This window comes from Vitis riparia, chromosome 18, assembly GCF_004353265.1.
Source record: "Vitis riparia cultivar Riparia Gloire de Montpellier isolate 1030 chromosome 18, EGFV_Vit.rip_1.0, whole genome shotgun sequence".
Taxonomy (NCBI): domain Eukaryota; kingdom Viridiplantae; phylum Streptophyta; class Magnoliopsida; order Vitales; family Vitaceae; genus Vitis; species Vitis riparia.
Window position 1 is genome coordinate 16,215,402 of NC_048448.1, and position 144,179 is coordinate 16,359,580.

Below are 144,179 nucleotides of genomic sequence, written 5' to 3' on the forward strand. Positions count from 1 at the left end.
GGCTTGTGGTTGACATGAAGGACTTTGTTTCATGAGTTTAAGGCCCTAGATGTTATGAACAGCTCCGTGCGGTGGTTTCCATGAATGACTCTAAGTCGTCACATTAGGGCTCTATATGTTATTAGCAGCTTTGGGCAATGGTTGACATGAATGAGTCCGAGTCATGGGCTTTAGACTTTAGATGTTATGAACAACTTAGGATTGTTAATGACATGAAAGACTTCGAATCATGACCTTAAGGTCATGCATAACATGAATGAATCGAGGTTTTGAGCTAAGGGCTACAGATACCATAACATCTTAAGGTTGTGGTTGACATGAATGACCTTAGTCAGCCATTCAGGGCTTTAGATGCTATGAAAAGCTCAAGGTTCTGAATGACAAGATCCACTTTGAGTCTTCATCTTAGGGCTCTAGACACTATGAATATCACTAAGTTGTGGTTGATATAAAGGACTCCAGATCATTAGTTCATGACTCTAGATGCTATTAAAAGCTCAAGGCTATAGATGACATGAGCTACTCTTGTTTATGAGCTCAAGGCACTAGATGCTAGCAATATCTCTTGGTTTTGGATGACATGAACAACTTTCGGTCATGAGTTGAGGGCTCTTGATATTATGGATAACTTAGGGTTGTTGATGATATAAAAGACTATAGGTCATGAGCTTAGGGCTCTTGGTGCTACGAACAACTTAGGGCTATAGATGACATGAGCTACTCTAGGCCGTGAACTCAAGGTTCTAAATGTTATGAGCTCCTCTTGGTCATGATATGAGGTCTCTAAAAGCTATGAATAGGTCAGGATTATGGATGACATGAATGACTTGGGGTCATGAACTAAAGGCTATATATATACTACAAACATCTTAGGGTTGTGGTTGACATGAATGACTTCGAGTCATGAGCTTTGGGTTTTAGATGCTATAAACAACTCAAGGTTGTCGATGACATATGCCACTTTGGGTCATGAGGTTAGGGTTTTAGTTGCTATGAAATGCTCTAGGTTGTGGTTGACATGAACGACTCCAAGGGGTGAGCTCATGGTTCTAGGTGCTATGAACAACTCAAGGTTCCTGATTCGTGCCCAACTGGTGTACTCTGATTTAGTCCTCAAACGGGAGTTATCAATAAAATTTATAAGACTATTTCATGATATACTAGGGTAGCATAGCTAGCATAGCATAATGGCTCTAGGATCGTTCACTGGGATGGGTTTTCATTTCACACTTGATATTAGTTTAAATAATTGGTTTGGTGCTTTTTCTTTTCTAAGTTAGCTTTAAAAGAAAACATAAACTTTGGTTTGAAAAGGTTGGTTTTAAACTAACCAAAAATAGTAACTGATTTTTAATTACAAAGAAAATGGTCTCTTGGATTCTCAGGTCACTAGGTTCAGGCCCCTTATTCAAAAATGGAGATTCTGGATCTTTCCTCGCATTGGGGATTTAACCTATAGTTATCCTCCCAACCGGTGTGTTACAGTTGCTTCCCATTAATGGTTTCAACACTAATTCCCTCTCACTGATGCATCTTCCAATGGCTCGTGCCTCTTACCTAGCATTTGCCATTCAAGGTGATCTTTAACCTTGGATTACCCTTCACAAGCTCGCAAGAGATAACTAATGGATGTCTCCTTAGAGTCCAAAAGCTTACCAAGTGTTGGCTATTCTAGAAAATCCTACCTTTAAACCACCTACCAGAGGCTCGCAAGAGATAAACTAGTGTAACTCAATGGACGGAGTCCACTTGCCTTACCAAGTGTTGGCCCAGGTGATTTTAAGGCGTTTTAAGTTAACTAAAAATATAAAAACCATTAACAGGTTACAACTTTCTCTTCATTAAAAACTGAAACAAGGAAAACTCCCACTTTTGTAGTCAGGTCCCTTACCTAGCTCCCTTCTGTCCAAGAGACAAAAAGTCTAGCCACTCATCCTATGAGAAAACAGCTTCATAGGTTGTTTGGCTAGAATGAAAAATACAATCAAAATGAGTAGATAAGGTAGAGCAACGCTCTTTATATTTCTTGCTAAAAACATGTACAAGTGATCCCCACTCCAATGTCTTCCCCTCCAGAGAGACGAGAGATATCAGAGATGTTTGAGATATGAGGGATAGATATTACAAGGAGATATCTTAGGATATATAAAGAGAGATATTTTCAACCTCTTAATTAGATATCTTAAATATCTGAAAAGATCTTCAACTGATTACAAGGAGAGAATTGATAATTACACCAAATATCTTAAGGTAAAAATCTAATAGAGTCGGTGTAAAATATCTAACTATTACATTTTCGCATTAGAGAAAGGTGATGCGAAATTTTTCGCATCAGAGAAAGGCAGGGCGAAAATTTTTGCATTGGGAAAGTGTGCTGCAAAAATTTTCGCATTGGGAAAAGTTAGTACGAAAATTTTCACATTAGGGAATGTTAATGCGAAATTTTTCGCATCAGGAAATGTCAATGCGAAATTCCTTTTCAGCTTTGCGCAGTTGCCTTCAATTGGCCATAACTTCTTTGTTTTAGCTCTAAATTGCACACCGTTTGAAGAGTTGGACTTCTGACTTACCGAGCTTCGAAATGATATTAGCATGTATACAATAGACTCCAGGAAGTGCTCCAAATTTTCCTTACAATTGTTGTCCTTTGAATTTAGCATAGCATGTGAAGATTTCACATCACCATGCAAAATTGCTTCATGATGGATTTCTTTCTCTAATCCTCTTCCTTGCATCTCTTGATTGGCTTGGAAGCTCATTCCCAAGGGTTGCACAAAGTTCTCCCTCATTCTTGGCTTGCTTCAATGATCAAAAGGCTACCAAAAGCACCAAAACTTGCCCAAAACTTATTAGTAACACTTGCAAGGGTCCTTAACATGCCAATTGAGTTAAAAGGTATTAATTACTACTCAAAAGTGTTTAAAATAGTTTATAACAAGCTATAAAAGAGCACTTTTTGAGTAGTAATCACTCCCCCAACCGACATATTGCTAGTCCCTTAGTAATGAATGAGAGAAAAAAAAAATTAAGACAGTAATATAATTTACAAAATCATGTTGATCACTCCAAAAAATCATAAGTGGCATTATTAAAAAGCATACTCTCACATGGAACATTAAAGAAACAAAACTCATCCTTCAACAAGAGGGTATAAAAAATATTACCCTATCATAATTCATAAAGAGTAGGCATTATGCAAATTTAAGTCATGATAGGATTTCCACTCTCTTAGGCTCAATCAGTACTCTTCCATAAAAATCTAAGTGTTATTTATTAGCTTCCGAATATAGTACTCTGAACTAATCTCTCCCCCCAACCTAGTTTTTTCATAGACTTTAGCAAACTGACCACTTTCAATAGGCTAAGAACACACCTATTTTATTTCACAATTTTTTTCTTGTAGGAGTGCAATGATAAAGGTATTATTTTCAAAGGTGTCCATGTAATGGGGGTCCATCGATGACTCCTAACCAATCAAGGTTTAGGACATCAAGCTTTAAGGATCTTTCGACCACTAACTCCTCAGATTTTTACCCCGAACTTTTGAAATTGGAATTTAATACCCAAGCACCTAAAATATGTTAAACTCCACCTATTCACCCTTGTAATGAGCATTGAGGTCGGTGACTCCCAACCAATAAAGGCTTAGGGCACCAGGTTTTAAAGATTTTCACAATATACCCCTCGGACCTTGCTCGGGTTTCAAAGCAAGTGAAACACTTTGTTCTTTTTCTCTTTTTCTCTTTCTTTTTTTCAAAGGCTCATTGGCCTTTTATAAGGTGTCCCAACACTATTAAAACGAGGTCAAAGGTACCAAGTCTAAATTTTCCTAAGTTCAGGAGGTGAGATAGTTTATCATCTTATAAATGGAACCTAAGGTGCATAGTGTGTGGTAAGATTAAAGTGGAAGAAATAAGGTTGAATTCCATAGGAGTTTCAATAATTCATCAACCTCAATAAGCATAATACGACTCTACTATTTAAATAAAAATGCAAGAATTCAATTTCTCTCATTTCATTTTGAGAAATTTTCCTTAATAACCATGTAGAGTAGAGTAAAACTTTTAAAATTAGGAAAAAAAATAAAAAATTTAAAAAATTAAGCGAAAAGTACTAAATTAACAAGATAACTTAGCATTATTAACAACTTCCTTCCTTTACTCTCCCCCAACCAAGATCAACATTGTCCTCAATGTGGCAAAAACGATTATAAATAAAAGTGGTACCTCCTGAGTGACATGGAGTCTGAGTCGTATAGGAGAAACCATATGATTCAAAAAACAAAAGATTAATGAGTAAAAGGATATAGAAAATGCCAAGTGTAAACAAAAATGATATGTATATATTACTCTGAGAAAGTACAATGAAATGATCATGCAATATATCCAATCCTAGAATATATAATATCAACTAATATACTAAGTAAATACAATATAAAGAAATGATCAAGGAGTGGGGTTCTCTGGTGGACATGATGGCTCTAGGGCTGTCTCGTGAGTGGCCTGGGGTGGGACATCAGCTGTGATGGTCTCCTTAGGTGGAATTGTCTCCTCAACTGGAGCTCTCGGCTCTAATGGCCTAGGAATATCATTCTGAGGCGGCACAAGACCCAGATGTTGCTGTATCTGACTAAGGATAGAAGTATGCCGGTTAAGAATAATAGAATGGCGATCCTACTGAGCTCGGATGTCTCTCATCTTCTAGAATAAAGCGTCGTGCGTGGCGTTGAGTGTTCTGAATAATAATACCATACCATGAAACTCTGAGCCAGAAATAGAGATAAAGTCTTGTGATGGAGGAGGTGCAGCTGGTGGAACAGGTGGTGTAGCTAGAGGATCAGTAGAGGCGGCCTGAAGCATAGATGGTATATGATTACTACTCAAAAAGTGCTATTTGATAGCTTGTAATTAACTATTTTAAACACTTTTGAGTAGTAGTTATCACCTTTTAACCCAATTAACATATTAAGAACCTTTGCAATCATTTCTAATCAATTTGTGTAAGTTTTGGTGTTTTTGTTAGTAATTTGATCACCAAAGCAATCCGAGATTGAGGAGAGTTCTTTGGAATCCATGGCAAAGCAATGGAAAGCTCAGAAACATGAAGAACCGAAGCTTTGAAGTCCTTTGCCATAAGCAAATCCGGAATGCAAGGAGGAGAAGCAAAGAGAAATCTAACATGAAGCATTCTTGATGACAGTCATGTCAGCTTTTGGAGCACTTCATGGAGTTAAATTTATGCATGCTATATGTTGTTTCTAAGCTCAGGAAGTCAACAATCCAATGCTTCAAACGGTTTGCGATTCAGAGTTGAAATGAGGGAGTTACAGCCATTGGATGCCGATCACTCCAAGCTGAAGAAAAATTTTGCACGGCTGCGAAAATGTTGTCCTTTTGCTGCGAAATTTCGCAGCCCTCTTACAATGGAATTTCTCCTAAAGCTTCCCGATATTTGCGACCGACATTTTGAGATTTTTTGCTTTAGATATTTGATGTCTAAATTCCTAAACTCTCCTTGTAACCCACCTATCATAGGATTCCTTAGTCTTTAAGTAAGAACAAAGGGTGAATAACCCCTTATATATAGTTTTGTAATTTTCTTTACAAATCATCATGTAATCAGCAGAAGGAAGAAATACATTTTACAAAGCACTTGCTCTTTTTTTCCTTCATATTTTTGTTTTCTCGTTCTTCTTATTTCTAGCCAATCAAACTCTGAGGATTTTTTCTCAGAGGATGAGAGGCTAGGCTCTTCGTCTCTTGGAGTGAAGAAAGCCGGGTAAGTTCCCTCATGCATAAATTGGAAGTTTTGTTGTTTTAATTTTTAAAGAAGAGAAAGTGTGACCCATTAATAGTTTTTATCTTTTTAGTTAACTTAAAACGCCTCTAAATCACCTGGGCCAACACTTGGTAAGGCAAGTGATCTCCATCCATTGAGATGCACTAGTTTACCTCTTGCGAGCCTTTGGTAGGTGGTTTAAAGGTAGGATTTTCTAGAATAGCCAACACTTGGTAAGCTTTTGGACTCTAAGGAGACATCCATTACTTATCTCTTACGAGCTTTTGACGGGTAATCCAAGGTTAAAGATCACCTTGAATGGCAAATGCTAGGTGAGAGGCACGAGCCATTGCAAGATGCATCAGTGAGAGGAATTTAGTGTTTGAACCCATTAAGGGGAAGCATCTGTACCACATCAAAACTACATTTTTGTATAAGGAACCTGAGCCTAGTGATCTAAACTCCAAGAAACACTTTTCCTTGTAAGTAAAATCAGTTACTATTTTTGGTTAGTTTAAAACCAAACCTTTTTCATTCAAACATCTTTATGTTTTCTTTTAAAGCTAACCTTGAAATGAAAAAACACCAATTCAGCTTTGAATTGATATCAATTGTGAAGTGAAAACCCATCCCAGTGAATGACCCTAGAGCCACTATGCTATGCTAGCTAAGGCTATCCTAGTACATGGTGTAATAGGTTATAAATTTTGTTGATTACTCCCTTCTGAGGACCACAATCAAGGAACACCAGCTGGACACGTATCAAATGACACCACTGTCAGGGACCATTGAGAGAACATGAATCAGTCGAGACACCAATTGGGAACGAATTAGTATAGTAGGGGTGGATAGAATAGACTCTATGGGATGCTCGTCTTGTTATGCTGGTACTGGAGGTATTAGCCTGGGTGGGGTTGCTTCAGGTGCTGATTCGGCTGAATTCCTCTCTGCTAGCTGTGTCCATTGGTCGAGAGTGAGATGCTCTCTACAATGGTGTGGTGGCGCTCGAGATGGGGCTCAGTAGGGTAGCCCATATGCTCCAATATATGGCAGAGTAGCCTCGAAAATAGTAATGGAATCGCGTCAACTCATTGTAGCTTTTTCCTATGCACTTTCTCCTCGAAGTATAGGAGAGCGGCCATAATCAGATGGTGTGGACCAAAATAGAAACCCATATATATCCTGTATAATGCATCCAGAATAGGTCCTCGCCTCTGCATTGAATGCTGAAGAGGAAAAATGTTGGACCTCAACAATACATCTACTAGGAGCATCCCAGATGGAAGCTCCTTATGTAGCAGGCATGTATCTCCAGAAGTCCCTCGTGATAGAATGCGGACCATGTTTTGCTGAGATGTAGAGGTCCACTATCTGAACTGCTCTGGATCCTTTGGTTGAAATGGAATATGGAGAGCCTTAGCAATATGCCTAGCCTCTAAGATACCCTGACATCCGTCTATGCTGAAACGAATGGTTGTGGAACTCTGGACACCCTGAGTAGTCATGGACTAATAGAAATCCATCGCTACTATGGGGTAGAAAAACTCTCTAGGAGTCATCGAACACTCGAGATGGTACCTCTAGAGCAACCCAAATGAATCCCGAAGGTCCGACTGCTGTCGCATAGCCTCAATGTCGAAGTAGAGCTTAGAGTGAAATGGCTTAGCTCTACAATCTAAATTGCTCGGAATGGGTGGGGCGATAACCATAGGCCTCTTGATGATGACTTCAGAATTAATGCCTAAAGGTCTTTGAATATCTCTTAGGGCCTGAGAATTGGCTGGAGCCTGACTAGATGTCTCTCCAAGGCCCGAGGTCTTGGCTCTCTTTTTGGTGGGACGCGACATACTAATGGCTTTGGGGACGGAGATGTTGGTGGTCTCCGTGTTGAATACCGGCGCTGGGGAGGGCTAGAAGGCACTCTACCCTCAGAAGATGGCATGGTTAGGGCCTGAGAGGCCTGAGATGGGTCCTGAGGAGTGGAGGCACTTGGCCGAGCCTCGCGAGATACAGACGGGTCTATATGGCCCCCTCTGGTGTGCACCATAGCTAATATGGATGAGAGGCGGATTGCTCTTCTTCTTCTTTTGGTGGCCGCGAGGTGCGGAGTGGCGAGGAATTTGCTTCACAAGGTGGCAGTGAGCTCTTCGCAACAGAGGATGCTTGTGCGAAATGGTCAGTTGGAGGTCTTTAAATAGGGAATTTGAATGACTTTTGGCTTCCCTCCTGGCCGTTAGGTGACCGTTAGTGTTTCGCATGGCTAGTGGCTGATGTGAAATTTTTCGCATTGACATTTGGCTGATGCGAAATTGGAATTTCTAATGCAAAATGGTGATGCAAAATTTTTTGAATTGAGAGTTGGCGGTACGAAGCTAATGCAAAATTTTTCACATTGAGAATTGGCGGTGAGAAGCTGATGCGAAAATTTTCGCATTGAGAATTGGTGGTGTGAAAATTTTCACAATGAAAAAAGGTGATGAGAAATTTTTCGCATTGAGTTCACACTGAGAATTGGCAATGCGAAATTTTTCCCATTGAGTTCGCACTGAGAATGGCTAATGGGAAATTTTTCACATTGGCTTTTTGTCTTGTGAAGTGCTCTATTTTCCTCTGTTTTTTACTTCCCCTGTTTTTTATCATCAAATATTAATTTAAGTCATAATAAAATAAAATTAAAACTATAAATTCTACTTAAAAACATATATCAAATCTATAAAACTTGAATTTTTAAAAAATTTAAAACAAAACAACAAGCAAAAATAAAAAAATATGGACTTAGTGTCTTCCGACATACTAAGCCCATCTAACCATTTTTTTCTTCAGGCTTGATGTGGTTCAAGGAGGTTGATTTTCTCTTTGTCTTTAGAAAATGGCTCCAATAATGGCTTGAGATGTTAGCCATTGACTTTAAAAGTCCTGGTACTGCTGAGTAGCTCAACTACTCCATTTGAATAGACTTCATGCATAGTAAACGGACCTATCCATCTTGATTTCAATTTTCTCGGGAAAATATGGAGCTTAGAGTCATAAAGCAAGACTTTTTGTCCCTTCTGGAATTGTTTGCGGGAGATTAACTAATCATGCCACCTTTTCAATCTCTATTTTGCAATGTTTGAATTAATATAGGCATCATTTCTCAATTCCTCCATCTCATTAAGGTTTAGAAATCTCTTCATGCTGGCTCTGTTCAAGTCCATGTTGAGCGTCTTGATTGTCCACCAAGCTTTTTATTGCACTTCAACGGAGAGATGGCATGCTTTGCCATAGACTAGGCGATAAGGAGACATTCCAAGAATGGTCTTGTAAGCTATCCTGTAAGCCCATAGTGAATCATGAAGCCTAACAGACCAATCTCTTCTGCTCATATTCACCACTTTCATCAATATGTTCTTTATCTCCCGGTTGGCTAACTCAACTTGCCCAGAAGTCTGAGAGTGGTAAGGTGTAGCTACCTTATGCTTCACCCCATACTTGGCTGAGAGAATTTCAAACGGTTTGTTACAAAAATGAGTACCCCCATCACTGATTATGGCTTTGGGTACTCCAAATCTGGAGAAGATGTTCTCTTTAAGAAATTTGAGAACAACTCTATGGTCATTTCACTTGCCCGGAATTGCTTTAATCCATTTAGAAACATAATCCACTCCCACCAAGATGTAAGAATAGTCGAAGGACATAGGAAAAGGTCTCATGAAGTCAATGCCCCATACATAAAAAAGATCAACTATTAAAATGGGATTCAAAGGCATCATGTTCTTATGTGTTAATTTCCCAAGCCTTTGGCATTTGTCACAACTTCTACACATGGTGAGGGCATCTTTGAAGAGTGATGGCCATCAAAAACCCAATTGCAACACCTTCATAGCTGTCTTTTGAGAAGCAAAGTGGCCTCCACATGCGCTTTCGTGGCAATGACTGAGGATCCCCTGTTGCTCTTACTCAGGGACACACTTCCGGATTATTTGATCCACACAATATTTGAATAGGAATGGCTCTTCCCAATAGTAAGCATGAATTTTTGTAAAGAAGTGCTTCTTATCTTGTGCTTTCCACTCACTTGGAACTTCTCCGATAACTAAATAGTTAGCAATGTGAGCATACCAAGGAGCGGCTTCTATCAACATGAGTGACTCCTCTGGAAAATCATCATTTGTTGGCAAACTGTGGGAATTATGTGCTATGGCTAGCCTCGACAGATGGTCGGCTACCACATTTTCCACTCTCGTCTTGTCTTTGATCTGAAGATTGAATTCTTGAAGCAAGAGAATCCATCTGATCAGCCTTGCTTTTGCATCTTGTTTAGTCAATAAATATTTCAAGGCTGAATGGTCAGTGAAAACCACAATGAAAGACCCTACCAAGTAAGTGCGGAATTTGTCTAAGGTGAAAACTACAGCCAACAATTATTTTTTTGTGCTTGTGTAGTTTCTTTGCACTTCATTCAACGTTTTGCTCACATAGTAGATCACATAGGGCTTTCCATCTTCTCTTTGCCCAAGAACAGCTCCTATAGCAAAGTCACTGGCATCGCACATCACTTTAAATGGTAATTGCTAGTTGGGAGCTCTCACTATTGGAGCGGTTGTCAGCAATAACTTCAATTCTTCAAAACTCCGTTGACATCGATCATCCCATACGAATTTAACATCCTTCACCAATAGCTCACAAAGAGGTCTTGCAAGTTTAGAGAAATCTTTAATGAACCTCCTATAGAACCCAGCGTGTCCAAGGAATTGCCTTACTCCTTTGACAGTTGTTGGTGATGGCAACTTGAAAATCAGTTCAACTTTTGCTTTGTCCACCTCAATGCCTTGGCTGGAGATAATATGCCCAAGGACGATCCCTTGAGGTACCATGAAATGGCATTTCTCCCAGTTGAGTACCAAGTCTTTCTTAATGCATCGGTTCAGCATAGCTTCCAAATTGACTAAGCATTCGTCAAATGCACTTCCATATACGGTGATATCATCCATAAAGACTTCCATAATATGCTCCACCATATCACTGAAAATGCTTAACATGCATCTTTGGAATGTTGCTGGTGCATTGCATAAGCCGAAAGACATTCATCTGTATGCATAAGTTCCGAATGGATAAGTGAAAGTGGTCTTCTTTTGATTTTCAACAGCAATTTCAATTTGAAAATACCTAAAGTAGCCATCCAAGAAATAGTAGAATGGATGGCCTGAGACCCTCTCAAGCACTTGATCAATAAACGATAACAGGAAGTGGTCCTTCCTTGTTACTACATTCAACTTTCTATAATCAATACACACCCTCCAACTTGAAGTGAGGCGTGTAGAAACTTCCTCTCCCTTATCATTTTGCACCACTGTGATCCTTGATTTCTTTGGCATGACTTACATAGGACTCACCCATGGGCTATCTGATATGGGGTAGATAATACTGGCCTGAAGTAGCTTAAGCACCTCAACTCGCACCACCTCTTGCATGTGAGGATTCAACCTTCGCTGGGGTTGACGAACTAGCTTAGCTTCTTCTTCCATGTATATATGATGAGTACAGATTAAAGGGTTGATCCCTTTCAAATCAGAAATTGTCCACCCTATCGCCTTCTTGCATCTCCTAAGGATTTCAAGTAGACAACCCTCCTGAGTAGTGGTAAGAGATGAAGAAATAACAATAGGGCTCTGCTTATTCTTCTCCAGGTATGCATACTTCAACTCCGTGGGTAATGGCTTCAGAATAAGCTTTGGGGGCTACTCCTTAATGGCCTCTTGTGTCTCCTCCTTATTGAATAAAGGGAGAATTTCTTCCATCATCTTCATAGGAGGCAGAGTAGCAAGCAAATCTAAGGGTTCGGGTAACCCTTCATCAAGATCCCCAAAATTCTCGTTCAGATCTTCTAGCATCTTCTGATCACAATGCTCCTGCATTAAGTTATCAATCATACACACCTCCCCTGGTCCTTTTTCTTCTCCCGGATGGAATTGTTTATTCCACATATAGAAGATGTTGAGTTCTAACGTCATGTTGCCAAATGTAAGCTGCATGACTCCATTCCTACAGTTGATGATAGCATTTGAAGTAGCTAGGAATGGTCTTCCAAGTATGATAGGAATATAGTTAGTTCCTTTGGCGACCAAATCCGTATCAAGAACAACAAAGTCTACTAGGTAATAGAACTTGTCAACTTGAACTAGGACATCTTCAATCATACCTCTTGGAATTTTCACAGATCTATCTGCTAAAGATAGAGTGATTGATGTTGGCTTCAACTCTCCCAGTCCCAATTGCTTATAGATAGAGTAGGGTAGCAAATTCACACTTGCTCCTAAGTCCAACAAAACTTTCTCCACACACGTCTCTCTAATCATCACTGATATGGTAGGACAGGCCAGATCTTTGTATTTCATTGGGGACTTGCATTGTATAATTGATTACTACTCAAAAAGTGCTATTTGATAGCTTGTAATTAACTCTTTTAAACACTTTTGAGTAGTAGTTATCACCTTTTAACCCAATTAACGTATTAAGGACCCTTGCAATCAATTCTAATCAAATTGTGTTAAGTTTTGGTGTTTTGATAGCTTTTTGATCACCAAAGCAACCCGAGATTGAGGAGAGTTCTTTGGAATCCATGGCAAAAGATGTCCGGACAGGGCATCCGGACACACCATTGGAGGGCGGCGGAACGTGAGCTGTAGCAGGCTGGTGGAATAACGTAGCAAGGGTCGCTCACTTTAGTCAATGATCCGGATAACATATCCGGATAGGATATGCTATTGTCCGGGGTGTGATGATCACGAGTGCCGTGTGCTTCTCCCTGAGGGAGTTCGGATAGGGGAGCGCGCCACATGTCCTCTTGGGGAATCCAGATGGAGTTGATCTGGATAGCCTTGCGCACTCCATGTCATCCGAGAGAGGGGTCCCTACACCTTGCACACGCAGACGGTCCCCCTTGCGCAGCATAGCTCAATCCACCCGAGGAAGAATTCCGTCCGCCGACATTTCACATTCGGAATTCCGTCCGCCGACATTTCACATTCGGATGTCTCACAGCCGGATGGGAAAGGAAGACGTTTCAACTTCCCCGGACAAGCATGTCTAGATCTTCTGATAGCGCTCACCCGGAGAGATCCGCAGCCGACATTTCAAATTACTCGGATTTTTACATAGTGCCGTTGTGTTCTCCTGAAGCTTCACGATATTTCTGACTGACAGTTTGGGATATTTTGCTTTAGATACTTGATATCTAAATCCCCAAACTCTCCTTGTAATCCACCTATCATAGGATTCCTTAGTCTTTAAGTAAGAAAAGGGTGAATAACCTCATATATATAGTTTTGTAATTCCCTTTACAGATATATATCATATATAGAATCAACGAACAGAGCACTTGCTCTGTTTTTTCATATATATTCTTGTTTTCTCATTAGTTTTCTTTCTAGCCAATCAAACTCTGAGGATTTTTCCTCAGAGGATGAGAGGCTAGGCTCTTCGTCTCTTGGAGTGAAGAAAGCCGGGTAAGTTTCCACATACATAAATTGGAAGTTTTGTTGTTTTAGTTTTTAATGAAGAGAAAGTATGACCCGTTAATGGTTTTTATCTTTTTAGTTAACTTAAAACGTCTTTAATTCACTTGAGCCAGCACTTGGTAAGGCAAGTGATCTTCGTCCATGGAGATGCACTAGTTTACCTCTTGCGAGCTTTTGAGAGGTGGCTTGAAGGTAGGATTTTCTAGAATAGCCAACACTTGGTAAGCTTTTGGAATCTAAGGAGACATCCATTAGTTATCTCTTGCGAGCTTGTGAAGGGAAATCCAAGGTGAAAGATCACCTTAAATGGCAAATGCTAGGTGAGAGGCATGAGCCATTGCAAGTTGCATCAGTGAGAGGGATTTAGTGTTTGAACCCATTAAAGGGAAGCATTTATACCACACCGGTTAGAGAATTAACTATATGTTAATTCTCTAATGCGAGGAAAAGAAACAAGTGACCGGAACTCTCTTTTTGTATGAGGAATCTGAGCCTAGTGATCTGAAACTCCAAGAAACACTTTTCTTAGTAAGTAATTTCCATTACTTTATTTTTAGTTTCACTTAAAAACCAACCTTTTCAAACATCTTTAAGTTTTCTTTTAAAGCTAACTTTGAAATGAAAAGGCACCAATTCATATTTGAAATAATATCAATTGTGAAGTGAAAACCCATCCCAGTGAACGATCCTAGAGCCACTATGCTATGCTAGCTAAGGCTATCCTAGTACATGGTGTAATAGGTTATAAATTTTGTTGATTACTCCCTTCTGAGGGCCACAATCAAGGGACACCAGCTGGACACGAATCAAATGGCACCACTGTCAGGGACCATTGAGAGGACATGAATCAGCTGAGACACTAATTGGGAACGAATCAATAATGGAACTTACTTGCTCAGTTAAGAAGGCTTTCTTACTCACATTCAACCCTCTTTTGATAGTGCATAAGTCCTTTAGGAATTTTGTATAAGTCGGAACTTGTTTGATCACGTCTAGCAAAGGGATATTAACTTTCACTTTCCTCAACACTTCAAGAATTTATGATGCGTTGTTGATTCCCCTCTTGCCAAGTAAAGCTTGTGGGAAAGGTGGAGGCATGTGCTTCTTGATCTCTTCTTCTTGGTTGATGGTCCTCTTCGGTTTTTCATTCACCTTAGCTTCAAGGTCCTCCTTCTTGGTACTGCTTCCTTTCCTCTTTCCCTTGTTTTCCTCCCTCTTCTCTTTCTCTGCTTCAGACTCTAGTTCTTGCTCTGGCTCTTGCTCTGGCTTGGGTGTAGGCAGATCAACCTCTTTACCACTCCTTAGAGTGATCATTGCTTAACCTCCCTCATCTGAGAAGATTCTCCCTCCTGAGCCTCTACTTCATGGATAGCCTTTGGATTCTGATGAGGTTGAGAAGGAAATTTTCCTTTCTCTTGCATTGTGTTGAGATTAGTAAGCCTTGAGATCTGGTACTGGAGATTATCTATCTTTTGAGATAGATCATTGTGCTTCCCATCCATCCTTCTGTCTCTATTAGCCATTTCTTGCATGATATAAGCATTTTCTTGCTTGATTTGGTCATTGATGGATTTTTGGTCTGCTACAAAGTCTCCCACGACCTTGTTAAGATTTAGAATGGTTTCTTCAAGACTTGAGGCTTGTGGGGGTGCTTGGCTAGGTTGCATGTACTGAGGTGCCTTTGGCTTCCAAGAGAAATTTGGATGGTTCCTCCAATTTGAATTGTAGGTGTTGCTATATGGAGCATTATTATTGGGCTTGAATTCTCCAATAAAATTTGCTTGATCCCTAAACATTTCTCTCACAGCTGCCATCATAGGACACTCTTCCACCAAATGCTCAAAAGATTGACAAATTGAACACGGCTTAGCTTGCATTGGTGTGTCTGAAATGGCCTGCACTTTAAGTTCCTCCAATCTTCTTCTTGCCATAGTTGCAAAGTTTGCTTTTGTATCAGTTCCTTCATTCAAAGTATACATCCTAGCGTTAGCATTAGAAGCGTTTGGTTGAGAATTCATTCTTCCTACTTCTCTGGCATCAGGCTCATCCCATCCTCTTGAAACTTCAACTACATAACTTAAGAAATCCATGGCTTCCTCTAGATTCTTACTCATGAAGTCTCCTCCGCACATTGTTTCTAAGAGTTGCTTCATTGAGGAAGACATACCGTCGTAAAAATAGCTCACCAATAGCCATGTATCAAAGCCATGGTGAGGACAATCATTGATAGCTTCCATGTATCTTTCCTAACATTCATAGAATTTCTCATTCTCCTTAGCTGAGAAGTTGAGATTTGCCCCTTTTCAAGTCGTTTGTCCTATGAGTTGAGAAAAATTTCTTGAGAAATTCAGCTTGCAAATTAGTCTAAGATCGGATACTTCTTGGCCTTAAAGAATTAAGCCAGACTTTGGCCTTGTCCTTTAAAGTGAAAGGAAATAGCTTAAGCCTCATCAGGTCAATTGAAGCTCCTCCTTCTCGGAGAGTGTTACAAACTTCTTCAAATTCCTTGATATGTTGGTAGGGATTCTCATGGTCCATCCCATGAAAAATGGGTAGAAGTGGCACAATATGTGGTCGGATCACTAGCTGCTCTGTAGGTGACACTATACATGATGGTGCACTCATACGAGGTGGATGCATGCGGTCCCTTATGGATCGATATGCATTGAGATTTTTAGCTGGAGCATGTTGACTATGCTGATCTTCAGGTATAGCTTCCATGACTTCCACTTCCAATTCCAACTCTGTTTCGTGAGGATTTTTTATTTTCACAAGTCTTCCCTCATTGTCTCGTATCCAATATGGCATATACAACTAGCAATATCTGAAACAAAAATAAAAACAAAGAAAGCATAAGAAAAAAAATTCTAGAAAGAAAGAAAATTATGGTTAAATAAAATCTAATTTAAAAGCTAAACTAAAAAAAAAAAAAAAAAAAATAGAGATAACTAAAAAATAAAAATAAAAAGTTTAGTAAAGGAAAAGAAAAATCACCAAACTTGTGATGAAAATCACAAGTATTCTAAAAAGATCATATCATTGTGAAGTGGCACAATCCCCGGCAACGGCGCCATTTGATTCATGCCCAGTTGGTGTACTTTGATTTAGTCTTCAGACGAGAGTTATCAACAAAATTTATAAGCCTATTTCACCATATACTAGGGTAGCATAGCATAATAGCTCTAGGATCGTTCACTGGGATGGGTTTTCATTTCACACCTGATATTAGTTTAAAGAATTGGCTTGGTGTTTTTTATTTTCTAAGTTAGCTTTAAAAGAAAACATAAACTTTGGTTTGAAAAGGTTGGTTTTAAACTAACCAAAAATAGTAACTGATTTTTAATTACAAAGAAAATGGTCTCTTAGATTCTCAGGTCACTAGGTTCAGGCCCCTTATTCAAAAATGGAGATTCCGGATCTTTCCTCGCATTGGGGATTTAACCTATAGCTATCCTCCTAACCGGTGTGTTATAGTTGCTTCCCATTAATGGTTTCAATGCTAATTTCCTTTCACTGATGCATCTTACATTGACTCGTGCCTCTCACCTAGCATTTGCCATTCAAGGTGGTCCTTAACCTTGGATTACCCTTCACAAGCTCGCAAGAGATAACTAATGGATGTCTCCTTAGATTCCAAAAGCTTACCAAGTGTTAGCCATTCTAGAAAATCCTACCTTTAAACCACCTACCAGAGGCTCGCCAGAGATAAACTAGTGTAACTCAATAGATGGAGTCCACTCGCCTTACCAAGTATTGGCCCAGGTGATTTTAAGGCATTTTAAGTTAACTAAAAATATAAAAACCATTAACGGGTCACGACGTCCTCTTCATTAAAAACTGAAACAAGGAAAACTCCCACTTTTGTAGTCGAGTCCCTTACCTAGCTCCTTTCCGTCCAAGAGACAAAAAGTCTGGCCACTCATCCTCTGAGAAAAAATCTTTATAGTTTTTTTGGCTAGAATGAAAAATACAATCAAAACGAGTAGGTAAGGTAGAGCAACACTCTGTATATTTCTTACTAAAAACATGTACAAGTGATCCCCACTCCAATGGCTTCTCCTCCAGAGAGACGAGAGATATCAGAGATGTCTAAGATATGAGGGATAGATATTACAAGGAGATATCTTACGATATATAAAGAGAGATATTTTCAACCTCTTAATTAGATATCCTAAATATCTTAAAAGATCTTCAACTGATTACAAGGAGTGAATTGATAATTACACCAAATATCTTAAGGTAAAAATCTAATAGAGTCGGTGTAAAATATCTAACTATTACATTTTCGCATTGGAGAAAGGTGATGCAAAATTTTTTGCATCTAAGAAAGTCAATGCGAAAATTTTCACATCAGGGATTGTCAATGCGAAAATTTTCGCATCAGGGAATGTCAATCCGAAATTCCTTTTCAGCTTTGTGCAGTTGCCTTCAATTGGCCATAACTTCTTCGTTTTAGCTCTAAATTGCACACCGTTTGAAGCGTTGGACTCCTGACTTCCAGATCTTCGAAATGATATATATTGTGTAGACAATGAACTTCAGGAAGTGCTCCAAATTTTCCTTGAAACTGCTGTCCTTTGAATTTCACATAGCATGTGAAGATTTCGCATCACCATGCAAAATTGCTTCATGATGGATTTCTTTCTTTGATCCTCTTCCTTGCATCTCTTGATTGACTTTGAAGCTCATTCTCAAGGGTAGCACATAGTTCTCCCTCATTATTGGCTTGCTTCAATGATCAAAAGGCTACCAAAAACACCAAAACTAGCCAAAAATTGATTAAAAACATTTGCAAGGGTCCTTAACGTGCCAATTGAGTTAAAATGTATTAATTACTACTCAAAAGTGTTTAAAAGAGTTTATAACAAGCTATAAAAGAGCACTTTTTGAGTAGTAATCAGTTCTTAATGACATGAAAGACACTAGATCGTGAGCTCAAGGCTCTAGATTCTATTAGCAACATAGGGTTGTGGATGATATGAACGACTCTAGGTCGAGAGCTTAAGGCCCTACATGATATGAACAACTCTAGGTTATGGTTAACATTAATGACTCCAAGTATTGAGATGAGGGCTTTAAATGCTATGAATAGCTCAGGCCTGTGAATGACATACACCACTTTAGGTTGTGAGCTCAGGGCTTCAGATGCCATGAAAAGCTTTCGGCTATGGTTGACATGAACGACCCCAGGTCATGAGCACAAGGTTGTAGATGTTATGAACAACTTAGGATTGTCAATGACATGAAAGTCTCCAGGTTGTGAGCTCAGGGCTCTAGATTCTCTGAACAAGTTAGGGTTGTGGATGACATGAATGACTCTCGGTCATGAGCTCTAGGCCCTAGATGCATTGAACAACTTTAGGTTGTTGTTGACATGAAAGACTATGAGTTGTGAGCTCATGGCTCTAGATTCTATGAACAACTCAAGACTATCGATGACATGAACTACTCTAGGTCGTGAGCTCAAGGCTTTAGATGCTATGAAAAGCTCTAGACTGTGATTGACATGAACAAATTTGAGTCATGAGTTGACGACTCTAGATGCTATGAACCGCTTAGGGTTTTTATGACATGAAAAACTTGGGGTTGTGAGCACAAGGCTCTAGGTTCTATGAGCAGGTCAGGGTTGTGGATGACATGAACGACTCTCAGTCCTAAGCTCTGGGCTCTAGATGCAATGAATAGCTCAAGGCTATGGTTGACATGAAATACTTTGAGCCATGAGCTCATGGCTTTAAATGCTATGAACAGATCTATGTTATGGTTAACATGAATGGCTCCGGGTCGTGAGTTCAATGCTCTAGATGCTATTAATAGCTTATGGTTATAGATGACATGAAAAACTTGGGGTTGTGAGCACAAGGCTCTAGGTTCTATGAGCAGGTCAGGGTTGTGGATGACATGAACGACTCTCAGTCCTGAGCTCTGGGCTCTAAATGCAATGAATAGCTCAAGGCTATGGTTGACATGAAATACTTTGAGCCATGAGCTCATGGCTTTAAATGCTATGAACAGATCTATGTTATGGTTAACATGAATGGCTCCGGGTCGTGAGTTCAATGCTCTAGATGCTATTAATAGCTTATGGTTATAGATGACATGAGGTACTCTAGGTTGTGAGCTCAAGGCTGTAAATATTATTAATAACTTTCGGTTGTGATTGACAAGAACGACTCTAGGTTGTGAGCTCAGGGCTCCTGATTCTATGAACAACTCAAAGTTGTCGATGACATGAAATACTACAGGTCATGAACTCAGAACTATAGATACTATGAACTACTTAAGGTTGTGGTTGACATGAACTACTCTAGGTAGTGAGCTCAAGGCTCTAGTTGCTATAAACAACTAAAAGATATGGATAACATGGGCTACTCTAGGTCGTGACCTCGGGGCTCTAGATACTATGAATGACTTTATGTCGTGAGCTCAAATCTCTATATGCTATGAACAAGTCAGGGCTATGGATGACATGAACACCTTGGGTCATGAGGTAAGGGATTTAGATTCAATGAATAGCTCTGGGCTATAGTTGAGATGAACTACTCCGAGTTATGAGCTCAGGGCTTTATATGCTAAGAATGACTCAGGGCTCTAAATTCTATGAACAATGTTGGGTTGTGGTTGAGATGAACGACTTTGGGTTGTGAGCTTAAAGCTCTAAAAGATATGAATAACTTAGGGTTGTCGATGACATGAAAGACTCCGAGTTGTGACCTCAAGCTTTAGATTCTATGAATAGCTCAGGGGTGTTGATGATGTATGAGACTGGTTTTTGAGCTCAGAGCCCTAAATACAATGAACAACTCTAAGTTATGGTTGACCTGAAAGACTCTAGGTCAAGAGCCCAAAGCTCTAGATCCTATGAACAACTCAAGGTTGTGGATGACATTAGCCACTCTATGTCTTAAGCTCATGGCTCTAGATGCTATGAATACCTCTAGGTTGTGGTTGACATGAACGACTCTAGGTTGTGAGGTTAGGGTTCTAGATGCTATTAATAGCTCAAGGTTGTTGCTAATATGAGCTACTCTAAGTCATGAGCTCAGGCCTTTAGAAGATATGAACAACTTTGGGCGGTGGTTGACATGAACGACTTCGAGTCATGAGCTCAGGGTTCTTAATACTCAGAACAAATCAGGGTTGTCAATGACATAAAAGACTATGGGCATGATCTTAAGGCTCTAGCTACTATGAACTGCTTAAAGTTGTGGTTGATATGAATGACCCTAGGTCATGAGATTAGGGCACTAGTTGATATGAACAATTGAGAACTGTGGATAATAAAGGATACTCTAGGTCGTTAGCTTAGGGCTCTAAATGCTATGACCAACATTGGGTTGTGGTTGACATGAATGAATCTGTGTCATGAGCTTCGAGCTCTAGATGCTATCAATAACTCAGGGATATGGATGACATGAAAGACTCTAAGTCGTGAGGTTAGGGCTCTAGATGGTATGAATAAATTTGGGTTGTGGTTGACATGAATAACTCCAGGTCATGAGTTGAGGACTTTAGATGCAAAGAATGGCTTGAGGATGTGGATAGCATGGGCTACTCTGGGTCATGAGCTTAAGGCTCTAAATGCTATGAACAACATTAGGTTATGGTTGACATGAACAACTTTAGGTTATGTGCTTAGAGCTCTAAATGTTGTTAAGAGCTTAGGGTTGTCAATGACATGAAAGATTATAGGTTGTGAGGTTAGGGCTCTACATACTATGAACAAATCAGGGCTATGGTTGACATGAACAACACCTGGTCGTGAGCTCAAAGCTCTAGATGCTATGAATAGGTCAACGCTATGAATAATATGGGCTACTTTGGGTCATAACCTCAAGGCTCTAAATGTTATGAATAACTTTGGGTTGTGCTTGAAATGAATGAGTCTATGTCGTGAGCTCAAGGCCCTAGATGCTATGAATAACTTTGGGTTGTGGTTGACATGAATGAGTCTATGTCTTGAGCTCAAAGCCCTAGATGCTATGAGTGACTCTGGGTCTTCAAGTCAAGGCTCTAGATTTTAAGAACAACTCTGGGCTGTGGTTGACATGAATGACTGTAAGTCGTGAGCTTTGGACTTTATATGCTTTAAACAACTCAGGGTTGTTGAAGACATGAAAGACTCTAGGTCATAAGCTTAGGGTTGTGGATGATATGAATGGCTCAGGGTTTTGAGCTAAGGGCTACAAATACTATTAACATCTTAGGGTTGTGGTTGACATGAATGACTCCGGGTCATTCGCTCAAGGGTTCAAATTCTATGAACAACTTAGGGCTATCAATAACATGAGCCACTCATGGTCTTAAGCTTAAGGCTCCAGATGCCATGAATAACACTAGGTTGCGGTTGATATGAATGACTCCAAGTCATGAGCTCATGACTTTAGATGCTATTAACACCTCAGGGCTATGGATGACATGAGCTACTCTTGTTCGTGAGCCCAGGGCACTAGATGCTATCAATAGAACTTGGTTATGCTTGACATCAATGACTTTGGGTCATGAACTGAGAGCTCTTGATGCTATGAATATCTTAAGGCTGTCGAGGACATAAAATACTACAGGTTGTGAGCTCAAGGCTCTTGATGGTATGAACAACTTAGGAATGTGAATGACATGAGCTACTCTAGGTCGTGAGCTTAAGATTCTAGATATTATGAACAACTTAGCATTGTGAATGACATGAGCTCCTCTAGGTCATGAGCACAGGGCTCTAAATGCTATGAACATGTCAGGGTTTTGGATGACATGAATGACTTGAGGTTGTGAGATAAGGGTTATAGATACTGTGAACGTCTCAGGGTTATTGTTGACATGAACGAATCTAAGTCATGAGCTCAAGGCTTTAGATGCTATGGATAACTTAGGGTTGTTGATAACATGTGCCACTTTGAGGCATGAGCTCTTGGGTCCAGGTGCTACGAACATCTTAGGGGTATTGATAATATGAAAGACACTAGGTCATGAGCTTAGGGCTCTATATTTTATAAGCAGCACAGGGTTGTGGATGACATGGATGACTTTAGGTCATGAGCTCAAGGCCTTAGATGCAATGAACAACTCTAGGTTGTGGTTTACATGAAAGACTCTGGGTTGTTAGCTCAACCCTCTAGATGTTATGAACAACTTTGGGTTTGGTTGATGTGAATGACTCCAAGTCATAAGCTCATGGCTCTAGATGCTATGAATAGCTTTAAGATGTGGTTGACATGAATGACTCCAGGTCATGATCTCAGGGCTCTAGATGGTATTAACAACTCAGGGTTATGGATGATATGAGTTACTTTGGTTCATTAGGTTAGGGCACTAGTTACTATAAGCAACTTTGGGTTGTGGTTTACATGAACAACTTCGGGTTGGGAGCTCAGGGCTCTTGATGCTATGAATAGCTTAGGGTTATTGATGACATGAGTTACTCTAGTTTATGAGCTCACGACTCTAAATGTTATGAATAGCTTAGGGTTGTAGATTACGTGAGCTCCTCTAGGTCATGAGCTTAAGCCTCTATATGCCATAAATAGCTTTGGGTTATAGTTGACATCAACAACTCCAGGTCATGAGATTAAGGCTCTAGATGCTATGAGCAACTTAAGGTTGTCAATGACATGAAAGTCTCTAAGTTGTGAGCTCGGGGCTCTAAATGCTTGAACAACTATCGGTTGTGAGCTCAAGGCTCTAGATGTTATAAATAGCTCTAGGTTGTAGTTCACATGAACGACTCTGAGTCTTGAACTCAAGGCTCTAGATTCTATGAATAGATTCGGGTTAGGGTTGATATGAATGACTCTGGGTGGTGAGCTCAATGCTTTAGATGTTATTAGTAATTCAAGGCTTTGAATGACATGAGCTACTCTAGTTTGTGAGCTCAAGGCACTAGATGCTATGAATAGCTCCAGGGTGTGGTTGACATGAACAACTTCGGGTTGTGAGGTCAGGGATCTTAAAGCTATGAACAACTCAAGGTTTTGGATGACATGAGCTACTCTGAGTCATGAGCTCAAGGCTCTAGATGCTATGAATAGCTCAGGGTTCTGGATTATATGAGCTCCTCTAGGTTGTGAGCTTAGGGCTCTAGATGTTATGAACAACTTTTGGTTGTGGTTGACATAAACGACTTCGGGTTGTGAGCTTAAGGCCTTAGATGCTAAGAATAGGTCATGCTTGTTGATGATGTGAAAGTCTCCAGGTTGTGAGCTTAGGGCTCTAGATGAGATGAACAGATCAGGGTTGTGGATAACATGGACGATCCTACATCATAACCTCAAGCCTCTAAATGTTATAAACTGCTCAAGTTTATGAATGAGATGAACGACACCGAGTTATTGATTCGTGCCCAGTCGGGTATTTTAATAAAAAAATTTTATAAAACCTATGACCTCATACTAGCGTAGCAAAGCTACTATAGTATAGCAGCTCTAGGGTCGAACTCTGGGATGGGTTTTCACTCTACCAGTGATAGACTCAAGATTAGAAATTGAATTTGATGATTTCCTTTGTCAAAAACTTAAAGTTTAAAAGAAAATGAAATTTGTTTTGAAAGTGGTGATTGAAACTAAACTAACATAGAACTAAGTAAAAATGGAAGAAAGAAGGTCTCCCGGAGCTAAGGGTTGCTAGGATCAAGTTCACAATGCAAAGTGGAAATTCTGGATTTCTCATCTCGTATTGGGGACAACAACATAAAGGATGGTTGTTTCCCGAACCGGTATAGATTTAACAATGAAGATTTAATCCATAAAAAGTCAATAGAGATGGTAGTCAAGTTCCATTAATGGCTTTAGACACTATGGGTCTTCACCTTGAGCCACTTTCCAATGGCTCGTACATTATAACTAATGGTTTGATGTGGATCTAGCAATAAGTATCCACAGAGACCTAAAGCTTATCATGTATTGGCCATTCAAAGTGATTCTAAGGGATAATCAAAACTTTAGATTTAGCATCTAGAAAATGGACTTTAGGAAGTGCTCCAAAAGTGCGACGGAAGACTGCAGCTGCTATCCTCTGTTTTCTTCACTCTGTTTTCCTCTTTGCTTCTCTCCTTTACTTGGCTTGTCTTAATGATCCAAAAAGCTGTCAAAACACTAAAACTAGCCACAAATATGATTAGAAGTCATTGCTAGGTCCTTAACATGCCAATTGGAATAAAAATGGAGAACTACTACACAAAAGTGCTTAAAACATAATGAATTAAAAGCACAAAAAAGCACTTTTTGGGTAGTAATCACTCCCCCAACTGACACATTGCTAGTCCCTGAGCAATGAAGGAGAGAAAAAGAAAGAAAGAAAAATAGATAATATAATAATTTACAAAATCATGTTGATCACTCCAAAAAATACTCAAGTGGCATGATTGGATCAAACTCTCACATGGTAAGTCAAGGATATAAAACTCAATCATCAACAAGAGTCATCAAATAACTTACCTATCACAACATACAAAGAGTGGGCATTATGCAAATTTGAGTATCAAAATAATTTCCACTCCCAAAGGACCAACTCTTAATTTTCCACAAAAATCTAAGTGTTAAGGTGCTTAGTTTCCAGTTATAGTATGTTAAACTATATTCTCCCCCCAACTAAGGTTTTTCTCTAACTTTAGCAACACTAACCCCCATATAAAAGGCTAAGAACACACCTTTTTTTTTTTTTTTTTTTTTATTAACTCCACCCATCCACCCATGTAACGAGCATTGAGGTCGGTGACTCCCAACCAATAAAGGCTTAGGACACCAGGCTTCAAAGATTTTCACCATATACCCCTTGGACCTTGCTCGGGTTTCAAAGCAAGTGAAGCAAAATTTTTCATAAGACACATTAGCCTTTTATAAGGTGTCCCAACACTAATAGAATGAGGTCAAAGGCACCAAGTTGAAAATTTCCTATGTTTAGGGGGTGAGAAAGTTTTCTATCTTATAACTAGAATCTAATGTGTTCAGTATGTGAAAAGATTATAGTGGAAGACTTAAGATTGAAATCAAAAGGAGCTTCAACAATTTATCAACTTTAATAAGCATAATACTAACTCTGAGACTATGGCAATAAGATAAGAATTTAATTTCTCCCATTTACTTTTGAGAATTTTTCCTTAAATAACCATGGAGAGTAGAATAAAAACTTAAAAAAAAACTTTAAAATTAAGCAAAAAGCAACTAAATTACCAAAATAACTTAGCATTTTAACAATACTTCCTTCCTCAACTCTCCCCCCAACCAAGCTGAACATTGTCCTCAATCTGACAAAAACAATTGAAAAATAGGGAGGAGGTAGTACCTCCTTAGTGACATGGAGTCTGAGTCGTATAGGAGAAACCACATGTTTCAAAGAAAACATAAGAGTTAGTGAGTAGAGGAAATAGAAAAATGCCAAGTTTAAACAAAAATGATGTCTATATATGATGTATCAGTAATACATCCAATCCCAAAATGTAAGACATCAAAACATGGAGCTATGTATAATATATAAAGACAAAAAGTAAAGAGATGATCAAGTAATGGTAAGGTCCTATGGAGCTGATGCATCTGTGGTGGCCTCTTGAGTGGGTTGGATCAAGACTCTAGCCTCTGCTTTGGTAGTCTCCTTAGGTGGCATAGTCTCCTCAACTGGAGCTATGGGCTTTGATGGTTTTAAGGAGGTAAGAAATGGAGTGAGAGGCTTTGTGTGTGATCTCAGTGAGAGGGCTCTCCTGCAACAAAATGGGAAATTTTCAGCCCATTTCGCAGCTGCGAAATTCCCGTTGGTGCTTTGCGTGATCATCTTCAAACTGCCATAACTTCTTCGTTTCAACTCCAAATCGAGCACCATTTGAAGCTCTGGACTCCTGACTTCCCAAGCTTCAAAAAGAGATATAGTATGAATAATTTGAGCTCCAGGAAGTCCTTCAAAAATGTGTCCAATAGTAGCGAAATGCAACATTCCTGTTCTGATTTTGATCATCCAAAAACCTATATTACATCAAAACAAATTAGAATTAAAGCATTGAAATCAAAATTAAAACAAGTAATAAATAAAAAAACAAAAAACAAACTATGGACTAGTTAGTCTTTAGAAAGACTAAGTCCATCAAAAAATTTGATCCTGATTTAGCTTGCCCGAATCCCATATGAAGTTTGCATCCCTCACTTGAGACTTGGTTTGTATGATTTTGCCATACAAAGCTTGGTGGAAAGGTGGAGGGATGTGATTCTTCATCATTTCTTCCTTGATGACTATCCTCTGTGGTTCTTCTTGTGAGTCCTCATTATTGAACTGTGGTAAGATCTCTTCCCGTCTCCTCCAAGGAGACATGATGGCTAACACATCAGAGGGTTCAGGTAACCCTTCTTCAAGCACTCCAAGGCTTTCGTTCAAGCTCTCTTCTAAATTCTTGTCACAATGCTCTTCAACCAAAGTGTTGATCAAGCACACCTCCTCCAATCCTTCCTCCTCTTCTGGGTGAAGATGCCTCTTGCATAGGTGGAATATGTTTAGTCCCAAGGTCATGTTTCCAAATGTGAGCTACATCACCCCATTCCTACAATTGATGATGGCATTGGAGGTAGCTAGGAAAGGTCTCCCAAGGATGATTGGCACATAGTTTGCTTCCTTAACAGTGGGATCAGTATCAAGCACCACAAAATCCACGGGATAGTAGAATTTGTCCACTTGAACTAGAACATCCTCTATCACCCCCCTTGGGATTTTGACTGACCTATTAGCTAAGGAGAGAGTGATGGTTGTGGGCTTCAATCTTCCAAGTCCCAGTTGCTTATACACAGAGTATGGGAGCAAATTCACACTTGCCTCCAAGTCTAGTAAAGCCTTCTCCACATGTGTCCCTCCAATGTTGACTGAAATGGTGGGACATCCCGGATCTTTGTACTTAACTGGAGACTTACACTGAATGATGGCACTTACTTGCTCAGTGAGGAATGCCTTCTTTGTCACAATTAACCCTCTCTTGACCTTGCCCAAGTCCTTTAAAATTTTTGCATATGTGGGAACTTGCTTGATCATATCAAGTAAGAGTATATTCACCTTCACTTGTCTCAAAACTTCAAGAATTTCTTATGAATTCTTGATTCCCTTCTTTCCATGTAAAGCTTGAGGAAAAGGGGGAGGCATATGTTTCTTCATCATATCCTCTTTGATCACTATCCTTGGCTCTTCTTCAATGCTTGATTTAGATGCATTTTTCTTCCCACTCTTCTCTTCTTGGTTATTGCTCTCTTTAACCAAGGTTCTCTTTGACATGAGTTCTTCATCTTGCCTCACCTTAGGCATGGGTTGATCAACCTCTTTCCCACTCCTCAAAGTGATCACAGCTTTGACCTCCCTCAACTTTGAAGACTCCCCATCTTGGGTTTCAACTTTATGAACACCCTTTGGATGTTGGCTTGGTTGAGAAGGAAACTTTCCTTTCTCATTCACTGTGTTGAGGTTGGTAAGCCTAGAGATGGAGTATTGAATATTATCTATCTTCTGAGATAGATCATTTTGCATCCCATCCATTCTCTTAATTTGAGAACTCTCAACATTTTCAATCTTTTGGTGCAATTAGGAGTTGATTGCCTTTTGTTCACCCATAAAGTCACCCATGACTTTACTTAGGTTCACAATGGCTTGCTCCACTGAAGAGGTTTGTTGAGGTGCTTGGGTTTGGGCTTGTGGTTGGTATGGAGGTGGCCTTGGTTTCCAGGAAAAATTTGGATGGTTTCTCCAGCTTGAATTATAGGTGTTTCCATAAGGTGCATTGTTGTTGGGCCTAAATTGCCCCACAACATTGGCTTGATCACCTAACATCTCCCTCACAGTTGGGTTGGTTGGGCACTCATCTACCACATGATCACATGATTGGCAAATGGTGCATGGCATGACATGGGCTTGTGTCTCGGAAATGGCTTGGACTTCATGCATTTTTTTCAACTCAAGTTCTTGCAACCTCCTTGCCATTCTTGCCACCTTAGCTTTCATGTCCATGTCTTCACTTAACATGTACATTCCACCCTTTGGACTTATAGGAGCTTTCATCATTCCCATTTCTCCTGAGTTGGGCTCATCCCATCCTCTTGATACCTCAGACACATAACTTAACAAGTCCATGGCTTCTTCCGGATTCTTACTCATAAAATCTCCCCCACACATGGTTTCAAGAATTTGCTTCATGGAGGAAGACATCCCATCATAAAAAGCTCACCAAGAGCCATGTATCAAAGCCATGATGAGGACAAGCATTGATGGCCTCCATATACCTTTCCCAACATTCATAGAATTTCTCCTTTTCTTTGGCAGAAAAGTTTGAGATTTGTCTCTTCAACCCATTGGTCGTATGGGTGGGGAAAATTTTCTTCAAAAATTTGGCCTGAAGATCAACCCAATTCCTTATGCTCCTTCGCCTTAAAGAGTTAAGCCATATTTTTGCCTTGTCCTTCAAAGTAAAAGGGAATAGCTTGAGTCTCATCAAGTCTATTGAAGCTCCTCCCTCTCTAAAAGTATTGCACACCTCCTCAAACTCCTTGATGTGGGCATATGGGTTCTCACTTTCCATTCCATGGAAATTTGGTAGGAGGGGCACAATATGGGGCCTTATAATCAACTGCTCAAGAGGGGGTATGATGCATGAGGGTGCACTCATCCTTGGTGGGTGCATTGTATCCCTCATGGATAGATATGCATTTGGATTACCCCCTTGACCATGTTGAGAATTTTGATCCTCTTGTGGAGGGTCCATGATGTTTACACAGATATCCAACTCTGTGTCTTGAGGATTCTCTATCCTTACTAGCCTTCCCTCTTGGTCCCGAATCCAATAGGGCATGCACAAGTTACAACTTACCTGAAAACAAAACAAAGACAACAAAAACAAAAGAAAGCTAGAAGAAAGTTAAGGTTAGAAAGAAAATGAAAGTAAACTTAACAAAAGGAATTCTACAATTAAAAGAAAGGAAATGAAGTTGGTGAAAAAGGAATTCACCAAACTTGTGATGGAAATCACAAGTAGCCTCTAAAAAGTTGTATCATTGTATCGTGGCACCATCCCCGGCAACGGCGCCATTTTGATTCGTGCCCAGTCGGGCATTTTAATAAAAAATATCTATAAAACCTATGACCTCATACTAGCGTAGCAAAGCTACTATAGTATAGCAGCTCTAGGGTCGAACTCTGGGATGGGTTTTCACTCTACCAGTGATAGACTCAAGATTAGAAATTGAATTTGATGATTTCCTTTGTCAAAAACTTAAAATTTAAAAGAAAATGAAATTTGTTTTGAAAGTGGTGATTGAAACTAAACTAACATAGAACTAAGTAAAAATGTAAGAAAGAAGGTATCCCGGAGCTAAGGGTTGCTAGGATCAAGTTCAGAATACAAAGTGGAAATTCTGGATTTCTCATCTCGTATTGGGGACAACAACATAAAGGATGGTTGTTTCCCGAACCGGTATAGATTTAACAATGAAGATTTAATCATAAAAAATCAATAGAGATGGTAGTCAAGTTCCATTAATGGCTTTAGACACTATGGGTCTTCACCTTGAGCCACTTTCCAATGGCTCGTACATGATAACTAATGGTCTGATGTGGATCTAGCAATAAGTATCCACAGAGACCTAAAGCTTATCATGTATTGGCCATTCAAAGTCATTCTAAGGGATTTAAAGCAAAACTTTAGATTTAGTAGCCATTCATGAACTCCAACTACCTGTATTTAATGCACGAGAGTTTTCCACTTTAGCATCTGGACTTTTCACCTAGCTTCCTTCACTCCAAGAAACCAAAGGTTTAGCCTCTCATCCTCTAGGAAAACATCCTCAGAGGTTGTTTGGCTTCCAAGAAAAAGAAAATAGTAAAGAGAAAAGGAAAGCAATGAGAGCCCTGTATTTCACTAAGTGTAAAATATACAATATGTTAGTGTGTTTCGAGAGATGATTTCCACCCCTCTTATAGTCTTTACAAAAGCAAAGCCTGTGATTAGCTAAATACAAGGATAAGGAAGGAATTTACATAAAAAAATACAAAAGAAAAGATCTCATGTGGAGTCAGCAGAACAGAGGAGATTTCGCACCAAAGACGCATGGGCTGGTGCGAAATTCGCACTTGCATGGCTGGTGGTGTGAAATTCGCACTTGCTTGGGCTGCTATGCGAAATTCGCACTTGCATGGCTGGTGGTGTGAAATTCGCACTTGCTTGGGCTGCTGTGCGAAATTCGCACTTAGCTTGATGCAGTTGTCTTCCTAAGGCCATATCTTCCTCATTTCAGCTCCAAATCATACACGGTTTAAAGCGTTAGATTCTTGACTTCCTGAGCTTTGAAATGGTATATAGCATGTAGAAAATAGACTTCGAAAAGTGCTCCAAAAGTGTGAAGGAAGACTACAGCTGTTGTCCTCTATTTTCTTCACTCTGTTTTCCTCTTTGCTTCTTTCCTTTACCTGGCTTGGCTTAATGATCCAAAAAGCTGTCAAAACACTAAAAATAGCCACAAATATGATTAGAAGTCATTGCTAGGTCCTTAACATGCCAATTGGAATAAAAATGGAGAACTACTACACAAAAGTGCTTAAAACATAATGAATTAAAAGCACAAAATAACACTTTTTGGGTAGTAATCAGTTATGAGCTCAATGATTTAGATACTATGAACAATTTAGGGTTGTGGTTGACATGAATGAATCCAGGTTGTGAGTTGTAGCCTCTAAATGTTATGAATAACTTAGGGCTCTGGATTACATGAACGACACCGAGTCGCAAGCTTAGAGATCTAAATAATATGAACAACCCAAGGTTGTGGCTAACATATACAACTCCTAGTCATAAGCTCAAGGCTCTAGATGCTATCAACTACTTAGGGGTGTGGATTGGATGAGCTACTCTAGGTCATGAGCTTTGGGCTCTAGATGCCATGAAAAACTCAGTGCTTCAAATTCTATGAACACGTCAAGGTTGTGGATGACATATGCTACTCTAGATCATCTGCTCGGGTGTTTGGATACTACGAATAACCTAGAGTTCTAAATTATATGAATGACTCATGATCCCATGAGCTTAGGGCTCTAGATGTTATTAACAACTAAGAGTTGTGGATGACAAGAACAACTTGGCATCCCATGAGCTTGGTCCTTTAGATGGTATGAATCCCTCAGGAGGTAGATGATATTCAAGATTTTACATCATGAGCTCAAGCCTCTATATGTTATGAAGAGCTCAAGGTTGTGGATGACATGAATGACTTCGGGAAGTGAGCTTAGGCCTTCAAATACTTTGAACACCTCAGGGTTGTGGTTGACATGAACAACTTTAGGTTGTGAGCTCAGGGCTCTAGAATCTATGAATAGCTCAGAGTTGTACATGATATGGGTGACTTAGGATCCCGTGAGCTCAAGCCTCTAGATGTTATGAACCGCTCTAGGATATAGAGAATATGAATGATTTTACGTCATCAGCTCAAGCCACTGGTGCTATAAACAACTTAGGGTCGTGGATGACATGAATAACTCTAGGTCAGGAACCTAGGGCTCTAGATAACCATATCAACGGCTTCAGGTCATAAGCACAGGGCTCTAGATTATATGAACTGCTCAAGAGTGTGGATGTGATTAGCTACTCTGGGTTGTGAGCTTAGGGCTTTGGATGCTACAAACTGCTCAGAACTTTGAATGCTATAAAAAGATTAGGGTAGTGGATGACATGAATGACTTCGAGAAGTGAGCTCATGGCTCTAAATGCTGTGAACAACTTTAGGTTATGGTTGGCATGAATGACTCTAGGTTGTGAGTTTAGGGCTCTAGATATTGTGAAAAACTCAAGGCTTTGGATGACATCAAGAACATCGAGTCATGAACTCAAGCCTCTAGATACTATGATCATCTCAAGGCTGTGGTTGACATCAAAGAATCCTCGTCGTGATTTCAGTGCTCTATAAGCTATGAACAACTCATATTTGTAGATGATATGAACGACTTAGGATCCTATGAGCTTAAGCCTTTAAATGCAATGAACCGTTCTGGGATGCGGATGATATGAATGATTCTGCATCATGAGCTCAAGCCTCTAGATGCTATGAATAGGTCAAGGTTATGGATGACATGAATGACTCTGGGTGCTAAGCTTAGGGCTCCAAAAAATCACATGAACGACTCCAGGATGTAAGTTCAAGGCTCTAGATGATATGAACAACTCAGAGGTGTGGATGAGATGAGTTACTATAGGTCATGAGTTGAGGGCTCTCGATGTTATGAACAACTCGGGGCTTTGGATGGTATGAACAACTCAGAGCTCTAGATGACATAAGTTACTCTAAGTTAAGAGCTCAAGGCTGTGGATGCTATGAACAACCTAGAGTTGTGAATGATATGAAAGACTCGAGATCCCATGAGCTCAGGCTTCTAGATGCTATGAACGACTTAGGGATTTGGTTGACATGAACGACTACAAATAATGAGCACAAGGCTATAGATGCTCTAAAACGCTCAGAGTTTCAGATGATAAGAATGATTGAGGATCCCATAAGCTTAGTCCTATAGATGTTATGAATCGCTCAAAGTAGTGGATGATATTAACGATTCATCATCATGAGCTCAAGCCTCTAGATGATATGAATAGCTTTGGGTTGTGGATGACATGAACGACTCTGGGTCAGGAGTTCAGGGCTCTAGATGCTATGAATGGATCCAAGTTATGGTTGGCATGAATGACTCTAGGTCATGAGCCTATAGCTTTAAATGCTATTAACAACTCAGGGTTGGGGATGACATCAATGACTCTAGGTCATGAGCTCAAGCCACTGGACATGAAAGACATTATGTGGTGAGCTCAAGCCTCTAGATGCTATGCACAACTTAGTGTTGTTGAATACATGAAAGACTCTAGGTCATTAGCTCAGGGTTTTAGATGCTATGAGCAGCTCTAGGCTATAGTTGACATGAATGACTACTGGTCATGAGCTTAGGGCTCCAGAAGCTATGAACAACTCAGAGCTACTATTGACATGAACAACTCTAAGTCATCAGTTGAGGGCTCTAGATGTTATGAACAACTTAAAGTTATGTATAACATGAATGACTCTGACTCATGAGCTCAGACCTCTACATGCTATGAAGAGATCAAGGTTGATGTTGACTTGAAAGACTCCAGGTTGTGAGCTTAAGGCTCTAGATGTTATGAGTAGCTCAGAGCTGTGGTTGACATGAATGACTCTCAGTTGTGAGCTTAAGGCTCTAGATCCTATGAATAATTAAGGGTTCTAGATGACATGAATGACTCTGGGTCATAAGCTCAAGGCTCTAGATACTATGAACAACTCAGGGTTGTGGTTGACCAGAAAAACTCCAGCCCATGATCTTAAGGCTCTAGATGCTTGATTACTACTCAAAAATTGCTATTTGATAGCTTTTAATTAACTCTTTTAAACACTTTTGAGTAGTAGTTATTGCCTTTTAACCCAATTGACATGTTAAGGACCCTTGCAATCATTTCTAATCAAATTGTGTAAGTTTTGGTGTTTTTGTTAGTAATTTGATCACCAAAGCAATCCAAGATTGAGGAGAGTTCTTTGGAATCCATGGCAAAGTAATGGAAAGCTCAAATTCATGAAGAAACCAATCTTTGGAGCTCCATAGCCCTTTGCCAAAGTCGTTCAAAGTATGCAAGCAAAGAACAACGGAGAGAGGAAAAACAGAGTGAAGAAAATAGAGGACAGCAGCTGCAGTCTTCTTTCGCACTTTTGGAGCACTTCCCGAAGTCCATTTTCTACATGCTATATACCATTTCAAAGCTCAGGAAGTCAACAATCCAATGCTTCAAATAGTGCATGATTCGGAGTTGAAATGAAGGAGTTACAGCCATTGGAAGCCAAATACTCCAAGCTGAAGGAAGAATTTTGCACGGCTGCGAAATCACCCTTTTGCTGCGAAATGATTTCGCAGCCATTTTGCACAATGCTATGGAATTTCTCCTGAAGTTTCCCGATATTTGCGACCGACACTTTTGGATATTTTGCTTCAGATTTTTGATGTCTAAATCCCCATTTTCTCCTTGTAACCCACCAATTATAGGATTCCTTAGTTATTAAGTTTGGAAAAGGGGTGAATAACCTCAGATATTTTGTTTTGTAATTTTCTTTATATATAGCTCTCGGGAGCTTGTTCTCGAGAGGATCCTTTGTACAAATTTGCAAGGAAGTAAAATACAGAGCACTTGCTCTGCTTTTCATTTATATATTTTTGTTTTTTCGTTATTTTTCTTTCTAGCCAATCAAACTCTGAGGATTTTTCCTCAAAGGATGAGAGGCTAGGCTCTTCGTATCTTGGAGTGAGGAAAGTCGGGTAAGTTTCCACATGCATAAATTGGAAGTTTTGTTGTTTTAGTTTTTAATGAAGAGAAAGTGTGACCCGTTAATGGTTTTTATCTTTTTAGTTAACTTAAAATGCCTTTAAATCACCTGGGCCAACACTTGGTAAGGCAAGTGATCTCCGTCCATGGAGATTCACTAGTTTACCCCTTGCGAGCCTCTGGGAGGTGACTTGAAGGTAGGATTTTCTAGAATAGCCAACACTTGGTAAGCTTTTGGACTCCAAGGAGACATCCATTAGTTATCTCTTGCGAGCTTTTGACGGGTAATCCAAGGTTAAAGATCACCTTGAATGGCAAGTGCTAGGTGAGAGGTATGAGCCATTGCAAGATGCATCAATGAGAGGGATTTAGTGTTTGAACCCATTAAAGGGAAGCATCTGTACAACACCGGTTCGGGAAATAACTATAGGTTAAATTCCGAATGCGAGGAAAATAAACAAGTGACCGGAACTCCTTTTTTGTATGAGGAATCTGAGCCTAGTGATCTGAAACTCCAAGAAACACTTTTCTTTGTAAGTAAAATCAGTTACTATTTTTGGTTAGCTTAAAACCAATCCTTTTTCAAACATCTTTACGTTTTCTTTTAAAGCTAACCTTGAAATGAAAAGGCACCAATTCAACTTTGAATTAATATCATTTGTGAAGTGAAAACCCATCCCAGTGAACGATCCTAGAGCCACTATGCTATAGTAGCTTTGTCTTTGCTACCCTAGTATATGGTGTAATAGGTTATAAATTTTGTTGATTACTCCCTCAATCAAGGAGCACTAGCTGGACACGAATCAACTGAAACACCAATTGGGCACGAATCAATGCTATGAATAACTATGGATGACATGAACGACTCCGACTCTTGAGCTTAGGCCTCTAGATACTATGACTAGCTCAAGGTTGTTGTTGATTTTAAAGACTATGGGTCATCAACTCAAGGCTCTAGATGCTATGAACAACTTAGGGTTGGGGGTTGAAATGAACGACTCTTGGTTACGAGCAAAGGCTCTAGATCTTATGAAAAAGTTAGGGTTATAGATGACATGAACGACTCTAGGTCATGAGATCAAGCCTTTAAGGACTATAAATAGCTCAAGCCTATGGTTGACATGAAACACTCTAGTTATGAGCTTAGGCCTTTAGATGCTATGCACAGCTTAGGGATACAGTTGATATGACCGACTCTAAGTCATGAACTCAAGGTTCTCGATGCTATGAGCTTAGGCCTCTAGATACTATGAACAACTCAGGGTTGTGATTGACATGAATGACACCAGGTCATGAGCTCAAGGTTCTAGATTCTATGAACAACTTTAGGTTGTGGATGACATGAATGACCATGGCTCATGAGCTCAGACCTTAAGATACTATGAACAGCTCAGGGCTATTATTTACTTGAAATAATCTAGGTCATGAGCTCAAGAATCTTGATGGTATGAATAATTCAAGGTTGCGGATGACATGAATGACTCTGAAACATAAGCGTAGGCCTCTAAATACTATGAAGAGCTTAAAGTTGTGGTTGACATGAACACATCCAAGTCATGAGCTAAGAGTCCTAGATCCTATGAACAACTCTGGGCTATTATTGACATGAACAACTACAAGTCATGAGCTAAAGGCTCTAGATGCTATGAGCAACTTAGAGTTGTGGTTGACATAAATGACTCCAAGTCATGAGCTCAGGTCTCTAGATGGTATGAATAGCTTTAGGGTACGGTTGACATGAATGACTATGGCTCATGAGCTCAAGGCACTAGATGTTATGAACAATTGAGGGCTATAATTGACATGAAAAACTCCAACCCATGATCTCAAGGGTTAAGATGTTGCAAACAACTCAAGCTTGTGGATGACATGAATGACTCTAGCTCATGAGGTCAAGCCTCTACATATTGTGACCAGCTTAGGGCTGTTATTGATTTGAATGACATTGGGTCATGAGCTCAAGGCTTTAAATGCTATGAAAAAGTTAGGGTTGTAGTTGCCATGAATGACTCCAAGTTGTGAACTCATGGTTCTAAATGTTATGAGCAGCTTTGGGTTGTGGTTGACATGAATGACCATGGGTCATGAGCTCAAGGCTCTAGATGCTATTACGAGCTTAAAGTTATGGTTGACATGAAAAACTCCAAGTCATGAGCTCAGGGCTCTAGATGCTATGAACAACTCAAGGCTATGGATGACCAGAATGACACTAGCTCAAGAGCTCAGGCATCTAGATACTATGAAATGCTCAAGGCCTTTATTGACTTTAAAGACTCTGAGTCGTGATCTAATGGCTTTAGATGAAATGAACAACTTACTGTTGTCATTGAAATGAATGACTTGAGGTCGTGAGCTCAGGGCTTTAGATCATACGATTAATTCAGGGAAGTGGATAACATGAACTACTCCAAGTCATGAGCTCAAGCTTATAGATACTATGGACACCTCAGAATTGTGGTTGACATGAACGACACCAAGTTGTGAGCTCAAGGCTCTGGATTCTATGAATAGCTCTAGGTTGTGGATGACACGAATGACTTTGGCTTATGAGCTAAGACCTTTAAATACTACGAACAACTTAGTGCTATTGTTGACTTGGAAGACTCTAGGTTGTGAGCTCAAGGCTCTAGATGCTTTGATAGCTCAAGGTTGTGGTTGACATGAGCAACTTCGGGTCACGATTGCAAGGATCTTAATCATATGAATAATTTAAGGTTGTGGATGACATGAATGACTCCGGATCATGAGCTCAGGCCTCTAGATACAATGAAGAGCTTAGGGCTATGGTTGACTTGAACAAATGAAGGTCGTTAGCTTAGAGTTCTACATATTATGAACAACTCTTGGTTGTGGTTGACATGAACAACTATAGGTCGTGAGCTCAAGACTATAGATGCTATGAAAAACTTAGAGTTATGGTTGACATGAATGACTCCAGGTCATGAGCTTAGGTCTCTAGATGGTATGAATACCTTTGGAGTATGGTTGATATGAATAATCATAGGTCATGAGCTTAAGGCACTAAATGTTATGAGCAATTGAGGGCTTTGGTTGAAATGAACAGCTCCAGCTCATGATCTCAAGGCTCTTGATGTTGTGAACAACTCAGAATTGTGGATGACATGAACGACTTCGGCTCACGAGCTCAGGCTTGTTGTTGACTTGAATAACTTTGGGAGATGAGCTTAAGGCTTTAGATGCTATGAACAAGTCTGGGTTATGGTTGACATGAATGACTCGAGGTTGTGAGTTGAGGGTTCTAGATGCAATGAGCAGCTCTATATTGTGGTTGACATGAATGACTATGGGTCATGATCTTAGGGCTTTAGATGCTATGAACAACTCAAAACTATGGTTAACATGAACAACTTTAGGTCATGAGCTGAGGACTCTAGATTAGTATGAACAACTCAGGTCTATGGATGACATGAACGACTTTGACTCATGAGCTCAAGCCTCTACATACTATGAATAACTCAAGTATGATATTAACTTGAAAGACTCTAGGTCGTAAGCTCAAGGCTCTAGATATTATGAGTAGCTCAAGGTTGTGGTTCACATAAATGACTATGGGTTGTGAGCTAAAGGTTGTAGATCCTATGAATAATTGAGGGTTGTGGATGACATGAACAAATCTATGTCATGAGCTTAAGCCTCTAGATACTATGAACAACTCAAGGTTGTGGTTGACATAAATGACTCTAGATTGTGAGCTCAAGGATCTAGATGCTATAAACAACTTTGGGTTCTAAATGACATGAATGACTATGGCTCATGAACTTAGGCCTCTAGATACTATGAACATCTCAGAGTTGTTATTGACTAGAGAGACTTCGGGTCATGAGCTCAAGGCTCTAAATGTTATGAAAAACTCAAGGTTGTGGTTGACATGAGTGACTTCGAGTTGTGATCTCAAGGATCTAGGTCCTGGGAATAATTCAGGCTTCTAGATAACTTGATCGACTCCAGGTCATGAGCTCAAGCTACTAGATACTAGGAAGAGCATAAGGTTGTGGTTGACATGATGACTCTAGGTCATGAGCTCAAAGCTTTAGAAGTTATGAACAACTTTAGGTTGTGGTTGACATGAATGACTATAGGTCATGAGCTTTGAGCTTTTGATGCTATCAACTACTAATAGTTGTGGTTGACATGAATGACTATAGGTCATGATCTCAGGGTTCTAAATGCTACAAACAACTTTAGGCTGTGATTGACATAAGCGACTATAGGTCATGAGCTCAGGGCTTTAGATGCTATGAACAACTAAGGGTTGTGGTTCACATGAACAACTCTAGGTCATAAGCTTAGGGCTCTAAATGCTATGAATAGATCTAGGTTATGCTTAACATGAACCGCTATGGATCTTGAGTACTAGACTTAAGATACTATGCATAGCTTAAGGCTATAGTTAACATGAACGACTCCAAGTCGTGAAGATAAGTCTATAAATGCTACGAATAACACTAGGTGGCGGTTGACATGAACGATTATGGGTCATGAGCTCAGGGCTCTAGATGCTATGAAAAGCTTAGGGCTACAGTTGACATGAACAACTCTAATTCATGATCTCAAGGCTCTAGATGTTGGGAACAACTTAGGGTTGTGGATGACATGAATGACTCTGGGTCATGATACTATGACAAGCTTTAGGTTGTTGTTGACTTCAAAGACTCTAGGTCTTGAGGTCAAGACTCTAGATGCTATGAACAGCTCAGGGTTGGGATTGAAATGAATGACTCGAGGTTGTGAGCTATGGGCTCTAGATCTTATTAATAATTCAAGGCTATGGATGACATAAATGACTCCGGGTTATGAGATAAGGCCACTAGATTTTCTTAACAACTCAAGGCTATTGTTGACTTGAAAAACTATGGGTTGGGTGCTCTAGGCTCTACATGCTATGTACAACTTAGGGTTATGGTTAATATGAATGACTCTAAGTAATGAGCTTAGGGCTTTAGATGTTATGAATAACTCAGGGCTATGAATGGCATGAATAACTTTGGGTAAGCTAAGGGCTTTAGATGCTATGAACAGGGCAATGGTCGAAATGAAAGACTTTGGGTCTTAAGCTCAGTACTTTAAAAGCAATGAACAACTAAGACTTGTGGATGATATGAATGACTCAGGATCCTATGAGCTCATGCTTCAAGATGCTATGAACCACTAAAGGTTATGGATGATATGAACGATTCTTTATCATGAGCTCAAGCCTTTAGATGCTATGAACAACTTAGGGTTATAGATGATATGAATGATTCCTAGTTGTGAGCTCAAGGCTCCAAATACTATGAACAACTCAAGGTTGTGGTTGACATAAATGACTCTGAGTCGTGAGCTTAGAGCTTTTGAAGCTATGAACTGCTCAGGGTGATGGATGAGATAAGCTATTCTAGGTCATGAGCATATGGCTTTGGATGCTACAAACCACTCAGGGCAGTGGATGACATGAGCTACTTTGGGTCATAAGTTAAAGGTTATGGATCCTATGAACAACCTAGAGTTGTGAATGATATGAATGATTCATAATCTTGTGAGATCGAGCCTATAGATGCTATGAATAGCTCAAGGCTTTGGTTGACATGAACAACTCTGGGTTGTGAGCTCAAGGCTTTAGATGTTATGGATAGCTTAGAATTGTGCATGATATGAACAACTTTGGATTTTGTCAACTCATGCCACTAGATACTATGAATTGGTTAGGGTTGTCGATGATATGAATGATTCTACATTATTAGCTCAAGTCTCTAAGTGGTATGAATAGCTTAGGGTTATGGATGACATGAACAACTCCTGGTCATGAGCTTAGAGCTCTAGATGCAATGAACAACTCTTTACTCTTTGGTTGAGTTTAACAACTCTGAGTTATAAGCATAAGGCTCTAGATGCCATGAATAGCTCAGGGCTATCGTTGACAGCTTAGGGTTGTGAGCTCAGGGCTTTAGATGTTATGAATAGGTCATGCCTATGGTTGACTTGAATGACTCCGATTCGTGACCTCAGTGCTCTAAATGCTATAAACAAATCAAGGCTGTGGAATACAAGAATTACTCTGGGTGATGAGCTCTAGCCTCTAGATACTATGAATAACTCAGGGTTATGGTTGACATGAAAGACTGATTACTACTCAAAAAGTGTTATTTTGTAGCTTGTAATTAACTCTTTTAAACATTTTTGAGTAATAGTTATTACTTTTTAACTCAATTAGCATATTAAGGACCTTTGCAATCGTTTCTAATCAAATTGTGTTAAGTTTTGGTGTTTTTTATAGTATTTTGATCACCAAAGCAATCCAAGATTGAGGAGAGTTCTATAGAATCCATGGCAATTGGAAGCTCATTTACATGAAGAACCCAAGCTTTGAAGCTTTATAATCCTTTGCCAAAAGCAAATCATGAATGCAAGGAGGGAAAGCAAAGAGAGAAATCTAACATGAAGAATTCAAGAGGACAGAAACTGTTGGACATATTTAGAGCACTTTCTGGAGTCCATTTCATGCATACAATATTTCGTTTCGAAGCTTGGGAAGTCAGAAATCTAACGCTTCAAATGGTGTACAAATCGGAATAGAAATGAAGAAGTTATAGCCATTGGAAGCCAATCACACCAAACTGAAGGCCAATTTCGTGGCTATGAAATCAACCTTTTGTTGCAAAATCACAAGGTGCTCCCTGTGAAATCAACCTTTGGCTGCGAAATGGAGACCTTCAACTTGCAAAATTTCGCAGTCCATCTTGCATGCCTACGAAATCCTCCTGAGTGCTTCCAGATATTTGCGACCGACTCTTTTAGATTTTTTCTTTAGATATTTGTTGTTTAAATCCCCATTTTCTCCTTGTAATCCACCAATCATAGGATCCCCTTAGTTAATAAGTAAGAACAAAGGGTGAATAACCTCATATATATAGTTTGTAATTTTCTTTACACATCATCTCGGGAGTTTTGTTCTCAGAGACAACTTTTTGTATAGTTTTGAAGGAAGTAATATACATAGCTTTGCTCTGCCTTACCTACTCGCTTTGATTGTATTTTTCTTACTAGCCAAACAAGCTCTAAGGATGTGTTCCTCTGAGAATGAGTGGCTAGACTTTTTGTCTCTTGGAGCTAAGGTAGCTGGGTAAGGTGCCGAATGCAAGAATTGGGAGTTTTGTTGTTTCGGATTTTAATGAAGAGAAAGTGTGACCCGTTAATGGTTTCTATGTTTTTAGTTAACTTAAAACGCCTTTAAATTACCTGGGCCAACAATTGATAAAGCAAGTGATCTCCGTCCATTGAGATACACTAGTTTATCTCTTGCAAGCCTTTGGGAGGTGATTTGAAGGTAGGATTTTCTAGAATAGCCAACACTTGGTAAGCTTTGGACTCTAAGGAGACATCCATTAGTTATCTCTTGTGAGCTTGTGAAGGAAAATCTAAGGTTAAGGATCACCTTGAATGGCAAATGCTAGGTGAGAGGCACGAGCCATTGCAAGATGAATCAGTGAGAGGGATTTAATGTTGAAATCCATAAAAGGGAAGCATCTGTACCACATCAGTTAGAGAAATAACTATATGTTAATTCTCTAATGCAAGGAAAAGATTCAAGTGACTGGAACTCTGTTTTTGTATTAGAAGCCTAACCCCAGTGATCCTAAAACTCCAAGAAACACTTTTCTTTATAAGTAATTTCCGTTACTTTATTTTTAGTTAGCTTAAAACCAATCCTTTTCAAACCAAAGTTTATGTTTTCTTTTAAAGCTAACCTTGAAATGAAAAAACATCAATTCAACTTTGAATTATTATCAATTGTAAGTTAAAAACCCTTCCTAGTGAACGATCCTAGAGCCAGTATGCTATACTAGCTGAGGCTATCCTAGTTCATGGTGATATAGGTTATAAATTTTGTTGATTACTCCCGTCTGAGGACTGAAATCAAGGTACACCAGTTGATTGAGCACCAATCAACAGGACATACACCAGCTGGGCACGAAATCAAATGGCGTCATTGTCGGGGACCATTGAGAGGACAAGAATCAGCTGGTACACCAATTGGGAACGAATCACACGCGACCCGTAGTCATTCATTTCATTTAAAACACTAATGAGTTCATAAAATCTAAGGGCTTGAGCTCATGATGTAGAATCATTCAAATGATCCATAATCGTTATTGGTTCATAGCATCTAGAGGCTTGAGATCACGGGATCCCGACTCGATCATATCATCCACAATTCTTAGTTGTTCATAGTATCTTAAGCCTTAAGCTCAAAACCCAGAGTCGTTTATGTCAACCACAGCCTTGAGCTATTTATAATATCTAGAGCCTTGACCTCTTTACCTAGAGTGTTTCATGTCATCGAAAGTTCATACCTATGTATAGAATCTAGAGCCCTCAGCTCGTGACCAGGAGTCTTTCATGTAATCTACAGCCTTAAGATGTGCATAACATCTAAAGCCCTGAGTTCATGACTCAGAGTCTTTCATGTCAACTAGAATCCTCAATTGTCCATAGGATCTAGAGGCCTAAGCTCATGACCCAGAGTCGATCATGTCATCCACAACTCTATGTTGTTAATATCGTCTACATCCCTAAGCTCATGACCCGGAGTCGTTCATATCAATTATAACCCTGAGTTGTTCATAACATCTACAACCTTGAGCTCAGGACTGAAAGTTGTTTATGTCTTCCATAGCCCTAAGCAGTTCATAGCATCTGGAAGCATGAGCTCATAATACAGAATTGTTCATATCATCCACACCCTAAGCAATTTATAGCATCTAGATGACTAAGCTCACGGGATCTCGAGTCATTCATATAATCTAGAACTTCAAGCTATTCATAACATCCAAAGCCTTAGGATCATGACTCAGATTAACGTATGTCATCCACAGCCCTAAGGTATTCATAGCGTCTAGAGCCCTAAGCTCACAACCCAAATTCATTCATGTCATCCATAAACCTGAGTTGTTCATAGTATCAAGAGCCCTAAGCTCATGACCTGGACTCTTTCATGTCATTGATAGCCCATACTTGTGAATAACATGTAGAGCCCTAAGCTCATGACCTAAAGTCTTTCATGTCATCGATAACCTTAAGTTATTGTGGACCCCGCATTTCGTGCTCATGCGTTTCCCACTTAATGGCGAGCTCGATTTTTATTTGAAAAATTGATTTTTATTGATTATTTGAAAATGACTTGGAGTCGCCACTTATTTTTGTTTTATTTTTAAAGGGTAAACAAAATAAGAAAGAAAAACCCTAAGTGTGACTCCTTATTTTGGAAAAGGCGGTCTGTGAAAAACCGGATCGGGTTCGGGGGTCAGGTTACTTATCGGGAAGGTACGGTAAAGACCGTAGCACCCCTCTAAGTCCCTAAAATTGGGTCTCTACTAATAAAATGAAGCTAACATGGCAATCAATGAGAAAATCGATGAATGCTCGAATCAGTCATGCACATATGAGTATCAGAATATGCAATAGAGGATAACTAGAGCGAGAATGAGTGTGTACCTGAGCAGCGAGCCACTATGCGCTATCAAGAGAGAGGGTTAGTGCAAAATAAAGAGCATAAACATAGCTCACATGTCACTAAATCAAGTACAAAATCATCAAAGGCACGCATGGCACTTCACTCAAAATTCATTTTTATTTTAAAGAAAATTTATTTGATGTTGGGCCCCCACCAAAGCCCTTTTATTTTGCATGAATCAATTCCATAAATTCCATCACTTGGAATTACGGAATTTGATTCTTGCTTATTTTAAAACATTTTAAAAACAAAGAAAATGCAAAAGTGGCTTGCCGGAAAGAAAATGGCAACCAAATTTCATTGAAAATGGGATGTTGGTATCTAAAAACCCTAAGGATGGAAAATTTGATGACTTGAAAACATTTTAAAAACCAAAAGTTGGAAAATCATTTGAAAACGAGGTTAAGAAATTATTATTTGAAATCAAAGGGAAAGAATTTTGGAGGGATGGCACGTGACTCAGAAGATGGCCATGCATGCTAGGTTAGAAAGAGAGAATGGGTCCTAAAGGTGCCACAGATACATCTTATTAGATATGACTTAGCAACCACTCGTTTCCAATGTTCATAGTCTGCAGTGAAATCTCCAGGTGCTGCTCTGCCATAAACCTCAACCTGGGAACTCGTCAACTAGTATGGAGTTTTGTCCAACCTTGCAGGCCATAGCTCTGGCCATTGAGAGCCGCGCTTCAATGTATCAACTGGCACTTTGTGCATACATGCTCGCAATGGGACATTCCAGGCAGCATTTTCATCTTCTAAATCAGCACAGATTAGAGGTTCATTTTCATGACAACTGCAGGCTTCTCAAGTCAATCGTTTCCAACCACTGATTCAACAACCTTGTTGCCTCTACCAACAGCAAGAATGCTAGACTATGGAGGGTTTATAATTGTACAGAAGTGATCAGCAGGAAACATCCCCAGGTTTGAAATGCTGAAAATTCCCCTTTGAAATTCATTGGGCTTAAGCTTCCCTGCTCGTGCCTTTTCAGTTAATTCTTTGACCTCTATAGAGATTGATGATATGGTCTTCTGATCAGCATCCCTCACAACTAGAGTCATCAAGCTGTTCTCTGTAGCAACTCGCGTATTTGGCTATTGGGCATATCTTCAAATGATTCTGATTGCTGTAAATGAGACCTTTCTGTTGATGCTGAGTGCCTCTTTCTTTGAAGTTCCTTTACACTTTCTTCTTCTGGAAATGATTCAGGCTTTCAAAGTCAACGCCTCTATCATTGCAGGAATTTTGCTGACCAAAGTTCGGGCTTTTTCAGCATGCTTCAGATGAACATGAGCACCTCTTCCAGCATTATAACGACTACCATCCCTGTTATACTCTTGGCTTAAATTCTTGAACCCTGCAAGTCCACTAAAAACTCAATCCGAAGACGCTGACCTTATACCATCGTTTCCATCATATTCCACAAGGATATCATCATTTTTGGTCCCACAAAGTAAAGATTTAAATTCAATTACTCTATCTACCAAAGCGGAAACAAAAGACTCCTTGTTGTTCACCCTTTAGCATTTCGTTCCAGCGTCTGAAACATCCTTGCGAGTCACGCTTCCTCCAATTCTCTCTCAAAAAGTGTCACGCCCTTCCACATCTGGTCTCCTTCAAACATTTGTCAAGAAAGTACAGCAGGCGCTTGACAGTAAGAGGAATGATGACAATGACGGTGTAGATAACCACCACCACCCATGTAGGAATGCACTCCAACGTCATCTCTTCTTTTTGGAAACCAGTGGCGCGCTGCCATCTATCAGCGCCGGGATTATTCTGCTGCCCTCACTAAGATACTTTCTTCTAGTTGAGTGGAGACAGCCAGGTATGGAGGGTGTAGGGAATGAATGGAGGGTAATGAGTATTGAAATAAAGTGATGATGGCTATGGGTGATTGAATTCAGTGGGTATCATGGGGGAGTGAATAACGAGAGAAATGGATTAGTGGATATTGAGAAGGTGGTGGAGAAATGGAGTGGATTTCTAAGGCATGGTGACATGGGTATGGTAGCAGAGGATGATAAATGAGGAGAGAGGTATAGTTATGATGTTCCAGACGCGGAATGGTGTGGCTTGGGGCTTGGATTTGACAGAGCAGGGATTTTTTTTATGGAGGGTTTCATGTGGCCACCAAGGAATATAAATTGACCTAAGGAGGTGAGCCCTATTCTGGGAACTCAAGCAATATCACCAACAGTGCTGGGCGGTGAGGAGATAAAGTGCCAAGCCTCTTAATCCCAAAATTCCGAAGATCTTGAGCACTTTCATTCACATCACTTGCTCTTGCTGATCAAGGAGATTGGCTTGCTGATGACGGATATATGGGGTTGAAGTGATCCATTGGCAGTGGGCATGCATGAAGAAGTATGGAGAGTGGAATGGGTAGAGAACACGGGTATGAATGGTGTCTAATAGGATATAGGTGGCTGGAGAAAGACGTAATGGGTGTTAATGTGGACTCTTATGGCCATGCATCAGGGAAAGAATGGACATGGAATGCGATAGAAAATGGGTATGCGGAGTGGTGAGGAGAGAGAAAATGTAGGAAATGGGTATGCATGAGTAATGAAAAGTGGTGATATGGGTAGGGTATTTCCATGCATGGCAGGATGGAGTTATGAGTGAAGGGTATGTAGTGACATAAGTGGGTTGGTATGAGGATGAAGGACGTATATGGTGTATTAGAGGATGGAGAGTAATGAGAATATGGGTATGAAAGTGATGGGAAAATGGTGAGGTGTTTGCATGGGAATGAATGATGGGTGATGGGATAGGGGCAGGAAGGGTATTGGAATTGTTCATGGGTACAGTGGTTCAAAAGAGCGATGAGGAAAAGTGCCCATGCAAATAACAACCATACATGCGGGCCCACGATTCCAAAATTGGACTGCATTACTGCATCCCTTGCTGAACCCTCATCTGCACTTCACCTCCTCATAGGATCATTTTCTGCATCAAAGCTGGAATAAACCCAGATGGTCTTTCCTGACAATTTCTCATCAATAGACATAGGTACCTCAGTATGAGCCATTACCTCCGTTCCCGCCGGCATGTCCTCTGATGGAATGGCAATGTTATAGTCCAACATTAAATTCCCGTTACCCACCATGATTTCTTTGAAGCGAACAGATGGCTTTCACATTATACGCAGTGATGGAGACGGAACTTTTAGTTTCTGGCCAGGTGGAATTCTGCTCATCTGCTCTGCATTTCTTGGCATATTCTATAGTAGCTTTGTCTGATAGGTTCTCTATAATGGAGATATTTAATAAGGAGACCCACTGAGCACCTCTTCTACACACTAATAGGATATCAACAAATTCTGGGTGGTGATATTGAGCCTCTCTTGAACCTCATCATCCAAACTTGATCCATTCCCACCATATTGGGTCCTTGCAAGAGTACACAGCCAAACAGGATCTGCTTTCTCTCCTCCATTGCTTTGAACAGGGTTCGGGCACAAATAGTGGCCACAGCAAAGATGAATTCACGGAAACAAAACACAAAAGAAAGACAAATAAAAATGTCCTCAGAGGATTCACTTCATGGGTTGTCAGTGAACCCTCTGGTTTGGTGAGTAAAAACCCATCTCAAATACAACTATGGGCATTGGCATAATAGAGATATAACATACTCAAATCAGCAATGGCAAACATGGATAGAAGATTTTATCTCAACAAGCAAACAAGTGGCCTTCATTATCCACCCCAAACAATATAACGCTAAGAAAAACAATAGCAATCTGAGGAAAGACAATGAATGAAGAGAAATGAAAAGATTGCAGAGTTCATACCTGAGTTCTTCAAGCAAAAAGCCTACCCAAATAGAGAATCCCTTCTCTAGCTAGAATCTGCTCCCCTCTAACCATCCAGCTTGCTGCCCAAACTCCCAAAGTTCTCTAAAAGAAATGTATCTCTCTCTCAAACGCGCTCCCTGAAAATCTCCTCTAACGGTTGCCAAAACCACCTTCTCTCAGCTGGAAAAATATCCCTCTGGCCGTGAAAAACTCTTCCCCTCTGGCAATGGAAATCTCCTAGCCAAAAATCCTCTCCTACCAAAACCTCCTCTCAAAAAAAATCTCTCAAACCAGAAGCTCCTCTGCTACTACTCAATAATGCTCCCTTTCTCCCCCCAGAAAAACTTCCTCTCTTTTCTTCCCCCCTCACACCAGCAAACTTCCTCTCGTTTTTCTAAGCTTTTCTTTTCTCTCTCTCATCTGCCCCTCCAATAACCTGCAGAAATAGCCACCCTCCCCAAAAGCAACACCACTCTGCAGAATCCCTTTTCTCTCTCATCCGCTCCTGCTAACAGCCTGCAGGAACCTTCTAGAATACCCCCCTCCACGTGTCATCCTTCCATTGGCACTTCAAAAAGCAAGGTTGATTCACCTGTGGCCACTGAGGGTGCGACACGTGGCTCGCTGGGGTAGTGACACATGGCTAAAAGATCTGTAGAAAAGTGAGGAAAATGAGGTCCCCAAAATGGGGGTCTATAGTTATGTATATCATTTAGATCCTTAAGCTCACAAATCGAAGTCATTCATGTCAACCACATCTCTTAGCTGTTAATAGAATCTAGAGGCCTAAGCTCATGACCCAAAGTCGTTCATGTCATCCACAACCTTGACTTGTTAATAGCATCTAGAGCCTTGAGCTCACGACCCAAAGTTGTTCATGCCATCCATAACCCTAAATTTTTCATAGCATCTTGAGCCTTGAGCTCACGACCCATAGTCATTCATGTCAATCACAACGCTGAGTTGTTCATTGCATGTAGACCATTGCACTCATGTCCCAGAGTCTTTCCTGTCAACAACAACCTTGAGTTGTTCATAGAATCTAAAGACCTGAGCACATAACCTAGAGTTATTCATGTATCCATACCTTGAGTTGTTAATAGCTTCGAGAGGCCTTAGCTCATGACCTAGAGTCACTCATATGAACAACAACCCTGAGTTGTTCATAACATCTAGAGCCTTGAGCTCACGAGTTGGAGTCTTTCATTTCATTGATAGCATTAAGTTATGCATAACATATAGAGCCTTGAGCTCACAAATTAGAGTCTTTCATGTCAACCACAACCCTTAGTTGTTCATAGAATCTAAAGGTCTAAGCTCATAACTCGAAGTCGTTCATGTCATCCACAAGCCTGAGTTGTTAATAACATATAGAGCCTTAAGCTCATGACCCGAATATGTTCATGTCATCCACAACCCTAAGAAGTTCATAGCATCTAGAGGCTTGAGCTCATGACATAGCATCACTCATATCATCAATAACCCTTAGTGATTCATAGCATCTAGAGGCTTGAGCACGTGAGATCCCGAGGCATTCATATCATCCACAACTTTGATTTGTTCATAGTATTTCAAGCCTTGGGCTCATGACCTATAGTAGCTCATGTAATAAATAGTCTAGAGGTGTTTATAGAATTTAGAGCCTTGAGCTCACGACCCCGAGTCATTCATGTCAATCACAACCTTAACCTTTTCATAGCATCTTGAGCCTTAAGCTTGCAACCTAGAGTTGTTCATGTCATCCAAAACCTTGAGCTATTCATAGAATCTAGAGGCCTAAGCACACAAGATCGCAACTCATTCATTTCATCCATAGCTCTGAGTTGTTCAAAGCATTTGGAGCCTTAACCACACGACCTGGAGTCATTCATGTGAAAAGGTCTTAGCAGTTCATAGTTTCTAGAGGACTTTGCTCATAGGATCCCAAGTTTTTCATATCATTCACAACTCTAGATTGTTCATAACATCCAGAGTCCTGAGCTCATGACCTTGAGTAGCTCATGTCATCCATAGCCCTAAGCTATTCATAGCATCCACAACCTTGGGCTCATGACTCGAAGTAGCACATCTCATCCACACCCTTGAGTGGTTCATAGCATTTAGACCCTTGAGTTTATGACCCAGAGTCATCCATAACCCTAAGTTATTCAAAACATCTAGAGGCTTGAGTTCATGATGTAGAATCGTTCATATCCCATAGCCTTGAGTGGTTCATAGTGTATAGGGGCCTAAGCTCACGGGATCCTAAGTTGTTCATATCATCCATAACTCTTACATGTTCATAGCATCTAAAGCCGTCAATTGATGACCAAGGATTTTTTAGGTCAACCATAGCCCTATGTTGTTCATAGTATCTAGAGCCTAGAGCTTATGACCCATAGTCGTTCATGTCAACCACAACCCTAAAATTGTTCATCGCATCTAGAGCCCTAAGCTCATGACCTGGAGTCATTCATTTCATCCATAACCCTTATCCATTCATAACATTTAAAGGCTTGAGCTAAAGACATAGAATCGTTCATGTCATCCATTACCCTTAGCAGTTTAAAGCATCTAGAGGTCTGAGCTCATGGGATACCGAGTCGTTCATATAATCGATAACTCTTACCTATTCATGGCATCTAGATATTTAAGTTCACAACCTGGAGTTGTTCACCTCAACCAAAGCCTTAAGCGATTCATTGCATTTAGAGATCTGCACTCTTGAGATCCTGAGTCGTTCATATCATTCATAACTGTAAGTTGTTCATAACATCCAAAGCCTTGAACTCATGATATGGAGTAGCTCATGTCATCCACAGCCCTAAGCTGTTCATAACATCCAGGCTTTGAGCTCACGACTTAGAGTAGTTCATCTCATCCACACCCCTGAGTTTTTCATAGCATCTAAAGCCCTATGCTTATGACCCAGAGTTCTTCATGTCAACGACAACCATGAGGTGTTCATAGTATCTAAAGCATTAAGCTCACAACCTAGAGTTGTTAATGTCATCCACAACCCTAAGCGGTTCACAACATCTAAAGGCATGAATTGATAGGATCCTGAGTCATTCATATCATCCATAACTTTAAGGTGTTCATTCCTTCTAAAGCCTATAGCTCACTGATTCGCGTATGGAAATCCAGTCGGGTCATTTAATCAAAAATATTTATAAAACCTATGACCTCATACTAGTGTAGCAAAGCTACTATAGTATAGTGGCTCTAGGGTCGAACTCTGGGATGGGTTTTCATTCTACCAGTGATATACTCATGATTAGAAATTAAATTTAATGATTTCCTTTATCAAAAACTTAAAGCTTAAAAAGAAAATAAAATTTGTTTTGAAAGTATTTGAAACTAAATTAACATAGACTAATTAAAAATGGAAGAAAGAAAGTTTCTCGGAGCTAAGGATTGCTAGGATCAAGTTTAAAATGCAAAGTGGAAAATTCCGGATTTTTCTCCTCGCATTGGGGATTTAACCTATAGTTATTTCCCGAACCGGTGTAGGTTTGACAATGAAGATTTAATCCATAAAAATCAATAGAAATGGTAGTCAAGGTCCATTAATGGCTTTAGATACTATATAGGTCTTCACCTTGAACCACTTTCCAATGGCTCGTACATGATAACTAATGGACTAATATGGATCTAGCAATAAGCATCCATAAAGACCTTAAGCTTACCATGTATTGGCCATTCAAAGTGATTCTAAGGGATTTAAAGCAAAACTTTGGATTAAAAAGCCATTTATGAACTTCAACTACCTGAATTTAATGCACGAGCATTTTCCAACTTTTCATCTGGACTTTTCACCTAGCTTCCTTCACTCCAAGAAACCAAGAGTTTAGCCTCTCATCCTCTGAGAAAACATCCTCGGAGGTTGTTTGGCTTCCAAGAAAGAGAAAATAGTAACGAGAAAATAGAAAATAAGAGTGCTCTGTATATTGCTAAGTGTTCAGCTCAACACTCATGTTACATTTCTTCAAGAGGTGATTTCCACCCCTTATATAGTTTTTACAAAAGCAAAGCTTTTCATTGGCTTGCTACAAGGAGAAGAAAGGAAATTACATCAAAAGAACTTAAGAAAATATCTAAAGTGGAGTCGGCAAAACAGGGGAGGGGGTGTGCGAATTTCGCACACCTCAGAAGGAATTTCGCACAGGTATGCGAATTTCGCATACCCTTCAGAAGGTATGCGAAATTTTCGCACACCTGGAGCAGTTCTCTTCCGAAAGTCATAACTTCCTCGTTTCAGCTCCAAATCATGCACAGTTTGAAGCGTTGGATTCTTGACTTCTTGAGCTTCGAAACCGTATATAGCATGTAAAAAAATGGACTTCGGGAAGTGCTCCAAAAGTGCCAAAGAACACTGCAGTTGCTGACTTCAGATTTCCTCCTTGCTTCTCTTTTGATTTTCTTTGCTTCTCTTTGCTTTTCCTCTTTGGTTGGCTTGTCTTAATGATCCAAAAGATGTCAAAACACTAAAACTAGCCACAAATATAATTAGAAGTCATTGCTAGGTCCTTAACATGCCAATTGGAATAAAGGTGAAGAATTACTACACAAAAGTGCTTAAAACATAATGACTTAAAGGTGTAAAATGACACTTTTGGGTAGTAATCACTCCCCCCAACTGACACATTGCTCGTCCCTGAGCAATGAAGGAGAGAAAAAGAAAGAAAAATAGATAATAATAATTCACAAAATCATGCTGATCACTCCAATAAATAATCAAGTGGCATGATTGGATCAAACTCTCACATGGCAAGTCAAAGATATAAAACTCAATCATCAACAAGAGTTATCAAATAACTTACCAATCACAACTTGCAAAGAGTGGGCATTATGCAAATTTGAGTATCAAAATAATTTCCACTCCCAAAGGATCAATACTTAATCTTCCACAAAAATCTAAGTGTTAAGGTGCTTAGTTTCCAGTTATAGTATGTCAAACTATATTCTCCCCCCAACTAAGGTTTTTCTCTAACTTTAGCAACACTACTCATATATAAAAGGTTAAGAACGCACCCCTTTTCTTTTTCTTTTTCTTTTTTTTATTTTTTTTTTATTTTTTTTATTGCTATATATACTTCACCCATCCACCCATGTAACGAGCATTGAGGTCGGTGAACTCCCAACCAGTAAAGGCTTAGGGCACCAGGCTTTAAAGATTTTCACCATATACCCCTCGGACCTTGCTCGGGTTTCAAAGCAAGTGAAGCGAAAATTATTTTCATAAGACACATTGGTCTTTTATAAGGTGTCCCAACACTAATAGAATGAAGTCAATGGCACCAAGTTGAAAATTTCCTAAGTTAGGGAGTGAAAAAGTTTTCCATCTTATAACTGGAATCTAATGTGTTCAGTGTGTGAAAAGATTAGAGTGGAGGACTTAAGATTGAAAACAAAAGGAGCTTCAACAATTTATCAACTTTAATAAGCATAATACAAACTTTGAGACTATGGCAATAAGATAAGAATTTAATTTCTCCCATTTACTTTTGAGAATTTATCTTTGAGAAAACAAAGAGAGTTTGCAAAAAATTTTGTTAGCAAAATAATTTAACCAACAATTCAACAACTTACTTCCTCAATTCTCCCCCAACTAGGACGAACATTGTCCCCAATGTTCCAAAAAGAAAAGATAAAATAAGGGAGGAAGTGATACCTCCTGATAGTAAGGGACTCTGAATGAACAGGAGAAACCACATGCTTCATAAGAAAAGGAAAATCATAAGTGTACTGAATAGAGGAAATAAAATCGAAGCTAACATACACAAAAAGAGAAGATGTCTATATAAACTGAGAGAGTACAATATACAAAATAAACATGGAGTACATCCAATCCCAGTATAACAGTGGTCCAAAATATATAAGACATCTAAACACGTAGCATATAGATACAAAAAAGGAGAGGAGTGATCGTATGATCAAGTGGTAGGCTCCTCTGGTGGATAGGAGGGGTCCTCCGCTGCAACTGTGGAAGGAACCTCTACAGGTGGAACTGATGATAAAAGACCGAGATGCTGCTGAATCTCCCGGAGAATGAGAGTCTGCTGGTCCTGCTGAAACTGGAAGTGGTCCATGCGCTCCATAATGGCTGTTTGAGTAGTGGTCAAAGTCTGGAAAGAAGCGAGCAAAGCACGATACTCGGCACCAGGGATAGTAATGGGCGGCTCTGATATAGGAGGAACAGCAGGTGGGGCATCAGATGATGCGGCCTCTGGTACTGGCTGTGGAGGCTCTGAAGTGGATGGAACAGGAGGGACTTCCCTTGGCTCGGGAAGTTCTGGCAACTGGCGATGGAGCCATATCTGAGTCCATTGGTCAAGAGAGAAGGTCTCTCGACAATGGCGGCGAGGCTCAGAATGAGGGTCTGCAGGAAAACCCATATGCGCCAAAACATGGCATAGCAGCCGAGGGAAAAGTAAAGGAATGGAGTCTGCCCTCGCAAGATGCCGCCTATGTACCTTCTCCTCAAAATGGAGGAGAGCGGCCATAATCAAATGATGAGGGGCAAAGTAGTAGCCCTCATAGATACGAAATAATGCCTCCAAAATGGCTCCTCGCCTCTGCACTGTATGCTGGAGAGGAAAAAGATTGGCGCGAAGCACCACATCGACTAAGAGCATCTCTGGTGGGAGCTCTCTCCTCAAAATGGTCCTCTGGGAAGATGTCCCTCGAGATAGGCTACGAACCATGTCCCACTCAGAAAGTGGGGCCCAGCGTCTAAATGCAGCGGGATGTGCCGGTGCATAAGGGATATGGAAAGCATCGGCAATCTGTCTAGCCCCCAAAATACCCTGGCGTCCATCAATGGTAAAAAGGATCGAGGCTGGTATCGGGACGCCACGAGTAGTCATAGACTGGTAAAAGTCTAGAGCTACTCGAGGATAGAAGAACTGGGGCAAAGTCATAAAGGGTACAAGATGGTACCTCTCAAGTAGACGATATGAATCTCGTAACTCATGCCGCTGTCGCATCAGAGAATGATCGAAATAGGTCTCGACATGAAAGTCTCGCGAGCGGCAATCGGAGTTGCCCTCAATGGGCGAGCTGGGTCTAGGGCGCCTGGCAGAAGAAGGCTGAGGTGCTCTGGATGACTCTCCTCGCTTTGTAGTCTTCGCTTTCTTTAAAGGAGGACTCCGAGGTGGAATTTGTGTAGGGGCCACAGACATGGCGGATGCTCTCCTCGTATAATATATGCTCTGAGGTGCCGAATCAAGTAAAAGTGAGGGTGCATCAAGTGGGGCCAGCACAGGGGCGGCTCTCTGACTGCTCTGGGAAGCTGAAGTAGATCCTCCTCGGGTCTTGGGCATGATGAAATGATGAAAGGAGGCTCAGAAGCTTGGGTTTATGGAAGGTAAGGGTGGAGAAGCTAAAATTTTCGCACAGGGGTGTGCGAATTTCGCATACCTCAAGAGGGGGTGTGTGAATTTCGCATACCTCAAGAGGGGGTGTGTGAATTTCGCATACCTCAAGAGGGGGTATGCGAATTTCGCACAGGGCACTATTCACCCACTCGGCTAAGGAATTATGGCTCTTTTGAAATGGTGAGAATTTGTGGCTTTTGAGGATGGGAATTGGTGGCTTAGGTAAGGAAAGGATTTGTCATGGTGAATGGGCTTGGAATTTGGAGCTATTTAAGTGGAAAATTGGAGAATTGGAGCTCCCATGGCCGGCGGCAATGAATTTCTTTTGAAGAAATTAAGGCTTGGATGCTTATGGTTTGGGATTTGGATTAGCATGAACAAGGTTTGGATGGGATTATGGAAGTTTTTAGAGTGTTGGGTGATGAATTGGAAGGATTTTAATGGTGGAGGAGGATGGAATTGCCGAATTTGGAAGATGATGAATAGTGATTGCCGCGGGAATGGAGTGGAATATTGGAGATGGGCTACTATGGTGGTGTTGATGATGATTGATGAAGAAAAAGGGTTTTATGGATGGGAATGGGTGATCGGAAGAGAGGTTTTGAGAGAATTGAAGAAGGAGCTTGAAGTTTTAAATGGAGAATGAAAGCTTTTAAAGAGAAAAAATGAGTTTCGCATACCTTAAAATGGTGTGCGAAAATTTCGCATACCTGTAATTCTCCAAGACAGAGAGTGTGTTTTTGAAAATTGGCGCAAAAACAAATTCGCACCGGGTTCGCACCAGGTTCGCATACCTGTGAAATTCGCACAGGGGGACAGAGAGTATGCAATTTTGAAAAGTGGAGCAAAAATGAATTCGCACCAGGTAGGGGAGGTATACGAAATTCGCATACCTCAAAAGGGGGTGTGCGAAATTTGCTGAACTTGATTTTTCCTCCCCTGTTTTCCTCTGTTTCCACCAAGACTCCATTCTTCAAGCCTTCCTACCTACATGTTAACACAAAAAACACAATTCAAACCATATTAGAATGAATTTAACATCAAAAATAGAAATCAAAACATGCATAAATACAAGAAAACACTAAGTTAAACTAAAATCAACTTAAAAGAAAACAAAAAGAGGATGAACTTTTTAGTCTTTGGAGAGACTAAGTTCACCCATGAAATTTGATCCTGATTTAGCTCTCTTTAACCAAGGTTTTCTTTGACAAAGGTTCTTCATCTTGCCTCACCTTAGGCAAAGGTTGATCAACCTCCTTTCCACTCCTCAATGTGATCACGGCTTTGACCTCCCTCAACTTTGAAGAATCCCCCTCTTGGGTTTCAACTTCATGAACACCCTTTGGATTTTGGCTTGGTTGAGAGGGGAACTTTCCTTTCTCATTCATTGTGTTGAGGTTGGTAAGCCTAGAGATGGAGTATTGAATGTTATCTATCTTCTGATATAGATCATTTTGCATCCCATCCATTCTCTTATTTAGAGAACTCTCAACATTCTCAATTTTTTGATGCAATTGGGAGTTGATTGTCCTTTGTTCAGCCACAAAGTCACTCATGACTTTGCTTAGGTTTGCCATGGCTTGCTCCACTGAAGAGGTTTGTTGAGGTGCTTGAATTTGGGCTTGTGGTTGGTATGGAGGTGGTCTTGGTCTCCAAGAAAAATTTGGATGGTTTCTCCAGCTTGAATTATAGGTGTTTCCATAAGGTGCATTGTTGTTAGGCCTAAATTGCCCCACAACATTGGCTTGATCACCTAACATCTCCCTCACAGCTGGCATGGTTGGACACTCATCTACCACATGGTCACATGATTGGCAAATGGTGCATGGCATGGCATGGGCTTGAGTCTCGGAAATGGCTTGAACTTCATGCATCTTTTTCAACTCAAGTTCTTCCAACCTCCTTGCTATTGTTGCCACTTTAGCTTTCATGTCCATGTCTTCACTTAACATGTACAATCCACCCTTTGGATTCATAGGAGCTTTCATCCTTCCCAATTCCTTTGAGTTGGGCTCATCCCATCCTCTTGTTACCTCAGATACATAACTTAAAAAATCCATGGCTTCTTCCGGATTCTTACTCATAAAATCTCCCCCACACATGGTTTCAAGAATTTGCTTCATGGAGGAAGACATTCCATCATAGAAATAGCTCACCAAGAGCCATGTATCAAAGCCATGATGAAGACAAGCATTGATAGCCTCCATATACCTTTCCCAACATTCATGGAATTTCTCATTTTCTTTAGCAGAAAAGTTTGAGATTTGCCTCTTCAACCCATTGGTTCTATGGGTGGGGAAAAATTTCTTCAAAAACTCGGCCTGAAGATCAACCCAATTCCTTATGCTCCTTGGCCTTAAAGAGTTAAGCCATATTTTTGCCTTGTCCTTCAAAGTGAAAGGGAATAGCTTGAGTCTCATCAAGTCTATTGAAGCTCCTCCCTCTTTAAAGGTATTGCACACCTCCTCAAACTCCTTGATGTGGGCATATGGATTCTCACTCTCCATTCCATGGAAATTTGGTAGAAGGGGCACAATATGGGGCCTTATAATCAGCTACTCAAGAGGAGGTATTATGCATGAGGGTGCACTCATCCTTGGTGGGTGCATCCTATCCCTCATGGATAGATATGCATTTGGATTACCCCCCCCCCCCCCCCCCTTGACCTTGTTGAGAATTCTGATCCTCTTGTGGAGGGTCCATGATGTTTACACAGATATTCAACTCTGTGTCTTGAGGATTCTCAATCCTTACTAATCTTCCCTCTTGGTCCCGAATCCAATAGGGCATGCACAAATCTCTACTTATCTGAAAACAAAACAAAAACAACTAAAACAAAAGAAAACTAGAAGAAAGTTAAGGTTAGAAAGAAAACAATAAAATTAAAAGAAAGGAAATAAAGTTAGTGAAAAAGGAATTCACCAAACTTGTGATGAAAATCACAAGTAGCCTCTAAAAGGTTGTATCACTGTATTGTGGCACCATCCCCGGCAACGGCGCCATTTTGATTCGCGTATGGAAATCCAATCGGGTCATTTAATCAAAAACATTTATAAAACCTATGACCTCATACTAGTGTAGCAAAGCTACTATAGTATAGTGGCTCTAGGGTCGAACTCTGGGATGGGTTTTCATTCTACCAGTGATATACTCATGATTAGAAATTAAATTTAATGATTTCCTTTATCAAAAACTTAAAGCTTAAAAAGAAAATAAAATTTGTTTTGAAAGTATTTGAAACTAAATTAACATAAACTAATTAAAAATGGAAGAAAGAAAGTTTCTCGGAGCTAAGGATTGCTAGGATCAAGTTTAAAATGCAAAGTGGAAAATTCCGGATTTTTCTCCTCGCATTGGGGATTTAACCTATAGTTATTTCCCGAATCGGTGTAGGTTTGACAATGAAGATTTAATCCATAAAAATCAATAGAAATGGTAGTCAAGGTCCATTAATGGCTTTAGATACTATAAAGGTCTTCACCTTGAACCACTTTCCAATGGCTCGTACATGATAACTAATGGACTAATATGGATCTAGCAATAAGCATCCATAAAGACCTTAAGCTTACCATGTATTGGCCATTCAAAGTGGTTCTAAGGGATTTAAAGCAAAACTTTGGATTAAAAAGCCATTTATGAACTTCAACTACCTGAATTTAATGCACGAGCATTTTCCAACTTTTCATCTGGACTTTTCACCTAGCTTCCTTTACTCCAAGAAACCAAGAGTTTAGCCTCTCATCCTTTGAGAAAACATCCTCAGAGGTTGTTTGGCTTCCAAGAAAGAGAAAATAGTAACGAGAAAATAGAAAATAAGAGTGCTCTGTATATTGCTAAGTGTTCAGCTCAACACTCGTGTTACATTTCTTCAAGAGGTGATTTCCACCCCTTATATAGTTTTTACAAAAGAAAAGCTTTTCATTGGCTTGCTACAAGGAGAAGAAAGGAAATTACATCAAAAGAACTTAAGAAAATATCTAAAGTGGAGTCGGCAAAACAGGGGAGGGGGTGTGCGAATTTCGCACAGGTATGCGAATTTTGCATACCCTTCAGAAGGTATGCGAAATTTTCGCACACCTGGAGCAGTTCTCTTCCAAAAGTCATAACTTCCTCATTTCAGCTCCAAATCGTGCACGGTTTGAAGCGTTGGATTCTTGACTTCTTGAGCTTCGAAACGGTATATAGCATGTAAAAAAATGGACTTCGGGAAGTGCTCCAAAAGTGCCAAAGAACACTGCAGCTGCTGACTTCAGATTTCCTCCTTGCTTCTCTTTTGATTTTCTTTGCTTCTCTTTCTTTTCCTCTTTGGTTGGCTTGTCTTAATGATCCAAAAAGATGTCAAAACACTAAAACTAGCCACAAATATGATTAGAAGTCATTGCTAGGTCCTTAACATGCCAATTGGAATAAAGGTGAAGAATTACTACACAAAAGTGCTTAAAACATAATGACTTAAAGGTGTAAAATGGCACTTTTGGGTAGTAATCACTCACAACCCAAAGTCTTTCATGTTATCTATAAGCCTAACCCATTCATAGCATTTAGAGGCTTCAGCTCATGATGCAGAATCTTTCATAGAATCCACAACCTTGAGTGGTTCATAACATCTGAGGCCTAAGCTCACGAGATCCTGAGTCATTCATATCATCCATAATTCTGAGTTGTTTATAGCATCCAGAGCCTTGAGCTCACCCCTCGGAGTAGCTCTTATCATCTATAACCCTAAGTTGTTCATAGCATCTAGAGCTCTCAGCTCATGACCAGGAGTCGATCATGTCAACCATAACACTCGGTTGTTCATAGTATCTAGAGCCATAAGATTCTGATCCAGAGTCGTTCATGTCATCCACAACTCTGAGTAGCAGTCAATGTCTGCAAAGTATGACATAGGCCTCTGAACTCTAAAATGGATATGGCGATACTAGACTCAGATGGATGAGGCTCGGATGCAGCTAGTACAACTGGCGGAGTCCCTGGTGTGGCAGGAGGAGCAGAAAATGCAACCTCGGGCATAGGTCCTGTAGAGGGCTTTGTAGGGGCAAGTGCTCTCATGTCCACAAGTATCTCAACCGGTTATGGCTCCTCTGGATGCTCTAGTTGTGGTCTCTCTAGATGTTCTGGTCCAGTTGGGGCTCCTGGCTCTACATCATAGGCTGTCATACTCGTCCATTTTTCGAGAGTGAATATCTCTTGGCAAATGCGTCTGCGCTCAAGCTGAGGCTCAGATGGATATCCCAAGTGCTCCAAGATCTGATAGAGCAATCTCAGGAATAGAAGTGGAATGGCATCCGCTCTCAACAGCTTCTTCCTGTGGACCTTCTCTTCAAAGTAAAGAAGAGCGGCCATGATGAGATGATGAGGGCCAAAGAAAAATCCCTCTGATATCCTGAATAAGGCCTCTAGTAAAGCTCCTCTCCTCTGCACCATATGCTGAAGTGGATAGATGTTGTGGCGCAAAAGTACATCGAGAAATAACATGCTGGGTGGGAGCTCCTTCCTCAACAGATATGGGAGTGTGGATGTCCCCCTGGACAGTATATGAACCATGTCACTCTAAGAAGGATGAGCCCACACTCTATAATCCTTTGGACGTGCTGGCTCATAAGGAATGCATAGGGCCTCTGCTATGTGTTTGGCTCCCAAGATACCATGGCATCCGTCAATGGTGAAGTGATGATAGTAGGATCCCGAACGCTATACGTAGTCATAGACTGATAAAAGTCTAATGCTACACGGGGATAGAAAAAATCCCTGGGAGTCATCAGGTGCTCCAAATGGTACCTCTACAGTAGATGGAATGAATCTCTAAGCTCTGGCTGAAGCCTGAAGGTCTCTTTGTGAAAACAAAGCTTGGAGTGGAATGGTCTAGCCCGGTAATCCAAATTGCCTTCTATGGGTGGCTGAGTGACCATGGGTCACCTGATAATCACCTTAGGAGTCATCCTAGAGGGAATCTGAGACTCTGTAGTAGGCGGCTAAGGCTCTGATTGCTCTACTGGAGCCGATATCCTTGCTTTCTTCTTAGGAGGGCGGCTAGCTAACTTCTTGGGTTGAGAGGAGCTTGCCCCAGGTGTAGTGGGTGGTCTCCTGGTCTCATATCATCTCAGAGGAGGACTCGAAGGTGCTCCCTCTACTGAAGATGGAACGACAAGTGGCTGTGAAGGCTCAGTCATGGAGTCTTGCACAAGTGAGACTCTCAGTGCTCTAGTGCGGGCCGAGAGAGATGGGGTCTTGGCTCCTCTTGTTTTGGCCATGGCTAACTTAGAAAAGGTTGAGAGAGGGTGGTCGGAGGTGCGCGGGGGGCTTTGTTTCAGATGGAGGTCCTCTAGAATCCCCTTGGAGATGGTGCCGTGGTTTGGCTCAATTTCGCACCTGAGGGGGGTTTTCGCAGAGCAAATGACCGGTGCGAAATAGAATATAGCAATTTAAAGATTTAAATTGGGATTTAAGTGACGGTTGAGCTTTTCACAGGAGAAGGCTCATTTCGCAGCCAAGGGGCGATTTCGCAAGCCACTTCGCAGGCCATTTTGCAGCTATGAAATGTGAGTGTGGGGCTGCGAAATGGCACTCGTGTGCTAAGGGAGTGTTTCGCAAAGGGTGTTTGGGCTGCGAAATGAAGCTTTGAGGATTTCGCAGTCGTTTCGCAGCTGCGAAATGGGTATTTGGGCTACGAAATGGCACACGTGTGCCTGAGGAGTGTTTCGCAGCTGCGAAAAATTTCACAGGGAATGGGGCTTGGGCTAGGAAATGATTTCGCAGAGGAAGGCCTGTTTCGCAGCAAGACCTCAATTTCGCAGAGGAGGCTTTTGGCTGCGAAATAATTTCGCAGAGGGAGGCTTTTTTCGCAGAGGGGCTATTTTGGCTGCAAAATTTTTGTAGGCTAATGAATTTGTATGCTTTTGAGCTCCTTTGGTTCCCTGAGACCTTCTTTCACCTCTTTTGCAATTCCTCCTAAATTTGATCATTCAAAAAGTCTAAGTTACATCAAAATAACATAAATTAAAACTAAGATTAAAATTAAAACAATTAATAAAGCTCTTAAATTAGTAAAATTAAACAAAAATATGGACTTTGGCAAGACCAAGTCCATCTAACCCCTTTCCGATTAGGATTTATGTGGCTCAAGGAGGTTGATTTCCTACTTATCTTGATTGAATGGCTCCATGAATGGTTTGAGACGATGGCCATTGACTTTAAAGGTGTCTGTGCTATTGGAATTCAGTAGTTCCACCACTCCATTGAGATGCACTTGGTGAATAATAAAAGGGCCTATCCACCTTTACTTCAGCTTCCCAGGAAAAATATGGAGCCTAGAGTCATAGAGTAAGACTCTTTGTCCCTTCCATAATTCTTTATTGGAGATTAACTGATCATGCCACCTCTTCATTCTCTGTTTTGCAACTTTGGAATTGATGTAGGCATCATTTCTTAATTCCTCCATCTCATTAAGGTCTAAGCACCTCTTTGCCCCAGCTTTGATCAAGTCCATGTTTGCCTTATTGATTGCCCACCAAGCCTTATATTCAACTTCCACAGGGAGATGGCATGCTTTGCCATAGACTAGGCGATAAGGAGACATGCTAAGAATAGTCTTATAAGCTATTCTATATGCCCATAGTGAATCATGGAGCTTAACAGAGCAATCTCTTTTGCTCGTGTTCATCACCTTCATCAATATATTCTTGATTTCCCTATTTGCTAGCTCAACTTGCCCGGAAGTCTGAGGGTGATAAGGTGTAGCTACCTTATGCTTCACCCCATACTTGGCTAAAAGGGTTTCAAAAGGTTTGTTCAAAAATGAGTACCCCCATCACTGATTATGGCCTTAGGCACCCCAAACCTTGAGAAGATGTTCTCTTTGAGAAACTTGAGAACCACTCTATGATCATTGTGTTTACAAGGGATTGCCTCAACCCATTTAGAAACATAGTCTACCCCCACCAAAATATAAGAGTTCCCAAAAGACATTAGGAAAGGTCTCATGAAGTCAATGCCCCAAACATTAAAGAGATCAACTATTAGAATGGGGTTCATAGGCATTTGATTTCTTCGTGTCAGCTTCCCAAGCCTTTGGCATTTATCACAGCTCCTACACATGGTGTGGGCATCCTTGAAGAGTGATGGCCAACTAAACCCTGATTGCAACACCTTCATGGCTATTTTCTGAGAGGCAAAGTGGCCTCCACATGCACTCTCATGGCAATGACTGAGGATTCCTTGTTGCTCTTCTTCAGGGACACACTTCCTTATTATTTGATCTGCACAATACTTGAAAAGGAAAGGTTCTTCTCAATAATAAGCATGAATCTTTGCAAAGAAGTGCTTCCTATCTTGTGCTTTCCACTCACTTGGAACTTCACCAGTAACCAGATAGTTAGCAATATGAGCATACTAAGGAGTGTTTTCAAGCAACATAAGTGATTCCTCTGGAAAGTCATCATTAATAGGTAAAACATGGGAATTGTGTGCTATAGCACACCTTGAAAGGTGGTCAACTACCACATTTTTCACTCCTTTCTTATCTCTGATTTGGAGATTGAACTCTTGTAGTAAGAGAATCCATCTAATTAACCTTGCTTTTGCATCTTGCTTTGTCAATAAATACTTCAAGGCTGAATGGCCAATGAAAACAATGATGAAAGACCCTAATAGATAAGCACGAAACTTGTCTAAGGCAAATACTACAGCTAACAATTTTTTCTCTGTGGTTGTGTAATTCCTTTGAGCTTCATTCAATGTCTTGCTTGCATAGTAGATCACATAGGGCTTTCCATCTTCTCTTTGGCCAAGCACAACTCCTATAGCAAAGTCACTGGCATCACACATCACTTCAAAAGGTAGTTGCCAGTTAGGGGCCCTCGCTATTGGAGCGGTTGTCAAAAATTGCTTCAATTGATCAAAACTCCTCTGATATCTTTCATCCCATACAAATTTAGCATCCTTAGCCAATAATTCACAAAGAGGCTTTGAAAGTTTAGAGAAATCTTTTGTAAACCTCCTATAGAACCCTGCATGGCCAAGGAATTGCCTTACTCCTTTTACTTTTGTTGGGGATGGCAATTTGACAATAAGTTCCACCTTTGCTTAATCAACTTCAATGTCTTTCTCGGAGATAATATGGCCAAGGACAATTCCTTGCTATACCATAAAATGGCATTTCTCCCAATAGAGCACCAAGTCCTTTTCAATGCATCTATTCAGAACTGCTTCCAAGTTGACTAAGCATTCTTCAAATGTACTTCCATATATGGTGATGCCATCCATGAAAACCTCCATAATTCGCTCCACCATATCATTGAAGATACTTAGCATACATCATTAGAATGTTACAGGTGCATTACATAAACCAAAAGGCATTCTTCTGTAAGCATATGTTCCAAATGGACATGTGAAAGTGGTCTTCTCCTGATCTTCAACATCAATTTCTATTTGAAAATACCAGGTGTAGCCGTCCAAGAAACAATAGAAAGGATGGCCAGAGACTCTCTCCAACACTTGATCAATAAATGGCAATGGAAAATGATCATTCTTTATCATAGCATTCAATTTTCTATAATCAATACATACCCTCCAACCTGAAGTGAGGCGTGTAGCAACTTCTTCTCCCTTTTCATCTTGCACCACCATGATCCCTGACTTCTTTGGTACCACTTGAGTAGGACTCACCCATGGGCTATCTGATATGAGGTAGATAATACCTGCTTGAAGTAGCTTCAAAACCTCAGCTCACACCACCTCTTGCATATGAGGATTCAATCTTCCTTGAGGTTGACGAATTGGTTTAGCTTCTTCTTCCATGTATATATGATGTGTACAGACCAAAGGACTGATGCCTTTCAATTCAGATATTTGTCATCCTATTGCTTTCTTACACCTCTTGAGAACTTCAAGTAGACACACCTCCTAAGGAGTAGTAAGAGATGAAGATATAACAATAGGGCATTGTTTATTCTCTTCTAGGTATGTATATTTCAACTCCGTGGGCAGAGGTTTCAGATTAAGCTTTGGGGTCTCCTCTTTAGTAACTTCTTGTGTTTTATTTTTATTGAACAAAGGTAGAATTTCTTCTCTCCTCCTCCAACCTTGTAGAGCAGCAAGCATATCTGAGGGTTCAGGAAACCCTTCTACATGATCCCCAAGACTTTCATTCAACTTGTCTTGCATTTTCTGATTACAATGCTCCTCCACTAGAGTGTCAATGATGCACACCTCTTCTAGACCTTCTTCTTCTTCTAGAGTGATTGGCTTTTTGGACATATAGAATGTATTGAGTTCCAATGTCATGTTTCCAAACGTGAGTTGCATGAGTCCATTCCTACAATTTATGATTGCATTTGATGTAGCAAGGAATGACCTTCCAAGGATGATAGGAACATAATTAGTTTCCTTGACAATTGGGTCTGTGTCAAGAATAACAAAGTCTACTAGATAGTAGAAATTATCAACTTGAACTAAGACATCTTCAATTATCCCCCTTGGAATTTTCACTGATCTATCTGCTAGAGATAGAATGATTGATGTTGGCTTCAATTCACCAAGTCCTAATTGCTTGTAGATAGAGTATGGTAGCAAATTCACACTTGCTCCCAAGTCTAACAAAGCTTTCTCCACTATAGTTCCTCCAATCATGACTGAGATGGTAGGATAACCCAGATCTTTATACTTCAAAGGAGACTTGCATTGTATGATAGCACTTACTTGCTCAATCAAGAAGGCTTTCTTATTCACATTCAACCCTCTTTTGATAGTGCACAAGTCCTTTAGGAATTTTGCATAAGTTGGAACTTAAACAATCATATCTAGCAATGGGATGTTGACCTTCACCTGTCTCAATACTTCAAGAATTTCTTATGCATTTCTGATTCCCTTTTTCCCATGCAAAGCTTGAGGAAAAGGTGGAGGTGTGTGTTTCTTCATCACATGTCCCTTGATAAATACTTTCTCTGGATTTGCATTCACTGTTGAATCACGGTCCTCTTTTCCTTCACTACTGTCTTCCTTCTTTCCTTTTATTTTCTCCCTCTTCTCTGTCTCTTCTTCTTCTTCTTCTTTCTCAACATGTGGCTTGGGTGTTGGCAGCTCAACCTTTTTACCACTCCTTAGAGTGATCAAGGCTTTGACATATCTCACCTAAGAAGATTCTCCCTCATGAGTTTCCACTTCATGGATACCCTTAGGGTTTTGGTGAGGTTGAGAAGGAAATCTCCCCTTCTCTTGCACTGTGTTAAGGTTAGTAAGCCTTGAGATTGAATATTGGAGATTATCTATCTTCTGATATAAATTATTTTGCATTCCATCCATCCTTTTATTCAATGTATTCTCTACACTGTCAATTCTTTGACTGAGTTGAGCATTGATGGATTTCTGATCTCCAATAAAATCTCCCACAACTTTGCTTAGATTCACTATTGCTTGTTCAAGATTTGAAGTTTGTTGAGATGGTTGAGCCGGTTGTGTATACTGAGGTGCTCTTGGTTTCCATGAGAAATTTGGATGGTTCCTCCAATTTGAGTTGTAAGTATTTCCATATGAAGCATTGTTGTTGGGCTTGAATTGTCCAATGACATTTTCTTAATCTCCAAACATTTCCCTAACAGCTGGAATTGTAGGGCACTCCTCCACCAAGTGCTCATAAGATTGACAAATAGGACATGGCTTGACTTGCACTGGTGTCTCAGCAACAGCTTGCACTTCATGTATCTTTTTCAGTTCTAGCTCCTCCAATCTTCTTGTCATAGTTGTAACCTTTGCTTTCATATCAATATCTTCACTCAAGGTGTATATCCCAGCCTTAGCATTGAAGGCATTTGGTTGAGACTTCGTCTTCCCCACTTCTCATTTGTTCGGTTCATCCCATCCCCTTGAAACTTCAGCCACATAACTCAAGAAATCCATGGCTTCCTCCGGATTCTTACTCATGAAATCTCCTCCACACATAGTCTTGAGGAGGAGTTGTTTCATTGAAGAAGACATCCCATCATAAAAGTAACTCACCAATAGCCATGTATCAAAACCATGGTGAAGACAAGCATTGATGACTTCCATGTATCTTTCCCAACACTCATAGAATTTCTCATTCTTTTTAGCTGAGAAGTTTGAAATTTGCCTTTTCAAGCCATTTGTTCTATGAGTACGAAAAAATTTCTTGAGGAATTCAGCTTGCAAATCAATCCAAGTTCGGATACTCCTTGGCCTTAAAGAATTAAGCCAAATCTTGGCCTTATCCTTCAAAGTAAAAGAAAATAGCTTTAGCCTCATCAAGTCGATTGAAGCTCCTCCTTCTTGGAATGTATTACAAACATCTTCAAATTCCTTGATATGTGCATAGGGATTCTCACTTTCCATCCCATGGAAAGTAGGTAGAAGTGGAACAATATGCGGTCTAATTACTAGCGGCTCTGTAGGGGGCACTATACATGATGGTGCACTCATACGAGGTGGATGCATGCGGTTCCTCATTGATCTGAATGCAATGGGATTGTCTTGGTGACCATAGTGACTATGCTGATCTTCAGGTGTAGCTTCCATGATGTTCAAGCTCAATTCGAACTCCTTGTTATGAGGTGTTTCAAGTTTCACAAGCCTTCCTCCACTATCTCGTATCCAATTTAGCATACACAACTAGTATCAACTGTAACAAAAACAAAGAAACAAAAGAAAACAAGACTACAAATAAACTAAGATTAACTAAAACTAAATTAAAAGATATGCTAAAATATGAACAAGTAGAAGAAACAATTAAAAGAGTTAGTAAAATGAAAGAAAAATCACCAAACTTGTGATGAAAATCACAAGTGCTCTGAAAAGATAATATCACTGTGAAGTTGGCACCTTCCCCAGCAACGGCACTATTTGATTCATTCTCAATTGGTGTACCAGCTGATTCTTGTCCTCTTAATGGTCCCCGACAACGATGCCATTTGATTTCATGCCTAGTTGGTGTATGTCCTGTTGATTGGTGCTCAATCAACTGGTGTACCTTGATTTCGGTCCTCAGACGGAAGTAATCAACAAAATTTATAACCTATATCACCATGTACTAGGATAGCCTCAGCTAGCATAGCATAGTTGCTCTAGGATCATTCATTGGGAAGGGTTTTTAGTTTACAACTGATATTAATTCAAAGTTGAATTGGTGCTTTTTCATTTCAAGGTTAGTGTGGACCCGCATTTTTCACGTGCGTCCCCACTCGATTGGCAAGACTCGCTTTTTATTTGTGAAAAAATATTTAGTTTTGGAAAAGTTGGAGATGCCACTTATTTTATTTTTATTTTAAAGGGAAAATAAAACAAGAAAGAAAAACCCTAAAATGTGACTCCATAATTTTTGGAAAAAACATGTCTTTGAAAAAACCCGAGTCTAGGTCCGGGGATCAGGTTACTTATTGGGAAGGTACCTCTAAGAGGTAGCACCCCTCTAAGCCCTAAAGAGGTCTCTACTGACTAAATTGAGGGAAGTATGACAATTAATCGGTTAATTATGGATACCTAAGTAAGCTAGGTGATTTTAGAAAATAGCATGCCAAATAAGGAGATCAATCACAATAAAGGAGAGTTGGAGTGCGTACCTGAATCACTTCTTAAGCGCTATCACGAAACATCAAAGGTTAATATAGAAATATATCACACAACATGCATCTTCTTCAAATATGATCAAACAATCAAACAAATATCAAAACAATCAAGTATGACACCAAACAAGGGCAATGACATGCATATTCATGAAATTTCGGAAAGTGTGGTGGTGGAGAGCATACCTGGACAGCAAACTGTGCGCTAAAATGAGAAATAAGGTTAGCTCAATAATAAGTGTAAAACAATCTCATATATCCACATAGATGAAGCACAACCAAACAAACAATATTGAGGAAAATATCATGAATGTCGGGCCCCCACCAAAGCCCTAATTAATTTCGCATGAGTTGATTCTATGAATTCCATTATTTGGAATCATGAAGCTTGTTCATGCTTGTTGAAAATCGAGAAAATCATGAAAATAGTTGAAAATGATGAAAATGCATGCTGGAAGGGAAAATGGCCGCAAATAGTATATTAAAATCTGGATATTATGCCTAAAGAGAGTCTGAGGATAATTCTCTAAAGTTAGGGTTATTTGGATGAAAACGATTTTAAAAACATAATTCAAAACACGTAAAAGCACGAGGAAAACAGGAGGGTGCAAGAGGAAAATGGTATTATGCTCTAGAATGGTCTTCAGAAGAGATCTGCTGGAATTGATTCTGATGGCTTCTGTTGATGTTGACTTAGAACGAACTGCTGTTGAAACTGATGAGGTTGTTGCGGAAATTTGTTGTTGTTTTCTCTTCGAAAAGGTCCCTGTGTTCAGAAGCTACAACTGGGCACCCCAAAATCATCTAGATATAGGTCACAACCTTCATTAGGCACCTTGGCGGTTTATTGGCATGTCTTAAAGCTCCTTATTGACATTTAAAACATAACCAGAGACAACTTTTCCTACTCCACAGTGCTTATGGAATTCTTGAAAATCTGGAACATAACTATGAGTAATCTTGGAAACAATTAAGCAGTCTGTAGGTTCTTCACTTGCTCTCATCGTTAAGTTACCCCACTCTTTTTGATACCTGGACTTGCTACCTCTGATTTACTTGGAGATCATCAACAAGAGGACAATCAAGGTAAAGTGAGCCCACTGATTCTTATTCATGTTGGTTAGATGCTAACTTGCTGATGTGTTCTGTCAAACTAAGCGAGCCAACTGGTGTGTTCTGTCAAACTAAGCGGGCCAACTGGTGTGTTCTATTGAATTGAGAAACATTATATTTACTCTAAAATTTAAATCTTTTAACCTGAATTCAGAATCAACAGCGTCATTAGAGCCACTGGCAGTGGCAAGCCTCGATTCTTGCCCAATTCTATTGGCAATTTATCATTTCTTGTAACCTGCATTTCCAGGAAGAGGATTGTCTTTTACATTTTGAACATTCCATTAACTGCTTGAAGCTGGTAAAGGATTAGGAGGAGTGAATATTTGAACTTTTATTACAGCTTTGCTATTTAAATTTGAAGAACTAATTGGTTTGCACTGTGTCTCAACAGCACTGCTATTGGATTTGACTTGCTTCAATTTACTATAAGTAGTAAAATCGTTCTCAAAATCCACCAACCCAATGGACTCTGGGGAGAAAGGTTCAGCCTGATGTATGCTATTAGCATTGGAAGTTGTCCCGATCATAGCAACATCAATCAAACTTCTACCTAACTGACTTATCTTCATTTCAATCATAGTATCTTCGAGGAGCAAACTGTTATTGGACTACGTGTCGCACATGTCCAATAGTAGGAATAATCGGCGCTTCTTTGAGAGCTTCACAGAAGCAATATGTGTTTCATCAACGTTCAGATCAGATGTTGGAGTTTTCTACAAACTGGCGGAACTGTTGGAGACTTCGGCATCATAAATTGCAGCAAGATTGAAATTCTGAATTGCATCTCTAAGTGTTCCAGAGAACATAGTCACGTCTGCCTCCTATGCCATTTCTTGATAAATCTCGTTCTTTCCAAATGCTTCCGAAGGTTGAAATTAGTACCCTTGTTCGTCTTAAGGAAACAAATCGTTGTACTACTGACTATTCTTGTACTTAGAACCTCCAAGATCAACTAGATTCAGATTCTGAACCAACAATTTGCAATTCTGAGTTTCACGTCCATCAAGAAGACCCAAGAGTGCTTCAATATCTTCTTTGCCCATTCTGATGGATCATTGTCTAAAGCATCATAGACACTCTTCCTAATTCTGGCACAGCCTGTTGTGCATTGTGCAAGTTTGAAAGATTGGGCATCAAAGTGGAGTTGGCTCTGGATATTGACTGCAAGCTAACTGGATTCAAATTTTGAGCATCCATCCTTGATCCAACTAGTGTTACAGTATTAGAGGAGTTTGAAGTCCCTGAAGGATCAGCAACGTTCATCCCATATCTATCACCTTGAATAAGGGGTCGCTGATGTTGATCAAACTGCTGTTGTAAGGGTTCAGAAGAATCACCACATAGTATGCCAAACGAATAACCATTCAAAAGTGCTGGGTCCATTCACCCATTGCATATTGTTCTCAATAAACCCACCATTTAAAGCCCTGTTTTAAAAAAACCATAAGCTCTCTACTGCAAACCGAACCTAATTCTACTACCCCTTTGACTGCCAATAGCTTCAGAACCTTCACACTGATATGTTTATATAGTATTTCTTATGCCATGAATAAATTCCCCAAACCACTTTCGGGACGAACACCATGAATAGATCAGATTGGTATCCACAACCAGGTTTCTAAAATCGGAGCTCATAAAAAAATGAAGCTGCATCAAATCAGCATCGAATTTTCTTCTCCCTTTTGAGACTCTTGGAATATGAAAAAGAAAACTTGTGAAGAATAAGGTGGAATATTCCAACAATGCAGTACATGGTAGGACCCATTTGAGGGGGAACCCTGCATTCATCACTCTCACCTCCAGTAGCATTAGATGCTTGCTGAACCCAATTCAGCCAGTCTCTGCATATTGACTCTCAATATAAACGCTTAGAAATAACAATGACTTCTTTTCTACTACCTTGTTTAGACCCTACTGGACCAATGTCTACCTTCATCTCTCACAAATTCTGGTTCTGCTATTAAAGTTCTGCCCCTAGTTCGTTTTGCAAAGCATAAGCTAATTTTACATTTGCATAATTTCGTCCTATCACACAAGTCCGACGTAGCCTTTCTTGAGAAGTTAGAGAAATTGCTTTTCTGGTATAAAAGAGCCTTTCAGAACCATGCTGAAGCTCTGAATGTTGATAGTTTTCCATTGCAACTGATATGAGCTCCTCATCGGTAGTGTCACAAGAATGATTCCATGAGAAGTTTCTTGTTGCATGACTTTTTGTTATGTATTCCAACCCCAACTGTTGAGCTTCTTGAAATTGAAACTACAGAACTTAGTTATTTTGAATTGTTTGCATCTGTAGTGATAAATCATTGAAAGAGACAATCATAATTTAGGCACTTGATTTCCGTTTCGGTCAAACTAACAGCTTCGTAACTGTTAATCTCAAGGTCAGATTCATGCTCTTGTTTCTCAATTTCAGTCTTCCCATGAGAATTTTTTTCATAACTATCGAATGAATTCTTATAATTCCCAAAAGTTTCTAGCTTTTGCTGATCATGGAGGTGCCTCACAATACTTGTCATTACACTCACTTCGAAATTTTTCTGGTCCATGTTCACTTTGAATGAATGTATCCCTAAAGGGGGTATTCAATGACTACCCATAATGAGTTACAAGTTCCCCAAAATAGAATATAATGATCATCGGCCTTACAGTACTGCTCTTTTAAAATTTTCTGCTCATTGAATAGTCATAGTTCAAACCACCAATATCAAAAGGCTTTCCCAGGCACTCATCTTCGGAACCATAAGGCCAGCAAGTCTGCAACCGTTTGAGTTGGGTAAAAAAGTCCTAAGCAGTGGAAGTGCACAACATGATGCTGTCAAGTTTCAATAACTTAAATATTGACCAACTTAAGCCAGACCATATTCCTAAAAAATCCATTCTTCCTCTGCTCGTGTAAACTTGTAATGCTGTCAGAAATCATGTCTTCAGAATAGCAACCCTGACAATTGAGTATGGAAAGCAGAATATCCATGTGCTTCCAACTAAGCTTTTTACAACCATCCTCGTAAACTGAGGTGTGCCATTCTGGAGAAAAGGCACGATCTTTTAGAAATCCCAATACTTCTGAAGCAGCTTGAATTAGCATATTGCAGTAATTGGAAGTTGGATTGACTGAAACAGAGGCTTGAACACATCCATCTATAAATCTTACAGACCGACCACCCTCAGAGAAAAGGTCTCCAAAAAAAAGGCTTCAGCTTCATGACAAACAGCATTCTCTGTTTCAGAGTTGCAACTGCCCTTGTTATACTACTCCTGTGCACTTCATCATTTATTCTTCAGTTATACCGTCCCCTTAGATAACATCTATCCCACACCATGAAGCAAGCAAGGTTCACTATAATAGGATCTAAAAGCAGCAACGAAAAGGCTGATCCTAGAGATATTTTAAACTCAACTTCATCAATATCTTCAGCATGCACTTCTGTTGGAACACAAGCAACAGTAGCAGTGAGAAGAGGTGTTGTACTGATCCCGTTAGGATTCCAGCCCAGAATACCACGAACAGAGAGCCCCAAAAATTGAAACAACTTCTGCATCCAACTAAATCACATCTGAAACCCGGTTTAACGACTTTCTTGCCTTCAAGAGGAAATACCCAATCCGACTCAACAATCTGTTATCATGTGCCAACCCCACAAACAACCCACATTCTACACGGCCTTTATGAAATTTTCTACCTTTCATGAAATACTCATGCCATCATGGTCTCCATAGCCCATAACACAAAAGGGAAAAGGGAAGAAATATGGATGCAAAAGCATAGAAGAGAAGAAAAAATAATCCAAGAAAAACAAAACAAGGGAGATAAAGGTGGGTAAGCAGATAAGCCACATTTCATTATTTTCAAAAGGGCTTTGAAGAATTTAAACACGTTAAGACAAGCTTAGTTAAAATTATATCAAGATTCCATAAACATTAAAGTTCAAACATAAGTCTCTGTTTAAGCTATTTATAAAAAAGGAATCAGAGAAATCAAGAACACAATCATAACAGAGCAAGCTTGAAGGAAAATTTCGATTCAACAATGCAAGTAAAGTGGCCCTCAATATCCACTCCAATCAGCAAGAATAACTTCTCGAAAACAGCCAGAGAATCTAGAGTGGAATGTAAACGGGAATACCAAAATAAAAAATAAAAAAGATCGAAAGAACAAGAAGCGTACCTGGCAAAGGCTTGGCTGTAATCTCCTTTTTCCCGCCCTTCTGCACCTTTCCACCTCTGACAATCCAAGAATCCTTTCCACCTTCTCTTCTTCCTCTGCTTTTGGTGTCTCTTCCTATCTTTGAATCCTCTATCTTATCCTCCTCTCAAAACCAGCCCCCTTCATCACCGAATCTGCTCTCCCTTCCAGTCCCGAATCACCTTTCCACCTCTGACAATCCAAGAATCCCTTCCATCTTCTTTTCTTCCTCTGCTTTTGGTGTCTCTTCATGTCTTTGAATCTTCTACCCTATCCTCCTCTCAAAACCAGCCCCCTTCATCACCGAATCTGCTCTCCCTTCTAGTCCCAAATCACCTTCCCTCTCTTTCTTTTTTTTTTTTCCTTTTTTTTTTCCTTTTTTTTTTAAATCTTCCAATTCAAAGGCAATCTTTCCAATTTCAAATTCCCCTCCAAAACCTTCCAATGAGAGTCCCACTTTCTTTAAACTGCGATGGTAAGTTTCCTTGCAAAAGGCATGAAATTTTAGAAGTTAAATAATTGAATGAATAGATAAATAAGTAAAAAAAAAAAAAAAAAATCAGAAAATGGCAAAAATAATAAATAAATAAATAAGTTAAGGAAAATAATATAAAGAGGAAGATAACCAATAAAAAGTGAATGATAATCATAAAACTAAACTAAAAATAAAATAAAAAATAAATAAATAAAAATAAACAAATTAACAAAAATTGGGCCCCACGAGCCATGCAAATACGCAAGTCATATAAGTCACGCTAAAAAAAATCTTAATAGACCCAGTGTACCTAAACGGGCCTAAGGTGAGACTAAGTGGGCCTAGGGTGGTGCCTAATGGGCCAAGTGTATCTAAAAGCTATCCTAAAAAAAGCAAGAAAAGCCTAAGTCTAAATCAAGACTGTCAAGGGTCACAATAAGGAATCAAATAATCCCTCAACCAAAGTCTCCGAGGTGACTAAAAAAAAAAGGTAAGTGGTATGAGTAGCCATGAGCCACCAAGGAACTACTGTGGAGCACTGAAAATGAATTTTAAAGACATGTACTAAAGGGACAAAATTGAGGGTCTATAGTTAGCTTTAAAAGAAAACATAAACTTTGGTTGAAAAAGGATTGGTTTTAAGCTAACCAAAAATAGTAACTGATTTTAATTACAAAGAAAAGTGTTTCTTGGAGTTTTTGGATCACTAGGGTCAGGCTCCTAATACAAAAATAGAGTTCCAGTCACTTGAATCTTTTTCTCGCATTGAAGATTTAACATATAATTATTTCTCGAACTAGTGTGGTACAAATGCTTCCCTTTTATGGATTCAAACACTAAATCCCTCTCACTGATTCATCTTGCAATGGCTCGTGCCTCTCACCTAGCATTTTCCATTCAAGGTGATCCTTAACCTTGGATTTCCTTTCAAAAGCTCGTAAGAGATAACTAATGGATGTCTCCTTAAAGTCCAAAAGCTTACCAAGTGTTGTCTATTCTAGAAAATCCTACCTTTGAACCACCTCCCAAAGGCTTGCAAGAGATAAACTAGTGCATCTCAATGGACGGAGATCACTTTCCTTGCCAAGTATTGGCCCAGGTGATTTAAAGGCATTTTAAGTTAACTAAAAACATAGAAACCATTAACGGGTCACACTTTCTCTTCATTAAAAGCTGAAACAAAAAAATTTCCAATTTTTGCATTCAGCACCTTACCCAGCTTCCTTAGCTCCAAGAGACAAAAATCCTAGCCACTCATTCTCTGAGGAAACATCCTCAGAGCTTGTTTGGCTAGTAAGAAAAATACAATCAAAATGAGTAGGTAAGGCAGAGCAAAGCTCTGTGTATTACTTCCTTCAAAACTATACAAAAGTTCATCTCTGAGAACAAGCTCTCAAGATCCTTTTGTAAAGAAAATTACAAACTATATATATGAGGTTGATTACTACCCAAAAAGTGTCATTTTACGCCTTTAATTCATTATGTTTTAAGCACTTTTGTGTAGTAGTTCTCCATCTTTATCCCAATTGGCATGTTAAGGACCTAACAATGACTTCTAATCATATTTGTGGCTAGTTTTAGTGTTTTGACAGCTTTTTGGATCATTAAGACAAGCCAAGCAAAGGAGAGAAGCAAAGGAAAGAAGCAAAGAGGAAAACAGAGTGAAGAAAATAGAGAACAACAGCTGCAGTCTTCTTTCGCACTTTTGGAGTACTTCCCGAAGTTCATTTTCTACATGCTATATACTATTTCAAAGCTCAGGAAGTCAAGAATCCAACGCTTCAAACCGTGTACGATTTGGAGCTGAAATGAGGAAGATATGACCTTTGGAAGACAACTGCATCAAGCCATGGGAACACCATTTCGCAAGGTGAATTTCTTCATGGTGCGAAATTTGGCCATTTCGCACCATCCTTGCGAAATTTCTCAAGGTGGATTTAGGCACCTTGCGAAAATGCCTTTGAAATCCCCTGTTTTGAGACGCTGTTGATGATATTCCACTGCCAGTTCTCCAAGATATTTTGCTTGATTTTTAGCTTTGTAAATACCTATTTTACCCTTGCAATCAACCAATGAAAAGGTTGCTTTTGTAATAGCTCTTGTAATTTAGCTTGTTATTGTCTTTAAATAGAGGTGAAGAGCCTCAGACAAAAATATCTTGTAACCTGTAACTTTATAAGTTATAAGAGCACTTTTGTTCAGAAGCTTCTTTTCTCTTTTCTTTCTCATTTTCTTAGTAGCCAAACAGCCTCTGAGGACTTTTCCTCAGAGGATGATTGGCTAAAACTTTTAAGTTTCTCAAAGTATGGATGTTATGTGATGGCTTGGATGCAATCCCATGGAAATTTCTCACACCTGGAAGGTAAGGTAGTCGTTTTTCATTAATGGTTCATTAATGCAAAGTTTGGTTTTTATTTCCTTTGGACAACTTCCAACGACCAATACTTGATAAGCTTTTGGATTTCTATCCATTAGTTATCTCCTACGAGCTATTGGAAGGTGAGGTTTTCAATTCCAAGTTTTGAATTAATCCATTAGAACCAATTTCAATGGCCATTGAAAGGTGAGTTTATCACCTAGAATGACTTTGAGTTGCCAATATTTGGTAAGCTTTTAGCTTTAGACCATTAGTTATCTCTTACGAGCCATTCAAAGGAAGTCTAAGGTGAATAACCATTGATGAAATTCACTACCATCTGTTTTTCCATTTTAAAGGATTAAAACTTGATTTGCTAAATCCATACCAGTTCGGGAAGCAAGCATCACCATAGTTGCAACCCCAACGCGAGGAGCCTATCCTGAGATTTCCAATTTGCATAAGAGCCAGAGCATAGCTATCCTATCTTTGAGAAACTTGTTTTTACACCCTTTCATTTTAGTCTTTAATGTTAGATTAAATTAGTTTAAATCTCTCTAAAGCATTTACATCTTCTTTTAAAGCTAACATCCATAAGAAAATCACCTATTTTCCTAATTTGAATATCACTTGTGTTTGCGAAAACCCTTCCCAGTGAACGATCCTAGAACCACTATGCTATAGCAGCTTGGCTACTTTAGTAATAGTATTTAAGGTATAAATTTTGTTGATGCGCCTTTAAAGCTAAGCTACCAAAAATCGCATCAGAGGTTATTCCCCCTTTGTTCTTACTTACTAACTAAGGAATCCTATGATTGGTGGATTACAAGGAGAAAATGGGGATTTAAACAACAAATATCTGAAGAAAAAATCTTAAAGAGTTGGTCGTAAATATCTAGAAGCACTCAGGTGGATTTCATAGCATGCAACATGGGCTACGAGATTTCTCAAGCTGAAAGTCTCCATTTCGCACAAAAAGGCTGATTTTGCAGCTAGCACCTTGTGATTTCGCAGTTGCGAATTGGCTTTCAACTTGGTGCGATTGGCTTCCAATGGCTATAACTTCTTCATTTCAGCTCTGATTCATGTACCGTTTAAAGCATTGGATTCCTAACTTCCCGAGCTTCAAAACAACATATAGTATACATGAAATAGACTCCATAAAGTGCTCGAAATGTGTCCAAGAGTTTCTATCCTCTTGAATTCTTCATGTTAGATTTCTGTCTTTGCTTTCCCCTCCTTGCATTCATGATTTGCTTTTAGCAAAGGACTATAAAGCTCCAAAGCTTGGGTTCTTCATGTAAATGATCTTCTAATTGCTTTGCCATGGATTCTATAGAACTCTTCTCAATCTTGGATTGTTTTGGTGATCAAAAAGCTATCAAAAACACCAAAACTTAACACAATTTGATTAGAAATGATTGCAAGGGTCCTTAACATGCCAATTGAGTTAAAAGGTAATAAATACTACTCAAAAGTGTTTAAAAGAGTTCATTACAAGCTATAAAATAGCACTTTTTGAGTAGTAATCAGCGTGCTCAGGGCTTTAGATGCTATCCACAACTTAAGGTTGTGGATAACATGAATGACTTCAGGTCATGAGCTCAAGCCTCTAAATTTTATGAATAGCTTAGGGTTGTGGTTAACATGAATGAATCCAAGTCGTGAGCACATGGCTCTAGATGCTATGCACAACTTAAGGTTGTCAATGACATGAAAGACTTTATGTTGTGAACTTAGATCTCTAGATGCTATGAATAACTTATGGTTGTGTATGACATGATCAACTCTGGGTCACGAGCTCAAGGCTCTAGATACTATGAATAACTTAGGATTAGGGTTGACATGAACCATTCTGAGTCATGAGCTCAGGGCTCTAGATACTATGAACAACTCAAGGTTGTGGATAACATGAGCTACTCCAGGTTGTGAGCTTAGGGATTTGGATGCTATGAATAGCTCAGAGTTGGGGTTGACATGAACGAATTAGGATCCTATGAGCTCAATCCTCTAGATGTTATGAATCGCTTAGGGTTGTGGATGATATAAACGATTTTACTTCCTAAGCTCAAGACTCTAGATGCCATGAACTACTCAGGGCTATGAAAGACATGAATGACTTAGAGTAATGATCTAGGCTCTAGATGCTATGAAAAGCTTAAGGCTGTGGTTGACATGAACATCTCTAGGTCGTCAAGGCACTGGATGCTCTTAACAACTCAAGGCTATGGATGACATGACCAACTTTGGGTTATAGGCTAAAAGATTTAGATATGATGAACAACTTAAGGTAGTGGTTGACATGAAAAACTCTAGGTTTTGAGCTTAGGGCTCTAGAAGGTATGAACAACTCAGGTTTGTGAATGATATGAATGACTTAGGATCCTGTGAGCTTAGGCCTGTAGATGCTATGAACTGTTCTAGGTTGTGGATGATTTGAACAATTCTGTGTCATGAGCTCAAGCCACTAGATGTTATGAACTACTCAAGGTTGTGCAAGATATGAATGACTTTAGGTCGTGAGCTCAGGGTTGTAGATGCTATGAAAAACTTAAGATGATAATTAACATGAACGACTTTGGGTAGTAAGCTGAAGGCTCTAGATGCTACTAATAAGTTAGGGTTGTGGATGGCATAAATGACTCTAGGTCATGGGCTTAGGCCTCTAGATTATATGAACAACTCAAGCCTATGGTTGACATCAATGAATTCTAGTCGTGAGCTTAGGGCTCTAGAAGTAATGCATAACTTAAGGTTATCGATGACAAGAAAGACCCTAGGTCCTGAGCTGAGGGCTTTAGGTGCTATACACAAGTTAGGGTTGTTGATAGCGTGAAAGCCTTTAGGTCGAGATCTCAGGTCTCTAGATACTTTGAACAGGTCAAGGTTATGGTTGACATGAACGACTCCGGATCGTGAGCTTAAGACTGTAGATGCTATAAATAACTCTAAGCTATGGATGATATGAGCTACTCTAGGTCGTAAGACCAAAGCTCTAGATGTTATAAAGAGCTTAGAGTTGTGGATTATATGAATGACTCAAGATCCCATGAGCTTAAGCCTCTAGACACTATGAACTGCTCAGGGTTGTGAATGATATGAATGATTTGAATGATTTTGCATCATAAGTTGAAGCTTCTAAAGGATATTAACCACAAAGGGTCGTGGATGACATCAAGAACTCCGGGTTGTGAGCTCAAGGTTGTATACGCTATTAAAAACTTAGGGTTGTGGATAAGATGAATGACTCTAGTTCATCAGCTCAGGCCTCTAGATTCTACGAACAACATAGGGTCGTGGTTGACACGAAAGACTATGAGTCAGGAGCTCATGGCTTTCAATGCTATGCACAACTTACGATTTTCGATGACATGAATGACTCTAGGTCATGAGCTCAAGGCTTTAGATGCTATAAACAACTCAAGGTTGTGGTTAACATGAATGGGTTTGAGTCGTGAGCTCAGGGCTTTAGATGCTATGAACAACTTAGGGTTCTAATTTTCATGAATGACTTTGGATCATGAACTTAAGGTTCTAGATGCTATTAACAACTCTAGGATTGTGGATGACATGAATGACTCCGGGTCATGAGCTCAGGCCTCTAGATTCTATGAACAGCTCAAGGTTGTGGTTGACATGAAAGATTTCAAGTCGTGAGTTCAAGGCTCTAGATCCTATACACAACTTAAGGTTGTCGATGACATGAAAGACATCAAGTCGTGAACTCAGGTCTGGGCTATTGATGACATGAAAGAGTCTAGATCGTGAACTCAAGGCTCTTGATACTATAAACAACTCAGGGTTGTAGATGACATGAATGACTTTAGGTCATGAGCTCAAGGCTCTAGATGCTATGAACAAGTCAAAGTTGTGGATGGCATGCTCTACTCTGGGTCATGATCTTAAGGCTCTAGATGTTGTGAACAACTCAGAGTTGTTGATTATATGTAGGACTCGGGATCCTGTGAGCTCAGACCTCTTGATGCTATGAACCCCTTAGGGTCGTGGATGATATCAATGATTTTGTGTTATGAGCTCAAGCCTCTAGATGCTATGAACCACTTAGGGTCGTAGATGATATCAATGATTTTGCCTTATGAGCTCAAGCCTCTAGATGTTATAAACTACTAAGGGCTATGGAAGATTTGAATGACTCTACGTTTTGATCTCAAGGCTTTAGATGCTATGATCAACTCAGGGTTATGGTTGACATGAATGAATCTAGGTCGTGAGCTCAAGGCGCTAGATGCTATGAAAAACTCAGAGTTATGGATGACATGAATGACTTCGAGTCATGAGTTTAGGGCTCTAGATACTATGAACAATTTAGGGGGGTGGTTGACATGAAAGACTTTAGGTGTTGAGCTTAAGGCTCTAGAAGCTTCGAACAACTCATAGTTGTGGATGATATTGATTACTTGGGATCCCGTGAGCTTAGGCTTATAGCTGTTATGAACCACTCTAGGTTGTGGATGATATGAACGATTCTGTGTTATGAGCTAAAGCCTTTAGATGCTATGAACTGCTCAGGGTAGTGAAAGACATGAACGACTCTAGGTCATGAGCTCAAGGCTCTAGATGCTACTAAGAAACCAGGGTTATGGATGACATGGACGATTCCAGGTCATGGGATCAGGCCTCTAGATTTTATGTAAAGCTCAAGGTTGTGCTTGACATCAAAGACTCCTAGTTATGAGCTTAGAACAATAGATGTTATGCACAACTTAAGGTTGTATATTACATGAAAGACACTGAGTCATGAGCTAAGGGCTTTATATGCTATACATAGGTTAGGGTTGTTGATGACATGAAAGACTCCGAGTCGAGAGTTAAGGGCTCTAGATTCTATGAACAACTCAAGGTTGTGATTGTCATGAATGACTTTGGGTCGTGAGCTTAAGGCTCTAGATACTATGAAAACTCTCCACTACGGATGATCTGAACTACTCTTGGTCATAAGCCTAGGGTTCTAGATGCTATGAAGAGCTCAAAGTTATGTATGATATGAATGGCCTGGGATCCTATGAGCTTAAGCTTCATGATCTTATGAATTGCTCAGAGTTATGGATGATGTGAATGATTGTCCATCATGAGCTCAAGTCTCTAGATGATATGAACTACTCAGGCTATGGATGACATGAATGACTTAGGGTCGTGATTCGTCCCCAATTGGTGTTCTATTTAATTCAGTCCTCAGATGGGAGTTATCAACAAAATTTATAAACTTAATTCACCATACACTAAGGTAGCATAGCTAGCATAGTATAGTGGTTCTAGGATCGTCCATAGGGATGGGTTTTCATATTACGAGTGATATTAGTTTAAGTATTGGAATGATGCTTTTTCTTTTATGAGTTAGCTTTAAAAGAAAACATAATTTTGGTTGAAAAGGGTTGGTTTTAAATTAACCAAAAATAGTAACTGAGATTAATTACAAAGAAAAGGTTTCTTGGAGTTTTAGGTCACTAGGTTCAGGTTCCTTAGACAAAAAGGGAGATTTCAGATCCTTTCCTTGCGTTGGGGATAATAACATAAAGAATGGTTATCTCCCAAACTGGTGTGTATTTAGCAACCAAGATTTGATCCCACTGGTCTATTAAAAACTGCAGTTGCTTCCCATTAATGACTTCAAATGCTAAAGACCACTCACTGTTAATCATCTTTCAATGGCTCATAAGAGATAACTAATAGACATCCATGGATTCCATGGAGCCCAAAAAGCTTACCAAGTATCAGCCATTCAAGGTAATCCTACCTTTAAACCACCTCCTAGAAGCTCGTAAGAGATAACTAATGGATCTTCAGGGAGTCCGAAAAGCTTACCAAGTATTGGCCCAGGTGATTTTAAGGGATTTTAAGTTAAACTAAAAATAAAAACCACTAATGGGTAACAACTCTCCTCATTTAAAACAAGGAAAAATCCCACCTCTGTATCCGGATCCCTTACCTAGCTTTCTCTGAGAAAACATCTTCAAAGGTTGTTTGGCTAGAAAGAAAATAAAATAAAATGAATAGGTAAGGCAGAGAAAAAGCTCTATGTATTTCTTACTAAAAGAATTTACAAGTGTTCTCTGGAATTTCTTCCGAGATTCCGAGATTACAAAAAGGATCCGGAATTTCTTCCGAGATATTACAAAAGATATATTTTAAGGCATATATAAAGAGATATTTTTAACCCCTCATCTAGATATCCTAAATATCTAAAAATATCTTTAGTTGATTACAATGAGAAAATAGGTAATTACACAAAATATCTCGAGATAAAAATCTAAGGGAGTTGGTGCAAAAATATCTGAAAATTACACAAGAGGATTTTCGCAAGGCTTGTGAAATTTTGCACTAGGTGCGAAATTCATTTTCCTCTTGGTTTCGCAAGGCTTGCAAAATTTTGCACAGGGTGCGAAATTCATCTTTCATAGTCTTGCTCTCTGTCCTGCAGTTTGTACTGTTTTTAGTATTTCGCATGCTTTGCAAAAATTTTGCATAGCCATGCGAAATTACTGGATGTTAGATTTCTTCTTTCATTCTCTTCCTTGCATACTTGATTGATTTGGCAAAGGCTACGAAGCTCTCCAAAACTTGGATTCTTCATGTGTTTGAGCTTCAACTTGCTTTGCCATGGACTATACAAAATTCTCCCTCATTCTTGGTTCATTTTAATGATAAAAAAGCTATCAAAAACACCAAAACTTGCCAAGAACTAATTAGAAACACTTGCAAGGGTCTTTAATGTGCCAATTGAGTTAAAAGGTAATAAATATTACTCAAAAGTGCTTAAAGAGTTTATAACAAGCTATAAAAGAGCACTTTTTCAGTAGTAATCACTCCCCCCAACCAACATATTGCTAGTCCCTTAGCAATGAAGGAGAGAAAAAAGAAAAATGGATAGTAATAATTTACAAAATCATGCTGATCACTCCAAAAAAATTTCAACTGGCATGATGTAGAGCATACTCTCTCATGGGACATCAAAAAAGCAAAACTCAACCTTCAACAAGAGTTTATCAAATATCTTGCCTGATCACAATTCATAAAGAGTAGGCATTATGTAAATTTAAGCATTAAAAGAATTTCCACTCTCAAAGGCTCAATCATTACTCTTCCACAAAAATCTGTGTTAAGCTTATTAGTTTTCGAAAATAGTATGTTGAACTAATCTCTCCCCCAAACCTAGTTCTTCCTCAAACCTTAGCAAACTGACCAAACTCCAATAGGCTAAGAACACACCTATTTTATTTCACAATTTTTTCATTGTAGGAGTGCAATGCTAAAGGTATTGTTTTCTAAAGTGTCCATGTAACGGGGATCCATCGATGACTCCCAACCAATCAAGGTTTAGGGCATCAAGCTTTAAGGATCTTTCGACCACTAACTCTTTAGATTTTACCCCAAACTTTTGAGAATGAAATTTAATACCCAAGCACCTACAATATGTTAAACTCCACCTATTCACCCTTGTAACAAGAATTGAGGTCGGTGACTCCCAACCAATCAAGTCTTAGGGCACCGGGTTTTAAAAACTTTCGCCGTATACCCCTCGGACCTTGCTCGGGTTTCAAGGCAAGTGTAACATTTTTGTTCTTTTTCTCTTTTTTTCCACAGGCTCATTGGCCTTTTATAAGGTGTCCCAACAATATTAAAACGAGGTCAAAGGTACCAAGTCAAAATTTTCCTAAGTTTAGGGGTAAGATAGTTTTTCATCTTATAAATGGAACCTAATGTGCATAGTGTGTGGTAAGATTAAATTGGAAGAAATAAGGTTGAATTCAATAGGAGTTTCAATAATTCATCAACTTCAATAAGCATAATACAAACTTTAATATTTAAGTAAAAATGTAAGAATTCAATTTCTCCCATTTAATTTTGAGAATTTTTCCTTAATAATCATGGAAAGTAGAGTAAAAACTTTTAAAATTAAGAAAAAAAATTAAAATTAAGCAAAAAGTACTAAATTAACAAAATAACGTAGCAATATTAACAAAACTTCCTTCCTCAACTCTCCCCTCAACCAAGATCAACATTGCCCTCAATGTGGCAAGAGTGATTGAAAATAAAGGGAGGAAGTGGTACCTCCTGAGTGACATGGAGTCTAAGTCGTATAGGAGAAACCACATGATTCAAAAAACAAAAGAGTAACGAGTAGAGGAAATAGAAGAATGGCAAATATAATAAAAAACAATGTGTATATATTACTCTAAGGTACAATGTGAGATATGATCATGAAATACATCCAATCCCAAAATATAAAACATCAAAACATGTAATTATGTCTACTAATATAATAAGTAAATACAATATAAAGAGATGATCAAGTAGTAGTAGGATCATGTGGAGATGATGGACCTGTGGTGGCCTCATGAGTGGGCTGGATCAGGACATCGACTCTGGTGGTCTCCTCAGCTGGAGTTATGCGCTCTAATGGTCCAGGAATGTCAGGCTAAGGTAGTGGCAGAAGTCCCAGATGCTGTTGAATCTGACGAAGGATAGCAGTATGCTGGTCCTGTTGAGCATGTATGTCGGCCATTTTCCAAAATAAAGTAGTGTGTGTAGTGGTCAATGTCTGGAATGTATGTACCATGACACAAAACTCTACGATAGAAATGGTGATGGAGACCTTCGATGTAGAAGGTGGAACTAGTGGAACAACAACAGTGGTAAGAACAGTATAAGTGGCCTTAGGAATAGGTACTATAGGGGTAGGTGGTACAGACTCTGTGGGAAGCTCATCCTATTGTGCCTGCTTAGTCTGTGGTGGCACTAGAGGTGCTGGCCTTGGTGGGGCTCTTAAAGGTGCCGAACAACCTGCCAACTGTGTCCATTTGTCGAGAGTGAATTGCTCTCTACAATGGTGGAGGCACTCAAGGTGGGGCTCAGTAGGATAACCCATATGCTCCAACATTTGACAGAGCAACCTCGGAAACAGTAGTGGAATAGCGTCAGCTCTCTGTAGCTTCTTCCTGTGAACCTTCTCCTCAAAGTGGAGGAGAAAGGCCACAATCAAGTGATATGGCCCAAAATAGAAGCCCTCATATATCTTGAATAAAGCGTTCAGGATGGCTCCTCTCCTCTACACTAGATGCTGAAGAGGAAAAAGGTTAAACTGCAGCAACACATCTACTAGGAGCATCCCAGGTGGAAGCTCCTTACGTAGAAGGATTGAATCTCCAAAGGTCCTCCTGGATAAGATGTGGACCATGTCCCATTGAGATACAAGGGACCACTCCCAGAAATCTACTAGATCCACAGCCTTGTATGGAATATGTAGAGCCTCTGCAATGTGTCTAACCTTTTCTGGGATACCCTGGTGCCCATCTGATTACTACCCAAAAAGTGTTATTTTGCGCCTTTAATTCATTATGTTTTAAGCACTTTTGTGTAGTAATTCTCCATCTTTATTCTAATTGGCATGTTAAGGACCTAGCAATGACTTCTAATCATATTTGTGGCTAGTTTTAGTGTTTTGATAGCTTTTTGGATCATTAAGACAAGCCAACCAAAGGAAAGAAGCAAAGAGAAGCAAAGAGGAAAACAGAGGACAGCAGCTGCAGTCTTATTTAGCACTTTTGGAGCACTTCCTGAAGTCAATTTTCTACATACTATATACCATTTCAAAGCTCAGGAAGTCAAGAATCCAACGCTTCAAACCGTGTATGATTTGGAGCTGAAATGAGGAAGATATGGACTTCGGAAGACAACTGCTCCAGGCTTGTGCGAAATTCGCACAGCACCTTCAGCTTGTGCGAACATTGTGCGAAATTCGCACACCACCTTCCAAATTCGCACAGCCCATGCGTGGTGCGAATTTTCCTCTGTTTTTGCCGACTCCACTTTAGATCTTTTTTTTTAGATATTTTTGTATAAATTTCCATTCTTCTCCTTGTAATCCACCAATCATAAGATTTCTTAGCTAGGAAGGTTGGAAAAACTTCTCTATATATATTCCCGTGCATCCATTGTAATATATATAGAAATATATAGATATTATTATTGAATTATATAGAATTGACGTACAGAGCCTTGCTCTGTTTTTTCTTTCTCTTTCTTTCTCATTCTCTTAGTAGCCAAACATCCTTGGAGGATGAAATCCCCAAGGATGAGAGGCTAAAACCTTTTAAGTTTCTCAAAGTATGGATGTTATGTGATGGCTTGGATGCAATCCCATGGAAATTTCTCACACCTGGAAGGTAAGGTAGTCGTTTTTCATTAATGGTTCATTAATGCAAAGTTTGGTTTTTATTTCCTTTGGACAACTTCCAACGGCCAATACTTGATAAGCTTTTGGATTTCTATCCATTAGTCATCTCCTACGAGCTATTGGAAGGTGAGGTTTTCAATTCCAAGTTTTGCATTAATCCGTTAGAACCAATTTCAATGGCCATTGAAAGGTGAGTTTATCACCTAGAATGACTTTGAGTTGCCAATATTTGGTAAGCTTTTAGCTTTAGACTATTAGTTATCTCTTACGAGCCATTCAAAGGAAGTCTAAGGTGAATAACCATTGATGAAATTCACTACCATCTGTTTTGCCATTTTAAAGGATTAAAACTTGATTTGCTAAATCCATACCAGTTCGGGAAGCAAGCATCACCATAGTTGCAACCCCAACGCGAGGAGCCTATCCTGAGATTTCCAATTTGCATAAGAGCCAGAGCATAGCTATCCTATCTTTGAGAAACTTGTTTTTACACCCTTTCATTTTAGTCTTTAATGTTAGCTTAAATTAGTTTAAATCTTTCTAAAACATTTACATCTTCTTTTAAAGCTAACATCCATAAGAAAATCACCTATTTTCCTAATTTGAATATCACTTGTGTTTGTGAAAACCCTTCCCAGTGAACGATCCTAGAACCACTATGCTATAGTAGCTTGGCTACTTTAGTAATAGTATTTAAGGTATAAATTTTGTTGATACGCCTTTAAAGCTAAGCTACCATGAGTCGAATCACCATCAATGCTAAAGTAAATGGCAGTAGGACTCTGGACACCACAAGTAGTCATAGACTGATAGAAGTCTAGTGCCACTCTGGGGTAAAAGAACTCCCTAGGAGTCATAAGGTGCTCAAGATGGTACATCTAGAGCAGTCTAAATGAATCCTAAAGCTCCGACCGTTGTCGCATGACCTCAAGGTCAAAATATAGCTCAGAATGGAGTGTTCTAGCTCTACAATCTACATTTTCCTCAATGGGCGGTGCGGTGACCATAGGCCTCTTGATAATGGCTTCCGGTGATATGCCGAAAGGACGTTGAGAATCTGCAGGGGCTCGATGATCAGGCTGTGAGGGTGTAGAGGACTCTCCAGGGCTTGAAGTCTTGGCCCTCTTAGCTGGAGTATGACGTGCTGAGCTATTAGGATGTGAAGAAGTTGCCCCGGGAGTAGTTGGGGGTCTCCGCATCTCGTATCTACGCTGAGGAGGGTTAGAGGGCACTCCACCCTCAAAAGATGGAATGGTCGGGGCCTCGAGGGCTAGTGATATCGAATCCCACGGAGATGAGGCTTTTAGCCTCGACTTGCGAGATAGTGAAGTGATTCGTTCCTAATTGGTGTATCATGAGTTTGGTCCTTAGACAGGAGTAATCAACAAAATTTATAACCTATGTCACCATGCACTAGGATAGCCTTAGCTAATATAGTATAATGGCTCTAGGGTCGTTCATTGGGAAGGGTTTTCAACTTACAATTGATACCAATTCAAAGCTGAATTTGTGCTTTTTCATTTCAAGGTTAGCTTGAGAAGAAAACATAAACTTTGGTTGAAAAAGGATTTGTTTTAAGCTAACTAAAAAGAAAGTAATGGGAATTACTTATGAAGAAAAGCGTTCCTTGGAGTTTTAGGTTCACTGGGGTTAGGCTCCTTATGCAAAAACAAAGCTGTGGTCACTTGAATCTTTTCCTCGCATTAGAGAATTAACATATAGTTAATTCTCTAACCGGTGTTGTACAGATGTTTCCCTTTAATGGATTTCAACACTAATTCCCTCTCACTGATGCAACTTGCAATGACTCATGCCTCTCACCTAGCATTCGCCATTCAAGGTGATCATTAACCTTGAACTTCCCTTCTCAAGCTCTCAAGAGATAACTAATGGATGTCTCCGTTGAGTCCAAAAGTTTACCAAGTGTTGGCAATTCTAGAAAATCCTACCTTCAAGTCACCTCCCAAAGGCTTGCAAGAGGTAAACTAGTGCATCTCAATGGACGGAGATCACTTGCCTTACCAAGTGTTGGCCCAAGTGAATTGAAGGCATTTTAAGTTAACTAAAAACATAGAAATCATTAACGGGTCACACTTTCTCTTCATTAACAGTTGAAACAACAAAACTACCAATTCTTGCATTCGGGGCCTTACCCGGCTACCTTAGCTCCAAGGAACTAAAAGTCTAGCCACTCATTCTCCGAGGAAACATCCTCAGATCTTGCTTGGCTAGTAATAAAAAATAAATACAATACAATCAAATTGAGTAGGTAAGGCAGAGTAAAGCTCTGTATTTTACTTCCTTCCAAAACTATACAAAAAGTTGTCTCTAAGAACAAGCTCCCGAGATATGTCTGTAATGGAAATTACAAAATAATATATATGAGGATATTTACCCTTTTTTCTTACTTAATGACTAAAGAATCCTATAATTGGTGGATTACAAGGGAGAGAATGGTGATTTAGACATCAAATATCTGAAGCAAAAAATCTAAAAATGTCGGTCGCAAATGTTTGGAAGCACTCAGGAGGATTTCGCAGGCGTGCAAGATGGCTGTGAAATTTAACAACTTGAAGGACACCATTGCGCAGCCAAAGGCTGATTTCGTAGCCTACGAAATTGGCCTTAAGCTTGGTGTGATCGGCTTCCAATAGCTCTAACTTCTTCATTTCAACTTCGAATCATGCACTGTTTGAAGCGTTGGATTACTGACTTCCCGAGCTTCGAAACAACATATAGTATACATCAATTCAACTCCAAGAAGTGCTCTATAAGTGTTTAACAATTGCTATCCTCTTGAATGCTTCATGTTAGATTTCTCTCTTTGCTTTCCCTCCTTGCATTCATGATTTGCTTATGGCAAAGGACTATAAAGCTTCAAAGCTTAAGTTTGTCATGTTAATGAGCTTCCAATTGCTTTGCCATGGATTCCATAGAACTCTCCTCAATCTTGGATTGCTTTGGTGATCAAAATACTATCAAAAACACCAAAACTTACACAATTTGATTAGAAATGATTGCAAAGGTACTTAATATGCTAATTGAGTTAAAAGGTATTAACTACTACTCAAAAGTGTTTAAAGGAGTTAATTACAAGGTATAAAATAACACTTTTTGAGTAGTAATCATGAAGAGTTGATATGGCCTCCTCTAATTCGCGCTATGTTCGAAATGGAGTGAGAGGCTCGGGTGGTGTGGGTTGTCTCTTCAAATGGGTGGTCGCGGGGCGTCCAATGGAGGTAAAGTCAATGGAATCTTAGGCGTTGCAAGGTGATGGAGGGCTTCACAATGAGCAAATGGGGTGTGCGAAATGGATTCAGGGCCTGGAGGGCTGATTCATGCCTAATTGGTGTCTTAGCTGATTCGTGTCCAGCTGGTGCTCCTTGATTGAGGGAGTAATCAACAAAATTTATAACCTATTACACCATGAACTAGGGTAGCAAAGAAAAAGCTACTATAGCATAGTGGCTCTAGGATCGTTCACTGGGAAGGGTACTCAAACTAAAAATGATACCAATTCAAAGTGAATTGGTGCTGTTTCATTTCAAGATTAGTTTAAGAAATAAAACACAAACTTTGGTTGAAAAAGGTTTGGACTTAGATTAACAACACAACAAGTGATGAAAATTACTTAAGGAGAAAAGCATTCCTTGGAGATTCAGGCTTACAGGGGAGGTTCCTCATGCAAAAGCATAGCTCTGGTCAGTTGGTTCATTTCCTCTCATTAGAGAATTAACATAAAGTCAATTCTCTAACAGGTGCTGCACAAATGCATCCCTCAATTTGATTTCAGCTTTAATTCTCTCACTGATGCAACTTGCAATGGTTTGAGCCTCTCACTTAGCCTTTACCATTCAAGGTGATCTTTAACCTTGGATTACCCGTCAAAAGCTCGCAAGAGATAACTAATAGATGTCTCCTTGGAGTCCAAAAGCTTACCAAGTGTTGGCTATTCTAGAAAATCCTACCTTCAAGTCACCTACCAAAGGCTCGCAAGGGGTAAACTAGTGCATCTCCATGGATAGAGATCACTTGCCTTACCAAGTGTTGGCCCAGGTGACTCCAAGGCGTTTTAAGTTAACTAAAAACATAGAAACCATTCATGGGACACACTTTCTTTCATTCATAGCTGAAACCACAAAGCTACTGATTCTTGCTCTTGGAACCTTTCCCGGTAACCTTAACTCCAAGGAACTAAAAGGTTTAGTTACTCATTCTCTGGGGAAAACTCCTCAGAGAGTGCATAACTTAGTAAATGAAAAATACAATCAAAGTGAGAAGGTAAGGTAGAGCTCAAGCTCTGTATTTTTACTTCCTTTGAAACTTTTACAAAAGGTTCATCACCCTCAGAACAGGCTCCTCGGGCTCTATTTATCTCAAAATTACATTGATAGCTATTACAAGGATATTTAGCCAAATTCCTAACTTAAAAGCTAAGGAATCCTATAATTGGTGACTTACAAGGAGAATTTGGGGATTTAGGCAACAAAAATCTAATGAAAAATATCTCCAAGTGTCGGTTACAAATATCGGGAAGCACTAAGGACCATTTCACAGGTGAAAAAGAGGTCTGCGAAATTTCGCAGACAAATACAAAGGGCTGCGAAATTACTTCGCAGCAAAAGGCTAGTTCAACACCTCTGCGAAGCTGGCTTTCTTCTTGTGGTGCTTGGCTTCCATCGTGGCGTGAAACTTCAGGGGAAATCCATAGCACTGTGCAAAAAGGCTGCGAAATCATTCCGCAACAAAAGGGTGATTTCGCAACACTTTGCTGAATCCTTCCTTCAGCTTGGTGCAGTTGTCTTCCAAAGGCTGTAACTTCCTCATTTCAACTCCGAATTGCACACGGTTTGAAGCATTGGATTGTTGACTTCCTAAGCTTTCAAATGAAATATAGCATGCATAAATTGGACATCAGAAAGTGCTCCAAAAGTGGCTGAAACGACTGTCATCAAGAATGCTTCATGGCTGATTTCTCTTTGCTTCCCCTTGCTTTTCAACTTTACTTATGGCAAAAGTGCCTCAAAGCTTTGGTTCTTCATGCCTCTAAGCTTCCCATTGCTTTGCCAAGGATTCCAAATAACTCTCCTCAATCTCATATTGCTTTGGTGATCAAAAAGCTATCAAAACACCAAAACTTAAGGCAATTTGATTAGAATTGATTGCAAGAGGCCTTAACATGTTAATTGGGTTAAAATAACTACTACTCAAAAGTGTTTAAAAGGATTAATTACAAGCTATCAAATAGCACTTTTTGAGTAGTAATCACTCCCCCCAACCGACATATTGCTAGTCCCTTAGCAATGAAAGAGAGAAAAATAAAAATAAGCAATACTATAATTTACAACATCATGCTAATCACTTCCAAAAAATATTTAAGTGGCATGACTGACAAACTCTCACATGGAACATTAAAGAAATAAAACTCAAACTTCAATAGGAGTTATCAAAAACTTTGCTAAATACCATTGATCAAGGGAATGCATTATGCAAATTGAAGTTTTAAAATCATTTTCACTTCCAAAGAACCAAACTTTATTCTTCCACAAAAATCTAAGTGTAAGATGATAGACTCTGAATATAGTATGCTAAACTAATCACTCCCCCAACCTATCTCTTTTCAACACTTTAGCAAACTGACCAAATTCAATAGGCAGAGAACACACTTTTCTTTTTTTTTTTTTTTTAGATGGTATAAGGCTTAAGGGGCATCCTTTTCTGAATTGTCCATGTAATGGGGGTCCATCGATGACTCCCAACCAATTAAGGTTTAGGGCATCAAGCTTTAAGGATTTTTCAACCACTAACTCCTCGGATTTTGCCCCGGACTTTTTCATATACCCATGCGCCTACCATATGCTAACTCCACCTATCCACCCTTGTAACGAGCATTGAGGCCGGTGACTCCTAACCAATGAAGGCTTAGGGCACCAGGTTTCAAAGGTTTTCACCATATACCCTTCAGACCTTGCTCGGGTTTCAAGGCAAGTAAAAATTTTCTTTTTCTTTTAAAGGCTCATTGGCCTTTTATAAGGTGTCTCAATATTATTAAAATAAGGTCAAAGGTACCAAGTCCCAAAATTTTCTAAGTCAAGGGGGAAATAGTTTTTCATCTTATAATCGGAATCTATTGTGCACAGTGTGTGGATAGCTTAAAGTGGAAGGACTAAACTTGATTTCAATAGAAGTTTCAACAATTGAACCACTTTAGCAAGCATAATCCAAACTCTAAGTTAGATGAAAAGCAACAGTTCAGTTTCTCCTATTTCAATTTGAAAATTTTTCCTCATTATCCATGGAAATTAAAGTAACAAGCAAAAAACTACAACTAATTTACTAAACAAGGCTGAATTATCAAATTAACTTAGCATACTTCCTTCACTTAGCCTACTTCCTTCCTCATTTCTCCCCCTCCCCCCAACCGAGCTGAGCATTGTCCTCAATGTGATACGGGTGATCGAAATTATAGGGAGGAAGTGGTGCCTCCTGAGTGATATCAATTTCGAATACTGATGGGAGAAACCACATGTTTCAAAAAGAATAAAAGGTTTGAGCAAAGGAAATAAGAATAAATTAATGCTAAGAGTTAACAAAAAACTAGACTTTGTATTACTTTAATCATTTGAATACAGTTGGAAAAGAAGTAATACAAGTAATCCAAGCAATCCCCATATATAATATCAAAATGTGGGGGATTTCATATATGACTAACTAAAACAGAATACATAAAGGAAATATATAATAGATATATATATGATCAGATAGGAAGGTGGTGCTAAAGCTGATGTCTTAGGCAGATGGCTTTGCCTCTTGGGTGGCTGACTCTGGAGGGGCCTGAGGCTCTGTGGCCTGAGAATGTGGCTCTGCAGTGGTAGGAGTGACATGCTCATCAGCTGCTGGGAGCTCGAGATGTTGCTGGAGCTGCCTCAAGATAGTAGTATGCTGAGCCTGAGTGGTCATCATCTGCTCCTGGCGAGCTCTCAAGGCTACCATCTCCTGAGCAAGGCTGCTCTGAGATGCTGTCAAGGTCTGCAATGCCTGGCATAAATCCCTATACTCAGAAATAGGGATGGCCATTCTTGGCTCGGCTGAAGTGGATGGCTGTGATGAAGTTGGGGCAACTGGAGGGACTGGAGAGGCTCTGGCTTGGGAGAGGCAGTAGGTATACCCTCAGGTATAAGACGTGGAGATGCTCTCCTGGCAGCTGGAACCTGAGCTGGCTATGGGAGCTCTGGTTGCTCCATCCTATAAGTTGTCATGTTGCTCCATTTGTCGAAAGTAAACACATCTCGACATATCCTCTTGCGCTCCTACTGAGGCTCTGCTGGGTACCCCAGATGCTCAAGAATCTGGCATAGTAGCCTCGGGAAGAGAAGTGGAATGGCATCAGCTCTTGGCAACTTCTTCTTATGCGCCTTCTCTTCAAAGTAGAGAAAGGCAGCCATGATCAAGTGGTGAGGGCCAAAAAAGTATCCCTCAGACATTCTGAACAAAGCCACCAACAAAATTCCTCTTCTCTGGGTCCAATGCTGGAGTGGATAAATATTATGGCGTAAAAGCGCATCAATGAGGAACATCCTTGGAGGAAGTTCCCCCCTCAACAGATGAGGATTTCTGGAAGCTCCTCTAGACAGGATATGCACCATCTCCAGCTGAGATGGACTGGCCCAAACTCGGAAATCATCAAATTGGGTTGGCTCATATGGGATATGCAGGGCCTCAGCTATATGGCGAGCTCCCAAGATGCCATGTCGACCATCAATGGTAAAATGAATTAAGGTAGGATCTCTGACCTGCTGAGTAGTCATGGACTGATAAAAATCCATGGCTACTCTAGGATAGAAGAAGTCTCGCGGGGTCAGCAGCTACTCCATTCGATATCTTCGCAGCAATTGGAATGACCCTTCAAGCTCTGGCCGCAATTGGAAGGCGGTTGTGTCAAAGTACAACTCGGAGTGAAATGGCCGAGCTCGGTAATCCAAATTGCCTTCAATTGGTGGCTGAGTGAGCATTGGACGCCTGAGAATCGCTTCAGGAGCTGTTTCAGACGGAATTTGGGGCTTAGAAGGTGGCGGCTGGCTTGCTTGAGGCTTCGCCGGCGGTGCTGGAGACGGCATCGGAGTAGGCTCTGGAGATGGAACAGGGGACTGCCCTGTCAAGTCAACGGGTTCTGAGCTTTCCACTCTAGCTCGTTTTTGTAGGGGACGACCCCCTGACCTGGTAAGATAGCGCCTCGCCGGAGGCGTTTGCAACGTCGGCTTGGCCTGATGCTTCTTTGGCGTGGGCTTCACAGGAGGCGAAACAACTTCCGGCCATGGAGGCTCAGAAGTAGAGGCTTGAACAGGCGCCTCGCGCAGCGCTGGCTTTCGGCTAGACGGAGAAGAAGACTTAGCGCCTCTGGTTCGTGCCATTACGAACTGATGAGGTTTAGGCGGCGGCGATGATTGGAAGGGATGAACGGAGGTGCTAGCGGCGTCGGGCTATGGAGAGGAGGCGAACGGACGGTTGCTGCCACTTTTCCCCTTTCTGAAATGGTTTTGCAGCCCAAATGACCGGCATTTATAAAGACTAACGGAATATTAAAGGTCATTTTTAGGTTTCGTAGAAGAAAGTTGATTCCGCAGCAAAATTGGGGGTTTCGCAAGAGAAAACCGCTTTCGCAGCCCACTTTGCAGCTGTGAAATTGAAGTCACTGTACCGCGGAATGGAGCTCGTGTGCCAAAAATCGGGTTCGCAACTGCAAAACATCCTTCGAAATGGAGAAATCGCTGCGGAATTGGGGCTTTTTACGTCTTAGTGGTTCGCAGACCACTTCGCAACTGCGAAATGGGGGCTCCTGTGCTACGGAGTGGCACTCGTGTGCCATTCTTGGATTCACAGCTGCGAAAACTTTCGCAGAGGATTGAAAAGTGTTGCGAACTAATTTCGCAACAAAAAGCCGTTTTCGCAGAGAATTCCTTCTTGGCTGCGAAATCTCGTAGAGCTCTTTTTCTCCCCTGTTTTTGCTCTATTTTCGCTCCGATTTCTTCCCAATTTCTTCCTTTGCAATTTCTCCCACCTAAGATCATTCAAAAAGATGAAAATACATAAAAACACACAATTTAAGATCAAAAGTATGGATAAAACTTTAAAATTTAAAAAATTTACAAAAATTTTGGACTTTGGTAAAACCAAGTCCATCAAACCCTTCTTTGCTCAGGCTTTTTGAGGCTCAAGGAGGTTGATTTCCTCCTTTGTTGGTTTGAACTGCTCCATGAATGGCTTGAGACGATATCCATTGACTTTAAAGGTGTCTTTGCCATTGGAATTCAATAATTCCACTACTCCATTGCCATGTACTTGATGGATAATGAAAGGACCTATCCACCTTGACTTGAGCTTTCCAGGGAATATATGGAGTCTTGTGTCATAGAGTAGAACTCTTTGTCCTTTCTGAAATTCCTTGTTGGAAATTAATTGATCATGCCACTTCTTCATCCTCTGTTTTGCAACTTTGGAATTGATGTAAGCATCATTTCTTAATTCCTCCATCTCATTAAGGTCTAAGCACCTCTTTGCCCCGGCCCTGATCAAGTCCATATTCAGCTTTTTGATTGCCCACCAAGCTTTGTATTCAACTTCCATAGGGAGATGACACGCTTTACCATAGACAAGACGATAGGGGGACATGCTAAGAATAGTCTTATAAGCTGTTCTATACGCCCATAATGAGTCATGAAGCTTAATAGACCAATCTTTTCTGTTTGAACCCACTACTTTCATCAATATGTTCTTTATCTCCCTGTTTGCTAGTTCAACTTGCCCGGAAGTCTGTGGATGATAAGGTGTAGCTACCTTATGCTTCACTCCATACTTGGCTAATAAACTTTCAAAAGGCTTGTTGCAAAAATGAGAACCTCCATCACTGATTATAGCTTTGGGCACCCCGAATCTTGCAAAAATGTTCTCTTTCAGAAACTTGAGAACCACTCTATGATCATTTTGTTTACAGGGGACTGCCCCAACCCATTTAGAAACATAATCCACCCCCACCAAGATGTAAGAATTGCCAAAAGACATAGGAAAAGGTCCCATAAAGTCAATGGCCCATACATCAAATAGCTCAACTATTAGTATAGGGTTCATAAGCATTTGATTTCTTTTTGTCAACTTGCCAAGCCTTTGGCATCTATCACAACTTCTACACATGATGTGGGCATCTTTGAACAGAGATGGCCAAGTAAACCCTGATTGCAACACCTTCATAGCTATTTTCTGAGAGGCAAAGTGGCCTCCACATGCATTCTCATGACAATGGGTTAGAATTCCCTGTTGCTCTTTCTCAGGCACACACTTCCTTATGATCTGATCAGCACAATATTTAAAAAGGAAAGGTTCTTCCCAATAATAAGCATGGATTTTTGCAAAGAAGTGCTTCCTGTCTGTGCATTCCACTCATTTGGAATTTCACCAGTAACTAGATAATTAGCAATATCAGCATACCAAGGAGTTTTTACTAGCAACATAAGTGATTCCTCAGGAAAGTCATCATTAATAGGCAAGGCATGAGAATTATGTGCTATAGCTAACCTTGAGAGGTGGTCAGCTACCACATTCTCCACTCCTTTCTTATCTCTGATTTGAAGATCGAATTCTTGTAACAAAAGAATCCATCTTATCAACCTTGCTTTTGCATCTTGCTTTGTCAATAAATATTTCAAGGCTGAATGGTTAGTGAAAACAATGATGAAAGACCCTACCAAATATGCACGAAATTTGTCCAAGGCAAATACCACAGCTAGCAATTCTTTCTCTGTAGTTGTGTAGTTCCTTTGGGCTTCGTTCAATGTTTTGCTTGCATAGTAGATCACATAAGGCTTCCCATCTTCTCTTTGACCAAGCACAGCTCCTATAGCAAAGTCACTAGCATCACACATTAGTTCAAAAGGTAATTGCCAGTTAGGGGCCCTCACTATTGGAGTTGTTGTTAAAAATTTCTTCAGTTGATCAAAGCTATTTTGACATCTTTCATCCCATATAAACTTAGCATCCTTAACTAATAGCTCACAAAGAGGTTTTGAAAGCTTTGAAAAATCTTTGATGAACCTCCTATAGAAGCCTGCATGGCCAAGGAACTGCCTTACTCCTTTTACAGTTGTTGGGGATGGCAATTTGGAAATCAACTCCACCTTTGCTTTATCAACTTCAATGCCCTTTTCGGAGATGATATGGCCAAGGACAATTCCTTGACGTACCATAAAATGGCATTTCTCCCAATTGAGCACCAAGTCTTTTTCAATGCATCTGTGAAGAACTGCTTCCAAATTGACTAAGCATTCCTCAAATGTACCTCCATATACGGTGATGTCATCCATAAAAACCTCCATAATTCGCTCCACCATATCACTGAAGATACTCAACATACATCTTTGGAATGTTGCAGGTGCATTGCATAAACCAAAAGGCATTCTTCTGTAAGCATATGTTCCAAATGGACATGTAAAAGTGGTCTTTTCCTGATCTTCCACAGCAATTTCAATTTGAAAATACCCTGAATACCCGTCCAAAAAACAGTAGAACGGATGGCCAGAGACTCTCTCCAACACTTGATCAATAAATGGCAATGGAAAATGATCTTTCCTGGTTACTGCATTCAATTTTCTATAATCAATACATACCCTCCACCCTAAAGTGAAACGTGTAGTGATTTCTTCTCCTACATCATTCTGAACCACAGTAATCCTTGATTTCTTTGGTACCACTTGAGTAGGACTCACCCAAGAACTATCAGATATAGGGTAGATAATACCTGCTTGAAGTAGCTTCAGCACCTCAGCTCGCACAACCTCTTGTAAATGAGGATTCAATCTTCTTTGAAGTTGACGAATTGGCTTAGCTTCCTCCTCCATATATATATGATGCGTGCAAACTAAAGGACTAATGCCTTTCAAATCAGATATTTGCCATCCTATTGCTTTCTTACACCTCTTGAGAACTTCCAGTAAATACTTCTCTTGATGACTGGTCAAAGATGAACATATTACAACAGGACATTGATTATTTTCTTCAAGGTATGTGTATTTCAGTTCCACGAGTAGAGGCTTCAAATTGAGTTTTGGGATCTCTTTTTCAGCATCTGCTCCTTCTTCTTTATTGAACAAAGGTATAATCTCTTCTATCCTTCTCCAACTTTGTAAAGTAGCAAGCTCATTAGGGGGTTCGGGCAAACCTTCCTCACAATCCGCAAAACTTTCATTCAGCTTGTCTTGCACATTCTGATTACAGTGCTCCTCTACCAGAGTATCAATAATACACACCTCTTCTGGACCCTCTTCTTCTTCCGGAGTGATTTGCTTTTTAGACATATAAAAAATGTTGAGATCAAGTGTCATATTGCCAAAAGTGAGTTGCATGAGCCCATTCCTACAGTTGATGATTGAATTTGAGGTAGCAAGGAATGGCCTTCCCAGGATGATAGGAACTAAATTAGCTTCCTTTACAGTAGGATCCGTATCAAGAACAATAAAATCCACCGGATAGTAGAAATTATCAACTTGAACCAAGACATCCTCAATTACTCCTTTAGGAATTTTTACTGATCTATCTGCTAGAGATAGAGTGATTGTTGTTGGCTTCAACTCACCAAGTCCCAATTGCTTGTAGACAGTATATGGAAGCAAATTCACACTAGCTCCCAAGTCTAATAAAGCTTTCTCCACTACCTTTCCTCCAATTATGACTGAAATGGTAGGACTTCCCGGATCTTTGTACTTCAAAGGAGACTTACATTGTAAGATTGCATTTACTTGCTTAGTCAAGAAGGCTTTCTTATTTACAGTCAACCCTCTTTTGATAGTACACAAGTCCTTTAGGAATTTTGCATATGTTGGAACTTGCTTAATCATATCCAACAGTGGGATATTGACTTTAACTTGTCTCAATACTTCAAGAATTTCAGCTGCATTTCTAATCCCCTTCTTCCCATGCAATGCTTGGGGAAAAGGTGGAGAAGTTGATTTCTTCAGCATTTCTTCCTTCAGAAGTTCCTTCTCTGGATTTGCATTCATTGTTGACTCATTGTCTTCTTTCTTTTCACTGATCTCTCCCCTTTTGTCTTCTTCCTCCTCCTTCATTGTCTCTTCTTCTTCAACAGGTGGCTTAGGTGGTGGCTGCTCAATTTTTTTACCACTCCTTAGAGTGATCAAGGCTTTGACATCTTTCATCTGTGACGATTCTCCCTCATGGCTTTCTACTTCTTGGACACCCTTGGGATTTTGGTGGGGTTGGGAAGGAAATCTTCCCTTTTCTTGCACTGTATTCAAATTTGTGAGCCTTGATATTGAGTACTGGAGATTATCTATCCTTTGGGTTATATCATTTTGCATTCCATCCATCCTTTTGTTCAGAGTATTCTCTACTCTGTCAATTCTTTGATTAAGTTGAACATTGATGGCTTTTTGTTCTCCAACAAAATCTCCCACTACCTTGCTGAGATGGTTGATCTGGCTATTGGTACTGAGGTGCTCTAGGCTTCCATGAAAAATTTGGATGATTCCTCCAACTTGAGTTGTAAGTATTTCCATAGGGTGCATTGTTATTGGCCTTGAATTGTCCAATAACATTTGCTTGATCTCCAAACATTTCCCTTTCAGCTGAAATTGTAGGGCATTCCTCCACCAAGTGTTCATAGGATTGACAATTAGGACAAAGCTTCACTTGCACTAGTGCTTCAGCAACAGCTTGAACTTCATGCATTTTTTTCAGTTCCAGCTCCTCCAATCTTCTTGTCACTGCTGCAAACTTTGCTTTCGTATCATCCTCTTCCTTCAAAGTATACATCCCAGCCTTAGCATTGAAAGCATTCAGTTGAGACTTCATCTTTCCCACTTTTCCTTTAGTTGGTTCATCCCATCCCCTTGAAACTTCAGCTACATAATTCAAGAAATCCATAGCTTCCTCCGGATTTTTGCTCATGAAATCTCCTCCACACATTGTCTCCAGGAGTTGCTTCATTGAGGACGACATCCCATCATAAAAATAACTCACCAATAGCCAAGTATCAAAACCATGGTGAGGACATGCATTTATAGCTTCCATATATCTTTCCCAACACTCATAGAATTTCTCGTTCTCTTTAGCTGAGAAGTTTGAAATTTGCCTTTTCAAGCCATTTGTTCTATGAGTGGGAAAAAATTTCTTAAGGAATTCAGCTTGTAAGTCAGTCCAAGTACGGATACTCCTTGGCCTTAAAGAATTAAGCCAAATTTTGGCTTTATCCTTTAAAGTAAAAGGAAATGACTTAAGCCTCATCAAATCAATTGAAGCTCCTCCCTCTTGGAATGTATTACAAACATCTTCAAATTCCTTAATATGTGCATAGGGATTCTCACTTTCCATTCCATGGAAAGTTGGTAGAAGTGGAACAATATACGGTCTGATCACTAGCTGCTCTGTAGGGGGCACTATACATGATGGTGCACTCATACGAGGTGGATGCATACGGTCCCTCATTGATCTAAATTCATTGAGATTGTCTTGACAACCTTGGTGACTATGCTGATCTTCAGGTGTAGTTTCCATGATATTCAAGCTCAATTCCAATTCCTTAGTATGAGGTGTATCACTTCTAACAAGCCTTCCTCCACTGCCACGTATCCACTTTGGCATATACAACTAGTATCTAGCTGAAACTGAAATGAAAATACAGGACAACAAAAGAAAACAGGGCTACAAAAACAAAATAAAACTAAGCTGAATTTAAAAGCTAAATTTAGATTATGAATAAGTAGAAAAGAAAGAAAAAGAATTAATAAATCAAAAGAAACGTTACCAAACTTGTGATGAAAATCACAAGTACACTGAAATAGTATCACTATAAACTTGACACCTTCCCCGACAACGGCGCCATTTGATTCATGCCTAATTGGTGTCTCAGCTGATTCGTGTCTAGCTAGTGCTCCTTCATTGAGGGAGTAATCAACAAAATTTATAACCTATTACACCATGAACTAGGGTAGCAAAGAAAAAGCTACTATAGCATAGTGGCTCTAGGATCGTTCACTAGGAAGGGTACTCAAACTAAAAATGATACCAATTCAAAGTGAATTGGTGCTGTTTCATTTCAAGATTAGCTTAAGAAATAAAACACAAACTTTGGTTGAAAAAGGTTTGGACTTAGATTAACAACACAGCAAGTGATGAAAATTACTTAAGGAGAAAAGCATTCCTTGGAGATTCAGGCTTACAGGGGAGGTTCCTCATGCAAAAGCATAGCTCCAGTCAATTGGTTCATTTCCTCTCATTAGAGAATTAACATAAAGTCAATTCTCTAACAGGTGCTGCACAAATGCATCCCTCAATTTGATTTAAGCTTTAATTCTCTCACTGATGCAACTTGCAATGGTTTGAGCCTCTCACTTAGCCTTTACCATTCAAGGTGATCTTTAACCTTGGATTACCCGTCAAAAGCTCGCAAGAGATAACTAATGGATGTCTCCTTGAAGTCCAAAAGCTTACCAAGTGTTGGCTATTCTAGAAAATCCTACCTTCAAGTCACCTACCAAAGGCTCGCAAGGGGTAAACTAGTGCATCTCCATGGATAGAGATCACTTGCCTTACCAAGTGTTGGCCCAGGTGACTCCAAGGCATTTTAAGTTAACTAAAAACATAGAAACCATTCATGGGACACACTTTCTTTTCATTCATAGCTGAAACCACAAAGCTACTGATTCTTGCTCTTGGAACCTTTCCCGGTAACCTTAACTCCAAGGAACTAAAAGGTTTAGTTACTCATTCTCTAGGGAAAACTCCTCAGAGAGTGCATAACTTAGTAAATGAAAAATACAATCAAAGTGAGAAGGTAAGGTAGAGCTCAAGCTCTGTATTTTTACTTCCTTTGAAACTTTTACAAAAGGTTCATCACCCTCAGAACAGGCTCCTCGGGATCTATTTATCTCAAAATTACATTGATAGCTATTACAAGGATATTTAGCCAAATTCCTAACTTAAAAGCTAAGGAATCCTATAATTGGTGACTTACAAGGAGAATTTGGGGATTTAGGCAACAAAAAATCTAATGAAAAATATCTCCAAGTGTCAGTTACAAATATCGGGAAGCACTAAGGACCATTTCGCAGGTGAAAAAGAGGTCTGCGAAATTTCGCAAACAAATACAAAGGGCTGCGAAATTACTTCGCAGCAAAAGGCTGGTTCAACACCTCTGGGAAGCTGGCTTTCTTCTTGTGGTGCTTGGCTTCCATCGTGGCATGAAACTTCAGGGGAAATCCATAGCACTGTGCAAAAAGGCTGCGAAATCATTCCGCAACAAAAGGGTGATTTCGCAACACTTTGCTGAATCCTTCCTTCAGCTTGGTGTAGTTGTCTTCCAAAGGCTGTAACTTCCTCATTTCAACTCCGAATTGCACACGGTTTGAAGCATTGGATTTTTGACTTCCTAAGCTTTCAAATGACATATAGCATGCATGAATTGGACATCAGGAAGTGCTCCAAAAGTGGCTGAAACAACTGTCATGAAGAATGCTTCATGGCTGATTTCTCTTTGCTTCCCCTTGCTTTTCAACTTTACTTATGGCAAAAGTGCTTCAAAGCTTTGGTTCTTCATGCCTCTAAGCTTCCCATTGCTTTTCCAAGGATTCCAAATAACTCTCCTCAATCTCATATTGCTTTGGTGATCAAAAAGCTATCAAAACACCAAAACTTAAGGCAATTTGATTAGAATTGATTGCAAGAGGCCTTAACATGTTAATTGGGTTAAAAGGCAATAACTACTACTCAAAAGTGTTTAAAAGGATTAATTACAAGCTATCAAATATCACTTTTTGAGTAGTAATCAAGGGCTTTAAATAGGCTTTTAAGTGACTGTTGGAATTCGCAAAGGCTGTTGGACTTCGCACAGGGTTGTGAATTGGGTTCGCACACCCTTTTTAATTTCGCACAGGTTTTTGCAAAGAAAAGTTGGGTTTGCGAATTTTTCGCATGCCCTGCGAAATTTTCACAGGGTGTGCGAATTGGCTTTCGTAGGGTGTGCAAATTTTTTGCATCCCTTGCGAAATCAATTTTTGGATTTAAGCAAGCCTTGCGAAATTTTCACAGGGTGTGCGAAATGCTCTGTTTTGCTGATTTTTCGATCGTCTAGAAATTTTTTAAAGCTTTTCCCCATCTATTTTCAAATCCACCTGTAATTGATCATCAAAAATTAAATTAAATCATAATAAAATAAAATTAAAGCAAGAAATTACAATTAAAACAAGTACTAAATCAACAAAACTTTAAATCAACATTAAAACAAAAAATATGGACTTAATGTCTTCCAATAGACTAAGTCCATTTAACCACTTGTCTTGTTAAGTTTGATGTGGCTCAAGGAGGATGATCTCCTCATTGTCTCGGGAACAAGGCTCGACGAATGACTTGAGATGATGGCCATTGACTTTGAAACTCCTGGTGTTGTTGGAATTGAGTAGTTCCACTACTCCATTTGAATGTACTTGTTGAATAGTAAAAGGACCTATCCACCTTGACTTCAACTTTCCCGGGAAGATGTGGAGCTTAGAGTCATACAACAAGACTCTTTGTCCTTTCTGGAAGTCTTTGCGGGAGACTAACTGATCATGCCACCTTTTCAATCTTTGTTTTGCAATGTTTGAATTATTGTAGCGTCATTTCTCAGTTCCTCCATCTCATTAAGGTCTAAGAACCTTTTCATGCCGGCTTTGCTCAAATCCATGTTGAGATTCTTGATTGCCCACCAAGCTTTGTATTCCACTTCCACTGGGAGATGGCACGCTTTGCCATAGACTAGGCGATAAAGAGACATTCCAAGAATGGTCTTGTAAGTTGTTCTATATGCCCACAGTGAATCATGAAGCTTAACAGACCAATCTCTTCTGCTCGTATTCACCACCTTCATCAGTATGTTTTTTATCTCCCGATTTGCTAACTCAACTTGCCCAAAAGTTTGAGGGTGGTGGTGTAGCTACCTTATGCTTCACACCATACTTAGCTAAGAGAGTTTCGAATGGCTTGTAACAAAAATGAGTACCCCCATCACTGATTATGGCCTTGGGTACTCCAAATCTAGAGCAGATGTTCTCTTTGAGAAATTTGAGAACATTTTGTGATCATTGCGTTTGCATGAGATTGCTTCACCTGATTTAGAAACATAATCTACTCCCACCAAGATGCAGGAGTAGCCAAAGGACATAGGAAAAGGTCTCATGAAGTTAATGCCCCAGACATCAAACAAATCAACTATTAAAATGGGGTTCAAAGGCATCATGTTCCTACGTGTTAACTTTCCAAGCCTTTGGCATCTATCACAGCTCTTGCACATGGTGTGGGCATCTTTGAAAAGTGATGGCTAGGAGAAACCTGATTGCAATACCTTCATAGATCTCTTCTGAGAAGCAAAGTGGCCTCCACATGTGCTTTCGTGGCAATGACTAAGGATCCCCTGTTGCTCTTGTTCAGGGATGCACTTCTGTATTATTTGATCTGCACAATATTTGAATAGAAATGGCTCTTCCTAATAGTAGGCATGAATTTTTGCAAAGAAGTGCTTCTTATCTTGTGCTTTCCACTCACTTGGAACTTCTCCGATAACTAGATAGTTAGCAATGTGAGCATACCAAGGAGTGACTTCTATCAACATGAGTGACTCCTCCGGAAAATCATCATTAATGGGCAAACTATGGGAATTATGTGCGATGGCTAGCCTTGACAGATGGTCGGCCACCACATTCTCCACTCATTTCTTGTCTTTGATCTGAAGATTGAACTCTTGAAGCAAGAGAATCCATCTAATCAGCCTCGCTTTTGCATCCTGCTTAGTCAACAGATATTTCAAGGCTGAGTGATCAGTGAAAACCACAATGAGAGACCCCACCAAGTAAGCGCGAAATTTTTTTAACGCAAAAACTACAACCAACAATTGTTTCTCCGCGGTTGTGTACTTTCTTTGCGCTTCATTCAACGTTTTGCTTGCATAGTAGATCATATAGGGCTTTCCATCTTCTCTTTGCCCAAGAACAGCTCTTATAGCAAAGTCACTGGCATCACACATCACTTCAAAGGGCAATTGCCAGTTGGGAGCTCTCACTATTGGAGCGGTCTTCAAAAATAGCTTTAGTTCTTCAAAACTCTATTGACATCGATCATCCCATACGAATTTAACATCCTTTACCAATAGTTCCCAAAGAGGTCTTGCAAGTTTAGAGAAATCTTTGATAAACCTCCTATAGAACCCAACATGGCCAAGGAATTGCCTTATTCCTTTGATAGTTGTTGGCGATGACAACTTGACCATAAGTTCAACCTTTGCTTTGTCCACTTCAATGCCTTACTTTGAGATAATATGCCCAAGGACAGTCCTTTGGTGTACCATGAAATGGCATTTCTCCCAATTAAGCACCAAGTCTTTCTCAATGCATCGGTTCAGAACAGCTTCCAATTTGACTAAGCATTCGTCAAACGTACCTCCATATATGGTGATGTCATCCATAAAGACTTCCATAATATGCTCCACCATATCACTGAAAATGCTTAACATGCATATTTGGAATGTTGCGGGTGCATTGCATAAATTGAAAGGCATTCTTCTGTATGCGTAGGTTCCGAACGGACATGTGAAAGTGGTCTTCTCCTGGTCTTCAATATCAATTTCTATTTGAAAATACCCGGAGTAGCCATCCAAGAAATAGTAGAATGGATGGCTAGAGACCCTCTCAAGCACTTGATCAATAAACGACAATGGGAAGTGGTCCTTTCTTGTTAAAACATTCAACTTTCTATAATCAATACACACCCTCCAACCTAAAGTAAGGCGTGTAGAAACTTTTTCTCCCTTATCATTTTGCACGAACGTGATCCCTGATTTCTTTGGCACGACTTGCATAGGACTCACCCATGGGCTATCTGATAAGGGGTAGATAATACCAGCTTGAAGTAGGTTAAGCACTTCAGCTCGCACCACCTCTTGCATGTGAGGGTTCAACCTTCTCTGAGGTTGACAAACTGGCTTAGCTTCTTCTTCCATGTATATATGATGGGTACAGACTAAAGGGCCGATCCCTTCAAGATTAAAAATTTGCCACCATATCACCTTCTTACATCTCTCAAGGACTTCAAGTAGACAATCCTCCTAAGGAGTGGTAAGAGATGAAGAAATAACAACAAGGCTTTGCTTGTTTTCTTCTAGGTATGCATACTTCAACTTCGCGCATAATGGCTTCAGAATAAGCTTTCAGGGCTCCTCCTTAATAGCTTCTTATATCACCTCCTCATTGAATAAAGGCAGAATTTCTAAGGGTTCAAGTAACCCTTCATCAAGATCCCCAAGACTCTCGTTCAAATCTTCGAGCATTTTCTTATCACAATACTCCTCCACTAAGTTACCAATCATGCACACCTCTTGATTACTACTCAAAAAGTGATCTTTTATAACTTGTTATAAACTCTTTTAAACACTTTTGAGTAGTATTTATTACCTTTTAACTCAATTGGCACATTAAAGACCCTTGCAAGTGTTTCTAATTAGTTTTTGGCAAGTTTTTGTGTTTTTGATAACTTTTTTATCATTAAAACAAACCAATAATGAGGGAGAATTTTGCATAGTCCATGGCAAAGCAAGTTGAAGCTCAAACACATGAAGAATCAAAGTTTTGGAGAGCCTCATAGCCTTTGCCAAATCAATCAAGTATGCAAGGAAGAGAATCAGAGAAGAAATCTAACATCCAGCAATTTCGCATGGCTATGCGAAATTTTCGCAAAGCATGCGAAATGCCTAAAAGGAGTACAAGCTGCAGGACAGAGAGGAAGGCTGTGAAGAATGAATTTCGCACCCTGTGCGAAATTTCGCAAGCCTTGAAAATTTCCTCTTCTATAATTTTCAGATATTTTTGCACCGACTTCATTAGATTTTTATCTCAAGATATTTTGTGTAATTACCTATTTTCTCCTTGTAATCAGCTAAAGATATTTTTAGATATTTAGGATATCTAAATGAGGGGTTAAAAATATCTCTCTATATATATCTTAAAATATATCTTTTTGTAATATCTCGGAATCTCGAAAGAAATTCCTAAGAGCACTTGTACATTCTTTTAGTAAGAAATACACAAAGCTTTTTCTCTACCTTACCTATTCATTTTATTTTTATTTTCTTTCCAGCCAAACAACCTCTAAGGATATTTTCTCAGAGGATGGGTGGCTAGGTTTTTCGTTTCTTGGACTGAAGGAAGCTAGGTAAGGGATCTAGATACAAAAGTGGAAGTTTACCTTGTTTTAAATGAGGAAAGTTGTGACCCGTTAATGGTTTTTATATTTTTTATTTTAACTTAAAATCCCTTAAAATCACCTAGGCCAGCACTTGGTAAGCTTTTCGGACTCCCTAGAGATCCATTAGTTATCTCTTGCTGAGAGGTGATTTAAAGGTAGGATTACCTAGAATGGCCAACACTTGGTAAACTTTTCGAACTCCCTGAAGATCCATTAGTTATCTCTTGCGAGCCTTTGAAGGGTAATCCAAGGTTAGGATCACCTTGAATGGCCAATACTTGGTAAGCTTTTCACAGTGAGAGGTGATTAGTTATCTCTTACGAGCCATTGATAGATGATTCACATTGAGAGTTCTTTAGTGTTTAAAACCATTAATGGGAAGCAACTGCAGTCTTTCATGGACCAGTTTGATCAAAACTTGATTGCTAAATACACACTAGTTCGGGAGATAACCATTTTTATGTTATTATCCCCAATGCGAGGAAAAGATTCGGAATCTCCCAATTTTGTCTAAGGAACCTGAACCTAGTGACTTAAAACTCCAAGAAACCTTTTCTTTGTAATTAATCTCAGTTACTATTTTTGGTTTACCTAAAACCAACCCTTTTCAACTAAAATTATATTTTCCTTTAAAGCTAATTCATAAAATAAAAGGCACCATTTTAGTACTGTAACTAATATCATGTGTGATATGGAAACCCATCCCTATGGACGATCCTAGAACCACTATACTATGCTAGCTATGCTACCCTAATATATGATGAATTAGGTTTATAAATTTTGTTGATAACTCCCGTCTGAGGACTGAATTAAAAAGAACACCAATTGGGGACGAATCAAATGGCATCATTCCTGGGGATGGTGCCACTTTACAGTGATATGACCTTTTCAGAACACTTGTGATCTTCATCACAAGTTTGGTGATTTTTCTTTTCTTTTACTAACTCTTTTTATTTGTTTCTATTTTTAGTTTATCTTTTATCCAGGTTTTAGTTAATCTTAATTTTCTTTTTTCTTCTAGAATTGCTTTTCTCGTTTTTTTGTTTTTGTTTTTGTTTCAGTTATTGCTAGTTGTGCATGCCCTATTGGATACAAGACAGTGAGGGAAGACTTGTGAAAATCGAAACTCCTCATGAAATAGAGTTGGAGTTGTGCGTGAAAGTCATGGAAGCTACACCTGAAGATCAGCATAGTGAACATGCTCAGGAGGAGAATTTCAATACATACTGATCCATGAGGGATCACATGCATCCACCTCGTATGAGTGCACCGTCATGTATAGTGCCACCTGTAGAGCAGCTAGTGATCCGACCACATATTGTGCCACTTCTACCTACTTTCCACGGGATGGAAAGTGAGAATCCCTACATGCATATCAAGGAATTTGAGGAGGTTTGTAATACTTTCCAAGACGGAGGAGCTTCAATAGACTTGATTAGGCTCAAGCTATTTCCTTTCACCTTAAAGGATTAAAGCCAAGGCCTAGCTTAATTCTTTAAGGCCAAGGAGTATTCGAACTTGGACTAATTTGCAAGCTGAATTTCTCAAGAAATTTTTCCCGGCTCATAGGACCAATGGCTTGAAAAGGCAAATTTCAAACTTCTTATCTAAAGAGAATGAGAAATTCTGTGAGTGTTGGGAGAGATACATGGAAGCTATCAATGCTTGTCCTCACCATGGCTTTAATACATGGCTATTGTTGAGCTATTTTTATGATGGTATATCTTCCTCAATGAAGCAACTCTTAGAAACTATGTGTGGAGGAGACTTCATGAGTAAGAATCTAGAGGAAGCCATGGATTTCTTAAGTTATGTGGTTGAAGTTTCAAGAGGATGGGATGAGCCGAATGCCAGAGAAGTGGGAAGAATGAAGTCTCAACCTAATGCTTCTAATGCTAAGGCTGGGATGTATACTATGAACGAAGACATCAATATAAAAGCAAAAGTTGCAGTGATGGCAAGAAGATTGGAGGAGTTAGAAATGAAGAAGATACGAGAAGTGCAGGCCATTTCTGAAACACCAGTGCAAGCTATGTCGTGTTCCATTTGTCAATGTTTTGAGTACTTGGTGGAGGAGTGTCCTACGATTCCAACTGTGAGAGAAATATTTGGGGATCAACCAAAAGTTATTGGACAATTTAAGCCCAATAACAATGCTTCATATGGCAACACCTACAATTCAAATTGGAGGAATCATTTGAATTTCTCTTAGAAGCTAAGGGCACCTCAGTACACACAACCTGGCCAAGCACCCCCGCAAGCCTCGAATCTTCAACAAGCCATTTTGAATCATAGCAAGGTCGTGGGAGACTTTATTGGAGACTAGAAATCCATCAATGCTCAGCTCATTCAAAGAATTAACAGTGTAGACAAAATAATGGATGAGATGCAAAATGATCTATCTTAAAAGATAGATAATCTCCAGTACTCGACCTCAAGGCTCACCAATCTCAACACAGTGCAAGAGAAAGGAAAGTTTCCTTCTCAACCTCATCAGAATCCCAAGGATATCCACGAAGTGGAGGCTTAGGAGGGAGAATCTTCACAGGTGAGGGAAGTCAAAGTAGTGATCACTCTAAGGAGTGGTAAAGAGGTTGATCTACCTACATCCAAACCAGAGCATGAACCAGAGAGTGAAGCATAGAAAAAGAACAGAGAGGAAATCAAAGGAAAGAGAAAAGGGAACAGTGCAAAGAAGGAGGACCTTGAATCTACTATGAATGAAGAATTGGAGAGGACCATCAACCAGGAAGATATGATGAAGAAACACACACCTCCACCTTTCCCCCGAGCTTTGCATGGCAAAAAGAGAATCAATAATGAATTAGAAATTCTTGAAGTGTTGAGGCAAGTGAAAGTTAACATCCCTTTGCCAGACACGATCAAACAAGTTCCAACTTGTGCAAAATTCCTGAAGGACTTATGCACTATAAAAAGAGGGTTGAATGTGAATAAGAAAGCCTTCTTGACAGAGCAAGTAAGTGCCATTATACAGTGTAAGTCTCCAGTGAAATACAAAGATCCGGGTTGTCCTACCATCTTAGTGATGATTGGAGGGACATGTGTGGAGAAAGTTTTGTTCGACTTGGGGGCAAGTGAGAATTTGGTACCCTACTCTATCTACCAGTAATTGATACTAGGAGAGTTGAAGCTAACATCAATCACTCTATCTCTAGCAGATAGATCTATGAAGATTCCAAGAGGCATGATTGAAGATGTCCTAGTTCAAGTTGACAAATTCTACTACCTAGTGGATTTTGTTGTTCTTGATACAGACCTAATTGCCAAAGGAACTAACTGTGTTCCTATCATACTTGGAAGACCATTCCTAGCTACATCAAATGCCATCATCAATTGTATGAATGGAGTCATGCAACTTACGTTTAGCAATATGACGTTAGAGCTCAACATCTTCTATATGTGCAAGAAACAATTCCATCTGGAAAAAAAAAAAGAAGGACCAAAAGAGATGTGCATGATTGACAACTTAGTGGAGGAGCATTGTGATCAGAAAATGCTCAAAGATTTGAATGAGAGTCTTAGGGATCTTGATGAAGGGTTACCTAAACCCTCAAATTTGCTTGCTACTCTACTCCCTTGGAAGAGGAGGGAAGAAATTCTACCTTTATTCAATGGGGAGGACACACAAGAAGCTGTTAAGGAGGAGACCCCAAAGCTTATTCTAAAGCCATTACCCATGGAGTTGAAGTATGCATACCTGGAAGAAAACAAGTAGAGCCCTGTTGTTATTTCTTGAACTCTTACCACTACTCAGGAGAATTGTCTACTTGAAGTCCTCAGGAGATGTGAGAAGATGATAGGGTGGCAAATTTTTGATCTGAAAAGGATCAGCCCTTTAGTCTATACCCATCATATATACATGGAAGAAGAAGTTGAGCCATTTTTTCAACCTTAGAGAAGGTTGAACCCTCACATGCAAGAGGTGGTGCGAGCTGAAGTGCTTAAGTTACTTCAGGCCAATATTATCTACCCCATATCAGATAACCCATGGGTGAGTCCTACGCAAGTCATGCCAAAGAAATCAGGGATCACGGTGGTGCAAAATGATAAGGGAGAAGAAGTTTCTACATGCCTCACTTCAGGTTCGAGGGTGTGTATTGATTATAGAAAGTTGAATGTTGTAACAAGGAAGCACCACTTCCCGTTGCCATTTATTGATCAAGTACTTAAGAGGGTCTCTGGCCATCCATTCTACTATTTCTTGGATGGCTACTTTGGGTATTTTCAAATAGAAATTGATGTTGGAGACCAGGAGAAGACCACTTCACATGTCCATTCGGAACCTACGCATACAAAAGAATGTCTTTTGGTTTATGCAATGCACCCACAACATTCCAAAGATGCATTGATATCCTGACTCTTGGTAGCTTGGCATGTAAGGGTATCAACAAAATTTATACCTAAGGTCCTTACACTAAAGTAGCAAAGCTACTATAGCATAGTGGCTCTAGGATCAAACACTGGGAAGGGTTTTTACTTTAACTGGTGAAGTTCGGAGGATGGAGTGAACTTTTCTTAATAAAAATTAGGTTAAGATGAAAACATAAAAAGATGAAGGTGTTGTAAACTAAAGTAACATGAAAATAGGTTAAAAGATGGAAAAAGAAGTTTCTCAAAGCTTTTGATAGCCATGCTTAACTCACTTTGTAAAAATGGAGATTTTGGGACTTTTCACCTCGAGTTGGAGAAGCAACTAAGGTGATGCTTACTTCCCGAATCGGTATGAGTTTAACAACTGAGTTTTAGTCCTTGAAAACTTACAAAAAGGGTAGCTGAACCTCATAACTGTTCTTTTATTGGTATAGGTCATCTCCTCAACTTGCAATACAATGGATCGTAGGAGATAACTAATGAATGTTAGTGGATCTAACAATAAGAATCCACTGAGACCAAAAGGTTATCAAGTATTGGCCATTCAGAGCAAGTCAGAGGGATTAAAAGCTTTACTTTGAATGAAAACATTTATGACGCTCAGCTACTTACATTTATGGCTTGGAAATCTCCATCCTGACACGGGAGCTTCACATGGCATCCATTACTTCAAGAAACTAAAAGGTTTTAGCCTCTCATCCTTGGGGATTTCATCCTCCAAGGATGTTTGGCTACTAAGAAAATGAGAAAGAAAAGAGAAAAAAAATGTATAAACAAAAGTGCTCTTATAACTTATAAAGTTACAGGTTACAAGATCATCATGTCTGAGGCTCTTCACTTCTATTTAAAGACAATAAAAAGCTAAATTACAAGAGCTATTACAAAAGCAACCTTTTCATTGGTTGATTACAAGGGTAAAATAGGTATTTACAAAGCTAAAAGTCAAGCAAAATATCTTGGAGAACCGGCAGTGGAATATCATCAACAGCGTCTCAAAACAGGGGATTTCAAAGGCATTTCGCAAAGGGGAAGATGAAAGGTCCAAATTTCGCAAGGTGAAAATCCCCTTGCGAAATTTTGGCAATGTGAAATTCACCTTGCGAAATGGTGTTCCCATTGCTTGTGCTCGCGTTTCCACTTGAAATTCAAGCCTGTAAACGTCCAAAATCCTTGCTTAACTCGCCCAAGTAGCTCCTCCATCAATTGGCATGCTTGAATTGGCTCATAAGCTGATGAAAAACATGTAAACTTGCCACTAAAAATGGTTAGAACTAATTACTAAGGAGCTTAATGAATTAATTAGGTTAAATGAATATGATTACTACTCAAAGGTGATTAAAACCCTTATAATTAGGTCTACAAAATAGCACTTTTCAGTAGTAATCACACCCCCCAACCGACTCATTGCTAGTCCCTTAGCAATGGAGGAGATAAAAACTAAGCAAACATAATAATATACATAAAAGAGGTCATGCAAATCACTCCAAAAAATAATTGAGTGGCATGACTAATATCAAAACACATCTCACATGGTGAACTAAAGATATGAAGATTCAAAATGCAATAGGAGTTGTCAAAGCTAAAAGTTAAACAAAAAGTACAAAGAGTGGAGATTATGCAATTAAGTATCAAAAGAATCTCTACTCTCAAGGTTCAGGATCAAACTCTTCCATAATGAGCTAAGTGTTAATGAGATTGGCTTCCGAATATAGTATGTACAACTATCCTCTCCCCCCAACCTAAGATTTTCTCGAACTTTGGCAAAATTAACCAACTCTTAATAGGTTAGGAACGCACCTTCTCATTCACAATTCTTTTTACTCACTAAACTTAACCAATTCACCTATGTAGCAAGCAGAGGATCAATGACTCCCAACCAATCAAGGTTTAGGGCATCGGGTTTTAAAGGTTTTCGCCACCCCTTCGGATCATGCTTAGGTTTCAAGGAAAGAATAGAAGTTTTTTTTTTTTTTTTTTTTTTTTAAAGACTCATTGGTCTTTTTAAGGTGTCCCAACACTATTAAAAAGAGGTTAAGTAATGAACGAAGTCAAAATTTTCCTAAGCTTAGAGGGTGAGAAAGTTTTACATCATATATTCGGGATCTAATGTGCACGGTGTGTGTAAAGCTTGAAATGGAAGAAATAAGTTCGAAATCAAAGAGGGCTTCAATAGATTATCAACTTTGAAAGCATAAAACAAACTCTAAGACTTAAGTAATTAAGTTAAAACTCGACTTATCCTATTTTAACTTGAGAAATTATCTTTAACAACCATAGAGAATGAAACAAAATTTTTTTTTTTGAAAAAGGTCAAAAACTACTAAATCAGCAAAATAACTAACTAAAATAGGAAATACTTACTTCCTCAACTCTCCCCCCAACCGAGATGAACATTGTCCTCAATGTTTCTATCGAAAAAGACGAGGAAGGAATGATATACGTTATGGTGATGTGGTATTCAAGGCGTGTGAGTGCATCCACATGATTCAAAAACCATAAGAAAAGTGAGAGAGGAAATAAGATACAAAAAATGTTGCTTATATAAACTGAGAGAGTTGAGTACAAGATATAAGCATGAGGTACATACAATCTCAGAATATAAAACATGTATCATATACAAAAAACATATACAAAATGGAGATAGAAATACCCAATCATGGATGTGGCTCCTGAGGTGGAGGAGGTGATATGCCCAGGTGATGGTGGATCTGAGAGAGCATGGCGGAGTGCTGGTCTAGGATAGCTGTATGCTGAGCCTGATGTGTCTGTATGGTATCCATCAGTCGTCTGATGGCCTGCATCTCATGGACTAAGGTGGTATGAGAGGCGCTCAATGAGTGAAAGGACGACATGAGAGCTCTGAACTCTGTAGCGGAGACAGTGATGGATGGCCCGGCTGAAGACTCAGCATAGGCTGGAGCAGGAGTGACTGGTGGTGCGGGAGTATTAGTAGTGCAAGTCACTGGAGCAGGTACTGAAGAAGAAGGCTCTGTGGTATGTGGGTCCTGCTCTGGTGATGTCTGTACTGTAGGTGCTGAGGCTGCTGGAGAATCTGGAGGCGCGGGAGCTAATGGTGTAGGAATACCCTGGTCCATGGGTGAGCGGTCTAAGAAATGGGTCCAACTCTCACTGGTAAAGAGCTCTCGACAATGATGACGACGCTCTAGGTGGGGTTGAGAAGGATATCCCATATCCTAAAAGACCTGAGAGATCAGCCTCAGAAATAAGAGTGGAATAGTACTAGCTTTGTGTAGGCGCTTCCTATGCACCATCTCCTCAAAATAGGTAAGAGCAGCCATGACTAGATGGTGGGGTCCAAAGTAGAATCCCTCAGAGATGTGGTAAAGCGCATCTAGGATAGCACCTCTCCTCTGGACGACATGCTGGAGTGGAAAAAAATTGGTGCGGAGCACCAAATCTATAAGTAACATCCGTGGAGGAAACTCCCTCCTCAAAATGGTCCTACCAGTGACTCTACCTCCTGATAAGGTAGACACCATGTCGGGCTCTGAATACTGAGACTAGTGAAGGAAGGAACCAAGGTCCTCATGGATAGGCGGAAAATGCATAGTGGTGGCTATATCTCGAGCCTCTAAAATACCATGCGGCCATCAATCAAAAAATGAATGGCTATGGGGTCCTGGACGCTTCTAGTAGTCATAGTCTGGTAGAAATCTAAGATTACCCTAGGGTAATAGAAGGACCTAGGAGTCATAAATGGCTCGATGTGGTACCTCTGCAGAAGGCGGTATGATTCCTCTAGCTCTGGTAATAGGCGGAGAGTCTCATGCTCCATACAGATCTCATCGTGAAATGGCCTATCTCTGATATCCGTGTTGCCTGGGAGGGGTGGGCTTGCTATCATAGGCCGCTTGAGGACCTCTGCTAGGTGTGAAGAGCCTAGGATAGTAGATGCTGGAGGTGATGGAGGGGCTCTGGAGGACTCGCCTGGTCCTGAAATCCTAGTCCTCTTAGGTGGAGGAATGCTCACAGGGGGTGGCACTGGTGCCTTGGAAGACCCAAATGATCGTCTGGTCCCGTACCCGTGCTGAGTAGAGGGAACTAGGGTCTAGGCAGGCTAAGATGGTGTAGAACGACCACCTCTCTGTGAGTGGGCCCCACACTAACTAGCTTAAGAGGATGCCCCCCATGTTCGTGCCATGGTATAAATACTAAAATAAGACTGAAAAGCATTTTTGAGTTGCGAAATGGGCTTTTAAGCTTGGACTTAGATATATTTCTCCCCTATTTCATCTTTCTCTCCACATTTGTGAGCTTGTGAGCTTTCGTACCTGCTATTAGACATCAAAGCTCCATTAAAAACATAAAAAAAATGAAAATCAAAACTAAGAAACCTAAACAAAATATGTGCAAAAGTATTAAAAATGCAAAGTAAACAAGAATGTAATACTAAAATTAAAACAAAAAGAGATGAGCACTTAGCTTTTCATGCTAAGCTCATCAACTTACCACACTTTCTCAAGGATGTGATGGGTCATGGAGGATGAGTACCTCCTTGTCACGGGAAAATGGCTCGATGTAGGGCTTGAGTCTTTGCCCATTTACCTTGAAGGTCTTTGCACTTTTTGAGTTGAGTAACTCAATTACTCCATGTGAGTGCACTTGGTGGATGACAAAAGGCCCTACCCACCTTGATTTGAGCTTTCCCAGAAATAGGTGAAGCTTAGAGTCATATAGCAAGACTCTTTGTCCCTTGAAACATTCTTTCTTGGTCACCAACTGATCATGCCATCTCTTTAGCTTTTCCTTAGCTATTTTTGAGTTGAGATAGGCATCATTTCTCAATTCCTCAAGCTCATTCAAATCCAAACTCCTCTTTAGCCCAGCCTTAGTTAAATCCATGTTGAGCTTTTTAATGGCCCACCATGCCTTGAACTCAATCTCAACGGGAAGATGGCAAGCTTTGCCATAAACAAGATGGTACGGTGACATCCCAAGGATAGTCTTATAAGCCGTCCTATACGCCCATAGGGAATCAAGGAGCTTAACAGACCAATCTTTCCTATTGGTGTTCACCACCTTCATCAAGATGTTCTTAATTTCCCGGTTGGCTAGCTCTACTTGGCCACTCGTTTGAGGATGATAAGGTGTAGCTACCTTATGCTTAATTCCGTACTTGGCCAAAAGAGCTTCAAAGGGCTTGTTGCAAAAGTGAGTGCCTCCATCACTGATGATTGCTTTAGGCACTCCAAACCTCGAGAAATGTTTTCTTTTAGGAACTTGAGAACCACTTTGTGATCATTGGTTCTACAGGGTATAGCTTCAACCCACTTTGAAACATAATCAACTCCTACCAAGATGTAGGAGTGGCCAAAAGACATAGGGAAAGGTCCCATGAAGTCTATGCCCCAAACATAAAAAGATCCACTATCAAGATGGGGTTCAAAGGCATCATGTTTCTCCTTGAATGCTTGCCTAGTCTTTGGCACTTATCACATCCTTTACTTACCTCATGGGCATCCTTAAAAAGTAAGGGCCACCAAAAACCCGATTGAAGAACTCTCATTGCCGTCTTTTGAGAGGCAAAGTGGCCTCCACATGCATTCCCATGGCAATGAGATAGATCCCATGCTTCTCTTGTTCAAGCACACACTTCCTTATAATTTGGTCCGCACAATACTTGAAGAGAAAAGGCTCCTCCCAATAATATGCATGGACCTTGGCAAAGAAATTCTTCTTGTCCTGAGAGCTCCATTCACTTGGTATTTCTCCCGTGACCAAGTAATTGGCAATGTGTGCAAACCATGGCACTTCCTCCACAAGCATCAAGGATTCCTCAGGGAAATCATCATTTATGGGAAGTCCATGGGTTTCATGAGCGATGTTGAGCCTTGACAAGTGGTCAGCTACCACATTCTCAACACCTTTCTTATCTCTGATCTGGAGGTTGAACTCTTGAAGCAAAAGTATCCACCTAATCAACCTAGCCTTGGCATCTTGCTTCGTTAGCAAATACTTCAAAGCTGAATGATCCGTGAATACCACAATGGAAGACCCTATCAAATAAGCTCTGAATTTGTCTAAAGCATACACCACAGCAAGTAATTACTTCTCAGTGGTGGTGTAATTCCTTTGAGCATCATTCAAAGACTTGCTTGCATAGTTGATCACATAAGGTTTACCATCTTCTCTTTGTCCCAACACAGCCCCAATGGCATAATCACTTGAGTCACACATCACTTCAAATGGCAACTCCCAATTTGGTGCTCTCACAATGGGCGCTGATGTCAAGAATTGCTTAAGAAGCTCAAAACTCCTTTGACATTTATCATCCCACTCAAACTTGGCGTCCTTCACCAATAATTCACAAAGAGGTTTGGCAATCTTGAAAAATCCTTTATAAACCTCCTATAGAACCGCATGCCCAATGAATTGCCTATTCCTTTTACATTGGTGGGAGGTGGCAACTTCACAATTAGTTCCACCTTAGCTCTATCTACCTCTATACCCTTCTTTGAGATTACGTGCCCAAGAACAATACCTTGATTTACCATAAAATGGCACTTCTCCCAATTGAGTACGAGGTCTTTCTCTATGCATCTTTTCAAAACATCTTCAAGATGTGACAAACAATCCTCAAAAGATGTCCCATACACAGTTATGTCATCCATGAAAACTTCCATGATTCGTTCAACCATGTCACTGAAGATGCTAAGCATGCATCTTTGGAAGATAGTAGGAGCGTTGCATAATCCAAAAGGCATCCGCCTATAAGCATAGGTGTCGAATGGACAAGTGAAGGTAGTCTTCTCCTGGTCCTCCACATCAATCTCTATTTGAAAATACCCAGAATACCCATCCAAGAAGCAATAAAAAGGATGCCCAGATACTCTCTCAAGGACTTGATCCATGAAAGGTAAAGGGAAGTGATCCTTTCTCGTTACTGTGTTTAGCTTCCTGTAGTCAATGCACACCCTCCAACCAGTTGTGAGGCGTGTGGACACTTCATCTCCATTTTCCCCCTTGACTACGATTATCCCGGACTTCTTTGGAACAACTTGGGTTGGACTCACCCAAGTGCTATCTGAAATGGGGTAAATGATGCCCGCTTGAAGAAGCTTCACACTTCAGCCCTTACTACCTCTTGCATATGAGGATTCAATCTCCTCTGTGGCTGACGAGTTGGCTTAGCTCCCTCCTCCATATAAATATGGTGCGTGCAAATCAATGGGCTTATCCCCTTCAAATCAAAAATTTGCCATCCGATGGCCTTCTTGTGCTTTCTAAGGATTCTTAGAAGATTGTCCTCTTGTGAAACGGTTAAAGAAAAAGAAATTACCACCGGGGCTTTATTGCCTTCCTCCAAGTAAGCATACTTCAACTCGACAGGAAGGGTCTTCAATTCAAGCTTAAGGATTACATCCTTAGCATCTTTCATCTCTTCCTCATCCTTGAACAAAGGGAGGATCACTGGATTTTGTCTCCAATTTGACATAACGGCATTCATTCCCATGGGTTCAGCTAACCCATCATCAAAATCTTCATGGCTTTCATCTGGATTCTCTTCAAACTGATCAAGCATACTCTTATTACAATGCTCCTCCACCAGGGTATCTATCATACACACTTCTTTTGGGCCCTCATCTTCTTCAGGATGGATGTGCTTTTGACATAGATGGAAGATGTTGAGTTCCAATGTCATATTCCCAAAAGTGAGTTGCATGACCCCATTCCTACAATTGATGATTGCATTGGATGTTGCAAGGAATGGTCTTCCAAGGATGATTGGAACATAGTTGATCCCTTTGACAATGGGATCCGTATCAAGCACCACAAAATCTACTGGATAGTAGAATTTGTCAACTTGAACCAATACATCCTCTATTACCCCCCTAGGGATTTTCACTGATCAGTCAGCTAAGGATAGGGTGATCGATGTTGGCTTGAGTTCTCCCAACCCCAGCTCCTTGTATACAGAGTATGGAAGCAAGTTAACACTTGCCCCCAAATCAAGCAATGCCTTCTCCACTTGGGTTCCTCCAATATTGACTGAGATTGTAGGACACCCCGAATCTTTGTATTTGATTGGAGACTTGCATTGGATTATAGCACTCACTTGCTCGGTTAGGAAGGCTTGCTTTGTAACATTGAGTCCTCTTTTCACAGTGCACAAGTCCTTCAAAAACTTTGCATATGTGGGTACTTGCTTGATCATATCAAGTAAAGGAATATTCACCTTCACTTGTCTTAGCACATCAAGAATCTCAGAAGCATTCTTGATCGATTTCTTCCCACGCAAGGCTTAAGGAAATGGAGGAGGCATGTGCTTCTTCATCATGCCTTCCTTTAAAAGAATTTGAGGTTCCTCATCCATGCTAGGAATGATGCTTTCTTTCATCTGAACTTCCTTTCCCTTTTTTCTTTCTTCTTTTCTTCTTTTCTATCGGCTTTGTCTTCTTTGGCTTTCCTCTGATCATGCTCTGGCTGATGCACTTCCTTACCACTTCTCAAAGTGATAATAGCTTGCACATCCCTCACCTTTGAAGAATCCTCATCTTTGGATTCCACTTCATGTATCCCCTTAGGATTTTGGTGAGGCTGAGAGGGAAACTTCCCTTTCTCATTGACAGTGTTCAAATTTGTGAGCCTTTAGATGGAATATTGGATGTTGTCAATTTTCTGAGACAACTCATTATGCATCCCATCTATCTTCTTGTTCAATGTACTCTCTACGTTGTCAATCTTCTGATTTAGTTGAGAGTTGATGGATTTTTGCTCACTCACAAAGTCACCCATAACCTTGCTAAGGCTTATGAGTGCTTGCTCAACTGAGGATTGACCTTGACTCTGTTGGCTTGATTGGGCTGGTGACTGATATGGGTTTGGCCTTGGCTTCCATGCAAAGTTTGGGTGGTTCCTCCAGCTAGAGTTGTACGTGTTGCCATAGGGAGCATTTGAATTTGGCTTCCATTGGCCAATCAGGTTAGCTTGTTCACCGAACATTTCTCTTGCTGCTGGAATGGTGGGACATTCTTCCACCATATGTTCAAATGACTGACAGATGGAGCAAGGATTGGCTTGTTGTTGAGGTTCTGAAATAGCTTGGACTTCGTGAACTTTTCTCAACTCCATTTCCTCTATTTTTCTAGCCATGGCAGCTACCTTGGCTTTCATCTCCATGTCTTCACTTAGATTGTACATCCCCCCTCTTGACATTTGCTGAACTGGCCTCTTCCCTATTTCTCTGTTATTGGGCTCATCCCATCCACGGGAAACCTCTGAGACATAACTTAGGAAATCAATAGCCTCCTCGGGGTTCTTGCTCATGAAATCACCCCCACACATTGTCTCCAATATCTGCTTCATTGAAGATGACATGCCATCATAAAAATAGCTCACCAAAAGCCATGTATCAAAGCCGTGGTGAGGACATGCATTGATGGCCTCCATATACCTCTCCCAGCATTCATAAAGTTTTTCATTCTCACGTGCTAAGAAGTTGGAGATTTGTCTCTTCAATCCATTTGTTCTGTGAGTAGGGAAAAACTTCTTCAAAAAATCAGCTTGAAGTTCTGTCCATGTTCTTATGCTTCTCGGCCTCAAGGAATTGAGCCATATCTTGGCTTTGTCCTTTAATGTGAATGGAAAGAGCTTCAACCTCATAAGCTCAATAGTTGTTCCCCCTTCTTGAAAAGTATTGCACACATCTTCGAATTCCTTTATGTGCGCATATGGATTTTCACTTTCCATCCCATGGAAAGTAGGAAGCAGAGGCACGATGTGTGGCCTGATAATCAATTGATCTATAGGAGGAATGATGCAAGATGATACACTCATCCTCGAAGGGTGCATCTTGTCCCTCATGGACCTATACAAGTTCGGATCATTCTCCTGCCCGTGTTGTGAATGTTGATCCTTTGGCTGATTCTCCATGACTTCCAAAATAATCTCTAATTCAGTAGCTCGTGGAGTCTCTATCCGCACTAACCTTCCCTCTTGGTCTCTAATCCAATAGGGCATGCACGGATTCAGCTGGAACAAAACAAATAAACAAAACAAAGAAAAAGAAAAAAAAAAAAAACAGAGCATGCGGAAGGAAAAACCGAGTATGAAAAATAAACTAAAAATGAAAGTTAAAAGCTAAAAGAAACTTATCTAAACTAAGTTAAAAATGTTCTAAAACTAAAATAAAAAGTTAGTAAATGAAAAATGAGATAGAATTCACCTCACTCATGAGAAGTCTCACAAGTTACCTCCGGCTGATGTATTCACAGTGAAGTAGCACCTTCCCCGGCAACGGCACCATTTGATATCCCGACTCTTGGTAGCTTGGCATGTAAGGGTATCAACAAAATTTATACCTAAGGTCCTTACACTAAAGTAGCAAAGCTACTATAGCATAGTGGCTCTAGGATCGAACACTGGGAAGGGTTTTTACTTTAACTGGTGAAGTTCGGAGGATGGAGTGAAATTTTCTTAATAAAAATTAAGTTAAGATGAAAACATAAAAAGATGAAGGTGTTGTAAACTAAACTAACATGAAAATAGGTTAAAATATGGAAAAAGAAGTTTCTCAAAGCTTTGGATAGCCATGCTTAACTCACTGTGTAAAAATGGAGATTTTGGGACTTTTCACCTCGAGTTGGGGAAGCAACTAAGGTGATGCTTACTTCCCGAACTGGTATGAGTTTAACAACTGAGTTTTAGTCCTTGAAAACTTACAAAAAGGGTAGCTGAACCTCATAACTGTTCTTTTATTGGTATAGGTCATCTCCTCGACTTGCAATACAATGGCTCGTAGGAGATAACTAATGAACGTTAGTGGATCTAACAATAAGAATCCACTGAGACCAAAAGGTTATCAAGTATTGGCCATTCAAAGCAAGTCAGAGGGATTAAAAGCTTTACTTTGAATGAAAACATTTATGACGCTCAGCTACTTACATTTATGGCTTGGAAATCTCCATCCTGACACGGGAGCTTCACATGGCATCCATTACTTCATGAAACTAAAAGGTTTTAGCCTCTCATCCTTGGGGATTTCATTCTCCAATGATGTTTGGCTACTAAGAAAATGAAAAAGAAAAGAGAAAAGAAGCGTATAAACAAAAGTGCTCTTATAACTTATAAAGTTACAGGTTACAAGATCATCGTGTCTGAGGCTCTTCACCTCTACTTAAAGACAATAAAAAGCTAAATTACAAGAGCTATTACAAAAGCAACCTTTTCATTGGTTGATTACAAGGGTAAAATAGGTATTTACAAAGCTAAAAGTCAAGCAAAATATCTTGGAGAACCGGTAGTGGAATATCATCAACAGCATCTCAAAACAGGGGATTTCAAAGGCATTTCGCAAAGGAGAAGATGAAAGGTCCAAATTTCGCAAGGTGAAAATCCCCTTGCGAAATTTTGGCAAGGTGAAATTCACCTTGCGAAATGGTGTTCCCATTGCTTGTGCTCGCGTTTCCACTTGAAATTCAAGCCTGTAAACGTCCAAAATCCTTGCTTAACTCGTCCAAGTAGCTCCTCCATCAATTGGCATGCTTGAATTGGCTCATAAGCTGATGAAAAACATGTAAACTTGCCACTAAAAATGGTTAGAACTAATTACTAAAGAGCTTAATGAATTAATTAGGTTAAATGAATATGATTACTACTCAAAGGTGCTTAAAACCCTTATAATTAGGTCTACAAAATAGCACTTTTCGGTAGTAATCATGCATGTTAAGCATTTTCAGTGATATGGTGGAACGTATTATGGAAGTCTTTATGGACAATATCACCATCTATGGAAGTACATTTGACGAATGCTTAGTCAACTTGGAAGTTGTTCTGAACCGATGCATTGAGAAAGATTTGGTGCTTAACTGGGAGAAATGTCATTTCATGGTATACCAAGGGACTGTCCTTGGGCATATTATCTCAAAGCAAGGCATTGAAGTGGACAAAGCAAAGGTTGAACTTATTGTCAAGTTGCCATCGCCAACAACTGTCAAAGGAGTAAGGCAATTCCTTGGGCATACTGGGTTCTATAGGAGGTTTATCAAAGATTTCTCTAAACTTGCAAGACCTCTTTGTGAAATATTGGTAAAGGATGTTAAATTCGTATGGGATGATCGATGGCAATGGAGTTTTGAAGAACTGAAGCTATTTCTGATGACCGCTCCAATAGTGAGAGCACCCAACTGGCAATTGCCCTTTGAAGTAATGTGCGATGCTAGTGACTTTGCTATAGGAGTTCTTCTCAGGCAAAGAGAATATGAAAAGCCATATGTGATCTAATATGCGAGCAAAACGTTGGATGAAGCGCAAAGAAACTACACAACCATAGAGAAACAATTGTTGGCTGTAGTTTTTGCCTTAGACAAATTCTGCGCTTACTTGGTGGGGTCTTTCATTGTGGTTTTCACTGATCACTCGGCCTTGAAATATCTGCTGACTAAGAAGGATGCAAAAGCGAGGTTGATTAGATGGATTCTCTTGCTTTAAGAGTTCAATCTTCATATCAAAGACAAGAAATGAGTGGAGAATGTGGTAGTCGACCATCTGTCAAGGCTAGCCATCGCACATAATTCCCATAGTTTGCCCATTAAAGATGATTTTCCAGAGGAGTCACTCATGTTGATGGAAGTCGCTCCTTGGTATGCTCATATTGCTAACTATCTAGTTACCAGAGAAGTTCCAAGTAAGTGGAAAGCACAAGATAAGAAGCATTTTTTTTCCAAAAATTCATGCCTACTATTGGGAAGAGTCATTTCTATTCAAATATTGTGCGAATCAAATAATACAGAAGTGCGTCCCTGAACAAGAGCAACAGGGGATCCTCAGTCATTGCCACGAAAGCGCATGTGGAGGCCACTTTGCTTCTCAAAAGATAGCTATGAAGGTATTGCAATCGGGTTTTTGATGGCCATCACTTTTCAAAGATGCCCACACCATGTGCAGAAGCTATGATAAATGCCAGAGGCTTGGGAAGTTAACACGTAGGAACATGATGCCTTTGAACCCCATCTTAATTGTTGATCTTTTTTATGTATGGGGTATTAACTTCATGAGACCTTTTCCTATGACCTTTGGCTACTCCTACATCTTGGTGGGAGTAGATTATGTTTCTAAATGGGTTGAAGCGATCCCGTGCAAAACCAATGACCACAGAGTTGTTCTCAAATTTCTTAAAGATAATATCTTCTCTAGATTTGGAGTACCCAACGCCATAATCAGTGATGGGGTACTCCTTTTTATTACAAGCCGTTTGAAACTCTCTTAGCTAAGTACAGAGTGAAGCATAAGGTAGCTACACCTTACCACCCTTAGACTTCTGGGCAAGTTGAGTTAGCAAATCGGGAGATAAAAAACATACTGATGAAGATGGTGAATATGAGTAGAAGAGATTGGTCTGTTAAGCTTCATGATTCACTATGGGCATACAGAATAGCTTACAAAACCATTCTTGGAATGTCTCCTTATCGCCTAGTCTATGGCAAAGCGTGCCATCTCCCAGTGGAAGTGGAATACAAAGCTTGGTGGGCAATAAAAAAGCTCAACCTAAATTTGAGCAAAGCCGACATGAAGAGGTTCTTAGACCTTAATGAGATGGAGGAACTGAGAAATAACGCCTACAATAATTCAAACATTGTAAAACAAAGATTGAAGAGGTGGCATGATCAGTTAGTCTCCCGCAAAGAATTCCAGAAGGGATAGAAAGTCTTGCTATATGACTCTAAGCTCCACATCTTCCCGAGAAAGTTGAAGTCAATGTGGATAGGTCCTTTTACTATTCAACAGTGTATTCAAACGGAGTAGTGGAACTACTCAATTCCAACAGCACCTAGAGTTTCAAAGTCAATGGCCATTGTCTCAAGCCATTCGTGGAGCCTTTTCTCGAGACAATGAGGAAACCATCCTCCTTGAGTCACATCAAACCTAACAAGACAAGTGGTTAGATGGAATTAGTATGTCGAAAGACATTAAGTCCATAATTTATTTATTTTTATGGTTGATTTAAAGTTTTATTGATTTAATACTTGTTTTATTTGTGATTTCTTGTTTTAATTTATTTTGTTGTGATTTAATTTAAAATTTTGATGATCAATTACAGGTGGATTTCAAAATAGATGGAGAAAAGCCTTAAAAAAATCTTATGGAAGATGGGAAAGTCAGAAAAATAGAGCAATTCACACACCCTGCGAAAATTTCGCGGGGCTTGCAAAAATCCAAAATCTCATTTCGCAAGAGGTGCAAAAATTTTGCAACCCTGCGAAAATTTTGCAAACCCAAAGCTACCTTGCAAAATCCAAAAGGGTGTGTGAACCCATTTCGCAACCCTAAAAATCCATTTCACAAGTCAGTGCGAAATCCAAAAGCCTTTGCGAATTTCAACAGTTACTTAAAACTCTATTTAAAGGCCTCCAAGCCCTGTTTTAATTTTGCACACCCATTCCCCATTACGAAATCCTCCATCACCTTGCGACACCCATGAGTCCATCATTTTTCTCTCCATTGGATACCCTGCGGCCAACCATTTGAAGAGGTGACCTACACCTTTCGCCCTATTTCAGACATGGCGCGCATTAGAGGAGGCCATACCGACCCTTCATTATCTTGTGAGCTGAGGTCAAGAGCCTCATCTCCTTAGGATTCGACATTTCAGGCCCTTGAGGCCCTGACCATTCCGTCTTCTAAGGGTGGAGTGCCCTCTAACCTTCCTCAGCGCCGATACGAGATGTGGAGACCACCGACTTCTCCACCCCTTGAGCCATCAATATACCACACTCCAACTAAGAGGGCCAGGACCTCAGGCCCTGAAGAGTCGTCTAGGCATTCATAGCCTGATCCTCGAGCCCCTATCCATTCTCAGCATCCTTCAGGCATCTCATCGAAAGCCATTATCAAGAGGCCTATGGTCACCACGCCGCCCATTGAGGGCAATTCAGATTATAGAGCCCGACCATTTCATTTCAAGCTATATTTCAACCTCCAGGCCATGAGATAGCAACCGGAGCTTCGAGATTCATTTGGACTGCTCTAGAGGTACCATCTCGAGTGTCTTATGACTCCTAGGGAGTTCTTTTACACCAGAGTGGCGATGGACTTCTATCAGTCCATGACTACTCAGGGCACCCGGAGTCCTACTGCCATTCATTTCAGCATTGATGGGTGCTAGGGTATCCTTGAGGCTAGACACATGGTAGAGGCTCTACATATCCCATACGAGCGAGTGGATCTAGCACTTTTTCGAGAGTGGTCCCCTGTATCTCAGTGGGACATGGTTCACATCCTATCGAGGGGGACTTTTGGAGATTCAGTTCTTCTACGTAAGGAGCTTCCATCTGGGATGGTCCTAGTAGATGTATTGCTGCGGTCCAACATTTTTCCTCTTCAGCATCTAGTGCAGAGGCAAGGAGCCATCCTAGACACTTTATTCAGGATATTTGAGGGCTTTTATTTCAGGCCACATCACTTGATTATGGCCGCTCTCCTCCACTTTGAGGAGAAGGTTCATAGGAAGAAGCTACAGAGATCCAACACTATCCCACTTCTATTACTGAGGCTGCTCTATCACATATTGGAGCGTATGGGCCATCCTACTGAGCCCTACCTTGAGCATCGCCACCATTGTCGAGAGCGATTCACTCTCGACAAATGGACATAGTTGGCAGGATATTTAGCACCTCTAGGAGCCCCACCCAGGCTAGCACCTCCAATGCCACCACAGGCTGAGCAGGCACAGCAGGACGAGCTTCCCATGGAGTTTGTACCACCTGCCCCTGCACCACCTATGCCTGAGGCCACTTCTACAGTTCCTCCTACCACTCCTCTTGTTCCACCGGCTGCACCTTCTACATCTGAGGCCTCCATCACCATTTCTGCCGTAGAGTTTCGTGCCATGGTACATACATTCCAGACACTGACCACTACACATACTACTTTATTCCGGCAGATGGTCGACATATGTGCTTAGCAGGACCAACATACTGTTATCCTTCGTCAGATTTAGCAACATCCAAGACTTCTGCCACCACCTTAGCCTAACATTCCTGGACCATGAGAGCTCATAGCTTTGGCTGAGGAGACCACTAGAGCTAATGTCCTACTCCAGGCCACTCACAAGGCAACCACATAGCCATCATCTCCACCAGAGGCCCCCACTACTTGATCATCTCTTTATTCTCTTGTATTTACTTATTATATTAGTAAACATAATTACTTGTTTTCATGTTTTATATTCTGGGATTGGATGTATTACATGATCATATCTCACATTGTACTTTCTCAGAGTAATACATATACATCATTTTTTATTATATTTGCCATTCTTCTATTTCCTCTACTCATTACTCTTTTGTTTTTTGAATCATGTGCTTTCTCCTATATGACTCAGACTCTATGTCAATTAGGAGGTACCACTTCCTCCCTTTATTTGCAATCGCTCTTGCCACATTGAGGGCAATGTTCATCTTGGTTGGGGAAAGAGTTAAGGAAGGGAGTTTTGTCAATAATGCTAGGTTATTTTGTTAATTTAGTACTTTTTACTTACTTTTAAAATTTTTGTTTAATTTTAAAAGTTTTTACTCTACTCTCCATGATTATTAAGGAAAAATTCTCAAAATGAAATGGAAGAAATTGAAGTCTTACTTTTTTACTTGAATATTAGAGTCGTATTATGCTTATTGAGGTTGATGAATTATTGAAACTCCTATTGATTTCAACCTTATTTCTTCCACTTTAATTGTACCACACACTATGCACTTTAGGTTCCGTTTATAAGATGAAAAACTATCTTACCCTTGAACTTAGGAAAATTTCGACTTAGTACTATTGACCTCATTTTAATTGTGTTGGGACACCTTATAAAAGGCTAATGAGCCTTTCAAAAAAAAAAAGAAAAAGAACAAAGTGTTGCACTTGCCTTGAAACCTGAGCAAGGTCCAAGGGGTATATGGTGAAAATTTTAAAACTTAGTGCCCTAAGCCTTGATTGGTTGGTGATTCATGCCCAGCTGGTGTATGCCTTGTTGATTGGTGTTCAATCAACTAGCGTGCTTTGATGTTAGTCCTCAAGTGGGAGTAATCAACAAAATTTATAAACCTATTTCACCATATACTAGGGTAGCATTAGCTAGCATAGCATAGTGGCTCTAGGATCGTTCATTGGGATGGGTTTTCACTTCACAATTGATATTAGTTAAAGAGCTGAATTGGTGTTTTTTCTTTTTAGGGTTAGCTTTAAAAGAAAACATAAAGATGTTTGAAAAGGTTGGTTTTTAAGTGAAACCAATAATAAAGTAATGGAAATTACTTATAAAGAAAAATGCTTCTTGGAATTTTAGATCACTAGGCTCAGGTTCCTTATACAAAAAGGGAATTTCGGTCACTTGAATCTTTTCCTCACATTAGGGATTTAACATATAGTTATTTCCCTTACCGGTGTGGTATAGATGCTTCCCTTTAATAGGTTCAAACACTAAATCCCTGTCACTGAATCATCTTGCAATGGTTCATACCTCTCACCTAGTATTAGCCATTCAGGGTGATCCTTAACCTTGAATTACTCGTCAAAAGCTCGCAAGAGATAACTAATGAATGTTTTCTGAGAATCCAAAAGCTTACCAAGTGTTGGCTATTTTAGATAATCCTACCTTTAAACCACCACCCAGAGGCTCGCAAGAGATAAACTAGTGTATCTCAATGGACGAAGACCATTTGCCTTACCAAGTGTTAGCCTAGGTGATTTTAAGGGATTTTAAGTTAACTAAAAAAATAAAAACCATTAACGGGTTACAGTTTCTCTTCATTAAAAACTGAAACAACAAAACTTCCACTTTTGCATTCGGAAGATTACCCAGCTTCCTTCACTCCAAGAACCAAAAAGCCTAGCCACTCATCCTCTGCGAAAACATCCTTAGAGTTTGATTTGCTAGAAATAAAATTAAAAGAGAAAAAAAAATGAGTAGGTAAGGCAAAGCAAAGCTCTGTGTATTACTTTTGTGAAAAACTATACAAAGTGTCAGTCTCTGAGAAAAACTCCCAAGTCGTTTTTAAAATAAAATTACAATAGATTATATAGAGAGGCTATTCAGCCCTCCTGCTAACTTCCTAACTAAGGAATCCTATGATTGGTGGGTTACAATGAGAAAATAGGGATTTATACACAAATATCTAAAGATAAATATAAAATGAAGTTGGTGTGCAAATATCTCAAATTACAGGTGGATTTCGCAAGTTCAATTGCAATTTGCGAAAATTTCATAAGTTGAAATTTCGCAAGTTGCGAAAATCTCCTGCAACTCATCAGCTCTCTATCCTGCAACGATTCATTTCCCTTTTCTATTTCGCAAGTTGCGAAAATCTCGCAAGTTGGATTCCAGAACTTGCGAATTTGTTGCATGGTTGATTTCTTTTGTGCTTTTTCTTTCTTGCATCCTCGTTTGGTTTTGGCAAAGGGTTATGAAGCTCCAAAGCTTAGTTCTTCATGAATTTGAGCTTCAACTTGGTTTGCCTTGAATTATGCAAAGATCCCCCTCATTCTTAGATTGCTTTGGTGATAAAAAAGCTATCAATAACATCAAAACTTAACACAATTTGATTAGAAACGATTGCAAGGGTCGTTAACATGCCAATTGAGTTAAAAGGTAATAACTACTACTCAAAAGTGTTTAAAAGAGTTAATTACAAGCTATAAAATAACACTTTTTGAGTAGTAATCACTCCCCCCAACTAACATATTGCTAGTCCCTTAGCAAAGAAGGAGAGAAAAAGAAAAATAAATAGTAAAATAATTTACAGCATCATGCTGATCACTCCAAAAAATTTCAAGTGGCATGACTGATTAAACTCTCACATGGAATATTAAACATATAAAACCCAAATTTCAACAAGAGTTATGAAATATCTTGCCTAATCAGAATTCATAAAGAGAAGGCATTGTACAAATTTAAGCTTTAAAAGAGTTTCCACTCACAAAGGGTCAATCCTTACTCTTCCGCAAAAATCTAAGTGTTACTTATTAGCTTCCGAATATAGTATGTTGAACTAACCTCTCCTCCCAACCTAGTTCTTTTTCAAATCTTAGCAAACTGATCGACCTCCAATAAGCTAAGAGCGCACCTCATTTATTTCACACTTTTTTCTTGTAGGAGTACAAAGCTTAAAGGTATTCTTTTCTAAATTGTCCATGTAACGAGGGTCCATCGATGACTCCTAACCAATCAAGGTTTAGGGCATCAAGCTTTAAGGATCTTTCAACCACTAACTCCTCGGATTTTACCCTGGACTTTTGAGAATGAATTTTAATACCTAAGTACCTAGAGTATGTTAAACTCCACATATTCACCCTTGTAATGAGCATTAAGGTTAGTGACTCCCAACCAATGAAGGCTTAGGGCACCAGGTTTTAAAGATTTTCACCATATACCCCTCGGACCTTGCTCAAGTTTCAAGGCAAGTAAAACATTTTTTTTCAAAGGCTCATTGGCCTTTTATAAGGTGTCCCAACACTATTAAAATGAGGTCAAAAGTACCAAGTCTAAATTTTCCTAAGTTTAGGGGGGGGGGGGGGGGGGAATAGTTTTTCATCTTATAATCAGAACCTAGTGTGCATAGTTGATTACTACCAAAAAGTGCTATTTTGTAGACCTAATTATAATGGTTTTAAGCACCTTTGGGTAGTAATCATATTCATTTAACCCAATTAATTCATTAAGGTCCTTAGTAATTGGTTTTAACCATTTTGTGGCAAGTTTACATGTTTATATCAGCTTATGAATCAATTCAAGCATGCCAAATGATGAAGGAGCTACTTAGACAAGCCAACCAAAGAAGAAAAGCAAAGAAAAGCAAAGAAAAGCAAAGAGAAGCAAAGAAAAGCAAAAGAAAAGCAAAGAGAAGCAAGGAGGAAATCTGAGGTCAGCAGCTGCAGTGTTCTTTGGCATTTTTTGAGCACTTCCCGAAGTCCATTTTCTACATGCTATATACCGTTTCAAAGCTTAAGAAGTCAAGAATCCAACGCTTCAAACCGTGCATGATTTGGAGCTGAAACGAGGAAGTTATGACCTTCGGAAGAAAACTGCTCCAGGTGTGCGAAAATTTCGCACACCCCCTCCCCTGTTTTGCCGACTCCACACGAGATCTTTTCTTTTATATATTTTTGTATAAATTTCCATTCTTCTCCTTGTAATCCACCAATCATAAGATTTCTTAGCTAGGAAGGTTGAAAAAACTTCTCTATTTATACTCCTTAGCATCCGTTGAAACATATAGAGGAAGATATGTAATATATCCATATATATTGAAATATACCACAGAGCCTTGCTCTGTTTCTCCTTCTCTTCTCTTTCTTATTTTCTTAGTAGCCAAACATCCTTGGTGGATGAAATCCCCAAGGATGAGAGGCTAACCTTTTAAGTTTCTCAAAGTATGGATGTTATGTGATGGCTTGGATGCATTCCCATGGAAATTTCTCGCACCCGGAAGGTAAGGTAGTCGTTTTTCATTAATGGTTCATTAATGCAAAGTTTAGTTTTTATTTCCATTGGACAACTTCCAACGGCCAATACTTGATAAGCTTTTGGATTTCTATCCATTAGTTATCTCCTACGAGCTATTGGAAGGTGAGGTTTTCAATTCCAAGTTTTGCATTAATCCATTAGAACCAATTTCAATGGCCATTGAAAGGTGAGTTTATCACTTGGAATGACTTTGAGTTGCCAATATTTGGTAAGCTTTTGGCTTTAGACCATTAGTTATCTCTTACGAGCCATTCAAAGGAAGTCTAAGGTGAATAACCATTGATGAAATTCACTACCATCTGTTTTACCATTTTAAAGGATTAAAACTTGATTTGCTAAATCCATATCGGTTCGGGAAGCAAGCATCACCATAGTTGCAACCCCAACGCGAGGAGCCTATCCTGAGATTTCCAATTTGCATAAGAGCCAGAGCATAGCTATCCTATCTTTGAGAAACTTGTTTTTACACCCTTTCATTTTAGTCTTTAATGTTAGCTTAAATTAGTTTAAATCTCTGTAAAACATTTTCATCTTCTTTTAAAGCTAACATCCATAAGAAAATCACCTATTTTCCTAATTTGAATATCACTTGTGTTTGCGAAAACCCTTCCCAGTGAACGATCCTAGAACCACTATGCTATAGTAGCTTGGCTACTTTAGTAATAGTATCTAAGGTATAAATTTTGTTGATACGCCTTTAAAGCTAAGCTACCATGAGTCGCATCTATGTGTGGTAAGCTTAAAGTGGAAGAAATAAGGTTGAACTCAATAGAAGTTTCAATAATTCATCAACTTTAATAAGCATAAAACAAATTCTAAGTCAAGTAAAAAGACAAAAATTCAATTTCTCCCATTTCATTTTGAGAAATTTTCCCTAATAACCATGGAGAAGAGAATAAAAACTTTTAAAAAAATTTAAAAATTAAGCAAAAAGCGACTAAATTATCAAAATAACTTAGCATTAATAACAAAACTTCCTTCCTCAACTCTCCCGCCAACCAAGCTAAACATTGCCCTCAATGTGGCAAGAGCGATTGAAAATACAGGGAGGAAGTGGTACCTCATGAGTGACATGGAGTCTGAGTCATATAGGAGAAACCACATGATTCAAAAACAAAAAAAATTTGAGTAGAGGAAATAAAATAATAGTATGCCAAGTATACTAAAAAATGACGGATATGTATTACTTTAAGAAAATACAATATGAACCATGAACAAGTAATACATCCAATCCCAATATATAAAACATAAAAAACATGGGATTAAGAGTTCTATTATAATAAGTAAATATAAAAAGTAGATAGCTCATCAGGTAGTGGTGGGAGGATCGTGTGGAGACGATGGCTCTACTGTGGTAGTTTGAGTGCTCTAGATCGGAGTCTCGATCTCTACTGTAGTAGTTTCTTCTTGGGGCATAGTCTACTCTGCTGGAAAAGCCTCCTAAGATGGAGTTGTAGGCTCTGATGGGCCAGGCATATCATGCTCAGGTGGCAACAAAATACCCAAATGCTGTTATATCTGCCTAAAGATGGCAATATGCTAGGTCTGTGTGGTAATAAGCTGATCTTGATGTGCACGTATGACTGCTATCTGTTGGGCAAGAACACTTTGAGTGGTAGTCAATGTCTGCAATGTATGACATAGGCCTCTGAACTCTAAAGTGGATATGGTGATAATAGACTCAGATGGAGGAGGTGCTGATGTAGCTGGTACAATTGGTGGAGTCTCAAGAGTGGTAGGATGAGCATAAGATGTAGCCTTGGGTGTGGGCACTATAGAAGGTGTTGTAGGGGCAGGTGGTATGATCTTCGTAGGTATCTCAGCCTGTTGTGGCTGTTCGTCCCATGGTAACTCTGGAGGTGCTGGCCTAGCTGGGGCTCCTGGAGGTGCAACATAAGCCGTCAAATGATTCCATTTGTCGAGAGTGAATAACTCTAACAAAATGCATCGATGCTCAAGCTGAGGTTTAGAAGGATAGCCCAAATGCTCTAATATCTGAGAGAGCAGCCTAGGAAAAAGTAATGGAATGGTATATGCTCTCTGTAACTTCTTCATATGGACCTTCTCTTCAAAGTAAAGGAGAGGTCATAATCAAATCATGAGGGCCAAAGTAAAAACCCTCTGATATCCTGAATAAGGCCTCTAATATAGCTCATCTCCTCTACACCATATGCTGAAGTGGAAATATGTTGGAGCACAGCACCACATCCAGAAAAAACATCCCAGGCGGAAGCTCCTTCTTAAGAAGAAATGAGCATGTAGATGTTCCCCTGGATAATATACGGACCATGTCTCTCTGAGAAAAATGAGCCCACTCTTTGTAATCTGTTGGACTCATAGGTTCATATGGAATGTGCAGGGCCTCTACAGTGTGTCTGGCTCCTAAGATACCATGGCGTCCATCAATAGTGAAGTGGATGACAGTAGGATCTCAGACGCGACGTGTAGTCATAGATTGATAAAAGTCTAATGCTACTCAGGGATAAAAGAAATCCCTAGGAGTCATTAAGTGCTCCAAATGGTATCTCTGCAGTAGGTGGAATGAATCTCTAAGCTCTGGCTACTGTTTGAAAGTCTCCATATCCAAGCATAGCTTGGAGTGGAATGGCCTAGCTCGGTAATCCAAATTTCCCTCTATAGGTGGCTATGTAACCATAGGTCACCTAATAATCAGTTCCGGAGTCATCTTAGAAGGAATCTGAGACTCTATAGTAGGTGGCTGAGGCTGTGGAGGTGTTATAGATGCTACGAATAGCTCAGGGTTGTGGTTTACATGAACGACTCATGATTGTGAGCTTAAGGCTCTAAATGTTATGAATAACTTAGGGTTATGGATGACATGAACAACTCTGGGTCGTGAGGTTAGGGCTTTAGATACTATAAGCAGCTCAGAGCTACGGTTTACATGAATGACTTTGAGTTACGAGCTCAAGACTCCAGATGCAATGAACAGCTCAAGGTTGTGGAGGACATGAATGATTTCAGGTCATGAGCTTAGGGCTCTAGATGCTATGAACACCTCAGGGTTGTGGTTTACATGAACGACTCCTAGTCATGAGCTTAGGGCTCTAAATGCTATGAACAACTCAAGGCTATGGATGATATGAACAACTATAGGTTGTGAGCTCAAGACTTTAAATACTATGAGCAACTCAGAGCTATAGTTGACTTGAACGTCTACGGGTCATAATCTTAGGGTTCTAGATGCTATGCATAGCTTAACATTGTGGATGATATGAATGAATCGAGATCTCGTGAGCTCAGGACCCTAGATACTATGAATTACTGAGAGTTGTGGATAATATGAACGATTCTATGTCATGAGCTTAAGGGTGTGGGTGACATGAATGACTCTAGGTCATGAGCTTAGAGCTCTAGATATTATGAACAACTTGGGATTGTGGTTAACATGAACAAATTTGAGTTGTGAGCTAAGTGCTTTGGATGCTATGAAAAGCTCTAGGTCATGGTGGACATAAACAACTTCAAGTCGTCAGCTGAGGACTGTAGATGCTATGAACACTTAAGGGTAGTGGTTGACATGAACAACTTTAGGTTGTGAGCTCAGGTCTCCAGATACTATGAACAACTCAGGTTATAGTTGACATGAATGACTCTTGGTCGTGAGCTCACGGCTCTAGATGTTATGAACAACTCAGAGTTGTGGATGATATGAACAACTCAGGATCCTATGAGTTAAGGCCTCCAGATGCTATGAACAACTTAAGGATAAGAATGATATGAACAATTCTTGGTCATGAGCCTATGAGTTTAAATGTAATGAGCAACTCAGGGTTGTGGATGATATAAACGACTCTAGGTCATGAGATAAGGGCTCTAAATGCTATGAACAACTCAAGGTTGTAGTTGACATGAAGGATTTCGAGTTATGTGCTCTGGGCACTAGATGATATAAAAAACTCAAAGTTGTGGATGATATGAACGACTTGGGATCCCGTGATCTTAGACCTCTAGATGCTATGAATAACTAAAGTTTGAGAATGATATGAACGATTCTTGGATGTAAGCCTATGACTCTAACTATTAAGAATAGCTTAGGATTGTGCATGACATGAATGAATCTCGATCATGAGCTTAGGACTCTGGGTGCTATGAACAACCCAGTGTTGTGGATGATATGAACCACTACGGTTCCCGTGAGCTCAAGCCTCTAGATGCTATGAAAAGCTCAGGGGTGTTGATTATATGAACGATTCTTAGTCTTGTTGCCATGACTCTAAATGCCTTGAACAACTCATGGTTATGGATGACATGAATAAATTTGGGTCGTGAGCTCAAGGCAGTGATCAACATGAATGACTCTGGGTCATGAGCTTAGGGTTCTATATACTATGAACAACTCAGGGCTATGGTTGACAAGAACGACTTCGGGTCATGAGCTCAAGGCTATAAATGTTATGAACAACTTAGAGTTATGGATGATATGAACAACTCGGGATCCTATGAGTTGAGGCATCTAAATGCTACAACCAACATAAAGCTAAGGATGATACAAATGATTCTTGGTCATGAGCCTATGATCCTAAATGCAATGAACAACTTAGGGCTATGGATGACATGAATGACTTCGGGTCGTGAGCTCAAGGTTCTAAAGGCTACGAACAACTCAAGGTTGTGGTTGACATGAAGGACTCCGAGTCATATGCTTAGGGTTCTAGATGTTATGAACAACTCAGAGTTTTGGATGATATGAACGACTCAATATCCCGTGCCCTAAGGCCTTTAGTTGCTATGAACAACTCAAGGTTGAGGATTACGTGAATGATTCTTGGTCGTGAGCCAATGACTTTAAATGCTATGAATAGCTTAGGGTTGTGCACGAAATGAATGACTCCTAGTCATGAGCTTAGGACTCTAGATGTTTTCAAGAACTCAAGGTTGTGGATGATATGAATGACTACGAATCCCATGAGTTTGGGCATCTCGATGCTATGAAATGCTCAGGGGTGTGAATGATATGAACGATTCTTGGTCATCTACCTATGGCTTTAAATGTTATAAACAACTTAGGGTTGTCGATGACATGAATGAATTTGGGTCATGAGCTCAGGGATCTGAATGTTGTGAACATTGATTACTACCCAAAAAGTGCTATTTTGTGCCTTTAATTCATTATGTTTTAAGCACTTTTGTGTAGTAGTTCTCCATTTTTATTCCAATTGGCATGTTAAGGACCTAGCAATGACTTCTAATCATATTTGTGGCTAGTTTTAGTGTTTTGATAGCTTTTTGATCACCAAAGCAATATGAGATTGAGGAGGGTTATTTGGAATCCATGGCAAAGCAATGGAAAGCTTAGAAACATGAAGAACCAAAGCTTTGAAGTCCTTTGCCATAAGCAAATCCGGAATGTAAGGAGGGGAAGTAAAGAGAAATCTGCCATGAAGCATTTTTTATGACAGTCATGTCAGCCACTTTTGGAGCATTTCCTGAAGTCCATTTTCTACATGCTATATACCATTTCAAAGCTCAGGAAGTCAACAATCCAATGATTCAAACGGTGTTGGATTCGGAGTTGAAATGAAGGAGTTATAGCCATTGGAAGCCAATCACTCCAAGCTGAAGGAAGAATTTTGCACGGTTGCGAAATCACCCTTTTGCTGCGAAATGATTTCGCAGCCATTTTGCACAGTGCTGTGGAATTTCTCCTGAAGTTTCCCGATATTTGCGACCGACACTTTTGGATATTTTGCTTCAGATTTTTGATGTCTAAATCCCCATTTTCTCCTTGTAACCCACTAATTATAAGATTCCTTAGTTATTAAGTTTGGAAAAGGGGTGAATAACCTCACATATTTTGTTTTGTAATTTTCTTTATAAAAGACTCTCGGAGGAGCTTGTTCCAGGAGGACTCTCAGGGAGATCCATTATATAGATATATAATTATATAGAATATATAGAGCCTTGCTCTGTTTTTCCTTCTCTTTCATTTTCATTTTCTTGCTAGCCAAACATTCTCTGAGGATTTTTCCTCAGAGGATGAGAGGCTAGGCTCTTCGTCTCTTGGAGTGAAGAAAGCCGGGTAAGTTTCCTCATGCATAAATTGGAAGTTTTGTTGTTTTAGTTTTTAATGAAGAGAAAGTGTGACCCGTTAATGGTTTTTATCTTTTTAGTTAACTTAAAACTCCTTTTAATCACCTGGGCCAACACTTGGTAAGGCAAGTGATCTCCGTCCATGGAGATTCACTAGTTTACCCCTTGCGAGCCTCTAGGAGGTGACTTGAAGGTAGGATTTTCTAGAATTGCCAACACTTGGTAAGCTTTTGGACTCCAAGGAGACATCCATTAGTTATCTCTTGCGAGCTTTTGATGGATAATCCAAGGTTAAAGATCACCTTGAATGGCAAGTGCTAGGTGAGAGGTATGAGCCATTGCAAGGTGCATCAGTGAGAGGTATTTAGTGTTTGAACCCATTAATGGGAAGCATCTGTACAACACCGGTTGGAGAAGGAACTATATGTTAATTCTCTAATGCGAGGAAAAGAAACAAGTGACTGGAACTCCCTTTTTGTATGAGGAATCTGAGCCTAGTGATCTGAAACTCCAAGAAACACTTTTCTTTGTAAGTAAAATCAGTTACTATTTTTGGTTAGTTTAAAACCAATCTTTGTTCAAACATCTTTATGTTTTCTTTTAAAGCTAACCTTGAAATGAAAAGGCACCAATTCAACTTTGAATTAATATCATTTGAAAAGTGAAAACCCATCCCAGTGAACGATCCTAGAGCCACTATGCTATAGTAGCTTTGTCTTTGCTACCCTAGTATATGGTGTAATAGGTTATAAATTTTGTTGATTACTCCCTCAATCAAGGAGCACCAGCTGGACACGAATCAGCTGAGACACCAATTAGGCATGAATCAAACATCTCAGGGCTATTATTGATGTGGACAACTCTAGGTCATGAGCTTAGGGTTCTAGATTCTATGGACAACTTAGGGTTGTGGATGACATGAATGACTCTGGGTCATGAGCTTAGGTATTTAGATACTATGAACAAGTCAAGGTTGTGGTTAACATGAATGAATCTGGGTCATGAGCTCAAGGCTCTATATTTTAGGAACAACTCAGGACTATGGATGACACGAGCTACTCCAAGTTGTGAGTTTAAGGCTATTGATGCTACAAACAACTCAGTGTTGTTGATGATATGAATGACTCGGGATTCCATGAGCTCAAACCTCTAGATGCTAAGAACATTTTAGGACTATAGATGATATGACCGGTTCTATGTCATCAGCTTAGGGTTGTGGATCACATGAATGACTCTACATTGTGAGCTTAGGGCTTTGGATGCTATGAACAACTCAAGGTTGTGATTGACATCAATGACTTTGAGTCGTGAGATCAGGGCTCTAGATGCTACAAATAGTTCAGGGTTGTGGATGATATAAGCTACTCTAGGTTATTAGGTCAGGGCTATGGATGCTATGAATAGCTCAACATTGTGGATGGTATCAATGACTCGGGACCCCTTGAGCTCTTACCTTTAGATCCCTTAAGGATGACATTAATGATTCTTGGTCCTAAGCCAATGACTCTAAATGCTATAAACAACTCAGAGCTATGACTGATGTGAATGACTCTAGGTCATGAGCTCAAGCTCGGGGTTGTGGTTGACATGAAGAATTTGGGTTGTTAGCCTAAGGCTTTAGATGCTATGAAGAGCTTAGGATTGTGGATGACATGAGCTACTCCGACTCATTAACTCAGGGCCTTGGATGCTTGAAATAGCTCAAGGTTATGGATGATATGAAAAATTCTGGATCATGTGAGCTTAAGCCTCTAGATGTTGTGAACAACTCAGTGGTGTGGATGATATGAAAGATTCTTGGTCGTGTATCCATGGCTCTAAATGTTATGAACAACTCAAGGTTGTAGATGACATGAACGACTCTAGGTCGTGAGCTCAAGGATTTGGATGCTATGAGCAACTTAGGGCTTTGGTTGACATGAACGTCTCTGGATCATGAGCTTATGATTCTAGATACTATGTACAACTTAGGGTTGTTGGTAACATGAACGACTCTGGATCGTGAGCTCAATGTTCTACAAACTATGAACAGTTCAAGGTAATGGTTGACATAATCAAGTCCGACTCATGAGCTCAAGCCTCTACATGCTATGAAAAGCTCAGGGTTGTAAATGATATGAATGATCCTACATCATGAGCTCGGAGCTATGGATGACATCAAGGACTACGGTTTATGAGCACAGTGTTTTAGAAACTACGAACAACTAATAGTTATGGTTGACATGAATGACTCTAGGTTGTGATCTCAAGGCTCAACATGCTATGAATAAATCAAGGTACTATACTACATGAGCTACTTTGAGTCATGAGCTCAAGGTACTACATGCTATGAACAACTCAACTTTGTGTATAATATGAAAGACTCGAGATCTTGTGAGCTGAGGGCTCTAGATGCTATGAACAACTACGGGTTGTGGTTGACATGAATGAATTCGGGTCTTGAGTTATAGGCTCTAGGTTCTATGAACAACTCATGGCTATGGATGATATGAATGATTCTTAGTTTTGAGCCTAATGCCTAGATGTTATGAATAGCTTAGGATTGTGGATGACATAAACAACTTCGAGTCATGAGATTAAGGGTCTAAATGCTATGAACAACTCAAGGTAGTGGTTGACATGAAAGACTCTGGGTTATGAGCTTAGTGCTTTAGATGGTATGAACAACTCAAGGTTGTGAATGACATGAAAACTCCGGGCCATGAGCTCGCATTTCTAGATGCTATGAACAACTCAGGCTTGTGGATGACATGAGCTACTCCGGGTTGTGAGATGACATGAATGACTCAAGATCGTGAGCTCATGACACTAAATGCTATGAACAACTCATGTTTATGGTCGATATGAACGACTCTGAATCTTGAGCTTAGGACTGTAGATGCTATCAACATCTCAGGCATGTGGATGACATGAGTTGCTCTGCGTCTTGAGCTCATGGCTCTAAAATCTATGAATAACTTAAGGTTGTGGACAACATGAACAACTAAGAATTTTGTGAGCTCAAGCCTTTAGAAGCTATGAAAAGCTTAAGATTATGGATGATATGAATGATTTTTTGTCGTGAGCCCAAGGCTTTAAATGTTATGAACTAGTCAAGGTTATGAATGACATGAATGACTCAAGGTCGTGAGCTTAAGGCTCTTCCTACTTTGAACAACTTATAATGTTGTCAGCTCAGGGCTCTAGATGCTATGAACAACTTAGAGTTTTAAATGATATGAACGACTTGGGATCCTATGAGCTACGGTCTCTAGATGTTTTGAATAGCTCAAGGTTGAGGATGATATGAAAGATTTTGGTCGTGAGTCTATGACACTAAATGTTATGAACAACTCAGGGTTGTGATGACATGAATGACTTAAGGATGTGAGGTCAAGGTTCAAGATGTTATGAACAACTCAGGCCTGTCGATGATAGGAACAATTGATTACTACTCAAAAAGTGTTATTTTATAGTTTGTAATTGATTCCGTGTAAATCCAGTCGGGTCATTGAATCAAAAATATTTATAAAACCTATGACCTCATACTAGCTTAGCAAAGCTACTATAATATAGTGGCTCTAGGGTCGGACTCTGGGATGGGTTTTCATTCTACCAGTGATATACTCAAGATTAGAAATTGAATTTAATGATTTCCTTTATCAAAAACTCAAAGTTTAAAAGAAAATAAAATTTGTTTTGAAAGTGTTTGAAACTAAATTAACATAAACTAATTAAAAATGGAAGAAAGAAAGTCTCTCGGAGCTAAGGGTTGCTAGGATCAAGTTCAGAATGCAAAGTGAAAATTCTGGATTTTTCTCCTCGCATTGGGGATTTAACCTATAGTTATTTCCCGAACCGGTATAGGTTTAACAATGAAGATTTAATCCATAAAAAGTCAATAGAAATGGTAGTCAAGGTCCATTAATGGCTTTAGACACTATGGGTCTTCACCTTGAACCATTTTCCAATGGCTCGTACATGATAACTAATGGACTGATATGGATCTAGCAATAAGCATCCACAGAGACCTGAAGCTTACCATGTATTGGCCATTCAAAGTGATTCTAAGGGATTTAAAGCAAAACTTTGGATTTAGAAGTCATTTATGAACTCCAACTACTTGTATTTAATGCACGAGAGTTTTCCACCTTTGCATCTGGACTTTTCACCTAGCTTCCTTCACTCTAAGAAACCAAAAGTTTAGCCTCTCATCCTCTGGGAAAGCATCCTCAGAGGTTGTTTGGCTTCTAAGAAAAAGAAAATAGTAAAGAGAAAAGGAAAAAGTGAGAGCTCTCTTTTTCACTAAGTGTAAAACATAACATATATGTTAGTTGTCTTCGAGAGGTGATTTCCACCCCTTATATAGTCTTTACAAAAGCAAAGCTTGTGATTGGCTTGTTACAAGGATAAGAAAGGAAATTACATCAAAAAATACATAAGAAAATATCTAAAGTAGAGTCGGAAAAAACAGAGGAAAATTCGCTCCACGCATGAGCTGTGCGAATTTGGAAGGTGTTGTGCGAATTTCGCACAACCTGGAGGTGTTGTGCGAATTTCAAGGTGTTGTGCGAATTTCAAGGTGTTGTGCGAATTTCGCACAAGCCTGGAGCAGTTGTCTTCCGAAGGCCATATCTTCCTCATTTCAGCTCCAAATCGTACACGGTTTGAAGTGTTGGATTCTTGACTTCCTGAGCTTTGCAATGGTATATGGCATGTAAAAAATGGACTTCGGAAAGTGCTCCAAAAGCGCAAAAGAAGACTGCAGCTGCTGTCCTCTGTTTTCTTCACTTTGCTTGCTTTTCCTCTTTGCTTCTCTTTGCTTCTCTTTGCTTCTCTCCTTTGCTTGGCTTGTCTTAAT

General features: G+C 39.8%; 1 protein-coding gene and 1 pseudogene across 1 annotated transcript; both read right to left on the reverse strand.

Moving 5' to 3' along the window:
- Window positions 1–4,445: 4,445 nt before the first annotated feature.
- LOC117905463 (mitogen-activated protein kinase 7-like) lies at window positions 4,446–14,591 on the reverse strand. Its single transcript, XM_034818378.1, has 3 exons — window positions 14,430–14,591; window positions 4,749–4,850; window positions 4,446–4,625 (listed from the first exon to the last, which is right to left on the reverse strand). Exons 1-3 carry the CDS (start codon window positions 14,589–14,591, stop codon window positions 4,446–4,448), a joined length of 444 nt encoding a protein of 147 aa, XP_034674269.1.
- Window positions 14,592–63,828: 49,237 nt separating this feature from the next.
- LOC117906450 lies at window positions 63,829–118,184 on the reverse strand (annotated as a pseudogene).
- Window positions 118,185–144,179: the final 25,995 nt, after the last annotated feature.

Excerpts from the sequence above, each read along its gene's own strand:
- LOC117905463 (XM_034818378.1), bottom strand. The coding sequence starts at position 14,591 with ATGATCACTCTAAGGAGTGGTAAAGAGGTTGATCTGCCTACACCCAAG. Across the intron at positions 4,851-14,429 it reads AGGAGGACCTTGAAGCTAAG|GCCGCCTCTACTGATCCTCT; the intron begins GTGAATGAAAAA and ends TCTATGCTTCAG. Across the intron at positions 4,626-4,748 it reads GCTCAGAGTTTCATGGTATG|ATACAGCAACATCTGGGTCT; the intron begins GTATTATTATTC and ends ATCCTTAGTCAG.